At 46.1% G+C, this 144179-nt stretch overlaps 1 protein-coding gene and 1 long non-coding RNA gene across 5 annotated transcripts; both read right to left on the bottom strand.

The window, feature by feature from the left end:
* Positions 1 to 35148: 35148 nt before the first annotated feature.
* LOC113628263 (uncharacterized) lies at positions 35149 to 68121 on the bottom strand. The gene is made up of 3 exons (XR_003435955.1): positions 67964 to 68121; positions 66770 to 66840; positions 35149 to 37019 (listed from the first exon to the last, which is right to left on the bottom strand). It is a non-coding gene; the product is annotated as an uncharacterized LOC113628263 (long non-coding RNA).
* A 31797-nt stretch (positions 68122 to 99918) lies between these two features.
* GATA3 (GATA binding protein 3) lies at positions 99919 to 120189 on the bottom strand. Of its 4 annotated transcripts, none has more exons than XM_027121588.1 (6): positions 119957 to 120189; positions 118891 to 119520; positions 115951 to 116487; positions 110771 to 110916; positions 106129 to 106254; positions 99919 to 102029 (listed from the first exon to the last, which is right to left on the bottom strand). In XM_027121588.1, exons 2-6 carry the CDS (start codon positions 119129 to 119131, stop codon positions 101745 to 101747), a joined length of 1335 nt encoding a protein of 444 aa, XP_026977389.1. In that variant the 5' UTR covers positions 119132 to 119520; positions 119957 to 120189; the 3' UTR covers positions 99919 to 101744. The 4 variants fall into 4 exon arrangements, with proteins under 4 accessions (XP_026977389.1, XP_026977392.1, XP_026977391.1 ...); XM_027121591.1 differs by having other exon boundaries at positions 110771 to 110913; positions 119957 to 120160; XM_027121590.1 differs by lacking the exon at positions 119957 to 120189 and adding an exon at positions 119833 to 119934.
* Positions 120190 to 144179: the final 23990 nt, after the last annotated feature.

The following is a 144179-nucleotide window of genomic DNA, read 5'->3' as shown; positions in this document are numbered from 1 at the left end:
TCTGCATTAAGAAAGTGAAATTTACAAGTTATATGATATAGAAAATGCCCTTCCCCACTGTAACCCTGTTAGAGAAATGCATTTTGTAATTATGGTGAAAATCAGAAAATTACCATTAAAAACAAAAAAACTAGTGTAGACAACCCTGCAATGGACTTTTACTCCTCTCCCTGCTTATTTCTTACTGAAACCTAATTAATTATTAAAATATTTATTATGAAAATGTTTAAATGTGTACAAAAATGAGGGAAATTAATAAAATGAGACCCATATATAGCCGGTGTCATCACTTACCAATCCATGACCAGTCTTGTTGAACCTAAACTCACCTCTTCCACCTCACATTTTTGAAGCAGATATCACACATTATGTCATTTCATCTGTAAACATTTCAGAGTGTTTCTCCAAAAGATAAGGACTCTTTTTTTTTTAAAGCATACCCACAGTACCATTATCACTCCTAAAAATTTAACAATTCCTTAATATAAATAGATTCATAAAAATTCCATAAATTATCCTTTGCTTTAGAACCAGTCCATGCTACCACAATTCGATGTAGTTTCATTGCTTTATTCATTGAACAAATACTTACTGAACATTTATATAAATATCCACCGATATTTTGTTTGTAGGGAGGGCTCAAGGGGAAGCCCATGTTCTTACTTTTTGAGAGGCAGTAAAGAATTGAAGAAGGAGAAAGAATTCTGGAACCAGAGTTGGGTCTATAGCTGGGTTGTTTTTTTTTTTCCTCATTGAATGTGCTAATTTCTTCATCTCTAAAAGGCTCAGTTCCGTTATCTGAAAAGTGGGGATACTGTTGACTATCTAAAAGAGTTACTAGGAGGGCTAAAAGAGATTAGATGCATAAAGCTACAGGGCCTGGGGCAAGTCAGCCCTCAAAAATAGCCATTTATCATAAGCTACAAGGGTATATTGTACAACACAGGGAGTGTAGCCAATATTTTATAATAACTGTAAATGGAGTATAGCCTTTAAAAATTGTGACTCACTATATGGTACCCATGTAACTTATGTATTATTGTATATCAGCTATACTTCAATTTTTAAAAATAGCTGTTGATCTGTCATATTTGTTTATAATGTATAAATACTTAGTTACTAATATTTGTATGACCAAACAGATGTATCAGCTTTAATTAACTAATGGGATACGTAAACTTAGTTTAAGATTCATTATTCTCTTTCTGAGATGTACAAACAATGCTTTAAAAAAAAAAACAACTCACAGACCTATAAAAGAAACTTATGGTTACCAAAGGGGAAAGTGGGTTGTGGGGAGGGTTAATTAGGAACCTGGGATTAACAGATACACACAACTATATATAAAATAGATAAACAACAAGGACCTACTGTATAGGTCACAGAACAATATTCAATATCTTGTAATAAACTATAATGGAAAAGAATCTGAAAAAGAATATATATATATGTGTGTGTGTGTGTGTGTGTGTGTGTGTGTGTGTATATATATATAAAACTGAATCACTTTGCTGTACACCTGAAACTAGCACAACATTGTCAATCAACTCTACTTCAATTTAAAAAAAGAAGTCTACTTCTCACTCGTAAAAACTGAAAGCTGAAGTGTCAATGGCTGACAATTCCGAAGAACCATCAGAGATTTGTGAAGCTTTGTCAGTTCGACAAATAATACTTGATGAATTAATGAGTGAATAAATAAATGAGGAAAATTGGACATTCTCCTTGCTTTCCTCAATATCTTTAAGAAACAGAAAGATTCTTACCCACCTGGAACACCTAAGTGTAAGAATACCAGAAGGATTAGATAACTCTTCCTTTTCAGCTTTTGACTAAGCACCCTTCCAGTACAGGCTCCTATTTTTAAGGGGGAAAGCTTCCATCCGAGGGAAGTCTGGGAGGTAAGTGATTGTTCCGTGATTAAACACTAGAACGTTGCCCAACTGGCTGTTGCCTTTGATGCAGAAGAAATTCTAGTTCGTAATTCAGCATTCAGGTAGCACTAATTGTTCATAAACCCTTTGACATTTACTTTTCAGCCTTTTTATTAGATTTTTCTCACTACGCCCCTCTGAGGTAAACCACTGTGATTATCCTCACCTCATAGGTGAAGCAACTGAGGCACAGAAAGTTGGCAGAATTTGTTTCGGGTTAGGAGGTGAGTCATGGGGAAGAAGGGCCTGGAACCCATGAGTCCCAGCAGACCCTGCTAAGCTAAGCACCGAGACACACAGCTCTCAGCCCCGTCAGCTGTGACCATCTCTGGGCAGACCTCTCTTACTAGCTTTGAGGTCTTGAATCATACTCATCTTTGCAGCACCATTGCTGACACACTAGGCACACAGTAAGTGCTCAATGGATGTGAGTGAAATGTTGGTTGAACAATTGAGATTTAGTGCCAGTTTACTTGCAAAGCCCTGATTCTGCCTCCAAAGTCATACGCGGCAAATGATCTGCTGGTTATCTTAATGAGAGTCCAGATTCATGCCCCTCATTCACCCCTACTCGCCCTCAGCCCCCTGAGGTGAGGACCCCTAATCTAAGTCAGGGTAAAAACCACAGCCAAGAAAAGCTGTGCTCTCTGGGTCAGGCAGCTGGGTGCTGGTGGAGCTGGAATTCACATGCCCCTCTTTTCACTGTATCCAGCTTTGTATAATCCATTCTTTCATTCCAGAATCAGTATTGGGCACCATCTCTGTGCCTAGAATTATGATCCTGGGGTAATGCAAAACTTTACTTATCAAAAACAGGCAATGGCAAAAACATAGTAATAAAGAAGTGAGCAATGGCAAACGATGGTCCTAATCAAAACTATCCTGATCTAGAAACCCCACATGAACATCAGCAGGACCACTTGTCTTTGCTTATTCACTTTGTTTTTCACACCAATCAGGAAAAGTGCAGATGGGGGGCCAGTGATGAGAAGTTGGTGACAAAAATCTCAGCCGGCCACCTTTGACTTCCTGCTCTGCCGTCTACCAAGCTTCAGAGAGGGACTTTCCTAGGTGGCACGTAACCTACATTTTTCAAACAATTAGGTTCTTTTCAGACTGAAACCTATAAGAACAGGAAAAAAAAAATTGAATACAATTCACCTAAAGCAGCAACTACTTTATTAAAAGGTGTGCAAATGTGAAAACTTTTGAGTAAGTTTGAGTGCTGTCCTACTTGGTCTCGTGTACAATTATGCTGCCTGAGACATGTTGGAGGCTACACAGCAAAACACCACATCCTAATGAGTAATAAAGATTACATAACAGTCAAGATAAGCAACACCACCCACAGATTTCATGTAAATGCTAATGTTGAATTCTTGGTCACAAGGTGAAAGAAAAGGGAAGGGATCCCATACAAAATATTACTCCCAACTTCAAAATATTCCTCCCAATCATTACATAAAATTGCGATCGATCTTCACGAGTGTTTATTCATTTTAATAAAAAAATAAAATTTTAATTAATTTTAATTTAATTATTTTCTAATTATTAGTTCTTCGTTTTAAAGGCCAATGTTTTTTTCATTCAAAAAGCAGAGTGCTTGACAAGAACCCTCATGAAAGCCCTGACTGAATCGGCACACAAGCAATGGTCCATGGACCGATGGAGTAGTCTGGATGGGAAAATCCCATAATCTTCAGTTCCTATTCAGTTCCGTTTCACATGGAAAGTTCTTCCAACTTCTAACTTGAATCCCCCTTGCTCACATATAAATGAGACATCTCACCTGGAAAGTAAGTGGGCATTGGAAGCATTTACTTCTTAGAGCAAAATTCCCCAAATTGTCCTCCCCAGATCACTAGTTGCTTAAGATAATAAAAATAACACTAAAAAATAATGATTATTATTATTGGGAGAGGGATGAATTCTGTAATTAAACAAGTTTAGTAAAAACTATATACCATATCCCCACATTAAAAGCTCAAAATGCTTTCTTAGCATATTTAAAAATTTAAGAAGTCCAGTAGTAATGATGCCTGTTTAGTTTTTAAGCAGAGTCTTTTCCCCCCTGCCCAAACATTTGTTATTCGTTCTTAAAATTTTTCTGGGAGCGGGGATAGCTTTAAGATGGCAGAGGAGTAAGATGTGGATATCACCTTCCTCCCCACAAATACATAAAAAATAGATCTACGTGTGGAACAGCTCCTACAGAACACCTACTGAACGCTGTCAGAAGACCTCAGACTTCCCGAAAGGCAAGAAACTCCACATGTACCTGACCGGGTGGCTGACAGAGTCTTGATGCTCCAGCAGGGTGTCAGGCCTGAGCCTCTGAGGTGGGAGAGCCAAGTTCAGGACATTGGTGTACCAGAGACCTCCCAGCCCCATGTAACATCAAATGGCACAAACTCTCTCAGAGATCTCCATCTCAACACTAAGACCCAGCTCCACTCAATGACCAGCAAGCTACAGTGCGGACACTTTATTCCAAACAACTAGCAAGACAGGAACACAACCCCACCCATTAGCAGAGAGGCTGCCTAAAATCATAATATGTTCACAGACACCCAAAAAACACACCACTGGATGTGGTCCTGCCCACCAGAAAGACAAGATCCAGCCTCATCCACCAGAACACCGGCACCAGTCCCCTCCACCAGGAAGCCTACACAACGCACTGAACCAACCTTACCCACTGGGGACAGACACCAAAAACAATGGAAACTACGAACCTGCAGCCTGCAAAAAGGAGACCCCCAAACACAGTAAGTTAAGCAAAATGAGAAGACAGAGAAACACACAGCAGATGAAGGAGCAAGGCAAAAACCCACCAGACCTAACAAATGAAGAGGAAATAGGTAGTCTACCTAAAAAAGAATTCAGAGTAATGATAGTAAAGATGATCCAATATCTTGGAAATAGAATGGAGAAAATACAAGAAATGTTTAACAAGGACCTAGAAGAACTAAAGAGCAAACAAACAACGATGAACAACAGAATAAATGAAATTAAAAATTCTCTAGAAGAAATCAATAGCAGAATAACTGAGGCAGAAGAATGCATAAGTGACCTGGAAGATAAAATAGTGGAAACAACTACTGCAGAGCAGAATAGAGAAAAAAGAATGAAAAGAATTGAGGACAGTCTCAGAGACCTCTGGGATAGCATTAAACGCACCACCATTCGAATTATAGGGGTCCCAGAAGAAGAAGAGAAAAAGAAAGGGACTGAGAAAATATTTGAAGAGATTATAATTGAAAACTTCCCTAATACAGGAAAGGAAATAGTCAAGTAAGCCCAGGAAGCACAGAGAGTTCCATACAGGATAAATCCAAGGAAAAACATGCCAAGACACATATAAATCAAACTATCAAAAATTAAATACAAAGAACAAATATTAAAAGCAGCAAGGGAAAAACAACAAGTAACACATAAGGGAATCCCCATAAGGTTAACAGCTGATCTTTCAGCAGAAACTCTGCAAGCCAGAAGGGAGTGGCAGGACATATTAAAAGTGATGAGAGAGAAAAACCTACAACCAAGCTGACTCTACCAGGCAAGGATCTCATTCAGATTCGAAGGAGAAATTAAAACCTTTACAGACAAGCAAAAGCTAAGAGAATTCAGCACCACCAAACCAGCTTTACAACAAATGCTAAAGGAACTTCTCTAGGCAGGAAACACAAGAGAAGGAAAAGACCTACAAATACAAACCCCAAACAATTGAGAAAATGGTAATAGGAACATACATATCGATAATTACCTTAAATGTAAATGGATTAAATGCTCCAACCAAAAGACATAGACTGGCTGAATGGATACAAAAACAAGACCCATATATATGCTGTCTACAAGAGACCCACTTCAAACATAGGGACACATACAGACTGATAGAGAGGGGATGGACAAAGATATTCTATGCAAATGGAAATCAAAAGAAAGAAACCAAAAGAAAGCTGGAGTAACAATTCTCATATCAGACAAAATAGATTTAAAATAAAGACTATTACAACAGACAAAGAAGGACACTACATAATGATCAAGGGATCAATCCAAGGAAAACATATAACAATTGTAAATATTTATGCACTCAACATAGGAGCACCTCAATACTTAAGGTAAATGCTAACAGCCATAAAAGGGGAAATTGACAGTAACACAATCATAGTAGGGGACTTCAACACCCCACTTTCACCAATGGACAGATCACCCAAAATAAAAATAAATAAGGAAACACAAGCTTTAAATGATACATTAAACAAGATGGACTTAATTGATATTTATAGGACATTCCATCCAAATACAACAGAATACATTTTCTTCTCAAGTGCTCATGGAACATTCTCCAGGATAGATCATATCTTGGGTCACAAATCAAGCCTCGGTAAATTTAAGAAAACTGAATTTTTATCAAGTGTCTTTTCTGACCACAACGCTATGAGACCAGATATCAATTACAGGAAAAAATCTGTGAAAAATACAAACACATGGAGGCTAAAAAATAAGCTACTAAATAATCAAGAGATCACTGAAGAAATCAAAGAGGAAATCAAAAAATACCTAGAAACAAATGACAATGAAAACACGACAACCCAAAACCTATGGAATGCAGCAAAAGCAGTTCTAAGAGGGAAGCTTATGGCAATACAATCCTACCTCAAGAAACAGAAAAATCTCAAATAAACAACCTAACCTTACACCTAAAGCAATTAGAGAAAGAAGAACCAAAAAAACCCAAATTTAGCAGAAGGAAAGAAATCATAAAGATCAGATCAGAAATAAATGAAAAAGAAATGAAGGAAACAATAGCAAAGATCAATAAAACTAAAAGCTGTTTCTTTGAGAAGATAAAAAAAAAATAGATAAACCAGTAGCCAGGCTCATCAAGAAAAAAGGGAGAAGACTCAAATCAACAGAATTAGAAATGAAAAAGGAGAAGTAACAACTGACACGGCAGAAATACAAAAGATCATGAGAGATTACTATAGGCAACTCTATGCCAATAAACTGGACAACCTGGAAGAAATGGACAAATTCTTAGAAAAGCACAACCTCCACAGACTAAAGCAGGAAGAAATAGAAAATATAAACAGACCAATGACAAGCACTGAAATTGAGACTGTGATTAAAAATCTTCCAACAAACAAAAGCCCAGGACCAGATGGCTTCACAGGCAAATTCTATCAAACAGTTAGAGAAGAGCTAACACCTATCCTTCTCAAGCTCTTCCAAACTATAGCAGAGGGAGGAACACTCCCAAACTCATTCTACAAGGCCACCATCACCCTGATACCAAAACCAGACAAAGATGTCACAAAAAAGAACACTACAGACCAATATCACTGATGAACATAGATGCAAAAATCCTCAACAAAATACTATCAAACAGAATCCAACAGCACCTTAAGGGGACCATACACCATGATCAAGTGGGGTTTATCCCAGGAATGGCAGAATTCTTCAATATATGCAAATCAATCAATGTGATATAACATATTAACAAACTGAAGGAGAAAAACCGTATGATCCTCTCAATAGATACAGAAAAACCTTTCAACAAAATTCAACACCCATTTATGAAAAAAGCCTCCAGAAAGTAGGCATACAGGGAACCTACCTCAACATAATAAAGGGCATATATGACAAAGCCACAGACAACATCATTCTCAAGGGAGAAAAACTGAAAGCATTTCCTCTAAGATCAGGAACAAGACAAGGTTGCCCACTCTTACCACTATTCAACATAGTTTTGGAAGTTTTAGCCACAGCAATCAGAGAAGAAAAGGAAATAAAAGGAATCAAAATAAGAAAAGAAGAAGTAAAACTGTCACTGTTTGCAGATGACATGATACTATACATAGAGAATCCCAAATATGCTACCAGAAAACTACTAGAGCTAATCAATGAATTTGGTAAAGTAGCAGGATATACAATTAATGCACAGAAATCTCTTGCATTCTTATACACTAATGATGAAAAATCTGAACAAGAAATTATGGAAACACTCCCATTTACCATTGGAACGAAAAGAATAAAATACCTAGGAATAAACCAACCTAAGGAGACAAAAGACCTGTATGCAGAAAACTATAAGACACTGATGAAAGAAATTAAAGACGATACAAACAGATGGAAAGATATACCATGTTCTTGGATTGGAAGAATCAACATTGTGAAAATGACTATACTACCCAAAGCAATCTACAGATTCAATACAATCCCTATCAAACTACCAATGGCATTTTTCACAGAACTAGAACAAAAAATTGCACAATTTGTGTGGAAACACAAAAGCCCCCGAATAGACAAAGCAATCTTGAGAAAGAAAAATGGAGCTGCAGGAATCAGGCTCCCTGACTTCAGACTGTACTACGAAGCTACAGTAATCAAGACAGTATGGTACTGGCACAAAAACAGAAATATAGATCAATGGAACAGGATAGAAAGCCCAGAGATAAACCCATGCACATATGGTCACTTTATTTTTGATAAAGGAGGCAAGAGTTTACAATGGAGAAAAGACAGCCTCTTCAATAAGTAGCGCTGGGAAAACTGGACAGCTACATGTAAAAGAAAGAAATTAGAACACTCCCTAACACCATACACAAAAATTAACTCAGAATAGATTAAAGACCTAAATGTAAGGCCAGACACTATCAAACACTTAGAGGAAAACATAAGCAGAACACTCTATGACATAAATCACAGCAAGATCCTTTATGACCCACCTCCTAGAGAAATGGAAATAAAAGGAAAAATAAACAAATGAGTCCTAATGAAACTTAAAGGAAACCATAAGCAAGACAAAAAGACAACCCTCAGAATGGGAGAAAATATTTGCAAGTGAAACAACTGACAAACGATTAATCTCCAAAATATACAAGCAGCTCATGCAGCTCAATATCAAAAAAACAAACAACCCAATCCAGGAATGGGCAGAAGACCTAAACAGACATTTCTCCAGAGAAGATATACAGATTGCCAACAAACACATGGAAGAATGCTCAACATCACTAATCATTAGAGAAATGCAAATCAAAACTACAATGAGGTATCACCTCACACCAGTCAGAATGGCCATCATCAAAAAATCTACAAACAGTATATGCTGGAGATGGTGTGGAGAAACGGGAACCCTCTTGCACTGTTGGTGGGAATGTCAATTGATACAGCCACTATGGAGAGCAGTATGGAGGTTCCTTATAAAACTAAAAATAGAACTACCATATGACCCAGCAATCCCTCTACTGGGCATATACCCTGAGAAAACAATAATTCGAAAAGAGTCACGTACCACAATGTTCATTGCAGCACTATTTACTATAGCCAGGGCACGGAAGCAACCTAAGGCTCCATCGACAGATGAATGGATAAAGAAGATGTGGTACATATATACAATGGAATATTACTCAGCTGTAAAAAGAAACGAAACTGAGTTATTTGTAGTGAGGTGGATGGACCTAGAGACTGTCATAGTGAGTGAAGTAAGTCAGAAAGAGAAAAACAAATACCGTATGCTGACACATATGTATGGAATCTGAAGAAAAAAAATGGTTCTGAAGAACCTAGGGGCAGGACAGGAATAAAGACACAGACATAGAGAATGGACTTTAGGACAGGGAGAGGGGGAAGGGTAAGCTGGGACGAAGTGAGAGAGTGGCATGGACATAGATACACTACCAAATGTAAAATAGATAGCTAAGCAGCCGCATAGCACAGGGAGATCAGCTTGGTGCTTTGTGACCACATAGAGGGGTGGAATAGGGAGTGTGGGAGGGAGAAATAAGAAGGAGGAGATATGGGGATATATGTATATGTAAAGCTGATTCACTTTGTTGTAAAGCTGATTCACTTTGTTATAAAGCAGAAAATAACACACCGTTGTGAAGCAATTATACTCCAATAAAGATGTTTAATAAATAAATAAGTAAATAAAATACAGGGAAAAAAATTATTTTTCTGGGAAAGACACAGTAGGAGATTCTGCTTGAGATCACCAGTCCAGTGTCTTTGTGTTATACCTGAGGTGTATAGAAAGCCACGAACTTGCAAAAGTTTTGAATGGGTGAGGGGAGGGAGAATTGAATGAAAGTGGTCAAAAGCTACAAACTTCCAGTTATGATTAATAAGTTCTAGGAATGTGATGTACAACATGATAAATACAATTAACACTGCTGGCTGTTAAGAGAGTAAATCCTGAGTTCTCATCACAAAAAAGATTTTTTTTCTTTCAACTTATTTCTGTATCTACATGAGATGATGGATGTTCACTAAACTTATTGTGGCAATCATTTCTTGACGTATGTAAGTCAAATCATTATGCTGTACACCTTAAATTTATACGGTGTTGTATGTTAATTAGATCTCAATAAAACTGGAAGAAAAAAAGTTTTAAATGAGAACATTATAAGCCCTGCCCCAAGCAAAAAATATCAACATTGTCTTATTCTTTGTAAATTGCAGACCAGTTCCTTTTTGCAGAAAGAATCCTCTCATTCCATGGACCCATTCCTAAAATATAGGTGCTGCTTAAAAATAGCTTGCCTGTGTTGGAAGCACATGTTTCCAGGCTACATTCGGGCCCATCTCTACTCATGCAGTTTGATCCAGGGGTGCCTGGTTGACTGAACTTATACATGATTCCACCATTTAAATGCCCTGGAGAGGAGGGGGATGTGTTGGCATATAGTCATACCAGAGCTAAAAGAAGTTTAGAGGTGTGTCATCTGGTCTTTTCTTTCTGCAGCCATAAGGGAACTGTGGCCTAAAGAAGGAAAATGGCATCATCCCTAAGGGACAGTTAAATAGTAGCAAAGTCAGAATTTCACCTAAGTCTCTCCTGGTTGCCTCTCATCCCTCCATCCCTACACTTCCCTTCTCTGGGTTTATGCAAGCCTTCTCCCTGACCTTCAAACTAGAAAACTGGGCTCAGCGGGAGAAGCCCTTGCTTACCAAAGAGTACGCAGAAACCAACTTATTGTAAATTCTGGGTTGCTTTATTTTAAGTGCAAAGGTGAAAAGATTTCCACTCTTAACAGTTCCAGGAGAGTCCCTGAGAACGTGGAGAAACACTTGTTTCTTCACCTGTGTCCCAGTTCTGTCTTCTCTTCGACCTGGACCCAACGGGCTCCAGGGGGTCTCTCCTAGCATGTGCAGAAGATTAAGAATTTGGTTGAAGAGGAAAAGGAAATGATGAAAAGGAAAATATAATTAATCAGGGCCAGCTATAAAGACTTCCAATATAAATGTCCTAAGAGCTCCAACTCTCTCTCTCTCTCTCTCTCTCTCTCTCTCTCTCTCTCTCTATGGCAGCAAAATTTAGAGTTGAAACCTGAAGGGTTTTTTCACTTGGATTTTTATTTTATATTTATTACTTGATAAGGACGCTCCTTCGGTTCGTTCACCCCTGGGGACATTTTAATTACACTTTGTTCTTGAAAATGAGCATTTGTTACTTTTGGCTATTGATTTCAGAGCTCTAGGAACTTTCCCTTGAAGTCATTTCCTTCGTCCCTCTCCATGCCGAGGGACCCTTACCCCTGCTCCAAAGAGGGTCACGTTTCAACAGATCTTATGCCCTCCTGGTCCTCCTGGAGCCTGACCCCCAGGAAATAAAGGAGCATGTTGCCTTGAGATGGCCATTATGTATGTCCACTCATCAGAATCACAGTCGCCAGGTGGCAAGGGTAGAGGATGACAAGAAAACAATCCCATCTTTTATTTCCCAGCTTCTGTCACACACGCCCCTTTAACCTGAAAACAGACCAGAAAAATCCAATGAGAAATGGTTTGAAAGGCTCCGCACCAAGGTGACAAAGAATCCCAAAGTCCAACTGTTACTTGGAGAGCAAGGGTGCCTCGAGAAACACAAAGGAGTCCAATGTTTCCTTTACTTATCAAGTGAAATAAAATAAATTGTCCTCACCAAGCAAATGATTCATCTTGATTGTTTAGGGCAGTTTCCCTTTTATATTTACGTTGCCCCTAAGCTTGGCTTAGCCCTTAAAAAAAAGAAGAAGAACTGTCATTTCTATTCAGTTAACTGCTTCCCCCTCTGACTTTAAATCAAGGGCAGTGTCTGTTCAATGTAATTACTTTCCAAGTAGCCTGCATGGTAAAGCAGCGGCCCCTGAAGCCGGAGAGCGACGTGGTGTTTTTAAGGCAAGAATTCGATAGAATATAAGGATGTTCTCCTAACAGAAAATGCAGCAAGGTTGATTCCCCCGCTGCTGTGTTTCTAGTCCCTTGATATACAATATGTTCACAGGTGAAGATTTTAGCGCAACAGTTTAAAGCAAGAGAAACGGGGAAAGTGTCATTTACCCTCTGGAAAGTCTCTGGGAGAAAATTTTTGAAGGACTTGTGCCCACTGTTCTGATTACATGTGAAGAGTGACCTTCTTCTTCAAAGAAGGTGTTTATTTTTTTATGAACCACGTGCCCAAGGTTTTCCGTAATTCACTGCTTTAATAATTGCATCAGCATCAGTATATTCAACATCAAAAAGCAAAACTAAGTCAACACCGTGAAGTTGTAGAGCAAAAATGGAAGAAATACAGCACAGCCAGAACACCAAGACCCTGGTTCGAAGCTTGACTTAGCTGCCAAAGGGTTGGGGGCACTGAGAGAATTGCTTGACATCACGGAGTCTGTTTCAATATCCGTCAGTGAGAAAACTCCATCATCTCAACACTGGGACTCTGCTGAGACCATCCAGTGTCAGCAAGGTACCTACCAACTGCCAGTCACTAACTGAAGTAGAACAACCGCATTCCTGCCCAGGGAGCAGAAGAGTCAACATCAGGATAACTCCAAGAAGTGATGTAAACCTAAATGACCCGCAAAGGAATGACTCAGGGTGTGCCCATCGGAGAGGGAGTTGCCCTTTTTAATTAATGGCTTCAGATGGTCCCCAAAAATTCTGACCAAAAGAGAAATGATTCGTTAAAGCAGGAAAAAACGTACATTTGACATGTTAATCTACGGAGGGTAATCAGATATCCTAGGAGTCAATATATTCTGAGGTTTGATAATATTTTTATTCATGTATTATCCACACTCTGCCTTAATGATCTACAGTCACATATAGACTCCTCAGTTTGTTCTGTCTGCACTAGATAACTGCTTAATATTATAGAGAGCAAGTGAGAAAAGAAATACACACATTAGCATACTAGAAAGCTCCCTTTTAACACTCTAATAGCCAAAGAAGATGGATTCTCCAGTCAATCACAAAAGAATCGATAATCTTACAAATACCATATGATTTCACTTATATGTAGAATCTAAAACATGACACAAATGAACCTATCTACAATACAGAAACAGACTCACAGACATGGAGAACAGACTTGTGGTTGCCAGCGGGAGGGGGGTGTGGGAGGGATGGATTAGGAGTTCGGGAGTAGCGGATGCAAACTGTTATATACAGAATGGATAAACAAGGTCTTACTGTATAGTACAGGGAAATATATTCAATATCCTGTGATAAACCATAATGGAAAAGAATATGAAAAAGAATGTATGTATGTGTATAACTGACTCACTTTGCTGTACAGTAGAAATTAACACATTGTGAATCAACTATACTTCAATAAAATAAATTTTTAAAACATTGATAGTCTTCGGGCTTCCCTGGTGGCGCAGTCGTTGAGAGTCCGCCTGCCGATGCAGGGGACGCTGGTTCGTGCCCCGGTCCGGGAAGATCCCACATGCCGCAGGGCGGCTGGGCCCGTGAGCCATGGCCGCTGAGCCTGCGCGTCCGGAGCCTGTGCTCCACAACGGGAGAGGCCACAACAGTGAGAGGCCTGTGTACCGCAAAAAAAAAAAAAAATGATAGTCTTCAAATCATGCACTAGATCTTTTCACATACCTTTATACCCATTCACCCACAAACAGATAAAAGTGACATCCTTGTATTCAAAAGAGAATGACTTATCTTGTGAATTCAACAGAGAAATGATCCACCGCGCCCAGCGTAAGATCCTCTGAGAGATTATGCTCTTCAGACTTATATGAAGATTGAATGATGGAAAATTTTAGGCGTGCTTTCTGTAATAAATGTATATATCTAATGTAACTGGCTCACGGAGACCTTAACCTATGGATTCTTAGTCTTCCTAGGCCTCAGGTTGTGTACATAATTTTTAATTCATGTTGGTATATTACTGGATTGAATTTGATTCAAAGGCTAGGTGAATCATGCCAAAGCCTGTTTTCTACCTTATGTGGCTCTGGCCTTAGCTCTCTTTAGCCTTTGTATAACTTGATCAAATGAAGAACTAAGGATGTTAGAGAAAAATCTTTGTAGAATGAATCAGTCTATACCACTGCCTTCCAATACAATCCACAACTAATTTAAGACACATACACATTTACCTTATAAACAAACACCTTCCAGGAAAGGTATTCAACTACCTGCTCATCCACTGTTAAACAATTTTTATAATACAAAATAAATTAGCAAAATTTCTGCATCTTTTATACTATTATTTCCCATGAATAGACAATTATAATTTTTCTGTCTTTGCTCTAAATTCACTACATGTTTTCTAGGTTCTGCAAACCCAATATGATTTTTCTCTCTGTCCAGATTCATTAGTCAAAAGCCAGTGAAAAACATTAAACAATCAGTTAACTGAAAAAAGTATCTGCTTAGCACTGTTCTGGGTACTTTCCATTTGGTATGTCCACAGGAAGCTTATTGTCTATTTGTGGACACAGGACTAACATATAAAAAAAATTTATATACATTCTACTCATAATTGTATATATCTGTGACATCGATTACAGGAGTTCAGAAGGGAAAAAGAATAAAAGTGTGTGAAAGAGATCATGCAATGTGTATTCACATCATGGAAACTTCTTATTGTATATTTAATATGGTTGTACGTTTTCAGAGAGCTCATTTGTAAACTTTCTAGTAATGATTCTCCCACTATGTGTTTTAGGTCCTTTAAACTGGGTAATTAGTTTCTTTAAAAGGAAGGCATCTCTCTCACTGGATTAGTGAATAGCAACAATGAATAAGGACTTATCTTGGTAAGACCTTTCTTTAGAAATTAAGACTTTGCAATAGCAGAGCTTATTCTTTCAAATATCATACTCCCTAAATCATAGCACTTTTGATTTATTTCTTGTGTTCCCTCCTCCATGCTTGCCATCAGAGAGTATGGTTTAATTGAACTGTGGTTCCAGGTAAAATGGAGTAGGAAGCAGCAGAACCCTGCTCCAGCTGCAACAACTTTAAAAAGCCAACTGAATCGCTAAAATTATATTATCCAAGACATCAGAAAATTAGGGAAGCAAACAGGATTAAATGAACTCAACCAAAGACAGCAGAGCCCTTCCAAGATGAGTAGGCAGACACTGGATGCTTTCTACCCTGGGTATGTTTGCCAATTCCAAGTGCAAGGTGAGGCTCGAGTTTGGCCTGAATACAAGGACGTTACTGTGAGAAAGGGACACTACCAAGGCTTTTGGAGGTTGTATGGAGCTGGAATGACAATCTGAAAACTTCCAGAGCCCTAAATACACAAAGGCCATTTTCCCCTATGGTTCATTTACTGAGTCAAGGGACGCTGGGAAGGTTAAGGAGCTTCTCTAAAATAGCAGACTGAAATATGCTGTAATCTCACAGTAGTGGAGAGACAAAATCTATCTCCTGGAGGAGCACCTGCTGTAAACACACAGCCAATCTCCTCCTTAAGATATTTGCCCAATTTAGGGCCTGGAGACCAGAGAGCAAAGTTCAAAACTGCCGAAAGTCCTATCAACTGACTTGTGGTCTCTGTAGGTGGAAATGGAAGAGGCAGAGACCTGATGGGCTAGCTGTCAAAATTCACAGGAGGTTCTTCTCAACTGTGACACATTTGAAACCAGTGATAGGCTTAATTTGACTAAATCCCCATTCTTGATTAAATCGTCAAAGAACAAATCCTTTCTCAGTCAAAGTAATATAAACTTCAGTCTCTATACAGTCTCATTGTCTTCTTTTATACACAGTGTCCAGCATAAAATTTTAAATTACAATACATGAGGGGCAGGGAAGCCATTTGAAGCAGAGAGATGACCTACATGTTGAAATTAGCAGGCAAGTTCTTTAAATAACTGTTATTAATCTGTTAAAGAAAATAAAGAGAAAGGTGGACCAACTATTAAAATATGGAGCATTTCTATAGAGAATTGAAATCTATGAAAAAGACTCACTCCAGAACTGAAAAGTAAAATATCTAGAAGTAAGAATGCATCAGATGGGTTTAACATCAGACTGGCAAGTCAGAAGCCAAGATTAGCAAATGCAAAAACAGGAAAACTTTAAAATATCCAAAACAAAATACACAGAGGCAAAAAAGAACAGGACAGAAAAGACACGAGACACAGTCAAACAATCTAACAAATGCATAATTAATTGCAATCCCAGAAGGAGAGGAGAGGATGGGGAAGAAGCAATATTTGAGCTAGTCATGGCTGAGAATTTTCTAAAACTGATGAAAGACACCAACCCATAGATTCACAAAGCTCAGCAAATTCCAAGGATAAATATTTTTAAAGCCACACCTGGTTTAATTCTTCTGGGGTAAAACTTAAGCATCGATATTTTTTAAAGTTTTCCAAGTAAATGCTAATGTATAGTCAGTGCTGAGAACCACTGGTCTAGAAGATGCCATATTAAAAGAATACAGTGTGTTTGACTTTTTATGTTTTCAAGGAATAAAAAGAAGCAAGTTCTAGTCTCTTTTTCCTCAAAATGTCACTTAATGGGGTATCAGGGAGCACATTTATATTTTGATTATTAACTCCATAGCTCAATTCTACAGTTTTTAAATGATGGCATCAGTACCTGCTCTCTCCATAATCCACTGCGTATCGTGGAAAGAAAATTGAAATGGCATAGATTCAATCTGGCCAAGAAACGCTCTGATTGGAGAACATTAGTCAGGAGGAGGTTACAGGAAGGAGTCCAAAATTGGCTTTATATAGAATCTCAGCCTTTCTCCTTCAGACGCATCTAGACAGAAGACACTGGAAGATCAAAAGAAGGCAGACTTTTATCCCTGGTGAAGATACACCAAAGCCAAGCTAACGAAGATTAGCTTAATTAGGTGGAATAGCCAAAGCGAAGGAGAGCCTGAGCCTGAGGCGGGTGAATGCTGGGAAGCAGAAGACAAATCCCCGTGGAGTTTTGGACACCAGTTTTGGACACTGCCAACATCCATTTCAAGATAAAGAATTCAGAGTTGAGAGGGAAAGAATTGTTCTTGTCGAGTCTGAAGATGAGATTAAACCATAATTGATAACATTTTGTGATTGATGAGAAAAACTAGACATTTTGTTCTCTTCAAAAGCTTGTTTTACACAGTTGTTATCCATTCTGCGTACATGTAATTTTTTAAGGAGGAACAGAAATTGTATCATGAAATGTCAAATATCCCAGATCTTAGAGGCACCAGGAGAATCTCCATAAAGCAGGAGCACAGGATCGAAAGCATTTCTGCACTTTGGTGGACCGATAAATTTTGGCATAAGCAAAATCTCCCCCAAATACCGAAACTACCTTAAGTTTTTTAGAAGTGACCAAAATAAAGTTCGGAGTTTTTGTCCTTAAGATTACCAAATTTTAAAGTGCAATAGTGAATCAGCACGAGAGAGAGCATTTTCTCAGTATAACGAGATATAAACTAACCGCCAGGTAGACCCAAAGAGCACCTCGCCACCAACTTCTTCCTACCCCGCCCACAAGCCCCAGCTGAGAACGCAGGCCCTGGAGTCATCCAGCCCAGACAGTAACCCAAGGCCCCTAATTCTCATAGGAAGAAGCTCTGTTTTCCAGATGCCCACACATTCTACACAATCTCAACAGGAGCTACCCCAGTTCTCAGCCAGTTTTCCTGGTGCGTCAAATCTATAGAACACAATAATTTGTTGTTGATTTGGGGGGTTATTACATGTCTCCTCCCAAGACACGTCATCAGTTTTTCCTGGCTTCTAAACATCACTTCATCTGATGTGCACACATGAAATCAGTCTACCCTGCCGAGGTTCTATTTTTGCTGTTGCCTCTTCCGCGAATTTTAGGATGATTACCTTTAATCCTGTCCTCGGGACCACCACTTTACATTTCCCTGCAGAATTCTCAAAGTGATTCACAGTTTGCTGGAGCTCCTCCTCTGTGTAAGGCCTTGAGTCTCCTTTGTTCTCAGAGCCAATATATGTATTGTGCTGCCACCTGGTCCCACGTTACATACTGGTTCAAATCACTTATCTGTAGATTAACTCAAAAAACTCTAAAAATAGGATATGAGCCCCAAGCTTTTTACTGCTATTTATAACTTTTTTTTCTGTTACCATCACTACCAAGTGAAATCTGCATGAACTCCTTTTAATACATTTCCCGTATTGTTCATCTTAGGTATAGCTGGCGTTGACCCAGATACGAGCTGTCAAAGGATTCCAAATACACGAGAAGTTTATTCTCTGAAAGAAGAATTATTTTTGACCTGTCGTGTTTTTCTAGTGGCCAAGACATGGTAGAAAACTTCTCTGTAATAGGACTTGAGATGAGAAGAATCTACTTTATTCATCCACCTTCACCACTAAGCAAACCACGTGATCGGCCGTGGTCCTCGCCTGGTGGGTGAAGCCAGGGGTCTCAGATTACAGTCCCACAGCAGCCCTGATGTTATGCGACCACAAACCCGACACTTGACCTTTGAGGGACTCAGGGTCATCTTATGATGATCTTTGGCCCCTGTATTCGTGGGTTGGTTGGTTTCTTTTTAAACTATAGAGCTCCATAGTCTAAGCATTACAAAAAAACAGAAACTCGTAGAAGTAAAAGCAGAAAATTGGTTTTTTGATTAAAAAAACAACAATGAAAGGAACCTTGGATTTCTTCAAGGAAAGGAGCAGCATTGGAGTGAATCTTTTGCTACTATGTACATATACCTAGGGTGGCAGGCCTGGCTTTCCATCCTCAGGGAAGGGGAAATAAGGACAGCAGACACTGCTGCTCCAAACAGGCAGTTATCCGTGCGTAGCTGTTGCTCACTGCTCAGCGTCCATGACAAGTCGCCGCTCCACGACATGGAATCGCCCTTTCCTGACTGACTCTGAAGACTTCCAGCCCTCCTGCCTCCGCTGAACCAAAGGCACAGAAATGTTTAAGCACTTTGTCCAGAAGGGTTCAGTTAACAGCAAGCACCAGGACAGTTGTGCGGTTTGCACATGGCACAAGGCGGCTGAGCCAGGGAAGGAGCGCCAAGTTCCAGCTCAGGCTACACTTGCCAAAGCCGGAACCCTGGCACTAGCTTGTGTCCATGTGGAAGAAGAGGTACCTTTTCCTTCACACAAAGGCATGGTCTGCTTGCTAAGCCACGTGCCCATAGGCCTGAGGATGTCCACAGGTGGCACACACAGATGTCCACACAAAGGTTCAGTACAGGCAAGTGGAAGCCGTGAATGATTGTCCAAAAGTGTGTGCATGTGTGTGCACATGTGAGTGTGTGTGTGTGTGCACATTTGTGTGTGTTATGGTTGGGGGGGGGGGGGGGGCTGCCAGAGGGCACCATACACCTGGTCAGGCTCCTTCGTTCCTTTGCATGACATGAAGGGTACAGCTTCCCTTCCTTAGCTTTTCTTTTAGGCATCTCACTCAAATGTTCTCTAGGGTATCAGAGAATATTCATTCCCAACTCTCTCCTCTTTCTCTTCTCATAAGCCCCACCCCATTTGATTACACCCTCTTTTCCCCTGAGATGTACCAGTCTTCCCTAGAGAGTGATAAAGTGCTCATACCCTGCTCCCTCCTTGCATTTTGCATATTCCAACATCCCAGGCATTTGCTGCATGCCGAGGCATTTATTAGTTATCGACTGATGTATGATGAATTACTCAAAACTTAGCGATTTAAAATAACAAACATGCTTCTCTCAACAGACACTTTCTCTGTGAGTGCAGAATCTAGGAATGGCTTAGCTGAGTCATTCATGAAGCTGCGATCAAGCTATCAACTGGGACCGCAGTCATTTGATAAGAGACTGCCAAGCTCACCCACATAGCTGCCAGAAGGTCTGAGTTCCTTTCTGGCTATTGGTTGGAGGCCTCAGCTCCCCACCAGAAAGATCTCTCCATACAGCTGCTGAGAATGTGGCGGCTTGCTTCCCCCGAAGCTAGTGGTCCAGGAGAGACAAAACCAGTGAATGCAATAGGGTCCTACTGTATAGCACAGTAGGGAACTATACTCAGTATCCTATGATAAATGGAAAAGAATGTGTATATGTGTATAACTGAATCACTTTGCTGTACAGCAGAAATTAATACAATGTTGTAAAACAACAATACGTCAATAAATTTTAAAAAAACAACAACACAGTGAGTGCAAGAGTGCCTGAGACAGGAGCTGTAACCTTTTATAACCTGATCTCAGAAGTGACCTATCACTTCTGCCAAACACTGCTGGTCACACTGACCAACACTTAGACAATGTGGGTGAGGGGGGGATTCCACACGGGTGTGACTGCCAGGGGTTAGGGACCATCGTGAAGGCTGGCTCCTGCATATACAATCTTCTGATCAATATCTACTAGCTCTCCAGAGAAAGCAGGGTGCATACGTTACCAATTAGAAGTTCACAACACTAAAAAGCAGGTCCTGTGTTTGTTCTTATCTTACCCAGGGTTTTCATAGTTTTATTTGCATAACCCCCAAAACGATTTGCAAAAACGACATACTCCTTCACACATTTTAAAGTTAATATTCGAAATTTCATGTTGTAATGTTCCATGGCTGCAAACATCATAATTTCTAGCATTTTGTAAATGTTGAGTTTTAAATAGAACTATTACATCACTTTAAAAAAAACAAAACTGAAGGTCAAGTTCACTCAGTTTGGCATATACCCTTAGGGCAAAAGCCAGACCCATTGTTCCACTTGCCTCTCTGTGGTTCCCTACTTCATTCAGTCCCTGGCCTGGTTATTGTTGAAATTTTTGCCACCTCATTGATACTTTTAAGGAGATTACATTTCTTTATACCCAGAATTTTAGTTGTTTTCAGTGGAAGAAGTGTCATCGTTATGAGACTAGCACACCACGTTTCCAGTGTGTGCACCATTTTGTTTTTGAAGAGTGGCAATTATAGGACATCATACCTCTCCTGAAGACTTTATTCTATTATTTTTAAAATATTTATTTGCATATCTATCTCAGTTTATACATATGTATATATTTTTTCTTTGCCCTGAGCTTTAAGAAAAAAAAAGATAGGGAACCTCACTTATATGTAGATTCTAAAGAACAAAAAACGAAAGCAGGGCTTCCCTGGTGGCGCAGTGGTTGAGAGTCCGCCTGCCGATGCAGGGGACACGGGTTCGTGCCCTGGTCCGGGAAGATCCCACATGCCGTGGAGCGGCTAGGCCCGTGAGCCATGGCCGCAGAGCCTGCGCGTCCGGAGCCTGTGCTCCGCAACAGGAGAGGCCACAACAGTGCCCGCGTACTGCAAAAAAAAAAGAAAGAAAGAAAGCAAACAAAAGAAGAAGGAAGGAAGGAAAATATCTTAAAGATTTCAAGCTAGAGAATATTTTTTTAAAACAAGACATATAAAGGCAAGCCATAAAGAAAATGGTTGTTAAATTCAAACACACTAAAATCAAGACCTCTGTGTCATGGAAGACACCATAAAGAGTGAGAAGACCAGAACAGGATAGAAAGCCCAGAGATAAACCCATGCACATATGGTCACCTAATCTATGACAAAGGAGGCAAGAATATACAATGGAGAAAAGACAACCTCTTCAATAAGTGATGCTGGGAAAACTGGACAGCTACATGTAAAAGAATGAAATTAGAACACTCCCTAACACCATACACAAAAATAAACTCAAAATGCATTAAAGACCTAAATATAAGGCCAGACACTATAAAACTCTTAGAGGAAAACATGGGCAGAACGATCTTTTACATAAATCACAGCAGGATCTTTTTTGACCCACCTCCTAGAGTAATGAAAATAAAAACAAAAATAAACAAATGGGACCTAATGAAACTTGAAAGCTTTTGCACAGCAAAAGAAACCATAAACAAGATGAAAATACAACCTGCAGAATGGGAGAAAATATTTGCAAGTGAAGCAAATGATAAAGGATTAATCTCCAAAATATACAAGCAGCTCATGCAGTTCAATATCAAAAAAACAAACAACCCAATCCAAAAGTGGGCAAAAGACCTAAACAGACATTTCTCCAGAGAAGATATACAGATTGCCAACAAACACATGGAAGAATGCTCAACATCACTAATCATTAGAGAAATGCAAATCAAAACTACAATGAGGTATCACCCCACACCAGTCAGAATGGCCATTATCAAAAAATCTACAAATAATAAATGTTGGAGAGGGTGTGGAGAAAAGGAAACCATCTTGCACTGTTGGTGGGAATGTTAATTGATACAGCCACTACAGAGAACAGTAAGGCAGTTCCTTAAAAAACTAAAAATAGAACTACCATATGACCCAGCAATCCCACTACTGCACACATACCCTGAGAAAACCATAATTCAAAAAGAATCATGTACCACAATGTTCATTGCAGCACTATTTATAATAGCCAGGACATGGAAACAACCTAAGTGTCCATTGACCGATGAATGGATAAAGAAGATGTGGCACATATATACAATGGAATATTACTCAGCCATAAAAAGAAACGAAATTGAGTAATTTGTAGTGAGGTGGAGGGACCTAGAGTCTGTCACACAGAGTGAAGTAAGTCAGAAAGAGAAAAACAAATACAGTATGCTAACACATATATATGGAATCTTAAAAAAAAAAATGTGGTTTGGAAGAACCTAGGGGCAGGACAGGAATAAAGACGTAGAAGTAGAGAATGGACTTGAGGACACAGGGAGGGGGAAGTGTAAGCTGGGACAAAGTGAGAGAGTAGCATGGACATATATACACTACCAAATGTAAAATAGATAGCTAGTGGGAAGCAGTCACATAGCACAGGGAGATCAGGTCGGTGGTTTGTGACCACCTAGAGGGGTGGGATAGGGAATGTGGGAGGGAGGGAGACGTAAGAGGGAGGAGAAATGGGGATATACGTATATGTATAGCTGATTCACTTTGTTATACAGCAGAAACTAACATACCATTGTAAAGCAATTATACTCCAATAGAGATGTTAAAAAAAATGTTGATCAAGAAAAACTTTTTAACAAAAAAGTAAATAAGTAAATAAAGTAAATAAATTAAATATATATATCCATATATATAAATCCAAATTAAATATATATATATATATATATATATATATATAAATCCATCTTAGCCCACAGGTGGTACAAGAACAGGTGATGGGATGGATTTAGCCACAGGTCTTAGTATGCTGACCAAATAATTACGTGAGCTTTCTAATTTTCTTCAGAATCAAAGCAAGTTTGGTCTTGTCCAGTTGTTCTATAGCTGAATGGGCTAGAAGAGAGTCTATTCCACCCCAAATCGTCTTGCTTAGGTAACGTGTGATGCCTTTAACTCTTTAAGTAGTGCAAACAAGATACATAACATTGAGAGGTAATATAGAACAGGAACAGAGAACAAAGATTGGAATCCAGGCTCTCTCGCTAATGGGCTATGTGACCTTGAGCATAACTTAAACCTCTTTCCTCATCTATAAAAATGGAAATAATAGCACATACACAGTTCTCTGTTATGTGCAGTTATGGATTCTTCTACCCTTGAACTTCAAAACCCATTCTTTTCAACATTAACTACATCCTGCTTTACTTTCCTGTCCCCAATTTGAGCTTCGTCCATGTTCCACTCATGCAAACACTTGTGAGAATTCACCAGGTTCACCTTCCTCAACGTCTTCGGCTCTTTAGTTATGGGTCTTGAAAGGTCACCTCCCACTTTTGGCATAACTACATAGTTCTGTTTGCTCTAAATCATAGCAACTAGAGAGAATGCAAATTAGAACACAGTTTGACAATGTGTGTCAAGTACCTTAAAATGCTCTTAAAACTGTTTTCATCCAGTATTTCCAATGCAAAGAATCTATCCTAAAGTAACAATCTGAAATACAAACCAAGATTTATGCACAAAGAGGACCGTCAAGGCATAAGTCATAATAACAACAAAAGGATTTTGAAAAAATTTTTCCATGTAGGGGGGAAAGAAATATATTTTTAACTCTTTACATGTTTCCCATGGGATTATGTATCATATATATTATGTATATTATATTATGTATGTAATCTCATGCACATGAGACCACCTAAAGCATCAACCCTACTTTAATGCCAATTTGGAGCTGTATCATAGGTTTCCAGTATAATGGTGGGATCCACGGACCTTACCTCCTTATATGTATTGGAAAGCCAATTTGACTCACAGTGAAACAATCTGTAATACAAGAAGGCACTTTGTATCAAGGGTGTCTTGTTGTAAATTATAATATTCCTCTCAAAAAGTATTTGATCACCTCACCCATAAAGGATAGAGCCTCAGATTTTATTCAACTGTTCCCATGCCGTTAGGACATGGAGCCACGCCAATCACCAGCTTCTTCTCTGAGAAGCTTACCGTCTCCCCACATATGCCTGGGGATGAGGGACACTAGCCAGGATTTAATCGGACAACCTCAAACCACATTTGGAAGTTCACTCCACACCACCCTGATCTGTGTTGGAGTATAAACAATTTTTGGCCCAAGAAACAAAAATGATAGAGTTAGCATGAACTGAGATGGGGAAGGCTACAGTGGAGTAGGATTGGAGAGGTGACAATTTAGAATTCAGTTTTAGCCATGCTAAGTTCAAGAAATCAAGTGGAAATCTTGAGTAGGCAGGCCGCAATGTGAATTTGGAGCTCAAAGGAGAGGTCCGGCCTTGAGCACTCATCAGTTTGGGAAATTGTCAGTACACAGATGATGTTTAAGCCCATGAGACAAAACAGCGCCACTAAAGGCGCAGATAGAGAACACAGAGGTCCAAGGAAGGAACCTTCCGGCACCTGTCATCAGGAAGTCAGGTAGATGAGGAAGAAGCAGTCAAAGAAACTAGGAATGAGCAGCTCATGGTAGGAGGAAAACCAAGGGTATAAACCATGTAAGACATGAAAAAATCGGGACTTCCCTGGCAGTCCAGTGGTTAAGACTCTGTGCTTCCAAGGCAGGGTGCAGGGGTTTGATCCCTGCTCAGGGAACTAAGATCCCACATGCCGAGTGGCCAAAAAAAAAAAAAAAAAGACATGAAAAAAGCATTTCAAGGAGCCGTCCACTGTGTCAAAAGCTGTTGGTAGCTCAGCAGTGACAAAAATATCTCACAACAGCTGCAGTCTAGTTGGTACAAGTGACTGAAGGCAACCATCACATCTAAAAGCCTAAATCTAGGCTATTTTATACTTGATGTTGAACTTCCGTATTCCCATTCTCACACTTGGTGATTCAATGAAGTACTCTCCCTGTAAACGTTTGGTTCAATATTTAAATGTGTTCAATATCAACCCAAACACCCAGAGTGATGAACAGAGAATAAAGATAAGGTTTCCAGGCACCGAAAAGATCCAGATATTATTCAGACTCTGACGTGAGAAGGCAGAAAAGCACGGGAGTTCCAAACCACTTGTTGAAAAATTTCCTCTTTGCTTACGTGGTGAGCAACCACTTGGTGATGAACTGACTCTCCTTTGGGAAGACATTACCATGCATTTCAGTAGGATTAGTCTTCAACGTGACATTAATATCTATCATCCAAGAAGAGATTTTTGAGAAATGCCCTGGGCATTGAACCGTCTCCCTCCTTTCATGCTCCACGAGTTTCTCCTTCTTCCTTCTCTCCTATCTCCAGAAAGTCTTTTCCCAACCCAGCTTAAGGAGCACGGTTCTGCCACCTTGACAAAAATATTCCATTACCTTTAGGTGACCTTTCTCTGACACTTGGAAATGGAGTGTTTCAACGATAGGTCAGGCACTGGTTGACTTCACTGGTGCTCCCTGAAAGACAGAGCTGATGGATAGCATTTGAACCCTGTTTCCCTAATCCTTCAGGCAGAATTAGAGGCTCTCCATAAGGGTAATCCCGAATGATTCATGATGTCTGTTTCAGCACGGTCACACATCATATAAATACAAATTGACAGTTGTGCGCACTGGCCCCATGATGGTATTTACTTAAAATCCTCTCAAGTACACTCCCAGTGGCTACAGTGGGGACAGCTCTGTAAGCCTGGCAAACAGAGGCACCCGCTCGTCCTGTCCGGCCACTAGATTGACAGGAACATTTTGAATATTCAGCTCCTTTTCTGTGCCACCTGGCACCTATCTGTCCTTTGGTCAGGCAATGGGTTTGTTAGTTGATTGCAAGGATACTCCTTTAAAAACCAGACAAAAAGATGGTAAGCTGACACCTTGGGCTAACCCCCTTGGCCGTCCTGAAGTTTAGAGAGTGAAACAAAAAATCGAGGTTATGGAATAATAATAGAGGTGGGAAAGAGATGGGTGACAAATAACGGGCTAACAAATAGCTAGAGATACTTAACAGCACTAATAATGCACTAAGTACTGAAAATGTAAAGAGAAAAACTCATGTAGCGTCCCCTCCAAGAAAACGTTTAAATCTGTTATTTGCCAAAAGAATTCTTGATAGACAATAATGAAAAACGAACGGCAGATACCAACTGTCATTGATTTGTGTTTTCAACACTGGCAACCCCACTGCTTCACAGAAAATGTCAAAAACAGAAACACTTTTCACTGAGAGCAATGTGAAGGTCATCCACGCAGTAGCATCCTGACTGCTGACCCTGGTCTCTGGAGGAAAGAATTCGAAGTAGGATTTGGAAAAGGGTAGAATTCATGTAAATAAAAGCAGAACGAACTCAGAACTGCCTCAATGCCAGCTTTTACCTGGGCTCCTTTGGTGGTTAAACATGGTGTGAAATAATCTTTTTAATGGTCCTGGGGAGCCTTGATTTCCTTTGTGTGTAAGCCCATTATGTGTTTACTTGAAAGGACTCCCCTACTCCTTTCTGGCTTTCTCTGACATTCACCCTAATGCTTCCCTCTTTCTTGTCCAGCGCATGAAGCAGCACCCTTTGGAGATTAGGAAGGAAAGAAAACACCACCGGAGCAGATAAAGAGCTGGCAAGGCTCCAGGCAAAAGACCTGCAAGAAGGAAGTGACATTATTCAAGTCACCTCTTTTACCTCATTGCCCATGACCTCCTGGATTTTTACAGTAGGCACGGTGTTGTTTTATACTATTACTAATTGGTAATCAATTCCCTTTTAGCATTTGGGTAACCCCTTTGGCTTATACACCCTATCCTGCAGTTTAGAAGGTGGAACAACAACAAAACAAAGCTATGGGATAGGAACATTGATGGGGAAGGATGAGTTACCAATGACGTGATAAGAGGGTCATTGGGGGAGTTCCCTGGTGGTCCAGCGGTTCGGACTCAGCGCTTTCACTGCCAGTGGCCCCAGGTTCAATCCCCTGTTGGGGAACTAAGATCCCGCAAGCCGCACGGATACATGGTGTTGATATCAAACCACATCACGGCTCTACAATTTGTTTACTGTGTCCTGAGAGATGCATAAACAATCTTCTGCGTGATGGCTAACCAGCAAGGCACTCCCATGTTCCTATTGGTTGGATATGTTTATACGGTTTGATTGGTCTGAAGGTGCCCAATCATAAGATTATAGGTTAGAGCAATTCTACTCACAGGAAGAGTGACCAAAATCTTAGATTTTATATCATACATAGTAATTTTACCTTTTCTAATTGAGTATCTTACAATATCTAGTCAAACAGAGCCTACAGATAAAATATACCAAAAACACAGTGTCTTTCTCTTAAAAAAAAAAATCTTTAAGCAAATGAGAAGACAAGCCACAGACTGGGAGAAAATACTTGCCAAAAACTCTTAAAATTAACAGTAAGACAACAAACAACCTAATTTAAAAAAATGGGACAGAGACCTTTACAGACACCTCACCAAAGAAGATACAAATAAATATATGAAAAGATGCTCCACACTGTATGTTATCAGGGAAATGCAAATTAAAACAATGAGACACCATCACACACCTTTAGAACAGCCAAAATCTGGAACACGGACAACACCAAATGCTGGCGAGGATGTAGAATAACAGAAACTCTGATGCATTGCTGGTAGGAATGAAAAATGGTGCAGTCAGTTTGGGAGACACTTAGGCAGTTTATTACATAACTAAACATGCTCTTACCTTATGATCCAGCAATTATGTTCCTTGGTATTTACCCAAAGGAGTTGAAAACTTACGTCCACACAAAACCTGCACATGAATATAACAGCAGTTTTATTCACAATTGTCAATACTTGGAAGCAACCAAGATGTCCTTCGGTAGGTGAATGGATAAATGAACAATGGTGCGTCCAGACAACGGAATATTATTCACTAAATATTTACGTTTAATTGACTGAGAAGGACTCCAAGGGACCGAAGACAGGTGAGTAAAAGATGGTGTCATGAAAAATTGATCTGTGATGGTCTCCCTCTTTCCCCTCTAAGTTATAAAGTGTGAGTTCAAGTTCTCAAAGTTCCCTAGGGAGCCCTGAATGCAGCTGAAGATGTGCCAGAGGTGGGCAAAGGACTGTAAGATTTGGAAGGAATAAAAGTGAGAATAACTAAAGACAGACCCAGAAAGTTAATTGCCTGCCGCAGAGACCAGAGAGTAGAAAAGGTAAGCCAACAAGCTTCCTGCATCTTCGCCCACCATGAGCGAGATAACCAAGGGAAAAGGGGCATTGGGCTGGCAGAGGGAATTTTGGCTTCCATGTGCCATTTCCTGACTTTATATTAATTTTGCATTCCTTTTCTTTCTCCCCCAGTAAGTGTTTCTGACAGGGCAACCAACAAGAGAATTGAGTAAGCCACCCCATCCTGTACCTCAGATAGACCTAAAGTCACTGGGAAAAGAAAGGGAACAGGGCAGGGAGGTTTTCAACATTGAAAACACAGAAGCAACAAAAATACTTCAGTCAGTGTTTTTCTGACTAGGATGTAGCTTAGCCAGAAAATCATCTTGTTGGATGATTTTGAGGCAAAGTAGACAAATTTGGCCACTTCAAAACTTTTTAATAGTTTGAAACTTTGAGTGTGTTTTGGAAAAGCACCCAACTCCCGACCATTCTTAAAGTGCCCATCACAGCATTCCATAATTTAATTATAGTCCTTCACCCCTAGTCATTTGGGGTATTTATTTTTCAAGCAGGTAAACTGCGATACTTGGAAGAACAGAGTAATTTGCAGTCAAATAGAAGAGGACAAAAAATTAAACAACATTTCAAAAGTACAAGAAAAAAATGCCACCACAGCAGTTCAGATGCTGTTTTCCTTCTTATATATCATATGAGTCAACCCAGCCGGAATACTATTAGAGGTTGACCTGAATTGTGGCATAATCACATGCATAAAAATTTGGATTTCAGCCCAATGTATAAGTTTACCCTTCTTACTGCAGCTGCTGCCCTTCAAGTGCTGGGAGATCTTTAATTCCCAATCGAGAGACAGTGCTGGCAGGACCTGAGGCTTGTTGAAGTCATCTTTGCAGTCAGACCTGATTAAACACAGCCTGGGTGGGAAGGACCCGGCTACCCCGGAGAGAGGTCTGCACCTGCCAGCACCCTTTGTTGCAAGCTATAGACTCACTCTAACTGGTCTGAGCAGAAAATGTATTAAAAGCTGTTAGGTAGTTCACGGAAGCTCCGGAAGCCCAGAGAACCAGGCATGAAAGATATCCAACCAAGAGCAGTCCCCAAATACTGCAGGAACACTCCCAGGACACTGGGACCTCCACGGAGGCCAGCTTCCCATCATCGGCTCGGCCTCTGGGGACCCAGTGTCTCCACCACCCAGTGCCCCCCCCCAAATTGGGTTCTGTGCTGCATCTCCAGCCCCCAGAAGTTCTCGTCTAAATCTTAGTCTCCCGTTGGGCTGCCTGACTGAAGAAACCCAAGCCAAAAAGGGAGCCAAGACGACAACTTCTGACTCTACCTTGGAGAGACAGAACTCGTAACGTGGGAAATAATCTTAGGGTTAAAAAGAAATTAGCTATCGAGCCCCAGGAAGACGTGGAGAGGTGGGCACATTTTCAGTCTTACAAATTCGTAGTAACGTTGTGAACAAGTGAACGTCAAAATCCTTCTATCCCTCCGGAACTTTCATTGACCCTCATCTGTTCAAATAGTCATTGTTTCTCATGAGAATGTAAGTTGCTAGTGGGAAGGAATCTCTTTCCATTTTGTTCGCGGATGCAGCCAAAGCAAATAAAATAGACCTTAGCACAGAGTAGGTGCTCAATAAGCATCTGTTGAACAAATGAATTTGTTTAACTCATATTTACTTCATGTCTATTAGACATCAAGGATGTAAAAGTAACAAGACAGAGCCAGAATTCAACCTGCTCTCGGCAGGTACTGACCCCGGTCGACCGGGAAGGACAGCAATGATGGTACCTGGGATAGGTGCTTTGACAGAGGAAGGATGTGGTAGAGAGTTTAGAAGAAGTCCTTACTCTCGTTTTGGAAAGAGAGTATCTGGAAGGACACCCTAGAGGATGAGCCTGACTTAGTCAGCAAAGCATAGGACAGGAAGCCTCCTGGGGTGGACAAAAGGAAGGAGAATGTCCAGGCCAATGGGCGGCATGTACAGAAGCTTGGACATAAGAGAGTCCAAGTAGTTTCAAGTTTCAAGTAGCTCAATACAGACATCTTTGGGTTATAATTAGCCTTTGGGTTTCCACTCACAAGGTCACACAGAGGACAAGCAGGGAAAAGAAAGTCAGGTTGCAGTGGAAAACCAAAAATTAGCATTAAGTTCTTCTTAAAAACCCTGCTTGGCAAGAAGTTGTCATTTTCAGCAAATTGGTGATGGACAGCGTCACCTTTACCTAGAACAGTGATGGGCAGTGTCATCTTTAGGTCACTGGAACTTGGAAGCATTGGAACTTGTTGCTCATCACACACAAGGGCACTCTGGGATCAAAAGTGCTTCTTAAATAAGAAAACAAATAACCCAGTTTTTAAAATGAGCAATAGATCTGCACAGACACCTCATCAAAGAAGACATACAGGTGGAAAATAAGCGTATGGGAAGATGTTCAACATCATATGTTATCAAAGAAACTCAAATGAAAACAACAATGAAATGCCACTATATACTTAGAATGGCCAAAATCTGGAACACTGACAACACCAAACACTAACAAGGATGTGGATCAATGGGAACTCTCGCTCATGGCTGGTAGGAGTGCAAAGTGGTGCGGCTACTCTGGAAGACAAATTGGCAGTGTCTGACAAAACTAAACATACTCTTACCATACAATCCAGCAATCACACTCCTTGACATTTACCCAAAGGAGCTGAAAATTTATGTCTACACAAAAACCTACATGTGGATGTTTACTTAGAAGCAACCAAAATGTCCTTCAATTGGTGAATAGGTAAACAAACTGTGATACATCCAGACAATGGAATATTATCCAGCACTAAAAGGAAATGAACTATCAAGTCACAAAAAGACATGGAGGAAACTTAAGTGCATATAACTAGGTAAAGAAAGTCAGTCCAAAAAGGCTACATACCATATGATTCCCACCCTATGACATTCTAGAAATAGCAAAACTACAGAGACAGTAAAAAGATCAATGGTTGTCAGGGGTTGGGGGGAGAGTGGGGTGACAGGTGGAGCACAGAAGACTTTTAGGGAAGTGAAACGACTATAAGATATTATAATTGTGGACACATGTCATTATACAGTTGTCAAAACCCATAGAATATACCACACCAAGAGTGAACCCTGATGTAAACTCTGGGGGAAAAGTAGTTCTTAATTCATTCTTTCATTTTCATTCATTCAACAGCTATGAAGACAACCATACAATCTAATAAAGCAGTGTAGCTCATCATATTTAATTCATGCCCCTTTCGATACTCTGATTTTAAAAGTCCAAACAAATTTCATACCACAAAGAAAAATAAAATGAAGTGATGACTATTTTTAATACGCTATTTGGAACAACCGCAGGCCTGGTCCAGCAGCGATTCTAGTCTACCCACCCTTCTCGGGAGCATCTACTACCTCTACCCTGCCAAGCCCCACCCCCATCCCTGCCCCAGCGTGATAATCGCTGTGACACAGAAAGTCTGTACCAGCTCTTGTGAAAGGCAGTGTATAATAAGAGCTATAAGAAATGTACAAACAGGGAATTATTCTGAAAACAGGACCATCCTCAACTGGAACTAGTAAGTGGCATCTAGGGTTGGAATTGAAGGATAGGTAGGATTTCAAGAGCAGAAATGTAGAGAAAAACACCCATAAAAAGAAAGAGGTCTCAGAGAAATCACTGTGATGAGTAATCGCAGGTCATAGATGAGAAAGCTGCATTGTCTAGTCTGACTAGAACAGACTCCTTGTGTCAACACCCAGCACGGCGTCCTACACAAAGTAGGAACTCACTAAATATTTGTTGTAAATAAATGAATTTTTTCAGAGTCTGAAAGGAGAAAACTAGATTTCTACAAGAGAGTAAAGAGCTTTACATAGGGCAAAAACAGGTGGATTTTATTCTGATTATAATAGGAATTTATGGAAAATTTTTAAATTTTTTAGGAATTTACAGGTTTTGCAACAGGGATTGAACATGATCAGATCTGTGTGCTTTAGAAATGTTTTGTAGCCACTATCTATGGGATAGAGAAAATCCTCATGAAAGGACAGTAGACAGAAGTCTGTGAAGTGATCCAGGTGTAAGCATAACTGAAAGTTTGCACTGTCTTTTTTATATGTAACTTCCTTACAAAATTGTTGTCATAAAAGTCTTTCATGAGATGATATGGAGAGAAAGAATATTATTACATATAATTTAAATACATTTCTTTTTTCACTGTTATGCATGGATTCATTTTTATTGTACCTCGCTTCCCAATTTCAAAAATAATACATGTTTATTATGGAAAATGTATAAGAGAGCAAAGATTACTTTAACCTTATGAAATTTTATCACACATAGAAAAGGTATACATCTTGGTTATATCTTTACAATCTATATTCCATGTATGATATACACATACACGCACACACATATTCAGATCAATTTCCTCATAACTTTTATAATCTGTATTTTTTCCTCTTTAAAAATAAATATTTTTAACTTTTTAATTAAAATTTTACATTTTAAAACTTTAATTTTTTATAATTATAAAAGTAATAAATGCTTATAAAAACAAAAATAGTGAAAACTGTAAAGAAGAAAAATAAAACCATCTACAATCCCACCACCAAATGATAGCTGCTGCTGTCAACATTTTGTTGTAGTACCTAGGTTTTTCTCCCTCTTTTGATATAAGTAGATTAGACTACATAGATAGATGGTAGATATATAGATGCATAGATAATCGATAGATAAACGGACTCTTCCATTTATCTAAGATAGATAGATAGATAGATAGATAGATTTTTTTTTAATTTATTTATTTATCTTGGTTGCGTTGGGTCTTCGTTGCTGCACACGGGCTTCCCCTAGTTACAGCGAGCGGGGGCTACTCTTCGTTGCAGTGCACAGGCTTCTCATTGCGGTGGCTTCTGTTGTTGTGGAGCACGGGCTCTAGGCGCACGGGCTTCAGTAGTCGTGGCATGTGGGCTCAGTAATTGTGGCTCACGGGCTCAAGAGCACAGGCTCAGTAGTTGTGGCGCACAGGCTTAGTTGCTCCGCAGCACGTGGGATCTTCCCAGACCAGGGCTCGAACCCATGTCCTCTGCATTGGTAGGCGAATTCTTAATCACCGTGCCACCAGGGAAGTCCCAATAAATAGATTTTTAATGTGATAATACCATTTACTCTTTTGTAATGTTTTTAATCTAACAATGATAAAATGGACATTCCCCATGTTGTTAAATACTCTTTTACATGATTTTTAAATGACTGCACACAGTTTCATCATACAATTGTTCCATCGTTTCCTTAACAATTCCTCTATTGTTGTACGTAGGCAGTTTGCAATTTTTTATTGTTATAAACAACTCAGTAGTGAACATTATTGTCAACTGCTGTTTGCTCAAATTCAAGTTTCTTAGGATAAACCTGTGAAGGTAAAATTGTCCAGTCAAAGAGTTTAACTCTACCCTTGTGGCTCATTTAAAAACTCTTAAGTTCAGTAATGCACACCGCCTCCTAAATGCCATACCTCAGATTTATTTTTGAGATCATTTCTGTTTTCTAAATAGGCAAATTGATTCACTCTTCTTCAGAATACTGAGAAGATGATACAGTGGAATACTGCTCAGCCAGAAAACAAAAGAATGAAATTTTGCCATCTGCAACAACATTTGTGGACTTGGAGGGCACTGTGATAAGTGAAACAAGTCAGACAGAGAAAGACAAATATTTTATGTTGTCACTTATATATGGAACCAAAAAAAGACAACAAACTAGTGAATATAATAAAAAAGAAACAGACTCACAGGTATAGAGAACAAACCAGTGGTTACCAGTGGGGAGAGGGAAGGGGGGGAGTGGCAAGATAGGGGTAGGGGAGTAAGAGGTACAAACTATTAGGTATAAAACAAACTATAAGTATATATTGTACAATATGGGGAATATAGTCAAATTTTTATAATATTTTATAATTTTATAAAATTTTATATATAATTTTATAATTTTTATAATAATTGTAAATGGAATATAATGGAATATTAATCACTATATTGTACACCTATAACATAGGATATTGTACATCAACTATGCTTCAATATAAAAAATAAATTAAAAAAAATTTTTAAGAATACTGAGAAGATATTAAATGATGCAAAACCAAAAGCCGCATCTTTGTTAGCTCATTCGCTCACTCCTTAAACCCATGTCAGTGGTGCCCAAGCCTTTTTCTGTTCTGTATCTTTTAATCTTCTAATAATCTCTGCTTTTAAATGTGTACACATTGGAGAGAAAAAGAAAGATAGAGTACATGCGTGTGCACGTGTGCATGCACAGGCACAAGTGATTATTGTGTGAACATCCTACGCCTTCCTTAGTCCAATGGGTGATGTAACTTATTAGAATTAACTGCATTTATCCCATTTGGCGAGTCTGAAACACTGTGTTTATATACACTCATCGTGGGTTGTATAACGACGGTTAACAAGAATTCGTAGACACCACAGAGTACAAATACCAACAAAACGAGGATGCCAATTATTTGCATTGCTAGACAGCATTTATTTCATACATATACAACAATCAACTAAATATAATGTTGGAACATTTCTTGAACAGTAACACACAAATGTCACTTTAAATATTCAATGAGATGATATTAAATAATCATTAAGTCAGTAGTGACCAGTCCCGCTCTCATGCATCCAAGCCCAACAGGCTCTCCAAACTTCTTCTGGAAGATTCTACCACTGGGCAAAGCCAGAGTCTTATCCTCAGATGTTATCCTCACGTCTAAAACAGTAAAAGAGACCAGAATCTCCATTGCTTTGAAAGAAGAAAATTGGGACCAAAAAAGTATCTTCCTAGACAAAGGTTGGGGCAATGGAAGTGAGAAATTTCACTCAAGTTCAAAGTAACCATCATGTTAAAACGGATAAGGGAAGACTACAGGCATCTCCAAATGTGTATGTAAACAGAGGTCAAATAAAGTAGAAAAACTCATATTTTAATTCTCAATGAAGAATTCTGGCGTTGCTCTTTGTAGGACCACAAGCTTGCATTTAACACTCCTGCCACCCCACCACTTCTGGAGCAAAACTTAAAAGGGTGCAACAAAAACAAGAACAAAACCTCAGTAATTAAGATAAAGAACATTTTAATAAAATATTGTAACCAAAATATTTATGACAAAAATCATAATATTTATGATGTTAAAATATGAAACATTTTAATACAGGATCATTTCTTTTTTAATTTTTTTTTCCATAATGCACTAATTCTTTATCTCAATTCCTGGGTTTGTGCCCAAGGCAAGTGCTTCGTTCTCCTCACCCCGGTCCCAACCCTAAGGGAAACCGAGTCTCAGGTGCAGGTTAAAATCTAGTCAGGCCCAGCCAAAGAGGAAGAGGGTGGGGAAAGCAGCCTTTTCCTACAGCCCTGGGATGTCTCAGGCATAGAAACTTCCTCCCCACATCAAAGGAGACTGCAGCTGCCCCAATTTAACAAATAAAAATACAGGACGCCCAATCCAATGTGCATGTCAGATACACAAGGAATGTCTTTTAGTATAAGTATGTCCCATGCAATATTTGGGACATACTTATACTATTTTTTAAAACTCATTGTTTACCTGAAATTCCAACCTGACTGGGCATCCTGTATTCTGTCTGGCAACCCTCCCTCCACGCCACTCCCACCCCTGCCCCAGGAAGTCTCCCTTAACCCCAGGCAAGAGTTTCTATCTTCCCTGAGAGAGACGGTCACTCTGAAGGCCCATAGAAAGAACAAAAGAAACAAAAATAACAAACCAACTGAAAGCCAGCCCAACACGGAAAGAATGTTATTGCACATTTGCTGACAGAGACTGAGGGAGATTTCCAACATAAACAAGGAAATTTAATCTCATTTGCAAAAGCTTCCCCTGTGCTAATTTGTTAACGGCTCATGTAGTGACACAGAACCAAATACATTTTATTGAGCTTCTTTTTTCTTATATGATGCAAATCAAAGCAATCCCTGCTAGTAAGTGCAACTGGAGAAACCAGAAATGGTGCATTTTCCGAACTGGTCAGGTCAATCAAACTCAGCTTCTTTTTCTCAACCAAATGGATCGTCTGGCCAACCAACTTCCTGAGCCTTTTCAACCAAAGGTTGTGCATTTGTCATAGTTGTGAGACTGTGGATGACTTGAGACCCGATGCGAGTTTGCCTGTTAATGTTCTTTTTTGTCCTTCAGCCCGTTCTCTGCCTCCCAGGTAGGAGGCAAGAGAATCCAAAGCCCCCAGAGGAAAGATGCCCTCACACAGCTTCCTCTGCAGCTTGAGGAGGCCAACGCTGGTTATTCTCCCTCCTGGACATCAGAGACCACGCCACGTCATCCGGCTGAATCTGAAAGAAGCCAGGAGTGGTTTTCATTTAACAATAATTAATTTTCAATCAAGGCTCTTCTTTCTGCTCATCAGATCTGGGCTACTGCTATACATGGTCCTGAGCACAACTGCAGCCCCAGGAACTTCATCTTCTGCTTCCCAGAGATCAGCTAGAAAAGGAGGTCTCTCCTTCTCTCTCACTCTCTCTCTCTCATTCTCTCATAACGTTTATTTCTCTTGTCATTTTTTTCTATGTATTTTTCCTTTGTTACAAAATTGGATTCCATTTTTATATACGATTTTGTGTCCTGTTCACATCTTTGCCCTTTTCCATTGACAAAAAATAACAGTTCTCTACCTCCCCAGCTGCAGGAGGAGAGCAATAAAGGCCTATACACTTTTTTCATAGACTTGGAACAATTAACTCTCAGACAAACTGTCCTTTAGAATAGGTAAGACTGTTTTGCTTTCACGTCTGGCTAACATCAGCATCTTTGGTTCTGGTGTGTGAACTTGGGCAAGTCAGTTCCCAGCTTTGGTTTCTGTATCTCCATCTATAAATGGGAATTGAACCATCTCTACAAATGCTTCCAGCTCTGAGATTCTAAGCTGACGCTGATTTTCATTATTATCTTCTAAAGGTTGAAGAGGTTTAGCCAATGTGAGTATTTTATAGAGAAAATCACCATCTAGGAGCCCAGTAGTCTCCAAATTAGCAGGAGCTTGAATTGATAGATTGGGCAAAGGGGTGAAATGATCATTTCCTTCCCTCGACCGTATGCTGTATGTTCATCCCATGACGATCAGTCAACGTGCAGAGAGGGCTAATATAGTAACCATGCTTAGCAGTCAAGGGACACACAAGGGCTATCATCATATAAAGGTGTGGAAGGTAGCACAGAATTACATCCAGTCCAATTAATCATCAACTTCGCTCTTAGATGACTTAGATCAGTCCCCCTCCCTTTTATTTTTGCGGTACGCCGGCCTCTCACTGTTGCGGCCTCTCCCGTTGCGGAGCACAGGCTCCGGACGCGCAGGCTCAGCGGCCATGGCTCACGGGCCCAGCCGCTCCGCGACATGTGGGATCTTCCCGGACCCGGGCACGAACCCGTGTCCCCTGCATCGGCAGGCGGACTCTCAACCACTGCGCCACCAGGGAAGCCCAAGACCCCTTTTTTAAGTTACTCTTGAGTAGGAATGGGATGCTGGGCTCTAAGTAGCTAAAAATATAAACCCAGACCCATAAAGGCAATGGTGTAATGTTGGTCCAGGCTTTAAAAAGAAAGTCTTACACTTCTAAGCAGAAATTTTTGTTTAAATTTTTAAACATAATCCATGAAATTCTAATGGGTGGAATGTAATCTAGCTGAATAACCATGAGCTAGGACTACCAAGTTACAAAATTAATCCTTGAAAAAAAGAAAAAAGAAACCTGTACTTATGAACACAAGTTAATGCTGTCATTAGAAGACTATGAATTATTTCAAGAATAATATCCCTGCTCAAAACACTAGTCAAAACTTCATTCTCAAGCCTTTGAAAAATGTCTTCACCACTCTATACCGCTCTCAAAAAAAATAAGTTTGGGAATTATTGTGGCCATTACAGGATCAGCAAGATCTTTCTGAAATGAAAGCTAAGGTTTATCATTGGCTTTTTTTTACAAGCCTGGTTTCCAAGTGGCATTTTGGTGCTTCTAGAAATCAAAGCAATCAAAATATAAAATTTCCTACCTTTGCATAAGTTGAAAGGAATACAGCATGGTCTGTGAAGGCAATTCCAAAAAAAGATCCAGAAAACTGTGCTGGTCACTGGCAGTTTAGTTAAAATAAGCGTATATCCCAACGATGCAATCATTTAAAATAACACAATACTCGCCCATGTGTCGACATCCCAGATTTTGTTTCCCCAAAAAAATCCTTAATCATCGTTTCCAGTTATAAAAGCGTTGAAAACACACAATTGTCTCTATTCTCTCCTGAAACCCCAATAAAAATTACAGTGAAGAGATTTATTTTAAGGAGTAAATAATCCACAAAGATAAAATAATGCGAGCGGAGACAGAAGTTTGAAAGATGGATAATAAAAGGAAGAAGGGTGTGGGCTTAGCAGTTACAAGTGAGCTGAATCATAGGCAGTACCATTGTGTTGCAAAACGCAGCAGCCTCGATCCTAAACCACAGTGGAGAAATCCAAGAAACAATCAAATTTTTACCACCCGAAAGGCTCAGATGCTACTATTGGGTATCCCTGGGAGTGGAAGTGAAGATGGGACTCTACACAGGAAGGCACGTTAAAAATCACTTATGAAGGGCTTCCCTGGTGGCGCAGTGGTTGGGAGTCTGCCTGCCGATGCAGGGGACACGGGTTCGTGCCCCGGTCTGGGAAGAGCCCACATGCCGCAGAGCGGCTGGGCCCGTGAGCCATGGCTGCTGAGCCTGCGCGTCCGGAGCCTGTGCTCCGCAATGGGAGAGGCCACAGCAGTGAGAGGCCCGTGTACTGCAAAAAAAAAAAAAAAAAAAAAAAAAGCATACCTGATGGATGGATTTGAATATATTGAGAGGAGATTAAAACAAGTAAAAGGAAGTTTGGGGGATCAGGGATCATAAAAAGCCAAACCGAAAACTAAGTAAAAAGAAGACAATGATTAACTCCAGGAAAAACAAAAAGTTATGTAAGAAAGCAAGGTAATCATAGTATAACAAATGTCCCAGGTGTGATTAGCATTTAGATGGTCAGAATAACATAACTACACTTGCTACATAATTCACTGGGAGAATGAAGGAGATGGGCAGTAAATATTGAAAAGGTGTTGGAAAGGAGGTGAGTAGCAGGTTTGGTGAAAGAGAAAGAAAGTTTCCTCTTAAAGAGTGGAAAGAAAATAGAAAATACCTAATACTAAAAAATAAAGAAGGAGCATTTAAAAACGTGTTATTTAGAGATAATGGGGGTTAATATCAAAAAGAATGGTTGACGGCGATTTCCACTGGGGATGAAGACAATGTAAGAGGCTATCAGTCTGTTTGGGCTGCATTAAAAAATACTACAGACTAGGTGGCTTATAGACAACAGAAATTTATTTCTCTCATTTGTGGAGGCAGAAGGTCTGAAAGTGAGGCCCTCTTCAGGGTCACAGACTTTTCATTGTGTCCTCACATAGTGAAGGTGTCTGGGGACCTCTGTGGGGTCTCTTTTATGAAAGCACTAATCCCATTTGGGAGGGTTCCACCTTCATGACCGAATCACCTGCCAAAAGTCCCACCTCCTAACACCATCCCATTGGGCCTTGGCATTTAAACATCCGAATTTGGTGGGGACCTCAACATTCAGACCATAGCAGGGGGTATTGGGCAAAGGACTGGGATTTGTCGTAATAAATCTTGTCATCTGACTCTTTAAATTATGTGCATGGGTAAATTTGATATGAATAAAATCTAAGCTATGAAAACTCAGATATGTTATTTTATATCCGCATCAGAGTCCCAGGGCAGGATGAGGGTGCGGAGAGAATAAAAAGAACCCTGGGAGTCACAGGGAGGATATCAGCAAATATTTGGTGGTAGCTCTTCAAAACCTTAGCTGGAATTCCTCTAATCCACCATAGAATGAAAGCTAGTTTTAGATCATCTGTCTTTCAAACCAATATGACCTCTTTCCAAACATGTTTGACTGCCCATGTGCAATGCATTAACTACAATAATAAAGCTAATCAAAGGGGCCTCCCACAAATATTTTTGCTACATAGACCAGACCACAACATTTTTCCTACACCTACTAATGTCAGCAATGATGTGTCAGTGGCAGGAAGCTGTAATGACATTAAAAAAAAAAAGCCTACTACAACAGCAGGGTTTGTATCTTATTAAAATGTGTAATAACCGAAGGCCAAAGGGGCAGAAAAGAGACTGCCTTCCCCTGGTAACTGAGACCGTAATTCCACTCAAAAGTATTAAGTGAGTGGTATAATCAATGAAAATAGTTAACACGTATCGAGTGCTTTCCATGTGCAAGGAGCTGTTTATTGCTTTGTGTGTATGAAGTCCTTACATCCTCACAGCGACCTTGTAAAGTAAGTACAATGTGTCTCATTTTAAAGATGAGAAGACTGAGGCACAGAGCAGTCAGATAAAGAACTCATGATGGTACAGGGGGTGAGCAACGGATCTAAAGTGGAAGGAAACTAACACTGCCCCACCCCCTATCGCAAGCCAACCCTGCCCCAACCTTGCAGAGATACGGGAAAGATGTTGCCTCCTCTCCTCTTAAAGAGCGGACCTCCTGTGTGAACCCCGCAAACAAGAACCATATCCTTAACCCTACTGATTGAGTCCTTAACACATGCCAGGGCTCTGCAAAGCGTTTCACGAGCAATATCTCCTTTAATCTTCCAGCAATCCCAAGAAGTCGGTATTCCCAGTGCCACGTCCAGATGGGGAAAGTGAGGTTCCCAGAGGATAAGAGAAACTCCCCTATGTCCCTGCGGTCATTACATGGCAGAGCCAGGATACAGTCCTGAGCGCTCTCGTTCCAAAACCCTCTGCCTTTTACAAACAGAAACGACTGATGAAAAAAATGATGGTTCAAAGTGGAGAATCCAACAGGAAAGAATCCAGAAGTTGTTCTTTGAGGATAAGGATTGCAGTGCTTTAATCCTCACAACAGTCAACAGGTATTATTTTATGATTTGATGTTGTTGCTACTGTTAAGAGAGAGTGTTTTGCTTAACTTTAATATAAATGTTTGAATTAATCATTACAAATTTAATTGTTTAAGACTCACAGATATAGAAAACAAACTTGTGGTTACCAACAGGAGAGGGAAGGGGGGAGGGACACATTAAGGTACGGGATTAACAGATACACACTACTGTATATAAAACAGATAAGCAACAAGGACCTACTGTATAGCACAGGGAATTATACCCATTATCTTGGAATAACCTATAATGGAATATAATCTGCAAAAACACTGAATCACTACACTGTACACCTGAAACTAACACAATATTATAAGTCAACTACATTTCAATAAAAAGGAAAGTGAAGTCAGATAAAAATGTAATTGTTTAAATTTAGATGATTCAATTTGCTTTACATTAAACTGCCAGGAAGTGACAGACAGCAGTGGAAGGAAGGTTGTGGGCTCGGTGTTCTATCCTCACGAACCCCTCAAACCGACCTCCACATGTGAGAACACTGATTTCCACGTGCAATTGCAGACCCTGTCTTCAGCAATCCTGAGGGAAAAATGCCTATTTTGTCGTTAAGACTACATTTACTAGGCTTCCCCTGTGGCACAGTGGTTAAGAATCCGCCTGCCAATGCAGGGGACACGGGTTCAATCCGTGGTCCGGGAAGAGCCCACATGCCGCGGAGCAACTAAGCCCGTGCGCCACAACTACTGAGCCCACGCGCCTAGAGCCCGTGCTCCGCAACAAGAGAAGCCACCGCAATGAGAAGCCCACGCACCCCAACGAAGAGTGGCCCCCGCTCGCCGCAACTAGAGAAAGCCCACATGCAGCAATGAAGACCCAACACAGCCAAAAATTTTAAAAAGTAATAATAAATAAATAAATATACTATAATTACTCAAGAGTGGTCTGGGTAAATTGCTCCCTTTTCCAGCAGGCACCGCTAGTGAAGGCAGAGTGACAGGCGACACCTCCATCTATGCTCAGGGATGCAAAGAGGAGAAGGGTGAGGAATGGAGAGAGAAGATTGCCCCTCCAGCCCTAATGAGCTAAATGGTGAGCTTCTGTCCTCCTCAGCAAGGCTTCTGGGACGGTAAATCCTGGAGGACCACAGTTCTTGTCCTCGCTGAACTTGGACAGCAGTGTCTGTCTGCGCCGTCCACTCGGTTCTCAGTACCACTTTTGCCTGTTTAACTCCCCCCTCAAGAGGCACCTGGGAGTTCAGACTGTGCTCTCACCTCCCTTTTGTCCCCAGCTGTGCCTTTACACAGCACGTGTCTATGTACAGTCTGGACCCTGACAAATATTTATCAGATTTCCTTGTTCTTGGAGGAGGAGAAAGGAGGATTGGATGTCTGAAGACGGGGGCCCTGGAGAGCAAATCCAGTTCCCGTCCGAGAAAACAGCTCAGTGTGTTCTGCTGACTTTATTCCCTTCCTCAGCTCTGCTAAAGAAAATGTAACAAGGGCACCTAAGAGGAAGGAAAAGTGCCTCTATAATCTTGTATTTGAGAATCAAGTTTCACAGACAATCCCATTTCTGTCAATGAACAAAAAAACTTCTGTTTCTGATATGTTTTCCCCATCTCTCTAGCTGGCCAGGATGGTGTGGGGATCTGATGTGGAAATGTTTGCAGGCACTTAGATCTGTGGACGGAACCACACCCGGTGCCCGTGGCACTTGATCCAGAATCGGCAGGGCACCGTGGGAATAGGAATAACAATAACAGTAATGACTAGCATTTTGTTACAAAAAGGAATTGGGCTGCTTCCCCCTCTCCTGGGTTTTAAGCAGGATAGAACTAATGTCAACCAATGGAAAAAACTTTCAAAAACACAGAACTGGGATCTCAGCCGGACGCCCCTAGCAGAGAACACTTGTAGAGGCTGTGCTTTGCTATATGCATAACCTCCACACAACCTCAAGTAACTCCTAAACGTGGCTCAGCCTGTGAAAGAACACAAGCAGGCATTTCTTCATAATCCCTTTCTTTGAAGCAGAATAGAGGTGGATAGGATGATCCTTCGATAATCCCTATTGCTTTAGGATTTTAGAATATTTGGTATTTCTCCACATCAGTTCAGCCCAAATAATTCATTATTGCATTAGCAATTGAAGGGGAATTGTCTTCTTGCTCTTTATTTTCCCCCAAGTGCCCCTTCTGGTCCGACCTCCCCACCCAAAACAAACAAGCCAACAGGTAGTATGCTGTGGAGGCCATGACAAGGAAGGGCCAGTGTGGTCCATGAAGAGCCGTGTCCAAAGCCTGTTCATATCAGCTCAGATCCCAGAAATCAAAAGCACAGGCTCGAAAGCTAGTCTGAATGTCTTCAACAGCATGTGCTCATCTGGGACCTGTTTGCTGGAATCCTGATGCTTTGACTCCTGGCCCCCAAGCTGATGGGTAACATCGTGAAAGGCCATACAAAGTGGCCCATGTATTCATTAAAAAATGAAGACCTAGACCTGGGATGCATGTTTGAATTTGGACTCCGGTGAGAGGCTGCTTGCAAACTCAAAAAGAGTTCACTTCCACTGGTGAAATTCTAATTCCTCTTCCTGAAAGGAAAGAGGAACAGATCCCGTGTGCTTTTCTGGCTTATAATCAGGTATCCGAAGGACAGAGGTGGCGAGGGGCTGGTGACAGGTCATACGTCCCTCGGAGCCCAAGTAGATTTCAGACCTAACATGCCAATCAGCTGATTCTCTGGATCGAGGCATGAGCACATCCCACGGGAATATGCCTCAAAGAGGACCAAATTCATCAGCCGCGTGAAACTCCATACCAACTTCCTATCATTACAGCCCCTCCAGGCCACACATCTGGGGCAGCCTTCAGTGGGCAGGGGGAGGGGCACATCTTCTGCAAGTCAGTACCTGATTTAGACTAGAATTATGATTCTCTTCTTGATACACAGTCTGGAGGATCACCTGTTCACATAATTTTTTGCAACATTCCCTCTGAAAACGAAGTCTCCAAAGAAAATATTACCCATTCATTTATATATTTTTTAATTTTTCTTATATTTTCTGTGCTAAGAGATTTGAAAGAAGCTAAATAACGATGATAGAGAAACCCAAGCTCCAAAATGAAGTTCGTTCGTCACTGATGGAAATGTCTGGTGAACACGTCTATAAGCTTAGAGGTGTTTTTAAAGCTTATTTACAAGTTTGATTTATGACCAACTTGGAGTCTTTCTAGATTCGAACTCAAATGGAAAGGAAGCTTCTGGAAAATCATAGCTTTGCCTTTAAGTGCACTTCTCAGGCCCCACCTCCCTAGTTGAAAAGATGGTAACATCAAATCTCCCCAAAATTATACTGGAACAACATACCCCTTACCCAGAACCCCATTCTGCAAAATAATAAATAAAATGCAAATATGATTAATAAAACACAATTCCTGATCCTCAGAAATGGTGACACTGAATGATGTCAAAGAAAATGATGGAATCTGTGTCTCAGAGGTTTTTCAGAAGATGTCTGTAATAATCTTTCTGTCATGGCTTCTTAGAGAGACCAAAATTTTGTTCTCAGACTGTGGACACACCCCCATCTCAGCTTCACCATCAGTTAAGCGTGATCTCAGAGTTCCCTTTCAGCGCCAATCTTTTAAATCAAAGGAACACTCTTAAGTTACCATCCAAAGAGCCCTGCAGGCCTAAGAGTCCACAGAGCTTGGCTATCATTGCTGGTCAATCCAAACTACTATTGGAACCAAATGGAAAGAAGTGAATGGAGAAAAATAGTTCTCACTCATTTAAAAAGAAAAATGACCAAAAAAAATTTTGGGGGGAACCCACTTAGCTCTGATGCGAAACAAGAGAAAGTTAAGCAGAGCGGGGGGTGGGAGCAGGGGGCATTTATTCAGAGCTTGTCTGCCCATCCCTAGGTGCAACATCCATTTGCTTCTCCCTAAAAGCACTGCCACGCTCCATCCCTGAAACTGACCTGGTTTGTGTCTGTTTCTTTAAGAAAGGAGGCCCTCGCTTCATCCAGGTAGGTGGAAAAGCGATCTGTGTCTGGAAACCTGGTGTGATGCCCTCCATCCTTTGGTAGCTGGCTCCGGTGTTGCTTACAAAGACTGCAGGGACCCTGAGGAGAGGCTGGGCTCCTTCCCAGGCAGCCATTCATGAGTCCAGAAGCAACTTGCCTTCCTTTCATCTCTTCTGCTTGACTCTCCTCGCCGGCCCTGGAATCACTAGTACCTTGAAGCCGCTGTCAGCCCAGCCCAGGCCCCGCTGCTGCTGCTGCTGCGAGGTCCCGTCACATGGAGCCCCCGCCGCCCCCAGCCCTGTACCCCGCAGCTCCGGCACCGACCTGGATGCAGACAGACTCCACCATGGCTAGAAATGCAGCTTGGTTTTAAGTCTCCGAAAACAGAAATGAGCTCAAGCTCTGGCCTCTCAGCCTTCCCTCCTCGTTGCCCACCGAGCTGCCCCAAGCAGGACAGCCCTTAGCTCCCGGGTATCCCTCACTGGCCTGGACCCTCCCTCTTCCCCAGCGGCTTTCCTCCACCGCCTTCTGAGGAAGTGCTTTCCCGGCATCCTGTCCTCCAGGACACGCTCAGGCCTCCCACACCTCCTTGCCAGCGGTGACCTGCTTCCCCACCCACCCCTGGCGCCGGTACACCTTCCCCACCCCAGCCTCTCTCTCCTTCCTCAGGCCGGCCCAGCGCTCCCGTCCATCACTCACCTCTTTACCCAAGATATCAGTGTCAACGTGGGGACAACACCCAGCAAAACCCCAGGCCATACCAGCTCCCACACGGGGAGGGTTTTGCCTTGACGATTTCCTGCACCAGTACCAAAGGGACTGGTCCCATGCCCCGCCCTGCATATCCCATATTTCCTCATGGGTGTCTTGCGGCAAGACACCAGCCCAGAAAGCCCCTTTTCTTACTAAGGGGTCTGTGGTGTTTCCACTTAAGGATGCGATAAGGCCCTCCAGACAGCTCTGGGTCACCCAATAATTATTTCATTCTTCACCATATAAACGGTATCAAGCAAGCCGGAGCTCGGTCAGCATCCAATTCAACTTCAGATCTCCATGGGTTGGGATCCATGAAGCAACCTCGCTGCCTTCAACCGTTCCCCTGCTCAACTTGAGAACCTTCCACCTGCTCCTTTCACCTTCTGCCTCCTTGGGACAGTGGCCCAGGCCCTTTAAAGTGTCCAGGGAATTCCCTGGTGGTCCAGTAGTTAGGACTTGGTGCTTTCACTGCCAAGGGCCAGGGTTCAATCCCTGCTCAAGGAATTAAGATCCCACAAGGTATGTGGTACAGCAAAAAAAAATTTTTTTAATAAAATAAAGTGGCCGGGCTTCCATGGTGGCACAGTGGTTGAGAATCTACCTGCCAATACAGGGAACACGGGTTCGAGCGCCAGTCCGAGAAGATCCCACATGCCACGGAGCAACTAAGCCCGTGTGCCACAACTACTGAAGCCCGTGTGCCACAACTACTGAAGCCCGCGCGCCTAGACCCTGTGCTCCGCAACAAGAGAAGCCACCGCAATCAGAGGCCTGTGCGCTGCAACGAAGAGTAGCCCCCGCTCGCCACAACTAGAGAAAGCCCGCGTGCAGCAACGAAGACCCAACACAGCCAAAAAAAAAACAAATAATTATTTTTTAAAAATAAAAATAAAAAATAAAGTGGCCAACCCCCAGAGGACAAAGAGTAGCCTTCTTATTTCTTTGCCTTTCTCTCCCCAAGACCTAACACAACGTGTAGCTCACGGTTGAGGCTCGTTGCCTGGTGGGTCTGTTGACCTTCTAAGGGACACATTAGGGAGATGCAGGCTCTGAGAGTGAATTCTCTTTCCAGTGTTTCCCAGAAGGAGGTGTTACATCCACCTGCAGCAGAATCTCCTACAGTCCTTGCTGAAAATGCAGATTCTCCAGCCCCTTCCATACCTGCTGACTCAGAATGTTGGGGGTGGATCCTTTAACAAGCTTCTTTTAACAAGCTTCCCAGGTGAGTCTCCTGCACATTGGGGTTACTGGGCCATCAGTTCAACTCCATTTTAACTTCCTTAAGACCTGTCTAGGTGGTAGGGAAAGTTGAGTTTTGATTAAAGGAGGAATATGTGTGGAAGTGTTTTGTTTTGTTTTTTGCAGTACACGGGCCTCTCACTGTTGTGGCCTCTCCCGCTGTGGAGCACAGGCTCCGGACGCACAGGCTCAGCGGCCATGGCTCACGGGCCCAGCCGCTCCGCGGCATGTGGGATCTTCCCGGACCAGCTCGCAAACCCGTGTCCCCTACATCGGCAGGCGGACTCTCAACCACTGTGCCACCAGGGAAGCCCTGGAAGTGGTTTTAAGTCCCTCAGCAACTGTAGACATCTGTGCACATCGGTGGCCCGCCTACTAACAACTGACTTGAGATCACCTTGCCTGACCCTGCCTGGACCATGAAGCCTCTTTGATCATCAGTCCCGCCTTTATAAGTTGGTCACACATTGGCAAGTGGCGAACCATCTTCTATCACATTTCCCATTTGCTATTGACCTGAGGCCTCAGCAAGAGAATCGTGGAGTCCCCGACCCTCGCTCAGGTGAGACAAGCCCCACAGGTGTGTGAAAAGCACAGCCTGCTGGACCCTATGGGTTCTGTCTTCTGGGTCAGGGTAAGGGCTGTAGGACATGAACTAGTTCATTCAGGGTTAGCAGTCTATTTGATGGTCAGGTTTTTGTGAGACAGTTCATTCGGTTCATTTTGATTAAACCAAAGAGCAGTTGAGTCGTTGACTCAGTGAAATCAGGGTGGTCATGCACACACAGACCCAGCCCAGGAGAAGCTGCTTTGCGACAAGCCATCAGGATAAAAGAAAGAGGTGAGGACAGAGTGTAGTGATCTCTGCTACTCATAACTCCAAGTTGGCATCGTCTATCCTCCTGGAAAGGAGTAGAACTTGCCTGAAAATGTTATGTGATGAAAATGGAAGGAAGTGGCACGAGAGACACAGCCTATACCCAAAAGGGAAAACAGGTTTACAGTGTAGCTCTGCCCAGTGGACAAATATATGAAAATATGTGAAAAGAGATCTATTTCATTCCCTTTAGCCTTGTGATAGCGTACATATATTTCTCTCTTCTATAACCAGGTCTTCTTTGGCACAAAGTCCAGAGTGTTTGTCCCTGCTGTAGGAGGCTACTAGCCCAAAATACCTCCAGAGAGAAATATAGTCAGCCCTCTGCATCCACAGCTTTCACACCCACAAATTCAACCAACATGTCAAAAATATTCAGGAAAAAAATTCCAGAAAGTTCTACAAATCAAAACTTGAATTTGCCACGCCGGCAACAATTTACACAGCATTTCCATAGCATTAGGTATCATAAGTCATCCGGAGAGGATTCAAAGTATACAGGGGGATGTGCAGAGGTTATATGCAAACACCACGCCATCTTATATGGGGATTTGAGCATCCCGGGCTTTTGGTCTCCTGAGGGGTCCTAGAACGAACCTCCTGTAGATACTAAACAGCAACTGTACTCGATTACTTCTGAAATCATTTAAAAGGCTGAATTGTGGGAAAACTAGGTTTAGGAGATGCAGGGGAGGTGCTTGATGAAGGAGTGTGTGTGTGTGTGTGTGTGTGTGTGTGTGTGTGTGTGTGTGTGTGTGTGTGTGTGTGTGTGTGTTTTCTTTTAAAAGATGGGTGCTGGGCTTCCCTGGTGGCGCAGTGGTTGAGAGTCTGCCTGCCAATGCAGGGGACACGGGTTCGTGCCCCGGTCCGGGAAGATCCCACATGCCGCGGAGCGACTGGGCCCGTGAGCCATGGCCGCTGAGCCTGCGCGTCCGGAGCCTGTGCTCCACAATGGGAGAGGCCACAACAGTGAGAGGCCCGCGTACTGAAAAAAAAAAAAAAAAAAGATGGGTGCTATTTCAGACTCTCTCACATAGAAATATAACAAAAGAGTGTGAAGCTCAGAGCCACAGCGTGCCCATCTGTCGACAGGCCGTTCAATTAACTTATTGTTACCAGTGAAACACCAGCTCGGTGTGTCTGCAGAAAGAGGAAGTCCCGGGTGCTAGAGTGACAGCCATTAAGCTGCTGGCAATGCCGAGCAGACAAGTTGTTCCTCTGGAGTCAGGCTGCCTCTTCCTCCTTGGGTTCCTTCCTTCCCTCTCTGTCTTACTTCCTCATCTTTCCTCCTCCCAGCTCACACCTCTTGCCCTTTCTTCTCTTTATGCCTTCCCTCATCTGGGGAAGAGAAAAGGCCACCTCCTCCCTTTCAATCGGGCATTTCTTCCTGAGCACGAAGCCCTGGTGGAAGAGAAATGGGCTGGGTTCTGAGAATTTGCTGAAGCTTCTATTTATTTAAACAGAGCCAAGGAAGGGTGATGGGGGAAGATCGTTTTTGCCACCTCAAATGAACATCAAACCATTCCCCACCCTTCCCTCCCATCATGAGGTCTGATTTTCCGCCCTCCACCCTCTTGCTGACAGCTCTCCCACTCTCTAAGTCATTTCTTGGTTTCACTCTCAAGGGGCAGAGAAGACAGCAAGGCGGGGCACAAGCCCTGGTTCAAACCCCAGGGTGTACATACACTGGGGGCTCCCTCACCCGTTCCAGTCTTGGGGAGGGGCGTTGGTTTTCTGCAGGGGCAGAACTGGGCCTCTCTTGACTCATGGCCATGGAGCTTGCAAATTTAGGGCTGCCTTTATCATCATATTTTCACGATCTGAGTCCACTGGCAACTGCTCAGAGGGGAAAACAATAACCCTCAAAGGAGAAATGTGAATGCTATAGACATGGATATATTCTAAGCATTAGAGCTAATTATAGGGGATGAATCACAAATTTAAACGTCTTAAATATAGGCATAAAAAAATAATTAACCCTCAAACAGGAAGCTGCTGAACTGTCAGATCGCACCGTTTGAGAACCAAGAAAAGCAAGTCAGCACCCTGTAAGCATGAGAAAAGTGAGGTTAATCCTCTGCTGGGGTTTCAATATTCTGTTCATTTCTATAGGTGTGCTAAGGAAGGTCCTTATACGGGTGGAAGAGTCTACTCATGGGACTGAAACTGTCATGGTGGAAACACCCTCTCTTCTTTAGAAAGTGACAGTCTCCAGAAGATACATCCAGCCTGAATCTCCCAGTGGGAGTGATTCAGCACTCATCAGTATAAGGATGTTTCAACCTACAAGCAGACAGACTCCATAGTTTCATCAGGCAATTTCATTCATGTTTTAGTTGCCCTCCACTCAGTTTGAAAAGCTGTCTAAGAATCCCTTCACGGGCCTTCTCTGCATAATCACAACATCTCTTTGTCTGGGATTAGACGCGCCTAGAAATAAGAAGTTGTGGTCTCATCCAACGATACCCCCTTTGTTCCCCACTGGGGGTCAAACCTAATAATACAGACCCACGTGACAGTCACAGGTGAGGGTGAAAATGAGTCTAATGGCGCCAGATGAAGGAAACGACTCCAGGAACCAGAAGCCGTGGGTTCTAGGTTCAGTTACTTCAGCAGCACCGCTGTGGTCAAGCACGTGCACCTGCTGCCTGTGATGGGGATTAGCAGTCAGAGCACTTCCATTCACGGCATCTGGTATCAGAGTTACCAAGGAAAAGGCACCAGGCACAGGATGGAGCCACACTTCCACGTGGAGAAGAGACAGAATCAAGGTCAGGAGAGGGGTCAGCTCTCCACGGCCACGGGTCCCTCCCTTCTTGTGCTGCTGCAGAAGGACTCCATCCCCTCCTCCCAGGGGAAAGACGTAGTGGTGGGGTTGGACGGATGCCTTGTGATGCACACGCCAAAGCAGAACAACGGAGCTCACGTGCAATCTGAAACAGGGAAAGATATCCCCACACAAGGTGGCAAGTCCAGCACCGGCTGTGAGGACCCTACACCTCTCAGTAAGCAAGTGTTCAGACCCAAGGCCCCTTCTCACGTGACCTAGTGGGGGTGAAAGGCCTCCATGCTCAAGGCTGCCCTCCCAACAGCTAGGACCTTAATCCTCGAACCACTTAATCCCACCAATCTATCTCCTCATCTATAAAATAGAGACAACAGGGACGACCCTACTTCTCCAGACAGGGCTCTCATTAGAGGAGGCCGTTTATGGAAAGGAGCTTTGAAAAATGATAAACGCCTGTGGGACATGGACGTGTAGTGAATAACCCAGTAAAGTTCTCAAGAAACAGTACAATTTTTACCCCATTTGAAGTAAATTGTTAATATCCAAGAGTCCACTTGGGGTCCAGCCTGAATGAAAATCAATTTCTTAGCACTTCTTGACACCCCTGGGTTCTTCCACATCAAATTTTGACATAAAAGTTCTTTCTTTCCGTCCAATGACTGTCTCGAGTTTTCATTTTCCCAATGCATTTCCCCTTCACCGAGAGCACCCATGTCACTGCTCTCCTTCCTCTATAGACCTGTCTTAACTTTTTTGTTCCCAAATCCCCGGTTCCATGATGGTTGATGCTGGCTTTCACAATCCAACCTTCATCTCTCCACTTGTCAATCTGATTTTTTAAAGTGCTTAAATTGAATGCAATTCTGCCTTGTTTTTTTTTTTTTTTTCAGTACGCAGGCCTCTCACTGTTTTGGCCTCTCCCGTTGTGGAGCATAGGCTCCGGACCCGCAGGCTCAGCGGCCATGGCTCACGGGCCCAGCCTCTCCGCAGCACGTGGGATCTTCCCAGACCGGGGCACGAACCCGTGTCCCCTGCATCGGCAGGCGGACTCTGAACCACTGCGCCACCAGGGAAGCCCCAATTCTGCCATTTTAATGGTATTTTACAAAAGCAGTTAATACACACATAATATCTGGCTATGGTTATTTGAAAAGACCAAGTTACAGAATTTTATGTAGTAACAACCCCATTTAACACATACACACACATCCTGCCCACTTACACACTTATCCTAAAAATTGAAAATGTACATACTTCAAAATATTGAGTAGTTATCTCTAGGTAGTGAGAACAAATTTCAATTTATTTTCCTTTGTGCTTATCTATATTCTCTATGGTTTCTAAAATAAGCATGCTTTTTTTTGGAAAAAAGGAAAGAAATTTATTTTAAAATGCTGCCTCTTTCCTCCTGCAGAAGGGAACATATTGTACTAAATAAATCAAAGACAAAGTGTCCTCCTCTAACTGAAATTATCTTCATCATGGCCCCAGTGATCTGAGTAAGAATAAATCCATCATCTATTGCAGTGGCTGCAACCTTCTTCCAGAGTAAGAAAGTTATGTCAACCCCATACACGCATATAGGTATACATGTGACTGAAAAAATTTTCAAGAAAGATTACGAAAACACAATATGTTCTGATATTTTGTATTCTATGCGATTCCAGTACTTTAATGCTGGCTGCCTTGTACTGAATTCACTAACCACAGTTGGAAAGAATCTGATCTATTGCAAACTCTTCATCTTACAAAATTAGGAGCCTTACCGTCAAACTCGGTTGCCTTCCGGGACAAAAGGCAAGTCGCTCTAAAGAACATCCCTGGAAGAGATTGTTTCTTCATCACCTGCCGCATCTCCAGAAACGAATTACACTTCCGTTCTCTGAGCCAGATCCACACATTTTCGGTGCCCGAATCAGCCAATACCAAAAGGAATGTTCCAACAGCTGCGCTTCCATGAGAAAGTTTATGATACCGATGTCTTGATTTTAGAAATGGTGACATTGGAAACAGTTTTCCCTCTTGGAAATGAGTGTGAAAGCTCCTAAGCTTGGCAGACTCACAGATACAGAGAACAAACAAGTGGTCACCAGGGGAGAGAGGGAAGAGGGGAAGGGCAAGCTAGGGAGAGGGGATTTTAAAAAGGGTTAAAAAGGGTTATTATGGAATTATATGAAATCATGTGTGTGAAACTTTTGAAAATTAGAAAGCACTATAGAATTTAAAGAATTTTTCATTCAATAAAAAAATGTTTAAACTCCTTTTGGGATTAAAATATATACACAACTATATATAAAATAGATAACCAGTGTCACAACAATATAAATCAACTATACTTCAATAAAAAATAAATAAATAAAATAGATAACCAACAAGGACATACCGTATAGCACAAGGAACTATACTCAATATTTTGTAATAGCCTATAATGGAAAAGAACCTTAAAAATATATTTATATATATATATATAATATAACTGAATCACTTTGCTGTACACCTGCAACTAACACAACATTGTAAATCAACTATATTTCAATTAAAAAAAATCTTAAGTTCCTCTAGGAAAAAAAACTCCTGCGCTTGGAAATCAGTATAAATTTCCATGGAGCAAAAGAGGTGAAGATGGAGCCAAATTCAATCACAATCTAGTATATTACACGGCTAGCATCTCACAGATTCCTATCCTTGTCATCTTCTTGTCTTTTAGTTAACGATAGAATTGGATGCAATAATATTAATAATCATCTTCTTCAAGCTTATAAGATCTAAGATAACACCCAAGTTATGATGAGCTACAGAATATCCGTTATGTATAAGACGAATGCACGTTCCAGCATATAACTGCCCCCTGGAACACATCACACAAACAACAGCACTCTGCCTGGAGGGACAGGAGTGAAGGTCAGCGGTAAGGAATCAACCACATGCAAAGATGCTGGCCTCTGAGGACTGCTCCCCTATCAAATCAGGACGGTTCACTCACACGCTGATGTGATCCGAAAACACTTGCAAATTCTCACGGTAACTTCTTCATCACCGTGTAGATGAGTTTCTAACCAGTGTGACCAACATGCATGGTCAGAACACTTTCTAGAATGATTCTGCCACTGAGAGTGTGGTTGTGGCCTGCTATCCCTAGGCTGAGGTTTCTGGAGTTTCCATTCGTGGTCTGGGCAGTGATGATCTGATTAAGCTGCACATCTGTGAAGGGTTTGAGGTGAAGGAAAAAGGGAACTGGAATGGTTCTCACCTCATCAATTCTGACCACATCCTCCCTCTCCGATTACCCCCAAGAGGAGGGAAGAGAAAAGAGAGCAGGAGTAGAATGAAACAGAAGAGATGAAACAGAATGGAAGGAAAAAAGGAAGAGGGGGGGAAAAGAAAGCTGGAGGGAAGCCCCAAAGTGACTTATTCTCAGAAACAGAAGCCCAGAGCCCAAGTCTCCAAAGAACCAGAGCTTTGTTTTATCTTAATTTCTGCTTCCCTTCCTTCTTTTCCTCCCCAGTCTATCTCCTAAGTATGAACTTTTAAATGACAGTCATCTGTGAACATTGGTTTATTAAGTAAATATCTGGACATTCAAAATGGGCTTTTTATCAGCAATAAGATTATGTGAAACTATGTTTTACGTGCACAGTGTCCTGATGCTCTTGTTATAATGGTGGCATATTTGAAAATAAAAGCTTTCAATACAATATGGAAGATCCTCAAAACACTAAAAATAGGATTACCATATGATCCAGCAATTCCACTTCTGGAAATATGTCCAAAGGAAATTAAAACACTAACTCAAAAAGATATCTGCACCCTTATATTCATAGCTATTTACAATAATCACAACATGGAAACAACCTAAGAGTCCATCACTGGATTAATGGATAAAGCAGTTGTGAGATAGATAGATAGACAGATAATGGATTAGTATTCAGCCATTAACAAAACCCACGAAACTCTACCATTTTGGGACCTTGAAGGCACTAGGCTAAGTGAAATAAGTCATACAGACAAATACTGTACGATCTCACTTATGTGTGGAATCTAAAAAACAAGCAAACAAACAAACAAAAAAAAAACAAGCAAACAAAACCTCATAGAAAAAGAGATCAGACCTGTGGTTACCAGAGGCGAGGGTGGAGGAAGAAGGAATTGGCCCAAGGTACATACTTCCAGTTACAAGATAATAAGTACTAGGGCTGTTACGTACCTGATGACTTCAGCTAAGACTGCTGTATGATACACACCAAAGTCATTAAGAGAGTAAATCTTAACAATTCTCACAAGGGAAATCTTTTTTCCTTGTTTCTTTTCTTCTTTCTTTTCCTCTTATTGTATCTCTATGAGAAGACAGATGTTAGCTGAACCAGCTGTGGTCATCGTTTCACAATACACGTAAATCAAACCATCAAGCTGTATGCCTTAAACACTGATGCATATCGATTATTTCTCAATAAGACAGAGGGGGAGCTTTCAAGTCATGACTTTTCTTTAGTTTTTTTTTTTTTTAATAAAGGCCTAATTCCACTCTGTTGCATCTATTATCTTTCCAATAAAATATATATCTAAGTGCATTACAATCTCAGTGGTGCAGGAACCCAGTGGAAAAGATGGCACATCCAAGAGAAAAGATGTAATGAACAGAAGACTGTTCACTCCCACAGCACTCGAGAATTTCAAAGTATTTTACTGTCTCCCTGAGTGACAGGTACACGTTATACCCACACTGGGGCACGGATTCTCAGAATTTCTGCTGCTATCCCATCCACTAGTTCCCTTTTTCATTTCAGGAAATAGCTGACAGGGAAATTTGCGTAACTTGCCCAAGGCCACACAGGGACTGAGTTGGATGTGAAATTCACTTGTCCTCGAAGCTTCGTGCTAATCCCACCTCTTGACCGCCAGCCAGGGTTAGCCTTTCCGATGCCACTTGAAGTCACATGGTGACTTCACAGAGCCTCTGCAGTGATAGAAAAAAGCCAGCTCAAACATGGAAAACGCAATCAACCAGCTGGCTTCATCTTCCTACCTCCGGACAACTAGCTTGACTCACCTGAGTCAGTCGAATGGACTAATTATTTTTCAACTCGTGAAATCACATAGACTCACTGTTTTGGCACTGCAGCGACAGTCAGAGTGAGTCATGGGACTAGAAGTTATAGGACAGCATTCAACATGGCAGGTGACCAGAATATTACTGTTTCAAGAGATCACTGTCATCGGACCCTTGCTTAGCTGTTGATCGATTTACTGAAAAACATAAATCAAGTGTACAACTGGTTTTAGCAGAACATCCTGGAAAGTGGTATCTACCTGCAGAGAAGCAGTAGATACATGTCAGTTTCAGTCACTCCTGCACTTACTCATTCGCTTTCACTGTGTGCCTACTGCACGCCAGAGGATGATGCTGTATGGTGTTCAAAAATAAATAAATATGGTCCCTGCCATCCTGGCTTTTGCAATATAAACGGAGACCTAAATAAAATTGGGCAGGAATTTTTAAAGGGCTAAGTAGAGAGTTCTAAAACCTCTGTATGGCATCGTAGGAGAGTGAATGATCCTGACAGTGAGTTCTGGGGGAGAACCACAAGAAGAGGTCGGTGTCTGATCAGGAAACTCTAGGACAGGCGAGTCAGGAGCAGGGGAACGTAGGCATGAAGATCCGTGGAGAGCCAAGGCCTAATCCAATGTGGCAACCAAAGAAGTGGACCCACACAGGGAACAACCCAAGACAGGGTTCCACAAATTCTAACTTCTCTCATGGGTCAGAAGGTGGGGGAAATGAGAACAAGGAGAATGACATCAGAGTCTTGGGTAGGAAACAAGTGGAGGCACGGGGAGGAGAACTACATTTTGTTTATTGCCATGTGTAAAGCAATGTGCTGGGAGCCTTACATAAGTCATCTCTGTTAGTCTTTGAGACAATCCTACAAATTGGGTATCTTTACCCCTGCCTTACCAATACCTTCCAGGATTTCCAGAAAGCATTACCAGTTTACAAAGAACTTTCACATCCACTCCATCCTCACATTCCTACTCAATAACTAAGACAGGGATCCTCATTTTATGAAAGAAGAAACTCTGGCCTTGGAACCCAGGCAGCTTGCCAAAGACAGGAGCAGAGCCACTGTGCTTTTTCCATTTTTTAAAATTTATCTACTTTTTAAAATTTATTTTATTGAAGTATAGTTGATTGACAATGTTGTGCTAATTTCTGAGGTACAGCAAAGTGATTCAGTTATACGTATACATGTACATTTTTTTCATATTCTTTTCCATTCTGCTTTATCACACGTTATCGAATATGTGCTATAGAGTAGGACCTTGTTGTTTATCCACTCTATATCTTTTTTCATTTTTTGATAGCCTTACACAGCTGGCCATAGCGCCAACTTAATACCCTCACTCTCTCCCCAGCTTGAGTTCACATGTTATCTGTTATTCAATCACCAATCCAGCTATCTGAAATCCATTTGAAAGAAACTCAGGTTTGTAGCAGCAGCCTCCAAACAGCTCGTGCAAGGTTTGGAAAATTCAGCTTCGTGGTAGGAACGGCAAGCAGTGAGTACCATCCCCACAGACATCTTGGGGGTGCACCATTATGCCCTGTTAACTTGAAAAGAAGACTCAGTCTGAAGGTCTTGTGGGGTCTACACAACCCAAGTGAAGCCACACAGCCCCAAGAGCCTACAAAATTATTGAGGTAGTTAGTACATTGTAGATCAGCCTGGAAAAAATTCCATATCGAGATTGCCCGTCTCAACAAAACTTAAAAAAAAAAAAAAAGCTAGTCTCACTTGGCAACTGTATGGAGACCACACCCTGTGCTGCACACACATACCTGGGCTTCATCATTCTTGCACAAGGGAGTTTCAGAACGGCCAATAAAACACTTCAAGATAAAGCTCCTTCAACTTTGAGCACTGTTTTAAAAGTCCTCAGGCAAAGAAGGTTCTGAATTTCTCCAAAACTATAATTTAGCAGCCATAGCAAACAAGCTAGTGGTTTGATAAGCTAGAGCCTACTGCCATCCGAAATCCCAGGAACACAGTTTTCCATTAAATGTCTCAGCCATGTGGGTATTTACCTAGTGAAATCCACTACCCCCACCCCCCACCCGAAGTGCTACTCTCAATGCAAGAAGCATGAAGGTGCAAGAAACCATAGGACACGATCCCATTCATCTCTGCCTCTGGATTGAATCGCTCTCTAATTAAGCGTTGCTCTTTTCTCAGAGATCGCCCAAATCCAAGAAGAAGCCTGCACTATTCAGTCTCTTCCAACATGTGACTTACTCAAGTCTCAACAGCATTCAAGCCCAAGCCCAGACTATAAACAACTCTGCTGAAAAATAAACACCACCTAAGGCAATAGGCCAACTACTAGAAAACATTTAGTACAAATCCAATGGGGGGAAAAAAGGCAAAACAAACTCTGTTCCTGTCCCTCTCCATAGCTTTACCCAAAAACAGACTATCCGTCTAGAAAGAGCCTAACGATTTAACGGAGAATACCCATCGCTCCCTCCACCAGCTCGTGAAAAGAAGCCTATCATTTCATTTCCTTGAGCTTCCCTTTCCTCATGTGTAAAATAGGGATCGTGAGAGCTGTGTCCTATTTACCCTGCAATGATGTATGGAAGAGTAGCAAGATACTGTCTGTAAAAACACCTCGATCTCCTCTGAGATAGGGTACTATGTAAATTTCAAGTGTTGTTATGACAACGTTTTAGCGCACGTGAAATCTGAGCAATAAAAGACTGGTCATCGCAGGGTGAAAACAGAACAGGATACAGCACGAGGAGAGCGGAAATCCAAGCTACGTGATTCGAGTGAAAAAGGAGAACTTCCATCTGACCAACAGAAGAGAGCCCAGTGACGGAAGAGAAACGTGTGTATCCAAGGAGAAAAGTCGACATCAGGACATCCTGACCCGGTTCTTGGAAATCAGTCAATAGATCAGAAGTGAAAATAAGGTGAACTGGATGTTTATTCAAGAAGCTCCTAAAATCCCAACTCCTCTAGGAAAAACTTGGAGAAAAGCTAGCAAATTGCCCACACGTCTACACTGTCTGTTCTTGGGTATCTTCCAGAACTCGCCATTATACAATCTGCACATTCCTCTGAACTTAGACTTGAGGAATGCTTTTATTTTAAAATGTTCGGTTTCTTGGACACATACCTTACATATATTTCTGCCATTTTCTGCTTTTCCTTTCTATAGCTCCTTTTCAATGTTGTCATTTTCTAATATTTTCAGGTAAATATCATGTCCAAGCAAAATCTTTTTTACCAACATGGCTCATTCATTAATTTACTTGACCAGCATATATGGAGCACCTAACACGTACCTGAAAGAAGTTAGCAGAACGAGTAAGAGGGACAGACGAGTGATTCATAATTTGACCCTAATTCTGACCTTACTAGTTCTATATTCCTTTTAAATGACAATATACTTCCCCATTCATCTGTTAAAAGATAAAATAGCAATATATCTGCACGATCACATCGGAGCTATCCCAAACACAACTGAAATGCTGTAGTATTGATGTCCCAAACGTCAACAATATATCCCCATGATTAGTGGGGCAAATATAACTGAAATTACATCTCCATATTTGTATTTGTCCATCTCTGGACCTTCTTTAATTTTAGGAGAACTGGAATCATACCAAGTTTTCAAGAAAAAGAATGTGGACCGTGGTATCTATTTTGTTCTGAAGACTCTTCCAGTGGAGCCTGGAAAGTCTCAACACCTGAACATCTCTGGTTACTCAATAAGTATCTTGTGGATTGATTACTCTGGTGGTTCACGACTCCAGCAATACTCCTAGGTCACGTCCCAGGCTGGGAAGTGACAGCTCAACGTCAAGTTTCTGTCAGTTTGCCTTGGATGGTTTCCCCCGGTTAATTAACTTTCTCTTGCCCACACAGGGGCACAGATGCTGCTTTTCTCTCGGGCTCTCCCTGCTCTGTATTCCCATAGAATTTTGCCAACCAAAAGAGCCAGGGCTTCCCTGGTGGCGCAGTGGTTGTGAGTCCGCCTGCCGATGCGGGGGGCACGGGTTTGTGACCCGGTCGGGGAGGATACCACGTGCCGCGGGGCGGCTGGGCCCGTGAGCCATGACCGCTGAGCCTACGCGTCCGGAGCCTGCGCGTCCGGAGCCTGCGCGTCCCGAGCCTGTGCTCCGCGGCGGGAGAGGCCGCGGCAATAGGAGGCCCCCGTACCACAAAAAAAAAAAAAAAAAAGAGCCGACTGTCATTCATAAACTGGGCAGCTTTCAGGTGTGCGTGCTCTGACGAAAGGACTCTACAGAGATTACAGGACACCAGTGTCAGCTCAGGATTCTAGAGCTTTGTTTTTCAAGCTTGGGTCCTTGTGGTCCTAGGAGTGGGGACTGTTAATGATTTGAAGGAGAAAATCTTAGTCAGAGAAGTCATTGAGGGTAGGATTTGAAAACAATCATTTTTCCCCCAAAAAATGACTCTATTCTTTGACTTATGTAACAAATATATTATTCAATCATCACCTAGCTATTTTTTCCCTGTACCTATAAGCTAAAGAAATTGAGGCAATTAGCTGAAACTTTAAAAATACAATAGATTTGTCTGAAATATTACAATATTCAGAAAATGGAAGCTGGGAGGTAGAGTAGATTTCTTTGAGTTCCAGGTAGTTACTTTCTTTCCTTTTATATCTGTAGTGCCAGCCTTATTATAAGAAAGCATAAGAAATAGGAAGTTTTAGCAAGACTAGTATACCAAAATCCCAAATCAAATAGAATAAACTCTAATGTTTTCCATGATATAAAAACTCAGACTCTTATGCATGTTTCTTCTTTGGCTCCTTGGAAAACCTCATAGCCTCTCTCTTGTTTAATATAGAAGAGAGTTTGCATTTTAGGCAAATAAATATTTATGTTTGGTTCTGTGTCCACTTTAAAGCAGTTTTTTTTTAATTGGTATATGACATTCCGCAATGGATCTTGTGAAAAATTGTTTTGCAATACGCAAACTCCTTTTCTGAAATATTGTTTCGATTTGGTTTGTCTCTTAGCATAGCTCCTATAAATATCTGCGTGTCTCCCTAATGCACTGCAAAATTGACAATTGCCAGACTGACCAGCGATCAAACAATCCTATCACACGGGCTCATTTGATTCAATCACTAAAACAGCTTAAATAACTAAGACACAGACTGAAACACAATAGAGCCATATATTGGTAATTAATCTGAATCAACTTCCAATGTTCCCTGCGTTGGTCTGTGTAGATGGGGCAATAGACTAAACCTCACCTTCACCTGCTCACACATATGTTAGGCAGCACGTACAGAAAAACAAAAACGAGATGAGATGTTGTCTTCCCTTCTTGAAGTGTAGCGCTTTTTTGGGTATCTGGATTTCACGGTAGCAAAGAACCTAGGAGCAAAATGGAATTTTCCTGAAGATTTTCTTTGGGAATCTTAGCTCCACCTTCATCCAAGTAGTCTCTCACTGGCATGAACTTTGAGAGCGAACCTGTTAGCTGCCCCTCAGCTTTGTTTTAAAGCCTTGGGTGGAAAGATGCGGCATAGAAAAATGCATATTTTCTGTACATGTGACCCAGCTGGTCTCATGCCTATGGAAACAGGAGCAAGTGATGCTTGAACTACCCTCTTAGTAAATGTTCTTACTGGAGAGCACTGCAGAGAAAAGCAATCTGCGTGCGAACAGTACCGGCGGCCCAGAGGCCAGAGCCAGCTGAAAGGCAGGAGGGCAAAGGGTGATCTGGAACGGGAAGCCCGCCACTACATCCTAGAACAACCTCAAACAGCAGGCAAATACCATCCAAACACATCGTCTCCATTAAAAAGCATGTTTTCATGCGATGAGTTAATAACTTTCATTGGCTTCCTAATAGCATTTGCCTCTGGAGACATTTTCACTATTTAAAAATCTCAGTAAGTAACCACAAAAATATTACCAAGAGCAGGGACTAACAGGGGGACCCGGGCTGAAGGGAGTGTTTTCATCTGTGGCACAGCCCCTAGGAAAGAAAAGAGAGCCCATTTCTCTGCCTATTACCCAGAGGAGGAAAAGAGTCAAGTGGAGATGGATTCAGATGAGTTCTTTCTGAGATGTTGGCGATATAAACCAGGCACACTTAGAAGCATGCAGAGAAGGGACAGCAGGAGAATCATTTCAACCGAAATGAAGGAGTCCATTCAAATCATGCTGATTCCAAATGCAATGCAGGATGTTTTTTTCTTTTTTGGAGTTTCCAAGGAAAGTCTTGTGGATCCTTTTTAAGTCGTTTTTCTCTTCTCCAACTTCTGTGGATACCAATTCAAGGTAGAAATAAAGCTTTGCTCTTTAGGACTCCCACAGTCAGAAGCTATGCCACCCAACAAAACAGCTGATAGAAATGCGTTTAGAAATGTTACGCTCGGGACTTCCCTGGTGGCCCAGTGGTTAAGACTTCGCCTTCCAACGCCAGGGGTGTGGGTTCAACCCCTGGTCAGGGAGCTAAGATCCCACTTGCCTCACGGCCAAAAAACCAAAATATAAAAATAGAAGCAATATTGTAACAAATTCAATAAAGACTTTAAAAATGGTCCACATCAGAAAAAAATCTTTAAAAAAAAAAAGAAAGAAATGCTACGCTCTACACCAATATATGTGTCGAAATATCACTTACCAAAATATGACATTAGAATAATTTCTGAAACAGACTCACAGATGTAGAGAACGAACTTATGGTTACCAGGGAGGAGGGGTGCAGGGGAGGCATAGATCGGGACTTTGGGATTGACATGTACACACTGCCATATTTAAAATAGATAACAAGGTCCTACTGTATAGCACAGGGAGCTCTGCTCAATATTCTGTAATAAACTAAACGGGAAACGAATTTGGGAAAGAATAGATACATGTATAGATATAACTGAATCACTTTGCTGGACACCTGAAACTAACTCAACATTGCTAATCAACTCTACTCCAATATAAAATAAAAATTTTTTTTAATTTTTTAAAAAAGATTTATAGAAGAAAAAAATTAAACAGATTCAGAAAAGTGCAAAAACAGAGACGATTTCTGAATGTTTTTCGGCAAACTATGAAGTAGAATCCTAAACTCTTCATTCACTCCTTTTGCAAGCTTTCATTCAGCGCTCTTCTATTCCTTGATCTATGTGGGGCTTTAGGGAGGAAAGACATTCTTTGCCCTCAAAGAGGTCACAGTCTAATGGGGAAGGCAAAGAAGCGATCACTGGGCTTGATAAACGCTTTGACACAGGTAAACATAAGGTGCTGCTGGAGCCCGTAAAAGGAGTCTCCATCCAGATCTGGGTGGAGGGAGGAGTTGTAGGGAAGGTTTTCTGGATGAGAGGACACCTGAATCAAGCAAAGGGGTCAGCAGAGCCATCAAAGACAATGACAGGCAGCTTGAAGAGCTGAAACACGGCCCACAGGCTGAGTGGTGACCCTCGGGGCTGAGGCCATTAGCCCAGACCAGATAACGTCCTTTGCCACGGCATCCTGTGAAGTGGGGATGCTATCGTGGAGACAATGGGGACCTGGTAAAAGTTTAACAGGGGAGGACCATACTCATATTTGCTCTGTAGAAAGCTCACGGTGGCAGCAATTTGGAGATAACTGAAGTGGACGCAGATGAGAGACAGGGAGACTTGTCAGGACGCTGTTGGAAAAATCCAGGCTGCAAAAAAAAAATGAGGAGGTTTGAACAAGTGCCATGAAGAGCTATCTTCAGGTAATAGCAGCAGGGTTTTATGACCAATTAGAGGTGAATGAGGACGAATCGTGGATGGCTGCCAGGCTTCTGGTTTGGGTGGCAGGGTGGCTCACGGTACCATTCGTCAAAATAAGGAAATCCAGTTCCTTCCTTCTGCCTGTGGCTCCTTCTGACCTCTAGATGATCCCATTTCTCAAAGCTTCAGCCAGTCACTGGGAAATTCTGCCCTCAGTGGCTGATGCCGGTCCACTCTGAGTGGACAATTTGGATGGACACCTTCTTTCTTCCAAAGGTGAGAACCAAGAGGAAGTTCTAATTGGGAGAGGCGTAAACCCGGGCATGACCCACCAGACTGTCATCAAGGTACATTAACAGAAGCCGTATGCAACCCTATGACGGAAGGAAGGCGTTACTATGGAGACGTTTGCCCTCATCGTGCGGATGCCAACGCTTCCAGAGGTTGGATTCCAAACTCACTAATGTCTTTGCCAAAATAAAGCCAAATGTGCGTCTTTCCATTAGGTATCCAGGCAGGATGTATATAATTAACAGAAAACAGGCCATGAAAGAAATTCATTCAGTGGAAAACTGTATATGTCTTAGAAAATACAGCGTATCTCACTGAGAAAGGTTGGTGCTATTTGAGGGTACAAACTCTTTGAAGGTTCCCGCTCATCAGTTGTTGTTTTTTTACATTTAAATCTCCATTGTGTATAGAAGTTTGTTTGTTTGTTTAGTTATTTATTGACCGCACCGCGTGGCATGCGGGATCTCAGTTCCCCAACCAGGGATCCCTGCAGTGGAAGCACAGAGTCTCAACCGCTGGACCGCCAGGGAAGTCCCTCACCCATTTTTATTACACTAAGGAATTCTGGCTCAATCTGAATTCATTTTGTTAAAATGTCTAGATCCATTTCGGATATTCTGGTTTGGGAATTGTACACGTGAAACGATGACCACACCCCACCCAAAGGCGAAAGGTTTGGGGAAAAGAAATGTTTCCCCTGAAACCGTCACATTCTTCTCACTGGGAAGGAAGATGCTTGGACCTGGCTGGCAGCAGCGTTGGGAAGGATTAATGAGTGTTTGTAGAGCACTCCCAGGTCTGAAGATGAAAGACATCCTAGGAGCACAGCCTCTAATTGATGTTTGCTATTTTGAGTGTCTCACTAAAGGACTTTTCTCCATGTAAATGAACTCTCATCCCAAAGCTTTTAAGAAGGACATAGGATTGAAGAGTCTCAAGTGTAGTCTTCTACCAACATGCTTTTTTTTCATCAGTAATTTCAGACGTGGCAATTTCACACTCAGTAGTGATTATCCCTGCTCAGGAAGAATATTGACTTCAGGTGCTGTGATTTTTTTTTAGGTTGAGTCTATTTACAGCCAAAACAACCATTTAATTCCATTTCTTTGGAAGAAAATCAAATACATAGATAAACAAATAAATAAACCCGAGGCTTCAAAGGGCTAAATGATTTACTTTCCAGTCTATTTTTAAGCAGCGCTGAAATAGTTTTGTTTTTCTTGTACATTGGAAATAAACAGGTGATCAAACATCTGGATGTCGAAGTGTATATTTGGTTTGGCTTCATTTCCCAACAAGTTGTTTTCATAATCCAGAGACTCAAAGAAGAATCAAGTCGGTTCATTCAAGTCCCAAGACAGGCACTATTTCACTTTTAATTTAGCAATAAGTTATCCACCGGCACCTAACTCATTGCCCCATTTGGTCAAATGTCTATGCATCCCAGGTTAGAAAGTAAATTCAATGTTATTTTATGGCAGACCTGGCCACTAAAGCAACATGCCCCAAATCTAAATGGAGAAGAACTGACTCCTTCTCTGATGACTTGCTTTTCCCAGTCCCAAGCAACCTAGCAACACCCCATCTCCATCCTTCCTTCCAGTTCATATTAGTATTTAGGACCATAGAAGATGATGAGCTCAAACCCACCATATCCTCAGTTGAACCAGAGACTTAAGTTCCCACATCAGCAGATAAAAAATTAAAGGACAGTAGTAATTATAGATTAAACATTACATCTTTCCCGATTTCCTTGATAGTGTCAACGACTAAAGAAGCAGAGACACTCAATAAAGAATGGAATTCGGCCACCATTACACAGATCTTTCCAAATCTAATTTCACCAGCCAAACCTTAGGCTGGCTCTCCTAGAGTTGACCATTTCGAAAGAGACTGGACTTCAGGAAATGTCTCTGGGAAATTCATGACTTTATCTGTCATGTCGCTATCAGTCTCAAAAAGAAAATAGCTGAGTTTGAGTTTGGGTTCATGGTGGACACATCTCTAAATTAAAGCAAAAGGGCCAGTCACCTTGTTTCCAGTTGGGGGGGCCTGGGCTTTTATGAAGCCCATGGTAGTTCCTTGATTATGAAGATTCAAGAATACAGGAAATGGGGACAAAGGTTCACCTGATGTGTTAAACACTACCTGAGGTCCTTTCATACATATAGCCTCCAGCTCCACACCCCCGCCTCCAATCCAGAAAGCACACCCTTTGGGTCTTGCCTCTGTTAAGCTTATCCCCTTCAAAGCTCCCTTCGGGATCTTTTAAACACGATTTTGCCTTTAAAAAAGATTTGTTTCGTAGATATGTTCATTTGTATAGTATTTTAGATTCCACATATAAGTGATATCATATTGTATTTGTCTTTCTGTCAGACTTACTTCGCTTAGTATGATAATCTCTAGGTCCATCCACGTTGCTGCAAAAGTCATGATTTCATTCTATCGGGTGGCTATACAGAAGAAAAAAAAACACAACATTGTAAATCAACTATACTTCAATACATTTTTTTTAAAAAGTGCAAGGATCTTGATATTTGCTGGAGGGGGCGTTGGTGCACACCATGCCTTTCCCTGGGCACTGCACTCCCTCTACAGCTGGCCTGAATCTTGAGCCAGAATTATCCCAAACTGGAGGTGAGTTGGGGGGGATATCAGAACCAGTATAGAGCACTGTTCAGGCTGGGCGTGCACACACAACACAGCAGAGGCCGCGTGAGGCTGTTTGAGGAATACAGCTCCATCGTGAAATCAGATTTTTTTAAATAAAATTAAATGAAGGGCAGAGCAATGATCATCTGTTATAAAGTTTGCCCCTGACAGTAAAAGCTTTGTTATCGGACCAGCATGGGGAGTGGTTGCTGGTCAGCCAGATCTTCTGGTTAGCTAAGGCTGGATTCGCATTGCCCCGGGAGCTTTGCCTCTTATCTCTTCTCCGGCTCTCCCTTTTAGAAATGAAAGAAAGTGTATCTGGTTTGTGTGCAAGTCGCCATTTACAGTCTAGAGAGATGCAGAGTTCATTTTGTTTGTCCAAAAGCAGCAGGAATCATAGGGGCCACTTCCTAGCCACCCTGCCCTTTGGGTTCTCGCTGATCTAGTCTAGTCACTTTTAGCTGGTTACCAGGGTGAAGATGTTGTTTGGTTTTTTGTTTTTGGTGTTTTTTTTTTTTTACTCTAACACTTTGGGGTTGATTTTACTACCAAAAACGGGTTGACTTTTTATTAAACAATCTTCCAGTGGTAGACTCTCAAAGGCACAAAAATGGGAAAAATGAGCCTCAGGACGAAGCAGAGAGGGATAGAAAGCTCAGCCTCCCGGGTGCCCACATGGCTCTCCTGTCTTTACCAATTATCACTCTTATGGACTTCAGCAAGTCATGTCACTTCCCTGGCTCTTCACTTTCTCATCTGTGAAATGCGCATATTAGAGCAAGGGATCCCTAAAGCCCCTCCCGAGCTAGGATTCTCCACACACCTTCAAGAGAAAAGATGTTTTACTTGAGTTCCTCCTCCATGAGCCTCCAAATGGCTGTTGCCCTGACCATCCAGACCATCTGAAGGTCTTAAATAACTCACCGTGGCTCAATCCCCTGGAAAAGGAAGTTCGTTTTAGGTCAATCCAGTGCAGATTGTCTTGGCAAACCCCTAACATTCAAACTAGGACATCCAAGCTCACGTGCGTCCGTGAATTCTCTCCATTTTGGACGTAAGGGGAGCCCCGAGTCAAAACTTGGCCTGAGCCTCTTTGTTGGAAGCCAAGACTCTGCGTGCTGGAGCAGAACAAATGGAACAGGAGCCGGGAACAAGCCAGAGCTTGACACTGCCCCCAGGACATCCAGATGTGAGGCCCCTGCTCGCCAAAATAAGGGCGTCCCCACAAACCCAGATCAGGCAGGGGTTCCTGTCAGCCCCATCACACAATGTCACAGCGCAACGGTGTGATGGGAGACACCTTGGCTCTGAAGCCAGAAGTCTGGGTTTTGAGGCCTAATGTTTCACTTATGGTGTGACTTTGGGTAGATGACTTATCTCTGCCTCTGAGCTTCCTTTCGTAGATCCTGGTGACCAGCTTTAGAATGATGATGGAGATTGAATGAAATAATATATAAAGTGCCACACACCATGCCTTGTACGTACTAGATACTCAACACATCGTGAGTATTAATATTTCAGCGAGTGGCTTGGGGGTCTCGGGAGCGGTTCATGCAAATCCTTAGAAAAGGTTGATGGGAAACCAGCTTGCACTGGCCGGGAAGACGGATCCAACTTATCTCACAGGCCTCGTTTTTATGAGGGTAGGAAGGAATTTCTACTCCTCAGGGGAGATTAAGAAATAGAAGGGGGCAAGATTCTCTTTGTCAAGGGTCGAAACTGACTCGTTCCTTCTGGCTGGAGGGAAGGGATGGCCCCAGAAGAACTTTAGGAATGAAGGGAATCAACTCATGAAGTGACACTGCAGTTTCTCTGTGCTAATAACAGCAGGGAAGTGAGGGAGAAGCGCAGAGATGTAAGGTTCAAAGAATACCGAGGATCTCACCATCTATACAAGATGGGGCAGACCAGCTGTAGGACACAGGGGCCCCTACTTCCCTCCATAGGCATTGATTTGCCTTCCTACCTAAGAGGAAGCAGAATGGAAAAAAAAAAACACACTGAAAACCGATCTTGGGACAGTCAACACCATATTGGCCGATGCTTGAACTGCCACCTTCAAATCCCCAAACCAGAAAGGTGATGCCTAGAAGGGTCCTTTCAATAAGTGTCAACCTCCATAAACATAACAGATTCCATCTCAGGTCAAGCAGCACCCAAAGGAGAGGAGAAAAATCCAGAAGGGAAGGTGCATGTCCACTGTCCTCCCATTGAGTCTCCAGGATGTCAAGACAGGGTCGTGCTGAAGGCTTATCCCTCTAGGCTTTCAGGGGCTTCACCTTCTGGTGGGGAACCCAAAAGAAAGAAAAGCCAGAAAAGCAGATGTTCCCTATACTTTGGTGCTGCCTTGTCTCTGTGTGACAGTCTATTTTTAAAGATAATGGATTAAAGGATCATATCATTAAGTTGAAAAGAGAGGTCATTATTTGGTACACCATCTCACTTTAAAGAGAATCCTTGGAACAAAGAGTAACAACTAAAAGTAATTAGGCTGAGGACTCAGCTGTTGCAGACATATTATGGGTGACACTATGCTATGTTATAGGGTGTCAGACAGACCCGAGGCCGGCAAACAAAATGGATTATTTTGTCATCAAATGTACCAGAGCAGGAGTCAAGAGGCCTGGGCTCCAGCTAGGTTGAAAATTTGCCGTGAAACTTGAGAAAACCACTCATTTCTTGGGACCCTGGTTGGCTCACCTGACGTGAAGGCTGGACTAAAATGACTCCTTAGATCCCAGAGTTAGTGGTGGCCAAGGTCATGGGCTGTAGAGTCCTAGACCTGAACCTGGTCAAGTCCTGGCTCTGTCCCTTAACAGCTGTATGACCTTGGCAATCGTCTATAAAATGAGATGACAAAAATATCTACCTAGGGCTTCCCTGGTGGCGCAGTGGTTGAGAGTCCGCCTGCCGATGCAGGGGATGCGGGTTCGTGCCCCGGTCTGGGAAGATCCCACGTGCCGCGAAGTGGCTGGGCCTGTGAGCCACGGCCGCTGAGCCTGCGCGTCCGGAGCCTGTGCTCCGCAATGGGAGAGGCCACAACAGTGAGAGGCCCGCGTACCGCAAAATATGTATATATCTACCTCATAGGATCTGGGGTACGTTCAATAAGTTAATGCACCAGGCATTGTGTGTGAGCACCAAGATGGGAGAAAGAAGAGAGGGTCCCTGTCTTCAATGAGTTTTCAATCAGTAAACAGACCTAAAATGAGCCCATTTGGTAGAAATAAATCTCCACTAAAGGAATAAGGTAGGTTTGAGCACCTTTGTGACTTGGGTCGATACATTTCTTTATACAAATTCATTCTTAACTAATAATAGCTGCGATGCCCTAAAAGAAAAAAATCAACATTAATAGTTATATGAAAGATCCTACCTGGGCACCTGACACATAGTGGGACCTCGAATAAGTAGGTCAGAATTTGTACAGAGATTCACGCATCAGAGTGACGTGTTTAAGAAAGGCAGAGATTATAGGGCTTGGGGCCAGATGGTGCCAGCTTGAAAAGACAAGAAGGAAAAGACATAGAAGAGAAGAGAGAAGAGAATTCTGAGCAAGGTGAAGGGAACTGAGGCAGTGAAATGGCTCGGCCATCCAGGGCCAAAGGGGCGCAGAGTAAGATGAGATCAAAACCACTCCTCAGGGAGAGGGGGAGGGGAGTTATCGTTTCATGGGTGTAGGGTTTCACTTGTACAAGAGGAAAAGAGTTCTGGAGATGGAAGATGGTGACGGTTGTACATTATGAATGCATTTAATACCGCTTAAAAACGGCTACTATGGTAAATCTTATGTGAGGTGTGTTTGACCACAAACCACAGTTTCTCCTCAGGACTGGAGAGAAAAGCAGCCCCAGGGAGGCAGATGGTACTGAAGCCAGGGAGAAGAAATCCATTTACACTCAACACTTAGGATCTAACGGGGAAAAGCAAACCGAAAGGCAATAAATCTTGATGGTCATGATAGCAGAGTAGTAGAATTATGGGTGATTTTCATATATTCTGTATATTTTTTAAATGGGTGAAATTATTGCTCTGTATTACTCTTATAATACGAAGCAAACTACAACATTGTAAATCTAATATACTTCAATAAAAAAAAATTTTTTTAAAGAAACAAACTTACTTTTAAAAAAATTTTAAACCTCTGGCTGCCACACCAAAATTGATTCTTCTTCAGATTCAAAGTCAAGCCACAGTATTGATAGCAAGGACAAGTCCTGAACCAGGACTGCCCGTCAGATGCGGGACAGTCTCTATGGCTTTATTATGGTCCGCTTGTCCCCCACCCCTGACTTCTTGAAAGCCCTCCAGAGCTTGGGGCATTTGCAAAACAATCCCAAGGCTTTTTTTTTTTTTTAAACACCCTCAGGAATTTTCTGCCTCTAAAACGTACCTTCTCTATTTTTGTTTGTTTGTTTTGGATAGATATTTGTGCTTGTGACATCAAACCAGACTGTAAATTCCTGAGGACAGAAACTGGGTCTTGTTCCTCTTTTAAGCACACTTGGCATTTAGCACATAGAAGGGGATTTCATCAACGTCTGTTAAATGATGAACGTTCCCTGTCTGTCCCTTGCCATTTCCCTGGCCCCCTTTTCCCCTGGTGTCCTTTGCACCTGCTGGGATGCAGCATTATTTCTTGCTGTTCTAGAGATGGAAATGCATTTTACTAATCTCTGTCTAAGCAGAGGCCATCACCTGTCACTTCCCCAGGGCCTTGGTGTTTGGGAGCACAACCTCTGTGAATGCCAAGAGGTGACTCCAAACCCATGGTTAGTCACCCCGGGGCTGGCTACCGGATGGTGTGGTCCACTTAATAATAATACTTAACGCTTAAACTGCTGCTTCTACGAGCCGCTTCAAAGCCTTTTATGATCGTTAACCAATTAAGGCACAGTCCTGCCCTAGTGACTACAGTTATAATTCCAACTTTACAGATGGGGAAACTGAGGTGGATTTTAGGTGAGCTGCCGTAGGCCAGAGTCCGCTTTCGAGCCAGAATTAGAAGTTGCAGATACCGACTTCTGGGTTGAAGCCGCTGTACCCCACACCTCTCTTATTCTAAATAAATGGTTCCTGAGTAAGTGGGTGGACAGGCCTCCACACAAGAACTGTGTCTACAGTTTTTGAGGGAGGAGTGTAATTCTTCATTCAGTACTTTTTGTCATTCTCCGGGCTGAAGTTGAGTTCAGCTTCCAAAGGGAATGACAAACAAACAAACAAAAAGAAAAAAAAATGGGTTTGCCATGGATTTTTATTTTCTACTCTACATACTTTCTGAGCATATGTGAAATGCATATGGCAGTTTAGAGCAAATTAAATACTGTTACCTACTTCTGGCCACTCAGCAGCTTCCTCTTAGCAAAAAAGGATGAGAGAGAGAAAGAGAAAGGAGATGTAACAAAACTTAAAGCTCTGGGAATCCTCAGTTGTTGACAGAAATGATAATAACTGCTCACACCTACGTGACATAACATAGCAAATGACCAGGAGGATTAATACTTCTTGTCTGGACTTCCCTGGTGGCATAGTGGTTAAGAATCCGCCTGCCAATGCAGGGGACACGGGTTCGAGCCCTGGTCCGGGAAGATCCCATGTGCCGTGGGGCAGCTAAGCCCGTGTGGCACAACTACTGAGCCTGCGCTCTAGAGCCCGCGAGCCACAACTACTGAGCCCGTGCGCCTACAGCCCCCATGCTCCGCAACAAGAGAATCCACTGCAATGAGAAGCCCAAGCACCACAACGAAGAGTAGCCCCCGCTCACCGCAACTAGAGAAAGCCTGCGTGCAGCAACGAAGATTCAGCGCATCCAAAAATAAATGAAAAATTCGAAAAAAAAAAACTTCTTGTCTTAGAGGTTAAGACGCTACGTAGGAAATTTTGATTGATTTGTTTAGCAGAAAACTAAATGACTCAAACTATCCAAAAGAAAACCCAAGGCTCTGAATGTCTGAGTGCAGACTCCAGCAATTAGCACAAAATAAAACCGGGCACCTCTTCCAACATAGCGTGTTTGGGGTTTTTTATTAATACCAGGACTGGAAACAAATACTTGAGATTCTTATAAAAGCGAAGTACCTCTCTCTGGGCCTTCTGGTCTATGAAAAGATTAAATGCCACAGCAAAGGGATCCAGAGTACAGGAGAGATTTGCTGGGGTTCTGAAGGACCCCTTCTGGAGGGCCCAGCTTGCTCAGAATCTGGGGACCAGAGGGTTGGGGTCACCGGGAGGGTGTGCTGAGGACATGCCACACTTAGCACACATGAAGTCACAGAAGTGAGGAGGGACGAGTCAGGGGACCTGACCCAAAGAAAGGATGCGAGCTGAAGAAAAGGATGTTTATTGACTTTTAAATAAGACAATATTCTGTTGTTCTAAATCCCAGTAACCTACACACGCAGTTTCCTGGAGGGAGGGGGAGTTGAAGATAACAACGGGCCTCCCCCACCTAAGCCTGTGAGGCACACATTTCTTGTGTTCCAAAAAAGAGAGAATTCTTTCTGTGCCGCAGGAAACTCTTAAAAGCGGGCACAGCCCTTAAGATTTGCAGCTTAAAAACATTTCCGTTTATAACTCCCTGAGATGTCCAGCCAAATTCATCCCATGCTCATTAGCAACATGGCTGAAAACTCGGAACAGAGAACATATTTTAGGACAAAATTAAGACCTTCCTCTTAGGGGTCAGTGCAACGTGGTTCCCCAAACAAATGCCAGGAAACAAATGAAATCCTTAATAGTTAAGTCACAAATTCCCTCTTTAGGCATACATGAGAGGTGAGTTCATGCCGAATACAGAATTGAAGGGGGTTTTTTGGTTTTCTTTTTATGGAATTAACCATTGGAATTAAAGTAATTAAATGCTATTAGCCTAACCGTTCTTGATTATTAGAATAGCCCAGGTTTGAACCGAGTAAACTCAAGGTGGATTTCAGATCCCACAGATAGTTGGCCTTGAACTCTGTTTCATTTCTTGCAGAGGTGAAAGGAGCTAAGAAATAAATGCTGCGTGACTTGAAACAGAGAAAGATTTAGCCTTTCCCAAGCCCAAAGAGCACCAGACACAAATATATGCTTACCGCACGGCACCTCTGCTCAGCCTTTCTCATCCCAAAGCCCCTGAACAGAGACAAAAGGGGATAAGATCAGGAACTTGAGAGGATGTAACAGACAGAAATATACAAGAAGTGTATGTTCCTGGGATTCTCCCCTACAGAAAGTGGCTGTGAGGCATCGCATGAGAGGGCCACTGGCTGTGGAAGAGTTAAAATTTTATCCCCACACCTAGGATTGCCAGATAAAATACAGAACACCCAGTTAAACTTTAATTTCAGGTAAGCAACCAGTAATCATTTGGGATAAGTATATCCCAACTATTGGATGGGACATACTTTAACGTAATACTCTTCACTGATCTGAAATTCACCTTTAAGTGGGCATGCTATATTTTTATTTTCTAAATCTGGCAACCACAATCACAGCAAAAAGTTTTTTGCAATGTACAAAAGTGAAAAATCGGGGAAGAGGAATATAAGCACATGTTTATAGATATAAAAGTAACACAAAAATAGCTAAGACAGGGCTTCCCTGGTGGCGCAGTGGTTGAGAGTCCGCCTGCTGATGCAGGGGACGCGGGTTCGGGCCCGGTCCGGGAAGATCCCACATGCCGCGGAGCGGCTGGGCCCGTGAGCCATGGCCGCTGAGCCTGCGCGTCCGGAGGCTGTGCTCCGCAACGGGAGAGGCCACAACAGTGAGAGGCCCGCGTACCGCAAAAAAAAAAAAAAGAATTTAGCGGCTAATAACTGAGCTCTTACTAAATGCCAAGCACCGCAGGAAGAACTGGAGCCCATTATCACCTTTCATCTTCACGGCCACCCTACAAGATATTGTTATTGTCACTTTCAGATGAAGAATCAAGGCCAGTGGAGGTCAAGTGACTTGCCAGACACCACCTAGCTGGCAAGTGGTGGAGCTGGGATTGAATCCCAACACCTGTCAGACCGCAATCTCCTGCACTCAACCAACATGGTCCATCACCTCCCAGGTGGGAGGCTGGGTGCGAGGTTCTGGCAACAGACCCGATTAGAACTCAGGGAGCTGAAGCTCCTCATGCCCATGGGTGCCATGAGAATGACCCTGGAGCATCCTCTGCCTTCTCCATCTCCCACTGTCATCGGGGTTCTGATGGCCTGGGATCCTGGTGCTTTGTCTCATAGTTTTCACAACGACCCCACCCAGGAAGAGAGCGTACCCCCACTGGGCTTCCACCCTGAGTGCCTCCTGCAATGGATAAAGGAATCTAAGTGTCGCCCAAGAGATGCTTTGTCATGGGCCTCTTGAAAGCCTGGAATTTTTGGAAAACATCATCCCATGTGCCTGTTTGTTTCCCACTTGAGAGTGAAGGGGCTGGGAGAGGAGTTACAACCATCACTGGGGAGTTCTTCTGTGCCTGGGACTTTTCAAGCTTATGCTTCTAGAGCAAACAAACCTAGGGCAGCCCAAGACAACGCTGACATCTAAAAGCTGCCACTCAAATTAACACCTTTCTTTTCAGCTTTGATTCCCTTCAAGCCACGCCCCAACACGATGCAGTTATCTCCCCAGATCTGAGTTTTGGGGAATCGTCAAAGTTCTGCTACCTTCCTCCTCGTTGGTCCAGATTCAGGGTGGGAGAAAGAAAGAGCCCTATAACAGGGGCAATGGTGGCTACATGGTTCATCGTTATGACTATTATTTGCTGAAAGCCCAACTGCACATTCAGCAGGGTTGTAACTGCCCAGAACAGGTGGGGAATGCCCCCTGGTCATTCTCAGGGAAGCCAAGCGGGCTCCCCTCTGCAGCATCAGATAATGGTGAAGATGATAAGTTTCAGCTCCCGGGGCCTGAGCCTCCTCCAGTATTTGATCCCAGTAAGGATCTGATTCCCTCCTAATGGCAGTTCTTTTTGATGTCTGAGATTCTCCTGAGGATAAGGGAGGTGACTCTGGGCTCCTGGCCTGACTCAGTTTTGACTTCCTTGCAGCTCTTAAGAATGACTCCCACCCTGCAACCTATTTGCCAAGGTCTGCATGGAAGTTACTAGTGCCATTTTTAAAAAACAAACATCCGGCAAGGCCGCCTCTTTTTTTACGCTAAGGATGTAAGTCTTTAGCCACCCAATAGGAGTCCATTGTTTCAAGAAGCCAAAGGGACGGAATATTGGAAGATTCTGGCCTGTAGACACTCTGCAGGTCCCGGCTCTTCTCTGCCATGGAACAGAATTTCTGTGTGGGTCTCACTGACTAGCTGGGTGTAGCTTAGGGAGTAAACTCAATACCCTACTTCATATTCAGTCACAAATATTTGTAAGCCACCAGCATGGAGGTCTCCATTTCCCTCTCAGGCAGGTAAGTGAGGGTTGGCTCACCCATCCTGGGAAGGAGGCTAGTGGCTGGTGGGGCTGAGCCCCGGGTCAGGGAGCTACGCCTACTGGTGTGTCACCTCACTTGCTGAGTCACTGAAAACCCCAAAGTGTCCAGCTGGGTTGGGAACTGTAAGAAGAAAACAGACTTCCGGGAGCTCCCCTGACTGGCATCTGAGAATGGTCAGCGGCCCCATTGTTACTGTGGGATGGGAAGGGGTTTATTCCAAGTGCTCAAGGTCTGGACCAGAAAAAAAAGTTCTCGCATTAATCAAATTCACACACACACACACACACACACACACACACACACACATCTCAGAACAATTGATAGCTTGCTTATGTAAACAAGATCAGCTCACAGGGTCTGCCAGCCCAGGTGGGGTTAATTGCAGGAATGGAGTATCGAACAGCAGTTCAGAGGCCGCCGTGCAGCTCCGGGCTGGGCTCCCAACAGAACCATGGGCTGGACTCCCAACAGAACTCATCCATCTAGTGACCCGGTTTCCCCCAGGAGGTAGGTCACTGCCTTGGGAAAGGTCAGGAAGCTGAGTTGGACCAAGAAGGTGGAGGGGGTGGGGAGAGAGAAGAGCTGGACCATGGGGCAAATTCCAGCAGGTCTGAATCCAACATCCAGGATGATAGGATTCTTCTGCGCCTGCTTCCTCCTTCCAGAACCTCATTCTTCCAGATTCTGCACCTTCTAAAGTAGGGACGACTCCAAAGGCCTAAAATATTCTGGACGAGGGGACACCCACCACCCTGAGATCTCTACTTCTTTAAACCTTGCAAACACCTCCCTACTCCCAGCTACCTCCGCCCTCCGGCGGGCAAGCAGCAGCACAAGGTAGGTCGCAGCTGCCTTCCCTCTGCCCGGGAAAGGGAGGGAGCAGGTGGGGCTCCTTCCCAGCAGGTGCCTGGGCCTCGCCTTTTCCCCTGGGGCAAGAAGCAAACACAGGTGCCTCCTGCCACTCCTTTCCTCCTAGAGAGGTGTCCTAGCCACTCCCTCTGGCCCCCCAGGGCTGGAGGCCTAGAGAGGGCCCTTTCCTACCAACTCTTTCCTCAGAGCAGAAGCCTGGGGACCCAAACCTCGCCCTCCCTCGCTCCTTTCCCACCAGTCCCACCACCTGCAAGGAGCTTTAGGACTCCCCGTAAGGTCTGCTTTCTCCACGACCCAAACCTCCTCCTCAAGTCTGCCCCCAGCCAGCACCCGGGCTGCGGCCACCCTGCAGGAGGCGGCCCCATCCTCGAGGAGCTGACAGGTCCAAGAGCACACAATTTGGTTAGTTAGGCTTACAACGTGCCGTGAAGCTCTGGTTTGATCTTTGAGTCCCTGCTTCTGGATCTTATCTGACCCTGGACAGAACAGGACTCTGGAGAACATACCTTTTCTCCCCCATTTTTAGTGCCCTCACTGGGAAGGAGATGGGAAAGAGGATTCTTCGAGGTTATGAAGGCACAGGGTGAAGGATAGCCATCAGGTCTTTTCTAGAAGTTCTTCAAGGAGAACCTCAGGTCCAGAATTGATGTGTAAGGCTAAGCTGGAAAGGGTAACATCAGGAGAATGAATGACACCCTGAGGGCCCTTCCTGGAAACGGCCACCATGTGTGTCCATGGACCCCTGCCTCCTGTCCCCGTGCGTTCAGGGCTGCCAAGAGGAAACCCAGACAGACTGAGGTCAACCCATCACAGGACGATTCACCGCCTCCAATCCATCCCAGCTGCTCCGGAGAAGGGACATTTCTTCGTGACCCAGGAAGGGTCATGATTCCCTGGTAGGGAGCAATTCAGGGAAGCCGTGTTCTAAGGAAACCCAGAAGCTCTAAACCTCCCACATGGGCCTTCCAGAAGGAATCCCACAGGGAAAAGGCAAACATGGCGGAGAAAGTGGTCCAAGGAAGGTCCCCCCGGAGGCTGCCAGTGACGTGCGGCTGGAAGAAGAGGGACAGGAAGGTTGACGTGGTCGGGAGTGATGACAAAAGTGGCCTAGCCTATAAAATCTACCCAAAAAACCAAGGTTTAAAAATAATTATAATTTTTGAAAGACCAAACATGGTTCTAATCTGGGGGAGAAGGAAAGTCAGAGAAGCAGAAAAGGCAACAACAAGTAGGCACAGGATGGGATTGGGCAGAAAGCATGACGGAGAAGGGAAAGGGAAACAGACGCCATGCAGGAGACACAGCCAAGATGCTGTCCTTTGTGCCTGGGGCCCCTCTCAGGGCCCATGTCCCTTTTCTCCTGGACGTGGACAAGCTCAGACCCTGTCCACCTAGTCTGAACTTGAGCTGAAATGCCAGAAGGCCCCCAGCTCCTTTCTGCTGAAAATATAGTCACTAGATGTTTGCGCAAAAGGAACATTTTCCCAGAAGCAATCAACTAGGGTTTGGGGGTTCCTCTTGATGATGACCCCTCATTATTAAGCCCCAGGCTGAATCCCTTCTTCTGAGACCTGCCAGTGAAGCAGTGAGAATTCCTACATCATGGAGGTGGAACATCCTTGGTCCTCTTCGTTTAACCCACTTTTCTCAGCCCAGCAGCCTTGATAATCAGTCTTCTCGTGAAGCTTCCATAAGTCAAGCTGAGAACTGACCAATACACCATTTTATAGATGGGGAAACTGAGGCACTTAGGGAGGTGAGCACCCCAGCAAAGAAGACCCCCATCTCCAGCAGCCCTCATATGACCGGGAGTCTCTAGAGCCCAGTGCCCAGGGGAGGAGAACATCAATGTCCCTGTCATTCCTGCTGGGAGAAGGGGAATATCTAATGTTGGGTCTATCCAGGCTGAGCTTCTAGCGTCCTTCCTAAAAGGATGTAACAATAACACCACCATCTTCTAGAAAGGTTGTTTCTTGTCTCCCATGAAATTCCTTCCAAGCAATAGGACTACAACCAGATAAAAGGGAATTCCAAAATGGCTTGCATAACTCCCAAAGAGAGCCCTAGCTGCCCATCCGCACAGCTGAATGTGTTCGAAGACTAAATCTAGAAGGACCTACAGAGACTAGCCAGGCCATACTCCAATTAGATGAACAATGAGGTGTCAAAGGACCATATGACATGTTCAAGAGCACACACTAGGAATTGACTAAATTGGCATTACAACTTAAGAAGAAGAAATTAGCATTGTTATAATGAGTGAGGCCCTGTCTCCTAGCCTATACACAGAATACTGCTGTGAGCATGGTGCCTATGAGTTACCTCACTGCTAACTACAGTATGAGTTATACTGTCAACAATATAAGCTGGGATAAAACGTCCTCCCAGAGCCTCAAAAAAAGAGAGAAACATGACATTGGGGTTCATCATAATTCAGAAAATTGAGGGTATGCCTTACTTCCAGCAAATTCTGCCCTATTGTATTTATATTGAGTTTTTGTAGTGGTAGCCTTTGAATGGACTGGGGAGTTGGCTGTGGAAAGTAATCCTATGGTGAATCCTTTCTATTAGCAAAGCATCTTTTTGCAAAGCAAATAATTCCTCCCGACGTTCCTTAATCAGTTTTACTTAAACTGAAGTGTGTTGTCTGTCCTGAAAGCTGATCTCCACATTACTCCACGCACAGCTCAGATTCCATAAAGGACAATATTTTGGGAGCAGCTTGGGAAGAAAGCATCTGGGGAGAAGTGGATCTGGAAGACAAATCAGATAGATTCACTCCTTTCCTAATTCTTCCCCTCTACTCACCAGAGCGAAGCCCCGACCTTCATGCCCACAAAGAAAGGTTTCTGAGGAATTTTGTAAAAGAAAAATAATTGTTAACAGGATGGACAAGGAAGCCTGTCTTACGGTGAAGAATAAATGGTATCAAAAGGCAAATATTCACTAATTCTCAGCAGCATTATTCCAGTGGGAAGACACGAGAGGGAGGGTCCTAGATTGATGAAGAAAAGAGGAAGAGAAGTTCGGAAATTGATGAAGAGATGAAACCCATCCCAGGAGTATAATTAATATTTTTAGCTCTATTATTGGTTGGAGTTTTTTAGTGAAGCTATAAAGAAAAGTTAAAGGACCAGGGATTGCTTCAAGGGTAAACCGAGGTGGAGTCCATTCAGAGGAAGGGGGTGGCCAGTTTTTTCTGCCCCCACCATCCGCACCAAAAAAAATGACAGTGAGGAATCAGGGAGAGCTCAAAGGAAGGCTAACATTCTTCTAGAGTTTTCCTTGTGTTCTCTGATTATTAAAGCAATTCATGAACCATTGTGGGAAATGTGGAAAGTTAAGTATGAAGAAGTAGGGGCGCCTATAATCCCAGTAACCGCTGTTAATTTGGGGGCATATCTCTGGAGGTCTTTAAAGGCAGAGGTCATCCTTGCTTTCTGAAACGCTGCACAGGAGGGCAACTCCAGGGCAGGACATTTTAATTCCACACCAAGGAAGCCATGGTGCTATGCTCTGGTTCCTGCCTTGTAAGACTGCGTTCTGTGGGGCAAGGGTCCTGGACTATCACAACTGCACATTCCCAGGGCCCCTTTCCCCACCCACAACCCCAGCAAGTGAGCCCTAGCCTGGGGAGCCGCCGCCAGGTCCAGTCCCTGCCTGGCCCGTCTGCAACGCCACACACCCATCCAGGTGAGGGTGGACCACTCTGCGTCCTGACAAATGGGAAAGCATCACCCGGGGGCACTGACTGCTCCTAAATCGAGTTTTCAGTTCAGGGAAAAAAAATAAGCCAAGCGAGGAATTTTCCACTGCCCCATTCATCATGAGAGCAACAGCCTGGGAGCAGGAAACAGCGAGGCAGGCCGTCCAAGGCTCAGGGCCCTCCCGGCCCAACTATGACTCTCCATTCCCTGGCAGGAGTCGCCTTCCACTGGGTCCACCCTGATGGATGTTTCTGACCTAATACATAAGTGGGCAGCAGGCCGAGTGGCCTCATTTCTTTCCACGTTCCACGGGAGCTGCAATTTGAATACTATCAGAGGGATGCTTCTGACAGGGTATCTTCCCATCTTGGGTTCCCAGTGGCTGATACACCCCTGAGATTCAACTCCTTGGAGGAAGCCTTTTCCTGCCCCTGTGTTTCTCTCCCGAGACAGCTCAGAACAGTGGCTAAGAGGTCACTCGACCACCAGCCAGCTGTTCGTCATTGACCCTCCCTCGGCCGCAACATCCTCCTCTGTAAAATAATAATAGTATTTCCCCCACTGAGTTGTTTGTGAAGATTTATTAGGATAACACAGGCACTAAACCTGGTACATGAACCCTTAGTGAGTGCTGGTTGTTTCTGTCTAGCAACGCATTCATTCAACAACCATTTATTGATAACATGTCCTCTGAGGACACGTGGTTTCTGCCTTCAAGGAACTCATCATCCGGTGGGGGAGACAAATGTTAAAAACAGACAACAGTGACATGGCATGATAACATCTGTGAGGTGCGTGTTCTAATCAACCTTTTGCACACTATCTCATACATCTCCTCAGTGACGCTTCAAGGTAGCTATTACTGTGCCCATTTTACACACGATGAGCTGAGGTCCTGAGGCCACTGGGTTGGTTAGTAGATGCTCGCAGATTTGAACCCAGGTCTTCAGAGTCCAACCCCTATGCTCTCGATCCACAGTCACCAGTCCCTTTTTTCTCTCTCTTACAGGGTCCCTCAAACCTTCAGCTGAACTTCCTGAGGATAACTCAGAAGACCACCCGATGCCAAACACGACTTTAAATCCTAACTCGAGTGCCTTCACCCATCACGTGATCCGCTCCGCCAGGTTGATGCAAGATTACCGGCAGATTCCCGTCCATCTCGGTTCACGCTATCGTCACCGCCACTGCTTCTTGTCCTTATAGAATTGCAACCTTGAAAGTCACTCTGGGACATACAACCAGGGACTAGAAACAGCCACCAGGCCATTGCTGCTGAAGCCTGCCCTTCAATGCCTCACAGTGATGATTAAACATCCCCTGTTACAGGAGCATAAGGAAGCCAGGCGTCCTGCACAGACGAGTAGAGCAGAGAACAATGGGCCAGATTTTCCTGTCTCTCAGGGGAGTCACTCTCTCGTCTTTCAGAGAAAAAAAAATCCCACAATGAGAATCTGGCAGAGTGACCTAAAGGTGGCCCAGAGGAGGGCAGGCGTCAGGAGAGGTTGCCGGGACACAAAGGTCCACCCAATACATAAGCTGCCCACATTCCTACCTCAGGCTAAGAAGCAGAGAGGAATTTTATTTCCTGTGACTTTTTATCGTCTGTACCACTCATTTGCATCACATACCACCCTTGATGGTGGGATTGACTCAGTCTGTACTCTCAGAGACAGACTCTGACTCAGTCTGTCTCAAGACAGCTGAGAGTACAGTCTCAGTCTCCTTTCCCCACTCTGGTCCCGGACTTCTGGGCATAGCTACAGAAAGTACCTACCTTCACCCAGGCCCCCCCTCCAGCGTGGCCTCCACACCCTGCCTGGCCCCCCTGGCCTCCCTGCAGACAGCCTGGCCACCCGCCTTATGAGAATATGGTCTCATCGTGACGTCTCTCGAGATCCCGCCATAGCCCCGAACCATAGAGGTGTGACATGTGTGTGGTGACACTTTCCTCTGCCCCCTCAACTTCTGAATCTTCTTCCATCTCTTCTTCTTTTTTCTCAGGAGAAGACTGATGCTACTTCCTTTTTCCAAGGCCTTTGCTCCCGACCCCTCTCTGTGGGGTTCTCTCCACTCGGCCCCATCTGTCTTGCACCTTGCATCTTGCCTTGTTTCCAACTACTCCTTCCCTTCTGCTCACCCACCTGATTCCATGGTGGCCCTCTCAGCCCTTGAACTGAATCCCCCCACCTTTCCTCTGGCAGGGATTCCCCAGGGCAGGATCTGCGTGTCTTGCGCCTCTTCTCCCTCACCACCAACTCCTCCTTTTACTCCTAGCAATCCTGCAGCCACTGTGGCCGTCTACCCGGAACTCTTTTTCCAGGTCAAAATAGTGGCCAAACTCCAAAAGCTAGTGGTCTTCTCTCCACCTTGAACCCTTGATTTCTGCAACACTTGACTTTACTTCTTGAAGTGGCTCCTCTCCCGACTTCCGGGAGGTAGCCCTTCCCTGGTTCCATCCTTGTCTCTCAGACAGTCTTCTGCATTAGCCTTGCCAGCTCCTGTGCTTCCTGTCTTCCACCTCTTTTTTTTTTCTTTTAATTTTTCTTTTTTGGCTGCACTGTGTGGCATGCAGGATCTTAATTCCCCAACCAGGGATCGAACCTGTGTCCCCTACAGTGGAAGCACAGAGTCCTAACCACTGGACGGCCAGGGAACTCCCCTGCCTTCTATCTCTTACATGGGGTGAACTTCCAAGTTATGTTCCCATTCATGAGTCCATAATCTATCTCAAACCTCAAGCTCTCTCTTTGTGACCTCATAGGCTTACAACGGCCTCAAGCATAACTTTACCTAGATCACCCCCAAAAGTTCATCTCTTCCAAACTCCATGTTCATATATCTCCCCACCTGTTGGACAATTTGATCAAGATACCCCACCAACAACTCAATATGTCTGAGGCTTGGTTTATCATCCCATCTGGATTCACTGCCACCCTGAGACTGGACGTACACTTCTAGGAGGGACCTGGGGTGTTTTGGAAGGCCGAGCAAATGAGAATGGTAGTCATTTTCACTGTCACCCAGTGTAGACGCCCACTCTACCTCAACCCATGTCATCTAACCAGTTTCCAGATTCTACTGAGTTTTCCTTCAGGAGATCTCTCCCATCTGTCCCCACCTCCTCAAGCTGTTACCCTGAATTAGATGCCATATATTACCTTCTACTTGGGTGCCTGCCATGGCCTCTTGGCTGGTGTCTCTTCTTCCATCTTTCTGCCCCCAACCCGTCCTATTCCCATTATCACACATACAGCTGTGACTGGACCACTCCTCTGCTGAAAGACCTTTCACACCTCCATATTGAGGAGTGAAGAAACTCCCAGCTCTCTGACCTGCCACTCATAATCTGGCCCCGACGTCTCTTTTTAACTTTTATGTGTCCTCTGTAGTCTTAGAAACCTGGGCAACTCCAAGTAAGAGCCTCCTCCTTCCCTGCCTCCACGTGTAGCTCACACGCTTTCCTCTGCATGCAGTGCCTCTGCCCTCCACACCAAGCTGCTTAGTAAAATCCTATGACCCCTCAAACTCACATCAAATGGTACTCACTCTCCACAGCCTTCCTTGGTCCACTCCTTGTCATTTTCCTTTTCATTCGCACCTTCCTAATCAGACTTAAAGGTGTGGTTGTTCATGACATGATTCATGCTCCCTCCTAGATGCTAAGCTTCTGAAGGGTAATGCCCATGGTTATTAGTTCTTAACATCCCTCCTTGGGCCTGGTATTGTCTTGCCTTGTGCCAACTCTCAGGAAGCATTTGTCAATTCTACAGCTGGAAAATGTTCTGATCATTCATTGAATCTATAGAGTTCTTGACCCAGACGTCTTGGTCACGGACATCTTTGTTTTGACAGACAGCTACATAGCAGCATCAGCATCGTTTTCTTTTTCTTTTTGTTAATTGTCTTCTCTATCCTCGCTGATTTTTTTTCATTTTTATCTTATTGCGGTAAGAACACTTAACATGAGATCTACCCTCGACACATTTTTAAGTGTACGGCCTATTATCATGGATTCAGGTACAATGTACAATCTAGGTACAATCTCTAGAGCTTATTCATCTCTATTAACCGAAACTTTATTCCCATTGATTAGTAACTCCTCTTCTCCCCTTCCCTGGCCCTGGCAACCACCATTCTACTTTTTGATTCTATGAATTTGACTACTGTAGATCCTCTATATAAGTAGAATCAGGCAGTATTTGTCCTTCTGTGATGGTTTAGTTCACTTAGCATAATGTCCTCCAGGTTCATCCCTGTTTCACGGATTGCAGAATCTTCTTGTTTTTAAAGGCTGAATAGTATTCCGCTGTAAGTCTAGAGCACGTTTTCTTTATCCATTCGTCTGTTGATGGACATGCAGGTTGTTCCCCATCTCAGCCATTGTGAGTAGTGCTGTGATGGACATGCATAGTAGAGGCAATATCTCTTTAAGATCTTGGTTTTCGTTCTTTTGGATAAATACCCAGAAGTGGAGTAGATCAGATGGCTGTTCTATTTTTAATTTTTTGATGTACAAAGTTTCTAATTTCTCCACCTCCTCACTGACACATGTTATCTTTAACATCATTTTCAAAGGTATTAAACATATGGATGACTGAGCCTTTCTAATAATACTAAGAACAGTCACCATCTGCTGAATAGCTATGCGCTAGGCTAAATGTTCTACCTGTGTTATCATCTTCATAGAAACGCCCATTTTACTGAGGAGAAAATACATTTTCTACAATCGAAAAAATGCGTGAGTCAGTTATTCTGCCCCTGTGAGCTCTCCTTAAGCTCTGGGAGCCTGGGGAGTGACCTGGAACTTAGCCTCGGTGCCTCTTTTTCAGAATACCTGAGTTTGTGCAGCCACTAATTCTCTTTATGAAGAGCCACTCATATGGGACTTGCCACTGCTATTAATCAGCTCCAGCCACGAGTCAATCTGACACCAGAGGCAGGAGAAGCAGTCAAACCTGTTTGTCTTAATGTGTCTGAATCATTTCTTTTTCGGTTTTGAAGTTTCATGCATCTTTCAAACCATCAGATCACCATGAAAGGCATAGCCCAATGTTTACGACACAGCGGGTACTTCATACCTTTACTGAAATTTTTTTTTCTTTAGGATGTAATTGAATTACTGTGCATGCCCAGCTATAATATGTAATCAGACAAGTTTGCCTTGCCAAAATGAAAACACATCTTCTAATCGTGCAAAGGAGAAAGGTGACTCCTTGTCCCCTCTAGGGCTCTAAGATGCTTCCAGATTGGGGAGAGTTAGAGACCTGAGTCTACGTGAGGGCTGACTGCAGTCCTTACCCAAATGCTTTAGGAAACTGCTTTAGATAAGAGTTCAGATCATTGGTTAACCCTTAAAGGAGTCCATAAGAGTCCGCGGGAAGCATCATTGGAGCTCGAGGCCAGCAGCTACACCCAGAGCAGAGCCTGCCTACCGGTGGCTGTCTCCCCGAGGAAGAGCAGGGTCTTAGAGTTCTTGCCAGGTCGGTCCCCCATCCAAACGTCAGAGAATCAGAGTGAACATCACCAGCCTTTTCCTCCAGAAAATTTAGCCCTACCTTAAAGAGAAGGCAACCCTGGGACTTCCCTGGCGGTCCAGTAGTTAAGAATCCGCGCTTGCACTGCAGGGGGGCACAGGTTCGATCCCTGGTCGGGGAACTAAAATCCCACATGATGCACCATGCAGCAAAAAAAAAAAAAAAAAAAGAGAGAGAGAGAGAGAAGGCAACCCTGAAAAACCTTCTCTTTCCTACCCAAATATTGTGCTTCTGCTATCTTCTCTGATGGAAGAGGAAAAAGACATGGGCATTTCAAGATCATGAATAAACCTACACTAATTTATATTTGGATTGGGAACGTCAAGAGAAACACACAAACATGCAAACACCTGCCCATCCACGGACAAACATGTAGACACACACACTGTCAGACACAAACACCTACATTTGGGACCATCCTCAATAAATAACGACTTATTTGAAACGACTTATATGAATCTGATCCTATTATTGGAAGCCAACGTCTTGATCATGTTGAGTTTTATTAAGTGTTTATTTTTCTGAGGATCTCCCTGAACACGTGTGAGGCTGATGTCCAGGCTGGTGTCCACGCTGCCAGTCGTACTCCAGGTGCCAAGGGTATTTTATACATCGGGTTAAATAGCACACTGTAGTCCAACATTTTTCAATATTGCCCAACAACTTGGCCTCACCCTTGGCTAAACTAACAACACTTGGGGGAAACAAAATAGGCCATGATGGAGTTGCCAACACTTTCCTATTGATACACCCTTCACCAAAGGACCCACAAGCTGTAATTTCCATAATATTCCGTGGTCTTGAAATGAGGAAACTGTAGCACAAGGAAAGTAAGCCCCCTGTCCGGTCTCACGTAACAAGTGAAAGTTATGACAGAGACTGAGAAGCTCTGCCATTCTGGACATTTTTCATCACTTCAGTCATGAACCATATGGTTCCAAGAGGAAGAAGAGAGAAGTTGAGAGATCAGATCCAATCCTTGGTTGGTATTCTCCTCTCTTCACATGGATGACGTTAGTTCTCGCCTTTTTCACAACACTGACAGAGAAAACTACAAACGAAAACCTAAACTGCACTTACCGCTGCTATGCCAATCCTTAGAATTCTAGGGAATTTTGTAAAAGAGTTTCAGACAAGCTATACTCCAATAAAATATTTTTTAAAATTAAAAAAATAAATAAATAGAATACATAAAAAATTTTAAAAAGGAGTTTCAGACAGACGTTTAGAAAATTGACTCTGTTGGCCAATCCCTGGCAAGGGGCAGCCTCCCTATTCCTATCATTGCCTTGCGAGAGCAGATTCTGTCATTGTTCAATAACCGCCTTTGTAAAAGGCCAGTAGCCGCCTCTTGGAAGGCCAGTCATTCTGACTCTTATCTAGTTTGGATCTGTTTGAATGCTTCTATCTGTTCCACCAGCCCTTGCTGGATATCATTCATGGCATGCTGGTGTGGAGCACCCATTCAACACAACATGGAACCGTCTGGTTCCGGGGGTGCTCTGGTTTTCAGAGTAATAGCAAGAATGAATCATAATACCCAGCCTTATCTTGGATATCACAGATAGCAACGGGTTGCCTTCACCACCCCTAAAATGTATAATGGTTGACCTCCCTGGGACGCAAGACCAGTCTTCAGTTGAGGTTTTTATGTTACTCTTGCGGTTTTAAACATGCCTAGAGACAGAAATGCACTAAACCAGTCTTCCCCAATGGCTCTGTCCCAATTCTGGTGCCTTAAGCCTTCCTTTTAGCATCACATCCACCCATCCTCTGTGATGCCCTCCTCCATGCTGCCTGTAGAAATTCTCCCAATCTGAGATGTTTGTCCTGAATACATTATTTGGCATTGTTTTCTAAGGCACTGGGTTTTGGCTCACTTAGCATCTCATCCACCCTGCTCCCACCTTTGCCCATGAATGTGCTGGAGCAGCAGTTTCAAGTCCACAGCTCATTGGAGGGCCTCGCACACAATTGCAAATGGCAGAGATAGAAGAAGATGAATATATCTTTGTAACCATCTCAACTCACCCTGTCCAAGTGATCCTTTCCCATCCCGGATACCTCTCCTGTGACCCTGCCGTTAACTAATCCTTGCCAGGCAATCTTTTGGTAACTAAACTCTGGAAAGACTTCAGTCGTTGAAGGGATAATGATAACTCTTCACCGTTATAGGCTGAATTGGTGTCCAACATAGTGCTAAGGTATATAGTGTTTCATTTAATCCCCATAATGACTAAATGCATAGTATATCCCCTTACTACAGATGAAGCTACTGACGCCTAGAGAGCCAGAGTTTGCATCCGGGCTACCTGGCTCCAAAATCTGTGCTCTTTACCACTCTGCTACAGCTGGAAGGTGAACAGACAGATGGCTGCCTGTTTCAGGGCTGACCCTGATCTTGGCAGCCCAGTTCACAGGTCCAGGAATCTGCCTGGACCCTCCTATCCTCATCTCTTCCCAAATCTTCCATCCGATGGGTGGCTCGGGAGAGTGTGTCCCTCCGGTTGCCACGATTCCACCCCAAACTCATGGGGAATAAAGAAATGTGCAACTGACACACCACCTTTGGAGAGTTTGCCGCACACGCTGGGTCTTCCCCGTCCCCTTCATTCCTTCTTCCAAAGCAACAGCATCAGTGATCTGGGTCCTCGGGAGCCCATTTCAATCACTAACCAAACCTGCTTCTCGGCCAAGCCCAGCAAACCTGGGGATAGAAACCAAATACACTCAGAGGTGAAGTACACAGTACCCTAGGTTGAAACCAGGCTTCTAAAATTCTGCCCTAAGGAGTTCCCCGGTGGTCCAGTGGTTAGGACGCCACACTTTCAATCCCAAAGGCTCGGGTTCAATCCCTGGTCAGGGAACTGAGATCCCACAAGCCATGCTGTGCGGCCAAAAATAAAATAAAATGAAATTCTGTGCTGGTAGTAATTCTGTTCAAAGCCCAGATGGGGAGGGAACCATGTCAAGCTCACCCTCTTCCTCAAAAGAAGGCAAGACTGGACCCAAATGTCACAGGAATTCCGGGACAGAAGACCTGACAATTTCAGGGAGTCTGGAATCCCAGTCCTAGAAGCTTCAATACAGGACTTTAGAAGGCGCTCAAGTCCTCGGACAAAAGCTCCAGGGTTGCATCTCCGTCTTCGTTTCGGCCAAGCCAAGAGGCACAATTTATAAAAACAAACGAACAAACAAATCCCTGCTTCCTCTCTAGACCCACACATAGTTCTGACTGGGCAAGTCGTATTAATTAGCATTAGCCAGTCAGTATCAGATCTGGGATGAAAGGCAGGAGGCCATGTACGGTGTACCACTCTTCATATTATTGTTATTATAATTATAATTATATTTTATGACAGTTTCCTTAACCCCTACTGCTCAACACTGGTTAATTTCTCCATCGTAAAAAATGGCTTCTTTTATTGCACTAAGTGTTTTGTGTTTAGTTTGGTTGCATTTTACCAGCCAAGACATAATTAAGAGAGGCAGGTCTCCAAGTGGGGCCCGAAACCCCGCTATCCAGTGTGCGGGCAAGCCAGCAATTTGGAAGGCAATGACCACGCTTTACATGTCGTGCAATGGAAAATTGCATCCTTTTTCAGTCTTGGAAGGGGATTTTTTTAAGTTGAAGGATAGTTGATTGACAATATTGTGTTAGTTTCAGGTGTACAGCAAAGTGATTCAGATATAGATATAGACATAGACATAGATATATTCTTTTTCAAATTCTTTTCCATTATAGGTTATTACAAGATATTGAATACAGTTCCCTGTGCTATACAGTGAATTCTTTCTGTTTATCTACTTTATATATAGTAGTGTGCATCTGTTAGTCCCATATTCCTCATTTATCCACCCCCCCTTTCCCTTTTGGTAACCATAATCTTGTTTTCTATGTCTGTGAGTCTGTTTCTATTTTGTAAATAAGTTCACTTGTATTTTTTTTAGATTCCACATATAAGTAATATCATATAATATTTGTCTTTCTCTGACTTAACAGTATGATAATCTCTAGGTCCATCCACATTGCTGCAAACGGCCTTATTTCATTTTCTTTTTAATGGCTGAGTAGTATTCCATTATATATTTATATATACCTCATCTTTTTTATCCATTCATCTGTCAAGGGACATTTAGGTTCCTTCCATGTCTTGGCTATGTAAATATGCTGTTAAGAACACTGCGATGAGTTTTCCTTTTCAGAAAGGGATTCTAAAACCAGACCTTCCACACTGAGATTATGCTGGGCTCCCACGAAGACCGCCGGTGACCAGCAAGCAATTGAATTTAAACATAACCTGCCTCTGCTAAGCGCATTCCCCACGGGACACCAGCCCTGAGCTCTGCCTGGGAGTTTTCACCCCAGTTTTGACCTTTGCCTGCCATGAGATGTTGGGCAAGTCACTTAACCTCTTGGGAGAGAGGTTAGGCTGCATTTTAAGGGAGAAACTGCAAGACGAATCACTCAGCCTAAAGAATCAATGGAAAATGCTTCCCCCCAAAATCCAAAAGCCTGAGAACACGGGAGCACAGCATCCATTCTTCAGCTCCTGGTTGCTGTTCATGAGGAGAAGCTCTCAGACGAGAGGGAAAAATGCAGCAACGCAGCCGTAACACAGCTCCGGAGCCTACATTCATGACTCATTTAGCTTCTTTAAGTTTTGTCCTCCTATGTAAACCAGGGATGATTAAGAGTAACACCTACGGGCTTCCCTGGTGGCGCAGTGGTTGAGAGTCCGCCTGCCGATGAGGGGGTCGCGTGTTCGTGCCCCGGTCCTGGAAGATCCCACGTGCCGCGGGGCGGCTGGGCCCGTGAGCCGTGGCCGCTGAGCCTGCGCGTCCGGGGCCTGTGCTCCGCGGCGGGAGGGGCCACAGCAGTGAGAGGCCCGCGTACCGCAAAAAAAAAAAAAGAGACGGAGAGCCAGAATAAGAGTAATCCCTACAGCCCAGGACCGTTGGGATAATTAAATGAGAAGCATATGTAAAGCACCTACTAAGTGCTCAATATTCGGGGGGCCCCCAAGTCTAAAAACATGGGGGGTACATCATGGGTTTATTGACAGTGATCTCCTTACATGCTAAAATCATCGCTACGTTTCCAGATTTGGTGGCCATGTTATACATTAGCTGATATGACTGTTCAACAGATGGCACTGCCCTGGGTGTTGAAAGCCACCAAAAAAGTCCCTTTGCCCAAAGATATCCTATGGTCCCTGGGGCCTAGAACTCCCATGGGACTCTCGTGCTTGGTTTAAGTTGTAAGGCAGGAAAGGCTTCTTTGACATGGAAAGCACAGAAAAGAAGGGTAAGTTTAAGCCATTAGGGCTCATGAACATCCTTAGCTCAAAAGGGTGAAGTTAGCATAGAGCCAGAACAAGGGCTGGGGGTGGGGGAGATGAGGAGATGCTGGTCAAAGGTTACAAACTTCCAGTTTTAAGACGAATAAGTTCCGAGGATCTAATGTGCAGCATAGTGACTCTTGTTAATAATACTATATTGTATACTTGAAATCTGCTGAGAGAACAGATCTTAAGTGTCACACCACACACACAAAAAGGCATCTATATAAAGTGATGGCTTTGTTAATTAACTTGATTGTGGTGATCATCTCACAATGTCTATGTATATTAAATCATGACGTTGTACACCCTACATACGTACAATTTTTCTGTGTCAATTACACCTCAAAAAAGCTGGAAAAAAATTTAAAAAGAAAAAAAAAAGAGTGGAGTCAGGGAGATCAGTTGACACGACCCAGAGTTCCAGGCTCTGCTTGCATCTGGTTTCCAGGGTGAATGAGAGACGGTACCTGGGGCTCAGCTTCACAGTGAGAGACGCCAAAAGAGAGTAGGTGGAAGTCAGCAAGAGGTGATAGAGGCGAACCCACAGCAAACTCACTGTTCATCCCTCTCTTAGCATAGAAGTCCATTTGACAGTGACATTCTCAGGCCAGCCTAGGTGGGACTTCTGCAAAGAAGCCCCTTGATTGCTGGAAACTGATCTCAGACATGGAGAAAGAGATCCCTCCCCTTCCCCCTCCTGCACAGAGCCTAAAGGAAGCTGTGGACGGTGCAGTCTGCCATGTCTTGTTTTTTGGTTTTTTTTGCGGTACGCGGGCCTCTCACTGCTGTGGCCTCTCCCGTTGCGGAGCACAGGCTCCAGACGCACAGGCTCAGCGGCCATGGCTCACGGGCCCAGCCGCTCCGCGGCATGCGGGATCCTCCCAGACCGGGGCACGAACCCGTGTCCCCTGCATCGGCAGGCGGACTCTCAACCACTGCGCCACCAGGGAAACCCTGCCATGTTGTTGTATGACCTAAGCCTACTTTAAACATGCTCTGGAGGTACCAGCCCATGAGTTCAGCGAGGCCATGCCTACCTAGAGCTCTAGGCAGGGTGGTATCCACCAGGAAGCTGGAGCCATGTTAATTACAGGGCCAAAAGGTTGGGCCGAAGGCGTGCATGAGGCTTCTGTATTAGACATTCCATATTTCATGTGGACGAGTTTGATCCTTTAAGCTCCGAAAACACCCAGAGGGCAAACTGTCAGCACCGCGCACAAGAATTTTGCCCTGAACAAAATGACCTTTGACTTCTTAACTGGTTTCATATTCTCCGGGTCTCCGCGTACATATTCCTCGGTCGATCACTCTCAACATCTTAAATGTATTTATTTGCTGGTGGGGTTGGCCCTCTCTGGCCAACAGCCACTGATTAACATCTAGTCTGCAAACCATGTAGAAATGTAATCCTTAACAAAATGGGGAAGTTCCGAGCAAGCCAACACACTGTATTGATTTGCAAACGTCAGCCCACAGTGAGCATCTTTTCTCACTAAACTCCGGCTGTCTGTCTTCCGTGAGGCTCCATGGAGACTCAAAGGGTCAAGCCAGGACTCTCTCTTTGTCACATGTCACAGACATTAAATTCAGTGGCTGATGGGAGCAAAGCACGGTGCTAAGACGTCCTCGGACAGGAATGGGACTTTTTGTTTAAGATGTGAAATCAAGGTGACATCTTCCATCAGAGGTATCTTTTTCTAGATATCAAACATTGTTTTCTCAGCAGTAAGTAAACCAAAGCAGCATTTCCCTTACGTGTTAAGACTTACAGGGTAGGCTTTTCTGTCTTTTACTGTCAAGGCTGAGAACAGATACGCCAGCACTCACACGGTCTAGGACGGGCCCTTGGGGACAAGCTTCTCTGTGTCTTTGGGTAACTCAGATATGCCCCTCCATCTTCTGTTTCCCAGGTCGTGACAGTGAGGAAACACGGGCCAGCTATGTACCTCCGAGGACCTCGGAGATGGAAAAAGTGGATTGATACATGCCTCTTTCTTTCCTCCTCTCCTTTCACCTCGGTCCAGCCAGCTGGCTATGAGAGTGGACATCCTGCCAGCTCTTCTATCTGCCGTAATGGAAAGCAGACACCTAATCCCCAACCCTCTTCTTAGACTCTGCTGCCGTTGAAAACCTGTACCTTCATCAGAGCTGCTGGTGACGAGTCCAGCAGGCTGGCAGAGGTGTTTTGCTTTCTCTTCCCCATCTTTGAATGGGTGAGCTAAGGAGCAGAGGGGCGGGCTTGCTCTGGAATCTCTAAAGAAACTTTGCAGAAAGTCTAATCCCCAAACTGGAGAGTCAGCCTCGGATGGAATCAGGGACGCAGTGAATTAAGCTCCAAGCCCCATGCCTTAACATCGCCACCCGTCACAGGTCGGGAGCCCGAGTGGCAGCTCCAGGCCCCCGATCCAATTAAGACAGTAAGGTCCTCTCTTCTCCTGGTTACAAGCAGAGGACTGAGCCTCAGAACCTGCTCCACCAGTGAACCAGATCTGCATTCCCAATTTAATTGTTCTCAGGCCCTCTCATCTCCCCAGAGAGGCTGTAAACCTCTTAAGGGAAGGGTTGACTTCACTTATAGCTGGATTAGATGCTCACTTGCTTGGTATAATTTGGGGGAAGCTGAGAGAGGGCTGTTTCTCACCCAGATATATCCTGCTACTCACCAGCTAGAGCCTCTGAAATTCCATTCCAAAGCACTGTCACATGGGTAAAATGCTGTCCTGGAAATGCCCTCATTTATACCCAATTAAGAAGGGCAGACTCAAGGGTCTCCATCATTGCCTTACACTCCACCATCACAGAAAGGGCCTAAGGAGCACGAAGGTGGAAAAAGGGCTCCGTCCCTGCCCTGCTCACAGGAAGCCATCTCGTCCACCTGCCTCAATACATGCATCATAAAGTGAAAAACTCACTCCCAGCGTGCCTTGCAGTCCAAGAAACCCAAGTCACCCTGTGACATTAGGGGCCGTGTCTAAGACTGCCCTGGGCGCGGGTAAAGAATTTCTTCATTCCCTTCTTTTTTTCATCAATACCCGGGTATCAGAGTGCGCAGCAGCTAGTGAGACCAAACGCAGTCACTTAAGGCCTGATGCCAATAAAGACAAGATCAGAGACCCCAGCTTCACATAGCGCGGCTAACCCTGGAGAGGGAGGGGTCGGGACCCTTCCCCCGCCCAAGCCATATCCTTCTCCAGGGGAACTGTCAGCTACTATTTTTTGACAAAAGACGAGCAGGAGATGTGATGATGAAAACAAGGGGTTGGAGTGAAACAAGGAAGGGGCCCTGAGCCAAGGAAGGCAGGAGGCCTCTTGAAGCTCAAAAAGGCAAGAGAACAGATCCTCCCCTAGAGCCACCGACAAGGAGCCCACCCCGTGACCCCGTGACCTCATGATCCTGTAACTTAAGCTGGTGAAACTGACTTCAGACTTGGACCTCCAGAAGTGAGTGGTAAAGCAGCGAGGCTGCCGTAGTTTGTTACAGCAGCAGGAAGAAAATGATACAAATGTTGGCTTCCTAGAGGCACCGGACCTGAGGTTCCCCAAGAATTTGCCTGGGAGACAAAGCTGTGTTGCTGTTGCTGTGGACCAGTTACCAGGCCTTGGGGGAACTTCAAACGCATCCTGTCGGCCTCACACACCCCCGACCCCTTCTCCCCACCCAGAACTCAGTCAGATTGGAGGCCGCTGTGTCCAATGAGGGATTTCAATTTCTCCTCTGAGAAAGGGACCGATCTAGGTTCAAAGCAGTTCATTGCACAGTCGTTTGTGAATCAAACGAAGTGTGTTGCTTGTGTCTTACGAGCCCGGCACCGAGCTGAGCACAAGGGGCTGGCTGCCCCTCACGGGGCTAAGCCCCCATCGGGGGGCCCGCTGTGCACCCAGGGGGTTCCGTCTCAGCAAACCCCCTCACCAGATGTGTGACCTTGGGTGTTCCTCAGCCTCTCCACCCTACCTTTTTCTCTTCCATAAAATGAGGAGGATACTCTTCTCACTGGACTTGGCTTTTCTGGGAACCGGGCTTTGGAAGCCCTGAGCACCGTGCCTTCCATACAGGGTGTGTGCAACACAAAGGCAGCTCTCATTTCTCTGTGGTTTGACGGGCCCTGGGCCTTGGTAGGGAGCCAGCGTGTACTATAGCCTGCAGGCCACGTTCTCACCCTCGTTCCTCTCATTGTCCAGTCCACGTGAGTCCCGAGGGCCAGACAGAACAAGTGACCAGCCCCACTGTCCTTCTGGGAGGCCCCCATAGTTCCAGGCCGCTGTCAGTGGTCCTCGGGTCTTCAGAAGAGTGAACGCAATGGGTTGACCGCTGGGAAGCTGGGTATTCTCTGAAGGAGGCCGAGCTTAAGGCCACCAGGGAGCCCTGAAAAGTTCCAGGTGAAGGACAGGGGGCTTCACGCACTCACCTCTCAAGTTCACAGAAGACAGGTCCGCTCTGGGCCTGCCGTGGAGAACTCGGCAGGATTTCTGACTCCATGTCACAGGCTGTCAACGAGGGAGTCCAGGCAGCTTCAGCTCAGAGCTGGCAGTGACCGTGGACGGGGCTGCGGCCGAGGAAGCTGCTGTGTTCAGAGACGCCTGCTTTCCAAGACGCCCAGCAGCTGTCCTGTCCAGCTGTTAGAGGCCAGCCCGACAAAGGGGGGGAGCAAACCTCCCAATACCGAGAAGGAGAGGGTGGCCGCATTCACCGGGTGGATTTCACTTAACGACCCCTCCCAATTCATAAGCTGGAGTTGTAATGACCCCCCAAAAGCACACGCTGTACCCAAGCCCCCGCTCCACCAGCCCCATACCTGGGGCCACCAGATTCAAAAAACGATTCCAGACCAACTATTCAAAAGACTGGACCACACACGGCCCATTCAACAGCATCCCCCCCAAATCTTGTTTCTTCTGCTTCTTTAAAATAAAAAAATGGGAAAAAAGTAAAACTTAACTTTAAAAATTTGAGGGGTATTTTACAAGTTTGGTTAAGAAGTATTAACTAATCCTATAATGAGAAAAAAGCAAACAAAATAACAAAGAAAATAGCAAAACTTTCATTTTCTGGAAATGTCCACTGGCCTCTCCTCCAAAAAAGTTAGACCAGATTGGCTGATGTCTTGGTCGACTACCTGGTAGTCTGGGCATCGAGCCGACCCCATCCGGATCCTTCTGCACGGGGGTCCCCATCAGGTCAATGCACTGAATTAGGAGCCGGTGCCAGGGGCTGGTTTGCCCTGTCACCACACGGCATCCCTCATTTGCACAAGGCTGGGCCCACAGCTGCTTCCCTAGGAATCAGCGGCTCCCCTCCAGGTATTTGCAGGCCTTGGGACTGCTGCTGGGCCCGGGCAGCATGGCGGAGTGCTTTGTACTGCACGCCTTTTGTTTAGCCTGAGACAGGGAGGGTGCCCGCTCTCCAAATCCCCACTCCAAACTGTGCACACAGACATGACAGGGGATTGAAAAAGCGCACCGCAAACAATGTGTCTAATGTACCAGGATCCCCTGCAAAGAAGGTCAAGGGTGACGGAGGAACAGCCCAGAGAAACCGGAATCCGGACAGAGCACCCCAAAAGGAACAGCTCTGGGGGAACATTGATCTATTTCCTCTGCTGATCCTCCTCTCCTGAGAGAGAGAGAGAGAACGCAAGGAAAAAGAAAGGCTGGACGCTGGCTATCTCCCTAGAATGGGCTATAAGCAATTCAGGCAGACTTTCTTTACACAATGGATGAGTGAAATATGAATCACACTGCCAACATCAGCAGGACAAGCAAGTCCTGTGTGTTCCGCTCAAGAGGGGCCTGGACACATTGCGGAAAGAGCAGGGAATCCGCAGGCTGGGACACTAACTCCTGTCCCAGGGTGACAGTCACAAAATACAAGTTAATTTGTGTTTTGCAAGATAGTACTAAGGGCAGATGAGAGTGGGACGACCCCAGCCCATCTGGAACCTCATTACAGCCTGCTCAAGATTCTAACCAGGGCTGTGAGGACGTCTTTCCTAATAAAGGGTGTTCTCCAAAAGAAGTTTAAAAATCCAATGGAATCATGGCATTTTTCTTCTCACATGGGTCTTAGACAGCATGTCTTCTAATGATGTAAAGAGCCCACCCCCAGAGAAATCAAACAAAAGTCCCCAGATAACCCTGTTTGTTAGTGGTACAGCCAGGAATAAAAACCCAAGTTCCCAGACTCCTAAGACAGTGGTGGTCAGACGTTTCAGATGATCAGTGAATTTCTCTGAATTCTGGGGTTTTCCCTTTATTGGGTTTTTGCAAAGAAGTGCAGACAAGTCCCAGTCTGAGGGTGTGTTCACACCAACATGAGAAAGATGGAATAAGCGAAAATGAAAATGTTTTTCAGAAGCTCATTTCATTTGAAAGTGCAGAAAGGGGTTAGTGTATTACTCAGCTATTTTGGATCATGGTTAAAATTTCTGCTCTGTGGATAAAACAATAAAATTCTATCGTTCAAAGGTTGTCTTTTTGTGATTTTTAAATTTTTAATTAAAAAAAATTTTTTTAATCTCTGCTTAGCTTGGAAATGGAAGGGAATTTCTCTACAGAGGAGTCAGTCATGCCTGCTGTCCAGGAAGGATCACAAGAATGGTTTGAGGATTTGGGGTGGATTTGGGGTTGAGGACAGGGGGATAGTACACAGAAGAACGTGGAATCATAATGCTTCTAAATCTCTGAAAGGTCAGTGGGACAATTCACCATTGTGAGGAACATATCAGATGTGGGAAATGGATGGCATTTGAGTTTCTGAGTTTGAATTTTGTGAACAGGTGTTTTACTGAATTCGGATCCGACATGCATTACCTGGGAAGGATTTGCTCCTTTCACACAGTTTCTAGACTTAGGAAATACTAAAATGATGTCCTGCGATGAGGACTCAGCTTTAAAAATAATTCTAAACACTTAAAAAATGGTTTAGAAAATAGACATCGCTCTCAGAAGGCAGGTTCTGAGTGTCCCCACTTGTGTCACACCTTCTGCTTGCATGGAGACCAACCCAGGGGCCCAACCTCGCCACAGTTCACGTTGTTTTTTTCAAAGGGGAATAACCTGTAAATGTCACCAGACTGAGACACTGGAACCTTGGTTTCTCTATTTCCTAATCTGCTTTTTTTTAATTAAAAAAAAAAAAGTTTTTAAATGGACTTCAACCTAGATCCTCAAAGGTATTATGTGTTGCGTCAATGAAAGAAGTGTTTTCATTCAGAATTTTTACATCACGAACGTCCATAAATGGCAAAACTGTTCAACAGCTATGTAGTTTGTTTTTTTTTCTATTATGTTGGCTTTTAAAATGTTTTTAAGAAATGTTCCAAATCTTCACATATATTCCCATGGATGTGCTAAGTGCAGCTATTTCGAAAGCGAGGCAGAAGAGATGGAAAATTAATCAGGAGTACAATTTACTCAAGAATATTGGAGCAGCGTTTTAGATCTACAATCTTGTTGTTTTTCTAGAGGAAACCCTCTCTCCTGTGGCTGTTCTAGTGTGTCTTTTTTCTTTTAAGTGAAGAAAAAAAGAAAGAACAAAACTATTGAAGCCATGAAAACATATGATAACATTCGAAAGGAGAAACTGCAGAATAGTTACATAGTTTTTTTTAAATCTTTCGCGTCATCCTCCAAAAATATCTTAGAATGTAAAATCCACGTACAGAATGATAAACTGGCATTTGTCTGAGGCAGGAATGGGATCAAACGTGCCACTATCGCTATAGCACCTAAAACAAAATGTAGCTGGAGTGTTGAGTTTGGGATTTTGCTACGTGTGCCCCCCACCCCTGCCCGCCCTTCTCCTACCCCCAAGAATGTCAAGAATTTGAACTCCTGTTCTTAAGGTGAAAGGGCATTCACTCAAATCTGTATGAAGGAAAAAAGTGGCAAATCCTGAAACATTGGAACTCTCCAGTAACAGCGCCCAAGTTTAAGATGGCAACAGACGACCACTGCCTGGGGTGTTTCACAAGTAACCAGAAACCGCATCCGAATTAGGAGCCAGTCAGATCTTCATTTGCATCTCAGTAATCCTCTACTTCTTTATTTCAACATTGAGCTTTAGGCTTGAAATATTTGCTAAGAAAGCAGAGAGGCGATTAACAGAGATTTTTCAGATGTGTGCCAGCGTTACACATTCTGTCAACAGAGTAAAAGGAAACTATACAGCGTAGGTTACAAAATGGTTATTTCATGTTTCGCAAACATTCCAATCAACCCTTCACTGTGATGTTATTCAATTCAACAGTAGAAAAGCAAAACAGACGTGAAGCCCAGCTCCTTTCCATCTTGCAGATCCAGCAACTGCAAATCCGCCCGAGAATCCCAACGAGGAAATCTTCCTGTTTCTCCTGCTAGAAGATCGTCTCCTTGAGGCTAGACAAGGAGGAGGGAACGGCAGCTCAGAGAGGACCACAGAACCTACTCCAGCCTGGGCATGCCTTCCTCTGCGCTGCATCCCATAAGCCCCAAAGATCCCCAGTTTCCCAAATGAATTGATGTTGACTATCTGGGGTTTGCCTTATCTCCTAGTGAATAACTGAACAAGTTTGGGCTTTGTTATTTTGTTTTGTTTTGTTTAAACTCCTTTTGCTTCAATTAGCTAGAGCTACCAGATTTTAGAAGAGCTTGGCCACCACTCTTGATACCATGTTATGTGGTTGTTTTTAAATCTTTTAACTTATTATCTTTTTATATTATTATTCCAACAGACTGCATGAAAGGCAGTGATCACTAACACAGAACACAACAGGTGCTAACATTCAGCCCGGTTGCTCTCAGAACCCGGGCTGTCGGGCCCGAGCCGCTGACATGCACGCGGGTAGCTCATACACTGCTACCCTCATAGCACAGGCTGCAGGAGAAGTGACAAAGGACAGATGCTCTTGTACCCTTAGAAGCTATTTAATAAATATCATTGAGGAACAAAAAGGAAAAACAAAATCAGCCCTGTGGAGCACAACCGCCTTAGGTCAACTGAACGTCATCTAGTTTATTCAACCAAAAATTGAGAGAGAAGGAAAATATTAAAACGGAAACACACACACACAAAAAAAGCAGTTCTTAACACTAGCAGGAAATAAATTTGTACAACCATTCAGTCTGTATAATATGATGAAATAAATCTACAACTTCTCTTACTTTGGTGCTTTGAATTATACATACAAACGACAATTACAGGGACTTGTTCACAAAGCATGGAGGCCTAGGAAAGTCTAACTGAACCCTCCATGGCAATCTGGGAGTGTAACGCGTTGCCCGGAGTGATAGAATTTCCTACGCAGAGGCCCACAGCTTTGAACGAATGATTCGCCTACAACATTTTTCTTTTTTTTTTTTTCCTTTTTTTTTTTTTTTTCTTTTAATGCATCAAACTGTGACCAGGAAAAGGAAACAAAACCATTTGGATATCAGAACTAGTTTCTTCTTAATTTCCACACTTTATTTTCTTCCATCGTCCTTAAAATGCATGGCGTCCTTCGTGCCTTCCTGACAGAGGCGATAAAGTCTTCTTCTTCCAATGTACAGTATTTCTTACAATATAAGTTATATGCAATGTTTAGCAATTTTTTTTTTTTTTCACAGCACTAGAGAGACCCTGTTCAATAGGGAATATGAGTCTGAATGGCTTATTCACAAATGGTATCCAGATTCAGGGAGTGAGAACACAGACACCACAGCGGGCTCCTCTGTCCAAGTGGCAAACATCGTGTTGCTTTCTGCCTGCAAAAACGTATAGATCCATCGGGTTTCGGTTTCATGATACTTGCTCCTGCGAAAATGCACGTAGAAGGGGCTGGAGGGACTCTCGCCTGGAGATCTTTGAGCATCGAGCAGGGACCCTAACCCATGGCGGTGACCATACTGGAAGGGTGGTGAGGTCCGAAGGAGAGGCTGGAGGGCGGGTGCATCGGCGTGGGCGTGGTCAGCATGTGGCTGGAGTGGCTGAAGGGTGAGATGTGACTGAGGGAAGACATGTGTCTGGAGAGGGCGGCGGGGTTGAACGAGCTGCTCTTGGGGAAGTCCTCCAGCGTGTCGTGCACCTTTTTGCACTTTTTGGATTTGCTAGACATTTTTCGGTTTCTGGTCTGGATGCCTTCCTTCTTCATAGTCAGGGGTCTGTTAATCTAAACAGAGATCAATTTTTTTTTTTTTTTTAACTTTATTTGGCTGGCTCTGAAATAGTGCAGACTTTCACACCCCAACCCGGGTTCCTCTGACTGCCCCATATCGGGGATCTGCTTTCAGGAGGCCCCTTCCTCCCCACCTTCCTGCCTCCTTCCCAGGGACCCAGAGTCCTGCAGGCTAGGCTTCTGCGGCGGGGGTCTGTCAGCCTCTATCAATTTCAGAAACCAAGAGGCCATAGGTAAGGTGTTCCAAGCAGGGCTTATTCATTACATTCATCTGCATCAATCATTTGGGGGAAAGTTTGCCTCAGGGAACTTTCTGTCTCCAAGGACCATATTCTAGAGACCCACCCAAGATGGTTGTATTTCTCTGCTAACTAAAATATAATAATAACTTGTCTTCTTCCATTAGAATGACCTTAGACTACTTCATGAGCATGGAGGCCATGGAGGGGTTTTCAAGGGGGGAAATAATATCTTGTCTACTGGTCCAAAATCTGTGTTAGGACTGTGTAAGGCAATCGATCTTAAGTGTCTGTCTCTGCCTTGAGAAGCTAGGACTGCTTCCCTCTTCAAAGTCATGTCTGGTTGTCTCTCTTCTGACGAACTTCTCTAAACAAGAGGTGCTGTAAAGTCTTCCCCTGAAATGTGTAAGTTCTGGGGTCATAATTTAATACAAAGTGTCTTTCCGAAACATAAGCTCTTGCCCACGTCACAGCCACGGTGATGATTGAAAGTTGCAATTTCTACCTGGTCCTGACTATCCACTTCTTACTAGACAAATAGTGAAACAACCAATCCACGAGAATTTAATATCCACTTATGGGGTACAAAGCCCTGTGCTAGCCTGAAAGCACTCTCCTCCTAAAAATCAAAGACCAGGCCTGAAGTTGAGTAAAGAGACAGAGGCAAGCGCTAGTCTTCCGTCCCGTCCCTGGGGCAGCAGACCATCGCTCTCTTTCTGATAAGCCTCATGTGTTTTGTTTTGAATACACATTTGTTTTAGGGGTGTGGGGAGAAGAATCAAGAGAGGGGACTTGACAAAGCAAACTGAGATCATTCCCCACGAGGAGTCAGAATCAGATTGACCTCAATAGCGGCCATCTGCCCCGTAGAGCAAACCAACCACACATCTGGCCGTGTTTCTGGGGAAATGGGCAAAGGGACTCAGAGAGGGAAGGTCAGGGTCTCAGTCACTCCTGACTGCTTGGGAAACAAACAACTCCTTCCTCCAGGGTCCTCAAGGGTGGAGGAAGAGAAGATTTCATGGCTCTAGGACCTGCCTGTTTGCTCCAAAGGCTAGAAAGGGATAGTTAAGGAAGAAAGAATCTAGCAGCCAAGAAGGCCAGGCTCCGACAACACTACTGGTAGCAGCAAACCCACAGCTTCCTGGGCCTGAGCTGGTCACCCGGAGAGGGGTACAGAACCACTCCGTGGGACGGACACCTGCCTTCCCCCTTGTGCAGGAAGGCCACGTGAGTGACGACAGAGGACCTGAAAGGTCGTTGCCCAAAGAACATCTCAGGGTTCCTTCCTCAAAGTCATAATCAAGATAAAGATGCAGCCTACAGAGGCGATAGGAATCTACTGTCACATCGAATCTCCCCCAAGATACTGCCTAGACACATGGCTCTTTACGCTGATATCTAGATATACAGAGCCAGGTATCTAAATATAATATCTAGTTACACAGATAGACACACAAAGCCAGATAACTAGTCGCAACACTGATACTGAGATAGGTAGTTATCTACACACCTAGATAAGAAAACAGGAACTAACTTAGGTCGTGCATGGTATCTCGATGGGCAGAACAAAACACAACAAGAGGAGAACGTTAATAGATTATTATCTCTTATTGTTAAATACACAACAAATCCGCCTCCTTCTGTGAATTCTTACTAAACCAGAGAAGGCAGAACCGCTCTGGAGGAGGAGCACGTTTCTATCTCCCAGCCACTGGGGCCCAACCATGAAGTCGGGAGCTAATTTAGAATAGGGTGGGAGTGAGGAGTGAAGAAGGTTCCTTGACCTGTCTTTGATTTAATGAGAAATTCGTATTCTTCAGAAACAGATATTTTTTTAGATTGGACACAATTGAGAGCCTATCTCACTGCGGCTGAGTAGTCAAAGGAATTTATAGCTGGTTCGTTTCTCATAATTCCTATACTTCTGTGGAAATAGGAAGGAAGTATATATACACACACAATTCATGACTTTGAACAGAACTTTGGTACATTCTAAAATGAGAAGGTGCTTACTCTCCTCTGTTCCCTATTAGTCCTGAGGTTACTGATCTCCCCGCAAGGCCTTTCGCAATTCAGAAATCCATCCTGGCCCTTCTACTTCATCAGCCATGTTCCTTACTTCTCTGAGTCATCATTTCTTCAAGTAAAAGGGAAATCAAAATAATTTCTGCCCTGTCTACATCATGGGACTCTTTGAGGCTCAAATGTAATCAAGTAACATGAAAGTTCTTTGCAAAACCATACATTACAACCCCCAAATCATTTGATCGGCTGTACCAACCACTGGGTAGCTCATAAACCTGAAAGGCCCCAAATCTTCCAGATTTTAATCACAAATCTGCTTCTCTCCACGGCAGTGAGTAAGGAAATTCCCCAAAGTGAAAACGGGCCTGGGGTTTCATTGCTGATAAATGTACACAGACCACAGTCTGAGGATGTGTGGGAGAGAAACGATGGATTGTAGTAAGAGCCCCGTTCCGTCAGCGCCGGGCCCCTCCTCTCGAGAGCGGACGGCATATGGGCAGGGAGGTGAGTGTTACGGGGGTCCCCAGGAATCAAATCAACTCATTCCCAAGAAGCACAAAAGGACTAGTTGCTGGGGTCACCCTGGGAAGTTCTCCTGTGGTTCAAAAACGCTAACCAAAAAAGCTTCCTCCCCAATTCCCAGGTGTTTTGGGGTAAGATGCGTTGACTGGCAGAATGGTTCTGAGCAAAGCCCTCCGCCTTTCCCCATTCACTCCCAGACATTACCAAAATCAGACTGGTCAAGAGACTTCAGGAGAACCGGACAGAGCCAGAGAGATGATGTGAGAGAGACAGGGAAAGACAGACAGAGACAGACAGACAGAGACAAAATTCTTTCTCTGGGATCAACATAAACTTCTGGCCTCATAAGGGTCATGGCCTGTCAGTCAGAGTTGTTGCAGGGAAAAAAAAAAAAATAGCTGAAATTTTTTTTTAAAGGTAAACATATTGCAAAATGGGAGGACCCCCAAATTGAAAGATTAAAAATGACACAGCCAAACCCATGTGACTGACTGACAATTATCATTCTGCTAATGTGATCTAGAAGGAGAAAAGCATTCTTTTCCCTGGTAAGGATAACCTCCGTCGGCTGCTTTGCAAGAGTTCTCCTGGTGAGGACAAACTCAGCAGATGAAATCTCTCATCTCGTATCTTTTATTCAGAGAATCCGTTTAAAATTCACCAAGGCTCTTTACCCCTCAGTAACTGAATCGCCCTGAACTCCTGTGCCGTGCATTACAATCCTATTTACCTTTCTCTTTTCACTGGCTCATTCTCTTTTTTTTTTTTCAAAACGTTTAAAAACTCAAGGAAACATCAAAATATGACTGGTGACTTTGGTTTTTCCAAGAGAAAGATTTTTCTCCCCTTAAAAACCCAGACCAGGCCCACCATGCGTACTGTTTCCAGTACAAACTAAGGGGCTGGGTCATCTGCTTCAGAGTCTTCAATCTCAGCAAAGCTACGCTGTGCCGAGTCCCTTCCTACACTGGGTCCTATTGCAGTGCCTTTTCTGAGCCTTGTCATTGGGCGATTCAAATGGATAACCAACAAGGACCTACTGTAGAGCACAGGGAACTCTACTCAGTATTCTGTAATAACCTAGATGGATAAAGAATCTGAAAAAGGATAGATATAGTATAGGTATAACTGAACCACTTTTGCTGTACACCTGAAACTAACACAACATTGTAAATCAACTATACTCCAGTAAAATTCTTTTTTAAAAAACTCAGAAAGGGGACCAGGGAAGGGGGATGCTGGGCACTGGGCATCATCCGAAGGCGGCCGTTCTGGGAGGAGGGGCGGGTCCCCGGGACACTTACATTGTGCAGCTTGTAGTACAGCCCGCAGGCATTGCAGACAGGGTCTCCATTGGCATTTCTTCTCCAGAGAGTCGTGGTTGTGGTTTGACAGTTTGCACAGGACGTACCTGCCCTTCTTGCTGCTGACTGGGGAGCGGGAAGAGAGGGGAGGATAAAAATCAAAACAAGTGTTAAATGGGTTTGCAGAGCTACGGAGACCAACTCAAAAAAAATTATCACTGAAATCAAAACTAGCAAGTGGCCCACATGAAAGTAATAAAGATCCCCAAAACCTGCATCTAGAAGAAGCATGAAGCCAATCCACTGGCATAGGAGCAGGTCAGACCATAGTCCGGTGGTCAGCACATAGCCTGCTGTCCCGGGGAAGGATTCGGGAGGAGGAGAAAGCCGACATCACCTCACCGACATAACGAGCCCCCCTCCCTCCCCCCAAAGTTTTCCAGATGTTTCATTTTTATGGGTAGCAATTTTGAATTAACCAGACTCGTTTGGGTACCAGGCTCTCAGTGGCTTCCTCTGCCAGGCCTACAGGCGGTCTTTTTCAAGAGCAACTGCCCAGGAAAAGCAGTTCTCAACAAGGATACTGGTCATCACAATAGACCAACAGCCGAGGAAGAACAAACCCAAGCATCAAAAGCGCTTTCTAGATCCCAAATAAAGAAACACTGGAATGATAAGGAGGGCAGAGTGCTGACAGAATGAGAGAACGTCTGCGCATGTGTGGCTGGCACCCACGGGATGGGCCACGGAGAAAGCACCAAGCCAGACATCCTAACTGAACAAGACCTCAGCCAATTTGCAGGCATCCTAACTGTGCACGGCCCACGCTTTCAGATTTGGTCACTCGTGGTGACAGCCATCTTCATTCTCTTTAGGTGGCTTTCAGTTAGTGAGACAAACTGAGAGGAACAAGGAATTCTGCAATCCACCAGGGAACACTGGCCCCGCTCCTAACTTCATTTCATTTCACCCTCTTGAAAGTAGGTGCTTCCTATCTGCTGTTCACAGAGCAAAATGGTTACAGGTCAGATGTCAGCCCCAAGCTGAATTTTCATTATTTGATTGTGTCACTGCCCTCATTTCCTTTAAAAGGGAGATTTTTCTTTCACTTTTCGACGCACTTATATGTAGAAGGGGACTATTTCCTATGTCCATACGTTAAAAAAGAAAACTTAAGCTCAAAAACTTTTGAAAGGAAATGAGGTTGGGTCACTTGTAACCATATATCTCTCATCTCCTCACACCCCCTTGCAACATAAAAAGAAAATTTCAACTGCAAAATTATTTCGGTCCCTGGGACTCAAAACTATTATCAAAGGCAAGAGAAGGAGTAAGAATTCAGCTGGTGGGCTTCCCTGGTGGCACAGTGGTTGAGAGTCCACCTGCCGATGCAGGGGACACGGGTTCGTGCCCCGGTCTGGGAAGATGCCACATGCCGCGGAGCGGCTGAGCCCGTGAGCCACGGCCGCTGAGCCTGCGCGTCCGGAGCCTGTGCTCCGCAACGGGAGAGGCCACAACAGTGAGAGGCCCGCGTACCGCAAAAAAAAAAAAAAAGAATTCATCTGGTCTTTATCTGTGATCAAGAAAACTCTGGCATGGTTATGAAAGCACAGAACGAAAGGACAGGGATCAGGGTGTGCTTTTCCCTCAGTATTTTATCCAGCAAGAAGTTGGGCCAAACACCCGAAGAGGTCAGATGTTGAAAACCCACTGGCAATTCTGAATGAACCAAGCTGATTCCTTTCCTTTCAAAGCTACTCAATTGTTCCACAGAGATGCTGCCCCTTCCCACAGGTTTAAATAGCAGAGCTGTGGCTTTTTTCATTTGTTTGTTTGTTTTTAGTAATTCTTAGTTTCTGCGTCCTGAGGAACTAGAAAGGAAAAACAGCTCTTCTTCCTCATAACTGAGAAGGTTCTACTTTTGAGTTGTCCATTTGGAAAATAATTCACCGCAGTCCAAGGGTGCTGTCTCTTATCCCACATGCCTCTGGTCCACCTGCCTTTATGAAATGTGATAATTTAAGACTTAACCATTGCTCTTGTGTACTCTTGGGAGGAAAACGATATATGAAATTGGTGCTTAAGGATTTTGACAACTACATGATCATGTGATTATTATTATAGTCCTGGTCTTCCCCCTTTAAAAGAAATACCTGGATATAATAGACTAATATCTACGCAAGTGCCGGATTTCCCGGCCCAACAACTGAGAAGGGATGGTACAAGTGCTCAATGCCAACCGATAAAATAAGAGTTCCAAATAACCACGCTCATGGTGCAGCCCTTTGCAGTGTATTGAAGGTAACATGAATCCAAACAGGCTTAGACTTTATGAGGATTTATACAGAACCTCTAAAAGTCACAGTTTGGGTCACTAGCAGAAGACAAAGCACATTAATAAAGCAAGCTAGTTGTGAGACTTATGAAAATCTTGCAACACTAGGAAAACAATTCTATGGGTCTTCCCTTCTATTTCCTGCACGAGTTCATTCAGTGTTAGATATGCATCTATGGAAGAGCTGACTACACAGAGGGGGCAGGCGGGGTGGTCTTCAGCAAGTCTGCAAGTGTGCAAAAGCAGCAAACTGGAGAGACAGAGCAGGGAAGGAGGAACAGGAAATATAGGAAAGAACAAAAAGAAAGTTCTAGATATTCAGAAGTCAACTACATCTAAGGGCTAAAAATATACGTATATATATCCTGAATGGGCCCCGAGTATCTCTCTGGAGCATGTGAATTCTATGGAACTAAAAATAAAAAAACACCCAGAAGAGATGAGTAAGAAAGAGAAGGCAGCTTCACATGTGACGGCGAAGAAACTCTAGAATTAAAAGTAATTATTACTCAGAGTTCTAGAGATTTCTTATGAAAGGTGAATGAAGACAAAATTATGTAGAATGCAAGTCCAGCCCTCCTGTACAATCTACCCAGACAGAAGAAACCCCAAGAAAATGTCAAATGTACTCTTGCTTATCAACCAGACAACTACGGGGTCTGACACTTTACTGCTCTCTTTTTCCTTCCTTACTTTTACAGTAAAAAAAAAAAAAGTCCAATTATAATGGTACCATGACTTATTTTAACAAGAAGTTTTTTGTTGTTAGTTTTCTTTCTTTTGTTTTTCTTTCCTTTTCTTTTTTTCTCTTTTTTTTTTTTTTTTTTCTAAGGCCAGGTTTTGAGTGATTCAGAACATTCTTTTGTGGTGCGATCATATTCATTCTGTGCTAACATCTCCAGCCATTTTTTTTTTTTTCAAACACGTCTTGTTCTGATACGTTCAAACATCTTGATGTTTAAGTTGGGGAAGCTGAGTTGTTGTTTATGAGTTATCTCCAGAGCTCAGATATCCGGCAGCTTTTTCCTAGGAAGTTAGCTTTGCACATGAGAGAAAGGAAAAAAAAAAAGTACCAAAGAGCATGGGGACAAGTCGGGGGAAGGTTGAGAGAGCTGGAGAAAGGGGCAAAGATCAGAAAGAATAAAGCCTAGAGACCTAGGATTGCCAAAAATTAAAGTCACGTGGGCGCTGCCATCCCTAGACAGATTTTCCTTCTTCTGAAGAGGATGTGAAAGGTGTTGATTTGCACTAACATCGGATGGAGAAGACAAATAATTCTTTAAAAAGAATGCAGAGGATTTGGGAAGGGTCCACCTTAGAATCTGAGGGATGCGGCTTCATCCATTAATTTGCATGGGGAAATTCCCCTCCTCCCCTCTCTACTTGGTGAATCACCACAAAAAGCATTTTGATCTCTTGACTGTGGTTACAGTTATCATTTGCAAGCCTGCTTTTATTTGTCTGTTACATACACTTGCTATTCAATCTGGCCTGAGATTCCAAAGACAAGTTTGCAAATGAACCTCTCAGGCTAGTTTTCCTTATAAATGCTTGCCAGGGCCAGGTTTTCTCAAGTATTCCTAGGGGTCAAGAGGTTTAAGAAGGGGACAAAGAGGGGGGAGAGAGGAAACTATCACCCGACCGGCAGGAGTTCAAAGGGAAAATAAGACCAGACACTAGGGGAGACCAAGAAGCAGGACAGGAATCGCACAGTTCTCCCCGCAGGAATTACCTCTGGCAATTCCTCAATTCTTCGGACCAAGGAAGAAGAAAAACTCCACTGAGCCCAATGGCCGCTGTTTGTGAAATTCAGTTAATTAGCCCTGGCCCATGAGATCTCATCCGTGTCACTAAGGCAACCCTGAGACTGTAATTACTTCCTAGGAGCCCACTTGTATGACTTCAGAAACAAGTTCTGGGTGGCACCTGGGACACTCCATCCCCGTACTGAATTCCTCTGTGAAACCGTGACTATCAATGCATCTTAAATCAGTCACCCTGGTCCTGTGAAAGCAATCATTCTATCAGTGAAGACGTTTAAGATTTGATAACCCAGAAGTGAGCATCCTTAAAAATGTGATAAGTGACTTAAGAACCATGGAGGGGGAGAAAGGCGGGGGCGGGGGGCCCTTTCTGTATATGTAATTTGCAAAAAAGAAAACAAAGAAGAAAAAAGAAAACTATCCCAAGCGAGCTGATTTTGAGCCGTCCTGCCAATTTCCAGCAGAAAGCCCTTCTTCCTGAAGAGAGGAACTTAAAGACACAAAACGGAGAGTGTCGGGCCAGTGCTTCCCTAGGACAACTCACCAGCCTTCGCTTGGGTTTGATGAGGGGCCGGTTCTGTCCGTTCATCTTGTGGTAGAGCCCACAGGCGTTGCACAGGTAATGCCCTGTTCCATCTCGACGCCACAGCGGGGTGGACGTTGCCCCACAGTTCACACACTCCCTGCCTTCTGAAAACAAGATCACACATAAGTCACTTATGGAAGGAAGACACACAGAAAAGCTGTCAGCAGAATTAGGCAATGAAAGTTCAATGGAGAACTTCTTCTCTATCTCTTTTTTCCTCTTTTGGAGAACTTGCCCAGCTCCCTTGAAGGTGGCTCCTGAGTTGAAAAGAGTTACTGTGTGACACTTTCATGGCCTAACCATTCCCCGTGGACACACACACACACAGCTCCCAGCCCAAGAAACAGCACAGGAATCAGTAGCAGCAGAACCTCGTCCTGGGCCTGCCTGACTTGACGGGGAAGGTCAGGCAGAGCCAAGGAGGAAGGCGAATTTCAACTTGAAACAGTTCCCTGAGAAAACCCTGAGCCCCGGTCGATGGCGAAAGCACAACATTCCATTCGCTTCCCTCGGACGAAAACAAAGATGATCCATTATCATCACCAGCTCTGTCTATGCGGATTGATTAAATAATGAAGATTAGGATGGGGCCAAAGGAGAGATTCATCGATAGCTAGATGGAGAAACAGATAATCAACAGATGAACAGATGGATCAATCGGCTGATTGATTTGAGCACCGAGGGCCTTAGATTTTACTTCCAATAAAACTGTAAAATGTCCCCGGCTGGCAAGAAATAGATGAAGACCCAGCAGGGTCCACTCATTCATTCCCCCATCATCTTTTTTACTCTCTAGAAAAAACCCAAGGTTTTCTGTGGTTTTCCAGCCACTGAGACCCCAGTCTGAAGGTTGGAGGGAAACGCAGAGCAATCTGGAAGGCAAGGAAGCTGGAGATGGGGAGGGAGGGAAACAGAACGAGGGGAAGCGCTGGGAGGGGCAGAGTCAGGAGAAGGGGCCAGTTTATGGGGGGAGGGCAGGGGGGAGGCCCTTGGGTCGCGGCTCATTAACCAAGACTTGCCTGCAGTCGCTCTTTTTCCAAAAAAAACAAACAAACAAAATCAACAGAAAACCGGCCAGGCCGGGTTGAAACAGCACTCACTCCCGGGGCTGGAGAGTGATGGGGACCCACCTCGAGAGCGAAAGCCCCGGGAGAGAATCCCTCCAGATACCATTTTAGGAGGAGGGGAGTTTGCTCACAGAGTTCTTCTCAACTTCCCCGAGAGGAAGAAGGACAGGACGGTTTCTGGGAGAACCTGCCCCGCTCCTGGGGGGCCTCATTCTCCTGGCGAGGACGCACCAGCCTCACTGCCAATCGAGAGGGACCCAGGAGGAGCCCCCAACCCTGCAGGGCCAGTGGCTTCAGCAGAGCTGGTGCCCCCCAGAAGAGGAGTCAGGAAAGGGTCTTTAGGGTGCTGGGAAGGGGCTCGGGGATGGTAGGGGAGAAAGATGAGCCCCTACCAGTTGTTTTAAGAGATTAATCAGCTGACCCCAAGCTACCAGGAAGACGGGGTGGAGGAAGGGAACCCGCAGGCAGGACGCTTGGGAATCTTGACTCCCCACGAGGAGGGCAAGGCCAGCCCAGGGCCCGGGGACCCCCAGACCAAGTATGAGGGTGGCAAGGAATTTACACCCCTGAGCCTGGGCTTTTCTCCAGGGACAGGCTCTCAAAAAAAAAAAAAAAAAAGTTAAGGAGTTGAGAGATTTCAATTTCTTGCTCCAAATTCCAAAAGTTCTTAACCCGGGGTCTACAGAGAGCCTTCCAAGCACCCCTGAGATTATCCACAGAAATGTGGCCCTCATGGGCCAGGAGCATTTGCTAGGCATCCAGCAGCTCTGAGTAGGCTCTGGGCTGAATCACATCCAGGTTCCTCTGCTTTGGGGTCACAAGCCTTCGGGACGTGGCTGCTGAAGGTGGGAGAGGCACGGGGGGAGGAGAGGGCGAGTGGGTGAGGAGGTGTGGCCGCAGGCATAGCCAGGGCCCCCGCAGTGCTCGTGTCCCCGGTGGGCGCTGTGTCAGCCTCTTCTGGGGACACTGGCCAGGCCTGGCACGCTCCCCATCCTGTGCAGACAGGGGCCTCGGGCTCCCAGCCGTTTTGTCCCTGACCTCTGGGGGTTTTCTCGGGCTCCCAGTCCCCTGCATCCCCAGCAGCTCGGGCTGGACTGCCCCGCTCCTGGGCACCTGGGCCAGGGGATCTCCCTGCCTGACACGATTAGTCTGATTTCCTTTCCTTTGTCAGCCAGTGGGGAGAATAACAGCTTCCTTTTCCGAGGGACCTTGAAAGCCAGCAACAGTTGCTTCTCCAGCAATTGCACATTAGAGCAATTTTCTGTCTTGATTCACTCGGCAAGTTTGTGATTGCCTTGCGTGGCTTTTTCTTATTTTATTTTATTTTTTTTCTCTCCTTGTTGCCTCTCATCTGTGACTTCAGCAAACAAGCAGTTTTCCTAACGGAGGCCCTGACTGTCTCCTGCTTTCTTTCTCCTCGCTCACCGCCTGCTGTGAGCTGCTCAGACAGACACCTCGCTCTTAGGTGACAACCACAGCGCCGGGAGGCCTCCTCACGCTCAACAGCCATTTTCAAACACCCCTTGGCCTCCGACTGAAATCCTGAAACTGAGGCCGGACTGAAGGAGTAGGGAGGCTGCAGAGAAAAAGGGGGAGCTGGATGCCCACGGTGGAGGGGGTGGGAGCTAAGAAATGGTCCCCCACACACACACACACACACAAAAGGCTTGGTGTCTTGTTTGCAAAGACACATCTCAGCCCGGACAGCCCGGGCGTTAAAAAAGCAATAGGTGCTCTAAACCACAACTCAACCGTTTCTCCAAAATGCGACAACCCTCCCTTCTCTGGGCTCCTCCTTCAGACGATAGCAAAGAAGAGGGTAAAGAAAAAAAAAAAAAAAAACAGAAAAGCAACCACTAAAACCAAGAGAATCCCCTTCTCAGGAATTCCCACTCCTTCCACCCTCTTCACGGAGCCTCGAAACCTGCCCTGCGCGCTCCACGTTCCCGAAAGTCCCAGCTCCCTCGCCGCCCAATTGTGTTGCTCTGGGTTTTTCTGACTGTGAGAAAGGAATAAGGAGGAGGAAGTCAAAAGCCAAATTTAAACCGGCTCCTCTCCTCTCCAAAAAAAATAAAAGAAAATAGGTATACAGGTACCCCTGGTTCTGGTTTAGGGAAACCACAGCCCTCGCCCTCGCCCCTCCCCCCTCCCCAAATGTCCCGGTCTCCAGGGAAGACACAGAAAAGCCAGGCAAACCCGAAGGCAGAAGGTGTGCCCGATGGAGGGGGAGAGATCACATGCGGAAATGAGGGCAGAGGACGAGAGGCATTTGGAAAAGTCACTCTGGCCCCTCCCTACACAAACCACCACCCCAGCCTCAGACACCACGATCTGGCCCCCAACTTCTTAGCCCTACCAGAAAAGAGAACTTTCCCCCAAAAAATCCCACCCCGACTTCAAAATGGACAGGTTGTTCTCTTACTGCCATCAGCCTCGGAGCCTTGATCGAGCCCCCTCCGCCCCGCCCCCGCTTTTGTGAGCAGATCTGTACCCCGCTTCCCGGGGACCCTCCACTCGCCGAGGCAGCCAGGCCACTTTCCTGCCCTGTGCTCCCTTCCTCTTGCTTTCTCTTCAGCTCCACCAGCGAGCCTACCTCCCTCTCCCTCTGCCGACTTTCATGTACTGAACACGCAGGTCTGAGTTTTCTGTCAGCCTAACCGCATCCGGGCTCTATTAAAGTTCCTGGCTCGGGATAAACAATGCAACTGTCGCGTGCAGCAGTCTGAAAATAATTGGATTAGCTAAAACATATCAACTAAATAGAGACAGTCCTGCCCAGGCAGTCGGAGTGAATGTCACCCTGGAAAAAAACCCTGGAAACTGATCTCATGGTCACTGGGCACCCAGAGCCCTCCCTCGGAAGTTTTCTAAACCCCGGTTTTGCAGGCTCTGTTTCAAGACTGGTTGTCTCATCCAGCAAAGACAAGTGATTTCCACCACTTCTGTGTATACAGAGTCTCTACAGAGAGAGAGCAGAGGGTACCCAGTTGGGACAGACCAGGACAGAGACTGTCCACCCTGAAATGGACACCACCAAGGAGACATGCCAATCTTCCCCAAACCATCTCAAAAAATACAGTGAAATCTCATCTCAGAGACTCCCCGACTCTGTTTCAGCTGCTTCGACATTGGTGGTGGATTATTTTATTTTTAAAGCAGAAATACTTTGTGCGGGCTTTCCTGTTTCTTTTCATGCCAGCCTCTACACCAAGAGAATAAAGCTGGGGTGTGCTTTTCTGAGAGAAGATGGGCAGAGGAAGCAGAGACACACCTGGGCAATCTTTTTCCATCCTTCCTAACCCCTCTGGCTTCAGATCAGTCGGGGAGTAGCTCGTAAGACGCCTTCCTTCCCTGCCTGAGCTCCCAGCACTGGAAGATACTGCAGTTAACTAGCCCTTCTGACTTCCACTGAACTGCCTCCCCAGGGCAGAGCCCACCTCTCTACCCAGAAGTCAGGATGGGAGACTTCTTTTCCACGCAAAGAATGTGTGTCCTGTCTTTGCCACGGTCGCGCCCCCGGCGAAAAATATACACACGCTTTATTTATACATGTCTGTGTAAAGGGCTGTCCTCTGGTGACTGTATGACCCCCTCTGAGCTGAGCGGAGGAGAACGGTCAGGATGTAGAGGCCAGGGGGGTCAGAGGAGGGACCTGTGTTTGTTTGGGTTTCAGGAGGTTTCGTTTTTAGCACTAAACACTAAAGATGTATTCCCTCCCCTTCCATTTGCGCTTGGAAACTGACTAAAGGTTACTGCCAGCACCCAGAAGTTCCCTGGCAGGACAGGCAGGAGATGGGGGTTTGTTTTTGTTTGTCTTTTTCCTTCCCCAGCTCTTGCGGGTGGCTTTTTAAATCAGATCTCACTTGCCCTCTGCTCTGAAGACAGGAATGAGAGAGGACACACCGCATTCTTTCCCCACTGGAAGAATGGGAAGATATTAAATCTTTGAAGGGTCTGAACGGCCACCCAGCCCCCGGGAAGGGCTGGAGAGCACGCTCTAGTCCCTGTCCCGGATTTTGGAGCAGGGAGGGGGGCGAGGGGAAAGGTCTCGAGGGGAGAGAACGTTCCTACCTGTGCTGGATCTGGCCTTGGGCCTCGACTTGCATCCGAAGCCAGTGGGGGAGCCCCCGAGCAGGCTGCTGGGCGGGAAGAGTCCGGAGCTGTACTCGGGAACGTAGGGCGGGTAGGTGGTGATGGGGTGGTGGGCTGAGGCCGCCGCCCCTCCCAGGGTGGTCATGCTGCTGCGGGGATGCGCCGACTCGAGCTTCATGCTGTCAGGCAGAGGCACCTGGTACTTGATGCACTCCTTCTCGTCCTGGCGGCCCGAGCCGGCTGAGCCCGGGGTGGACAGGGACGGGTCCGGGGAGACGTCCTTCGGCGGGGTGGGTGGAAAGGTGAAGAGGTGCGGGCTGGAGTGGCCTGCCGACAAGGACGAGGACGAGGCTGGGGGGTAGACCGACAGGGGCCCCGGGGAGCCGTGGTGGATGGACGTCTTGGAGAAGGGGCTGAGGTTCCAGGGCGAAGCGGTGTGGTGGCTGCCCAGCGCCTTGCCGCCGTCCAGCCAGGGCAGGGATCCGTGCAGCAGAGGCGGCCGGCACACCTGGCTCCCTGCGTGGGTAAAGGCGAAGGCCCGCGAGAGAGACAGGCGAGTGAGAGTAGCCCCCAGAGGCCTTCAGGCACCTGGGCATCCTCCTCCTCCACCCCAGCCTCCCTGGCAAGACAACCCCCACACAGACCGGACCTCACACTCCCTGATCTTGGGGGCCCCAGCAGGACCTGGGCCAACACACCCCCTTCACCCCTATCTCCCCACCAATGTCCCATCAAATCCAGGGAATTAAGGGCCTGCGTCTGACGCCCAAGGGGTGCTGCCATGGAGCGAGAAGGGCCCTGGCTTCCTTGGCCTCTCCAGACACACTTTCTGAATCACAGCCCTGAGGTCCCTCTCTGGAACCTGACCTGATTTATTGGTTTCCTTCAATGGCCCAGCGGCCCCCAGCCCAGACCTAATCCCAGGCAGCCTGATAAGAGGGTGGGCTGGGAAGGATGAGGGCTGACGGGGTGAGCCACACAACCGCTCAAAGTCAGGAGAACACACGGACCCTAAGAGAGGCCCAGCTGCAGAGCCGGCTCCCCAGGCCCAGAGCAGGGAGAGGGCCTGAAAGAGAGGAGAGGGAGCATTTTAGGGTTACTTGCACGTAACCCCACTTCACTGCTTGCTCAGAATTGGCCCGGCCTGGAATGGGATTTGCAGGGAAGTGAACCGCTCAGGCTGTCGGAGAAAGTTTCCAAGCCTGGACTCTGGGATGGTACTTCTATCTGCCGTTCTCACCCTCCCAGATCCTACTGGAAAAAAATAAAACGGGCCCATATGCCCCCAGAGTTGTGACTCCACCCATGCAATACGTGCATTTTCACCTGAGCCCCTGAGACACAAAAAATTCCAGTTTCTGTGTCTATTTCACTCACACACACAGTAAACAGAGCTGTCGTTTGAAATGCAGAGTTTTAAGGCAGCTGTAACTCAGACCAGAAGAGGCTCTGAGAGGGGTAAGTTTAAACGGCAAGTACAAATCCACACACTTATTGATCTTTTAATCCAGTACCTGTCTCAGCGTTTGACATTCTATTTAACCATTAAGAACAATACCGAAACTAAAATCTTAAGAGAAAGGAAGGGGAGGGGAGTCGAGGGGGAAGGAGAGCTCTCCGCACACCAAGGGTCAAGCTTCACATTATGCAGGAAGTAGTATAGTAAATAATATTAAGGCTGCATCTACCGCATTTCCACTTAACTGCTGATCTGCACAGGACAAGAGCAAAGAGCGCCCCATCCGCAGAAACAATTGTTTGAAACCTGGTGACAGCAGGGAGGAGAACGCCTGCTGCCCTAGGGGCTCTGTCATCGGCCCCAGCCCCGGGATCTAAGTCGGGGAACCAAGGCAGACCTCAACTGAGATGGCCTCACAGCCCCTCTGTCTGAAATGTTGCCATTTCTTCTTTGGGAACATGCTTACAGATGCAAAGCCTTAAAAGCCTTTTCCCACCAACTACATGGGGCTGGGTTTCTCTCTACCATTTCAGAACTCTCCTGAATTCCTCAAGGTGAAAGAGAAAGAAAGAAAGAAAGAAAAGAAAAGGCAACTGGAATCGCTCCTCCATAAAAGGAAACCCTGATGGATCCCAAATCTTCTTTGGGAGCCTAATGGGTCTGTTGTAGGGCCGAAGGAGACAGCAAGGCAAGAGTTGCGGGGAGCAGGCAATGAGGCAACCAAAAAGTGTAGACGGAGGAAAATTCCGTGCAGCCGGGAATCTAGGAAACCCCAAATGTCTCAAACTTAAGACGGGAGTCTTTCCACCAAAACCCGGTCAAAGCACCAGACTTCCCTTCCTCAGAGCCTAGAGGTAGGAGATGTGTCTAAAAACCAAATGCACTAGCTTTGGGGAAAGGCCGAAACACAGAGGTGGGAATAAATACGTTTCTCTGGCCTTTCTGGAAATGTGCCGGAGAAACATACCGAGGCACGCCGGCAGAAGCCCCAGAGAGAGAACCAGGGGATAACCGGGGGAGCGAAGCCCCTAGAAAGAACCCAGCCCCAGCCAGGTTTAGCCGGCACCGGATGCCCGGTCGGGGGAGCGGTGGCTGGTGGAGGCAGAGGCTCGGCTCCCCGCGCCCGGGATCTCCGAGGCCCCCGAACCAGCGGCCGCGCGGGGAGAGAGGGCTGCAGCGCGGCGCCCGCCAGGTGAGCGCCAGGCCCAGGGGACCGCAGTCGCGCAGAGGCGCCTGCTGCGACTGTTTTGAAAAACAGACTCTCGCGACGATCGAGACGCCTTCCTTGCCCATTTCCGGACCCCAGTTTTTGTTGTTGTTGTCGTTGTTGTTTTAATGAAGCAGCAACGGCACTTGGGGGCTTTGGCCGGGTATCCCCACCCCCCGGTCCCTCCCTGCCTCTCCGACCCGAGAGAGCCGGTACAGCTGGGCGGAGGTCCCCGCACCCGGGGCGGACTCACCGTGGTGGGTCGGAGGGTACCTCTGCACGGTGGCCCTCACCGAGTTTCCGTAGTAGGACGGGACGTGGTTGCCTTGACCGTCGATGTTAAAAAGTACATCCACCTCCTCCGGCAGGGGGTACTGCGCCGGGTCCATGTAGGAGTGGCCGAGGCCTGGGTGGTGCGTGTCCGGATGCTGCCCGTTGAGGACCGCGGGGTGGTGGTGGCTCACCCAGCGCGGCTGGTCCGCCGTCACCTCCATGGCCCCGGCTGCGCTCTCGCCCTCTCGCCGGGCCCGGAACCCGCGCGCTGAGAGGGAGGGCGGTCGGGCTGGGAGGTCGGGGGCTACGAGGCTCTGCAGGTGCTCCTGCCGTCGGAGGGGCGGGGGTCGTTTAAAGATTTGTTTTCAGTTGGGAAATGGGAAAGCTAGGAAGGAAAGGTGAGCAAATCAGATTTTTGTTTTTAAATCTTTGCGGGGTAGTTTAGCGAAAAGAAGAGAAAGAAAAAAGAAATTCCAAAAATTAGATATGGGAGTATAAAGGGGGACCAAATTGTAAAAGGGGGGCGAAGACTGGCTGGAATTCTGCAAGTGAGGCTCCTCTGCACCGGGGGCTACTCGGCGGCTCCAAGACTGAGTCTCTCTCGGGTCACCTGCAAAGGAGAGAAGGGGAGACCTGGATGAGGTCCTAAGTGCTTAGCACCTGAGTTTATGAAGTGGCACCACCTCCCCCCGAGCCGCCCGGCCCCGCGCCCGCGCCCCCGGGACACGCACCCACGACGCACACACGCGCGCACACGCGCACGCCCCCTCCGGAGGTCGGAAAACCGGGAGGCAGCGGGGGACTGAATGACTCCCAAATACATCCCCAGCAGCCCGGCTCTCCCGGGAACCCGGGACTGACTGAGCGGTTCCAACTTGGACGACAACTCCCTCCCTCCAGGGACCCAGGTCCCAGGACCTACTTTCCAGCCTCCAGAAACTCTCCAAAAGAGGAGGGTTGAGTTTCAGTGTTTTAAAGTCCTCCCAAATGGAGAGAGGAAACAAATCAAACTTAAAAAAAAAAAAAAAAAAGTCGCCGGTACCAACCTGGGTAGCGAGGAGCAGAGAGGAGGAGGAGAAGGCGTGTGACCTGGGAGAGCAGAAACTGCCCGGTCAGATTGCGTGGCTCGCTCTGTCTCGCGCTCTCTCCGTCTCTCTCTCTTTTCCTCTCTCTCTCTCTCTCGCTCTCTCAGTATTTTTTTTTTTTTTTTTTTTTACAGGGAATGCATTCTTTCTGAAAGTATCAAGACGGCGCCAGGCAGCTCAGTGTTCGCAGACAGCTGTGGCGCGACGGAACTTAAGGAGGTTCTAGTGTCATCCGCGCCGACGGGGGAGGAGCCTGGCTCTGGCGAGGAGGGGACAGGATCACCAGCACAAGGAAACTGCAACCCAAACCCGCTCAGGACTTCACCGCCCCCCCACCCCCGCCTCTCCTCCCGCCCCTCCACTGACCGGAAAGGGGCGCCGCGGAGGGCGGCCAGGGCGGAGGGGCGGCGGGGAGGGTGGGCGAGGCGCACCCGGGTTCGGGGCGGAGGGGGCGGGCAGGAGGGAATTCGCGCTCTGGCCCTTTAAATGTGGCTCCGGCTCCTGCCAATTCATTCCGGCTCGGTAGGTTATTCCGTGCCGAGGAAACCGGCCTGCCCCATTCATAAAGTTTATTTCTACAGGCGGCCTTTCTTTTTCAGGCTTTTTAAATGAGCAAACATTTTTTGCATTCAATCCAGGGTATGGGGTAGTTTATTGATGTGGGGTCTCTGTGCAAGCAAAAGTGATCAGGAAAAACAAAAGTAATGTCAAAGTACTTGGAGATGTGCCTCTCTCACCTAAGGGATTGAGAAACTGGGGAAAAAAAAATCTGTCTTTGATTGAAATGTCGGTGATACTTTGGTGGTCGTGGTCAACATTCTCCCAGTCTCTTGCGTTAACAAGCCTCTCGAATGTTTCAGCTGTTGCAGCTGTCCTTTCCAGACCTAATATTTGTAATCAATGTGTGCTTTTTGACTTGAGTGACAATAGTGATGGATGAAAAGGAGAGGGGGCGAGAGGCTCTGTCTCCCCCAGCACAGAGAGAGCGGGTGGGGAGAAAGCGCTCGGGTCTTCACTCCGGTTACCCAACTTTTTCCCTTCTCCCCGCCCAGGGCCCTACTTACTCCCGCTCCCGGCGTTTTTCCCCAGCCCCGTCCTCCGACCCCCACCCCGGCCGCCGGGCTGGACAGCGGCGGCCTCCCCCGGGCCCCGCAGAACGCGGGACTCGCCGGGTCCGACCCCGCAGCCCGGAGCTGAGGGAGCGGGTCTCAGAGACGGCCCCGCGAGGGGGGGCGGGGCGCACGGGGCGTGGCCGGGAAGGGGCCAATCAGCGCGCGAGGCTGCGGCCGGGCCGCGATTGGTCGGCCCCGCGGGCTCCAACCTCCCCGGCCTCTCTCGGTGCTTTGAGCCACTGCATCCCCTAGCGGCGCTCAGGCTCCTGCAGCCGCCCGGCCCCAGAACGCGGCCCGGGTGTGCAAGTGACAGGCGGGAAGCGAAGACTCAGGTTCCACCCGTGGCTCACCCCAGGGCAATGTGTGCGAGGAGAGAGTGTGGGTTCTCCCGCAGGCTTTCCCACGGACGGTACTAACAGCTTGATTTGGGGTTTTATTTGAAGGCATTATTCCCTCTTCGCTTCTCTGCCCCATAAAAATTCCCTACAAATACACACACAAAAGTCGACATAGAAGAGACCGTCCCTAAAAGTAAGTTCTGGAAGATTCCTTTCGTGCGGTGAAGGAAAAACATCAATATTCAGCCTTACTTGGTGTGGGGTGTGTGTCCTGCTTTAATGTACAATCCTCGTAGAAAGACTAGTAAATTTTATTGGTAAGAAATGGTGGAAACGTGGGTTCTCCCAACTTGGAATTGGAGTTTCTCTTGAGTCTCCGTCTTCTTAAATCTGATGTTCGTTAGAAACTAGGGTCGAGTTTCTAGATACGGAACAGGAAGAAAATCCCTAAATTAACCCCCCTCCCCCATGTTTCTCCTGAGCCCATTTAGTCCTTGTTTATTAGGGCGGCCCAGTAAAAGAGCATCGATTTTCCTTCATTCCGACCACGTCCCTCTAGGGCTAGTCAAGCTGCCAGCCTCTCCTGCTTACGGCGCTCTGCAAACCTTTTAATTATTTAGTTTCTAACATTCACCGGAAACCGCTCCATAAACAAGGACAGACGAACGCATACGCATTGTTGCTAAAATCCCCGAGATCAAGGATGGCAGCAGAGGCGAAAAAAATGAAAAGAGCATCTTTGCGCGTCGGTCTAAGACCAGGCAACACTAGCCGGACCCCAGTTCAAAGCCACGCGGAAAATCCCAAACGTAGCTCTTTGGTCCTCTACGCCGAGACCTGAAAGCCCGGGAAATAAAAGGGACCCATCCTCGGAGAGAGAAACTGCTGACGCCAGGACTTGAAAATGTTACTCCCGAGGCTAAGACCGATTTTAAAAGACAAAGAGAAAAATATCTATGAGGAGGCCTTCCGGTGTAGCGGCGCCTCTCTGATAACGCACAAAACTTTTGGGGGGGCATTATTCATTTTAATTAAATCTTAAGCGCCGAGTCAGGCTGCAGTAGGCTCAAGATTCACCCCCAACCCTTGGAAAAATAAAATATCTTGAAGCCCCTCTTGGTCTGGGTGGTTTGGAACTGGCAGGGAAGGGTGGGGGGCTGCGGCTGGATGCCCCGTGTAATAGAGCCAGCCTGTAGGGGGTATTTAACATTTAATTCCCAGCCGGTCCGCCCCTGTTCCCGGACTGACAGTGGGTAATTGGGAAAGAGGACGTTGCTCTTTTGATGGCCCGCGCCGGCCAGTCTCGCCGACGCCACACTGGGTTTGACGTCACGGGCCCAGCCCCAGAGCCAGGAGCACAGAGCAGGGGGGGAGGGAAAAGGAGAGGAGGGGGATACCGGGGGAGGGAGGGCCGAGGTCGGCCCCGGGACCCAGGGGGAAGGAAGGGGGAAGGGAGCCAGGCCGGAGAGAGGCTGCGGCGCGTGGCCTGAGGCGGAGAGCCTGGCCGCGGGGGTCTGGGCTAGGCCAGGCGCCGGCCTGACCCGCCTCGCCGGCGAATGCAGGCCGGGCTTCCTCCTCCGAGGGAGGGCGGGGGAGGGGAGGGGGCTCGAGGCCCGGCGAAAGGGGGGAAAGGTGGTCCTGAGTCCCCCTCAGCCTTAGCTCGCAAAGCTAATCCTGGCCTCCTGCGGAGACGCCTCAGCGCCCTCCTACAGACCTGAAGGCCCCCCCTACCCAGGACCCCGGGCCGGGCCTGGTCTAGCGAGTCCCCTCTTCTCCCCGGGAGCGGCCGGCGGAGCTCCGGTGGAGGAAGAGAGGTGGAGACCTGGGAGGATGCCGCCGCCGCCGCCGCCGCCGCCGCCGCCGCCGCTGCAGGGCCCCGGGCTCCTGCAGAGCGCGAGGCCTCCCTCACCAGGGTAAGGGGCTGGCCGAGGTCTGGATGCCTGGGACCCTGGGGGCAAGCATCCCGGAGCCGAGCAGGCGACAGCGCAGCCACCGCCCATCCCCCGCCGCCCGGAGCTGGTACCTGGGCTGTGCGTGGGGCGGCTGGAGCGGGTTGGCCTATCTGAAACGCCAGGCCTCGAGGCGGCTGCTTCAGGCGTCAAGTTGAGCGGGGTGTGTGTGCCCTCTTGGGGAAAGGGTAAGAAATGGAGCCTTACTTTCTCTCCTGGGTTGGGGTAAGCTGGGACCCACACACACACACCCCAAACACATGCCCCCCTGTTCAGGTCCCTCCCACCCGCCCTCCCCGGAGCTCAGAAGCTCTCTTCGGATGCAAGTGGGGAACCCAGTCCCGCAAAGGAACCGGAGCCCGCGGTGCAGAGGGGAGGAGCGTACCCCCAGGCTCACCCCTGGGGTCTCAGGACCCAGAGAGCGGAGATCCACGCGGCCAGCGTCACCCACCCGAGCCTGGCGATAGGCGCGTCCAGGCGAGCTCCGCGGGGCCGAGGTGCCGGGAGAGCGGCCCCGGGCGCCCGCGCGCTGCCCGCCGAGGGTAACCAGAAAAGCCGAGCCTCGGGGTCGAAGTCATAAAGTTACTAATCCCGCGCAGGGGGAGTGAGCGTGCCTCGGGCCGCCTGGGGCGGTCATTTGAGCGTGTTTACTTAAGGACTTTGCAAGCGGAGCGCGCGCGAAATAGTCGGATTTCCAGCGAGGCAGCAAATATTTGCAGGCGGGAGAAAGAAGCGGAGCCGGGCCGCGCCGCCGTGTCCCTCCCACCGGAGCCGCGGCGCCGGCCTGGGCGGACCCGGCCGCGCAGTTAAAGACAGAAATGAAGCCAGGGACCTGCGGGGCTGGGGGCGGGGAGGGCGCAGAGCCACAGCAAAGGCCAGAAATTGGAGCGCGGCCCCGAGGCTCTGGCGAGCTGGGGCTGGAGGAGAAGTCCCTTCCCATTCCAGCTCGATCAATCTTCCTTGGCTGCGATCGGTCAATAAAAATGGTGTGAACCGACCGCGGTCGCTGTGCGTCTGGGGAGGAAGTGGGGGCCAGAGGTGCCGAGGCCGGCGCCGGCGTCCCGCACCAGCCCGGTTCGCGCGCGGGCGGTCTGCAAGCCTCAGGCCGGCAGCCAGTTCGTCGCCGGGAGCCGAGAGCGGCCCGGCGGGGCCTTTAATTGGGTGTCTCCATTTTTATAGTGGCCATTGTTGGAGCAATTAGCGAGAGACAATAAGCGCCAAGAGGCGTTTAATTCGATTCCATGCGCCGGCTGCGGCCGGGACTAGGGCTCTCTGGAAGAAGTGGTTGGCCCGGGAGGGAAGACCTGGTTAAGTGTCGGATCCCTGCCTTGCCGGTTTTGTCTTAGGTGTGGGAGTTCTCAAGGGGCAAGCTGAAAGCGGGGTGAGAGCAACCAGGTCCTGGTCCTGGACGGGGTGGAAACCCGCCCTGGGCCTCGCTAGCCCCGCGGGGCGCCCCCGGAACCGCCGCGCCTGCAGGCAGCACGCGTCCGAGCTGCGGCCACCGCGCGGGTCCCCATTGCCTGTTAGAGAGAGAAAAGCAGAGAGGACAGGGACGTGGAAACCGGCCTCCTTCCCCCTTAGCCCTGGGTCCCACACCTCGATCACCCGAACTGTCCCAATTTCCTTTCCCATTGGGGGAGGAGGGGCAAAGGAGAGAACCCCCTTCTGGCGCGTACACACCTCCCTCTCCACTGAGCCAGCCTCGCTACCCCCTCCTCTGCCTCGGCCCTCGGATTATGTTACCGTGGCCGGGCGAGGATTTTTACTGGCTACGAGAATAGCACAGGTAAAGCTGTATAAACAGCTCGCTGGCAGCCGGGCGAGAGGGTTACGCCGGGGACACGGCCGGAGGCGCCACCGCCAGGCCCCGGCTGCGCGGGCGAAACGGCGGGGGAGCCCGCTCGGGCGCGGCGTCCCGGCACAACGCAGGCTACACACATATTCTACTATATCTCTGCAGTTCCCACCCAAGCCCCCTTTCTCTTTCCCGCATGAGTTGAAATGCAGAAAGTGGAGAGCGGAATCACAAGCTGAGGAGAGAGAAGCAGGCAGTGGGCAGTGCTGACTGTTCTGTTCAAAGGAAATACAGCGAGCAGGGAACTTGGGGGGGGACGCAGAATAAAGGGGACCCCAAAATTCACAAAGGGAAGATGCTAGAGGTGGAAACGGCAAGGGGGAAACCCGCGGGAACTCAGGCGAAAAGCGCTCTCGGCACGCGCCCAGACCCTCCCGTCTCACACGCCCACCCGCCCAGGCCTAGGGTCTACCTGCCCTGGAAAATGAGGCAGCACTTTGGGGGTGGTATGTGGTTTGATTTCCTTTTTTTTCTTTTTTCGCTTATTCACCTATCACCGGTTAAAACTCGGAAGGAAACCCGCTCGGGCCAGGAGGAGCGGCGAGAGACATCGGAGAGGAGATGCCCTCGGAGATTAACCCCTCCCAATCCGCCCCTACCGCCCGGCCGGGCCCTCCAGCTTCAAGGGATCCTGGCCCTCCCTCTGTCGCTACCCTTTTCTCCCCCGTATAGAAAAACCCTGATGGTAGCGAGATAAAAATTGGGTAGGTAAGGGTGTAGCGGAAAGGGGGAGGGGGAGGGAGACGACAGGGGATTTCTGTTTTCGAGTTTAACAATGCACATGTCAGAGGGTTGGCCATGGGGGGAGCCCCGGGGTTGGATAGGGGAGAAAGATTTCCCCTTGAGGGCCAGTTGAAAGGAATGCGAGTCACCCTGGAGGAAGGGGGCCCCTCCGAGCTCTCCCTCCTTCCTGGCTTTGGGCGTCTGGGGGACAGGTGGAGCCGAAAGAGAAGGGAAGGGATGGAGGTGCTCCAGCGGATCCCCGCGGCGTCTCCGCGGCCACAGGCCATCTGTCCCGCCCCAGCGGCACCACTGTCGTAGCAAGCGGCTAGCGGCGCCTCACCCCAGGCTCTTGTCCTGGGGGGGCCTCAGGCCGCACCGCTGAAGCCTCCGGGACGCCCAGGGAAGGGAGCGGCCACCGCAGCCAGGAAAGGAGTCAGCAGTGCGGGATTCACCACGTGAACAACAGGCCCTCGCGTTTTGGGGGCAGGAGGGGTGCACGTGGGGCACCGGCTCCACTCTCCCCTAGCCTCCCAGCGCCCCCGGTTTGTCGCCCGCCACCTCACCGCCGCGCATCTCTAGAGGCCCCAGGCCAGCCCCGAGCCCCAGCGCTCGCCAAGGCCGACTCTCCGCCGGCCACTTCATTTTGGCATGTCAGGAGAAGGAGGGCTTTCTCTTGGGGCTACTGTGTTTTTACTTCTCTAGATTAGCCTAAAAAACTGGGGTGTCGATTGCTGGACAATGACAGTGAGCTTCGAGGGCAGGGGACTTCACGACCGGGAGAAGGAAATGGGGGAAGGTAATTACGTTCCGATCAGCAGACAGCAGAGGCACGAAGCGTTTGTGTCTTCCTTTGGACACGCTGGAGAGCGCACGGCAAAATCTGTGGATCTGCCCGGCTCGCAGGCGCCTACCGTTCGCCCTTCCCTCCCTCCAGGACTGCGCCCGGCCGCCGCCTCTCCCCGGCGGGCCCGGCTCGCGCCCGGCTCTCCGCCGCCTGCCACCTCGCGGACCCCAAGCAATTTGTTATATAAAACAAAACAGCAACCACACACGTGTGTCTGCACACCCGCAGCGACGCACACCCAGGGAGAGCTCCGCTCGAGCGCCCTGGGCCACGTTTCTTTCTCCTCCTTCCAACCGCCGCACCCCGTCACCACCCCTAGTCCCGGCTGTCCAGCGGTCAGGAACAAAAAGCGGGGTTCGGACTCCAGATCCGGGGCTTCCTTGGCCCGCTCGCTCGGTTACTCCCAACATTAAGAAAAAGAGGTGATCAGAAATATTTGGTTCGCACACAAAGACACACCACAGAAGGAATGCACCTTTCTGTGCGAAAGGGCTGGAACACCGAGAAGGAGACCACACCTGAGCGCAGCCGAAATGGTTAGAATAACCGGCTGCCAGAGAGCACTGGGCCTTCGGGCTCTGCCCCCACTACCTTATCTGCATCTCTAATTCCCGGCTACCTCCCACGGTTCCTGGTACAAATTGCCTTAACCTTCAGAAGAGGGGTCCTCAGCCACCCGGCTCCCGCGTACCTGCCCTTTTCCCAGGCCTCTCAGGCGTCCACCCAGGGGCGCCCACTCTCACCCCTTCCCTGCATGCCCCGACTCACCCCCACCTCCTGTATCCTTGGCAAAAAGGCAGGATGAACATAGCAAATAAAGCAAAATGCATCTTCCTCTGTCTCCGGGCTTTTGGCAGGAAAGACCAACCCCGATCCTGATTCGCGGGGGTGGGGGGGAGGGCAGGGTGGGTGGAGATTCTGTGTAGAAGGGAGGGGGGCCCGTGGGGTGTGGGGCTTGTGTAGGGAGCACCACTCACCCGGTTCCTCAGACCCCAGCCGCCTTCTCCAACCAGGAACTTTAGGCCTGGCAGAGCTACTGCTGGGAGCTGGGCCTCCTGCCTGGTCCCAGGCAAAATCTATATGGGAGCCTCTAAGACCCTGGGTCTACACCCACCTGGGTCCTGGTTTGTCTCACCTGGATGCCATATCCCACCCCAGATTCAAATGGGCAGCAAGTCCTTCCCTCAGAATCACACATTTTAAAGGTTTAATGGTAAGCCCCCTTCTCACAACCAGCCGCTGGGGCCCTGCAAGCATCTCCTATCCAGGACTCCACCTCTATTGACTCTACCAGTCTCTCTGGGACCCCCTGCCCCAAGCCTGTCACACAACCAACAGCCCTCCCCCCCCACACACCTTTTCTACCACGACCGCTAAGGGATGGGAGGGCTGCAAATGTTACTTTATTATTATCTGTCCCTTTAAACTTCTTCATCCTCCACCCACAATCCCAGTGCCCTGGTGAATGTGGGTGACAGAGGAAGAGAAAAGCACAGGTGAACTGGGAACCAAGCAGAGGAGAGATGCTCCGAGTTAGACTCCTTTCCATCCCCTGCCCTGGACAGACTCACTCATGTCCACTTCCTCAAAGCACCCTGCGGTGTCTGAGAGGAAGGAGAGGTGAATAAAAACAACTCTCCTACTCAGAGTCACTCAACTTCCCTTGCATTTTAACGTTATCTATCTTTGTTGGGAGCTGCTTCTGATTGAGTGACTTCTTGGAGGTCTGTTGGTCCAATGTCCCGGGAGAAAGTAGAGTTCTTATTTCCTCTCCCCCTCCCACTCCCCAGGACCCTGGACACCCTCCCTCCCAGGCTGCGGTTTTCTCACCCACCTCAGGGTGCTCCTGGAAGCAAAGGCGCCTGCCAGCCACCAGCATCCCCAAGGGATGCCAGATGTCCACACATCTGGGCTCCAACTTTCAACCCACAGTGCACAGCTGTTTCTTTAATTATATGCAGAGACAATGAGCCCAAACAGTCACTTGTAGGCAGAGGGAAATAAACATGAAATTGACACTGGACCCTGCAGCCACCTTGGGGAGAAGGCTGAGATGTGCCTTCAAACTGGTTCTATTCCCCAACCCTCTGCCCTCCCTGAAGTGGAAAATGTATGTCCAGCCCTTCCCAAGCATTCCCACCATCTCTTATTTTTCTGTTTAGTTTTTCTTTGCATGCCTAGTTCTACTGGTTCTTTCCTCCAAACAAGGACATACACACACGCACACACCACGCGCGCCCAAGGTCATTGCAGAAAGCCAAAGATTTCCACGGACCAGAGAGAACAATAAGGACTGGGGTCTAGTTCACTTTCTTCCAGGGGCAGCTGTCTCTCTGGAGTGGAGACCTCCTCTTAATTCTCTCCACGTGGGGCAGGGAAAGCCATTGCAGAGTTAGAGACAGAAGATAGTGATATTCACTGACCTGGGTAGCCTGCTCTCCGCGGCCAGCTGTTTTTTATTTTTTTCCTGACTTGCTGGAGGTCTGAAGGCAGAAATGACAGGCAGACTTAGCCACTGTTGTCGCCGCTGCGTTCCTCACCGCCCCAGCTGCTTACGGCATCTCACGCGGGCTTCCAGCGAGAAGTAAAACCTGGGTGATGTGCATCCTTCCTAGGAACACCCTCCCCCGCCTTCTGCTCACTGTAGAGAGTGGAGCTCTTCCGGGTTGCGAAGGGGGAAAGGGAGGGAGGGAGGGAGGGAGGAAGACTGAGGGAGGAATGAATTTCACCCCTTTTTGCAAACAGGCAAACCGCACATCAGGAGTGTGTGACACTGGCAGAGTTCAGGGATGGGGAAAGACTGCCTGAAATGTGACCAAGCCCCTGGCACCTACAAAGTCCACTGTCTCTAGCAGGGCTGGAATTAACACTATAAATGTCACCAGTAATGTTGACTGGGTCATTAGCTACCATAGATGTAAAAGCTTTTGCAAAGTTTCCCTCCCGTTTTGGGAGGAAGTGGGGACCCAGTGGGAGCATCTAGAGGTAAAACTCTCGGCCACCATTAGCAGGGTCTCTGCCCCTCAGGTCCTCCCCCACATCTGACTGTTCTACCCGTTTCTGTATATGCTGACGCTTCAAAAATGAATACACGCTACCTTCCGGTACTTGCAGCCACAGCTGGCCAGTGAAATTTAGGAAAAGTAGGGTGGCCAGTGACAGCTCTGGGCTTGCTCGCTACTCTTTGGCTCTCCTCATGGTCACCATAAAAACATTTGGAGGTAGCGATACCTGTGCACCCACTAAGTAGAGGTTTGGGGATGGGCTCTCTAGGGTTCCCAAGCTCTTTCAAGAAGACTTCTAGGGGAAATTAACCTTCTAGGAGAGCGAGATAAGGGAGCAAGAATCAGAGGTCACTCTGAAGATAAAATGTCAGAAAGAAAATGATCTTATTAGTCTACCCACTGGACCCAACAAACTCCAGCCCTCCCCTTCGAAACCCCCCTCTCCTGTACCATCCCTACTTCTGCTGGTGGGAGGTCAAAATAATTCAAGGAGGGACTCTGCCATGAATAAATTTGGCAAGAGTAAAATGAAACTCCATAAACATTGGGGTAGAAAGGTCAGCATCCATTTGTTTTGACAGGTAGAGTTTTCCCTTCACAATATTTATACAATAAGAATATGGAGACTGACTTTAAAAATAAATCAATCTTCGGGGAGAAATAAAATGTGTCCAACGCTGGGCCAGGAAGTCAACAAGTTTCTTGTGCTGGAACCAGTTCGGTAGGAAGGAGTGGCCCGATCTGATGGTGCCAAGCGTTCAGGGGTGGTTGTCCCTTGGGGGGAGGATGAGGCCATTGGTCAGCAGGGTCAGAGTGAGTGGGCAGAGGTGGGGCGGCGACGCGAAGGGAAGTGGGGGAGGGTCGAGGAGAGCAGGTACCCAGCGCTGCCCAGGTGGCGGGCATCCAGATCGGGGATGGGTTGCTGCTCCCGCCCTGGAGCCCAGCCTGCCTGCAGCCGCTCAAGGCCCCTGAACTCAGACACAGCACCGACGGCTTTGCGCCCCACTCAGCATCCTCCGGGTCCAGGTTTAAGCCGAGAGCCGCTGGAGAAAGGGTCTTATATCGTTTGCCGACCTGGCCAGGAGAGGAAAGGGGGTCTCCCTGCCCCCGAGGAAGGCCCAAAGTCCACCTCGCGTCCCGACTCAGCCCCTCCTCTGCCCTGGTGCCCTCTGCCCCCGCCTTCCGCCACCAAGTGGCAGAGTCAAGTTCTTCGGCGCCAGGGCGCAGAGTCCGCAGGGCCGCGCGTTTCGAGATCGCTGGGGAGAAGGTCACTCTTTTGACAGTTTTCCCCCAACCTGTTGCCCTGGCGCATCTCGGGGAGCTGTGGGCTGTGCCGGGAGGGCCGCAAAGGGTTGGGCCGCGGGGATTCCGGGCCCTTCGGGGTCCCTAGGCCACCTCGCTCCTCCTCGTTCGCTGCCTCGTGGAGAGTAGGACCCCGGGGCCCAGGAGGGGTCATCCATCACCCAGATGGCGGTAGTTGTCTCCTTAAACTGGATATTAGCACTACCCCCGCCTCGTGGTCCACCAGGCCCGCGGGGCCATTTGCCTCTCTCCAGCTGCCCTCCGGCTTCTGGGCCCTTTGGAAGTTCCCATCCCTCCCCCACGCCCCCTTCTCCCTTCCCCACCACAGAGTCACCTCCAACCTGAAAGCCCTTTACCCGTAGAATCAGGATCCTGCCCTGCACCCCCTGGAACCCCAGGCCGGCTCCCTCTCCGCCACCCCTCCCACCCCCACCCTCGCCACCCTGTCCCCAGCGCGCGCCCGCGACCCTCCGCCCGGTTCCGGCCGGTCTGGCGGCCCCTGTCCCCGTTCCTTTTCTGCTGACGCGGACACTTGCTTGTCTCTGGGTCTAAAGTGACTCTTTGGTAAGGGACTGAGAAATTTGATCGCGTGCACACCGCTCCCCCGTCGCCCAATTCTACCTTTAGTAAAGGAAGGCTTAGTTTAAGGAAATTCGACTGCCAAAGACACTCGGGCTTAAAAAAAAAAAATCCAAAGGACTTAATTAAAATATAACTGATTTTGAATTTAATGGCCAGAAAGGGGCAAGATTCAGAGAAGAAATGCCAGCTGGGCATTTCTTGTTATCTTGACGGACTTAGTGGTGGAAAGTGCTGCTAATTAGGGTCCAGGGGTGAATTATTCCAGGAGGGTTGGGGGAGATTTGATGTGGGGGGGGAGGGAGGGAGGAAAGGAGAGAATTTATCCTGAGAAGTAAACAAAGTGAAGGAAAGACGCTGGTCGCTTAGCCAGACGGGCCAAAGATTTATTCGAGATTCGCGGACACCGGCTCATGCACACGGTAAAGACGTTGCTTTTATGAAGCTACAAGTCGCTTTCTGAATTTTAAAAGCTACCACCCTGGCTCGCTGATTCGTGGTTCAGGTCTCTGCGCGTGTGTGTGCGCGTGTGTGTACTTGCGCGTGAGAGACAGCAAAAAAAAGATCCTCTCTTATTTGGGGGCGACTATGTTAAACGCTGAGGGGCCACGGATTCCAGGGTGCTCAGAGCTGCCCCGTCCTAACAAGTCCGGGGGGAAGAGGGTGACTTCACCCCCAAGGTTTCAGGACTCTCCAGTGAGCCTTTTCCTTGAGGAATCCTTGCTTGGTGAGCGCCTGGAGCACCAGTGCCAGAAGGCAGGGACCCAGCTCCCGACCACATACAGAGGACACTCAGGTGCGGCTCACCTGTTCCCGCACCCCTGACTCTCCCCATCCCAGCCCCCAGCACCAACCACCGGCCTTTCAATCCCTTAACCCTGGGCAGGCGATCCTCCTTCCCCGGGTTGGATTCAGAGGCTGAACCACGTAGAGAGCTGTTCTGAGGCTCCAGGGCCTGGGGACTGAGCTGGGTTTGGGTTCTTCCTGGAGGCAATCACACCATCCTAATTGGCACCAGCATCGACTGCTTTCAATCCCGTCGTGCGTCGGACCGCAGTCCCACGAGCTAAGGCGTTTGATTGGATTTTAACTCTAAAGGGAAGTCGCTGGGCATGTGAGGTAGAAGATGGATCAGTAAATGACTAACAGATAATAATAGAAACACTGTGTCCCTGGATCTCTGCGATGGCCGCGCAGATAGGAACTTCACCTGTTGGATAAAGAAAAAGGAGACCCCGTAGGAAGAAATAATCGCTGGCAGAATCTCCAATCTTACTAAGAATGTGCTGCCACTTAGAGTTGTTCTAAGCAGGGCTGGTGAGGGGGGGGGGCATATATTTATTCTTCCGGGTTTCCCACATCCCGTTTGTTTTCCGTAAAACACAGGTAATATTTTTTTCTCCTGTGCATCGGTCTACAGCGTCATTCCTCTTGGCCATTTTTCTACCAGCCTTTATATACCCTCAGATTGGCTTAGTTCGTCTAAGTTCACTCTCTGCCAGTCGAAAACGCACACTCAGATTAGCCCTGGTTTAAAAGTTCCAATCTTTCAAGCACACTCACTGAGATTTATTTTATTATAAATGTGTAGGGTGGGTGGGGTGTTGAGAGGGAGTAAACGGCCCTCTAGGGTGGGGACAGTTCTTTCATTTTTCTTTTTTTCTTTTTAACAGAACATTTTTATTAAACTCAAGTTTCTGGTCTGGTACTTTGCCTGTGTTTCTCTAACCAAAACTGCGGGGCGGGGGGCTGGGGGGTGTGGAACCATGGATGTCTCAAATGAAAGTTTCACAAAGCAATGACTGGAAATTAAAAAAAAAAAATCAGACCTATTCCACCCAGGCGCCCTAAATAAGTGGCCCCGTTTGCAAATTCCTATCAATTATTACGTGATGGGAAAAAATCCTATCTGAAAATAAAGCACGTGGACGTGGAGAATTTTAATTAAATCTTACTGTGGATATAATAACATGGAAGTGATTTTTCATTCGGCGCTTGCCTGCTCACCAGTGTTTTATGGCGTTTTCTTGCCTCTGACTTTATTTTAAAATATTAGACGAGGTGGAGAATTATAAACGACTCTTTCCTTATCTGTACTGCTCACATATCCAGGATCAGAGGAGCTGATTAAGAAAGAAGTCAGAGGCAACGTTGGATTCATAATGATTTGGAATAATGAATCCTTATCTCCGCTTTCCAGATTATCTGCCTTTCAGCTCCCAATGTTTTGTTACATGGGATAATTTATTGCATCTAATACATCACAATGAATCTGATGGTAGAAAGTGATGGCCAACGTTGTGAAAGGGGGCCCTTATTTTTTATCCCGGGGCAATGAAACTGCTTTTTGCAGTTTTTAATTGGGAAAATATAAGGTAGATCTGATAAAAAAAAAAAAAAAGAGCTGGGTATAATCTTGCCTGCTCGTGCTTTACCGCTCTGCTCTTTAATTAGTGTGTCAATTTCAGGCTGAAATTAACAAGATCGACCTGAAACCAGCGCTTAGTTTCTCCCCAGCACCAAGATCCCAATTTTTAACATGATTTATTTTTATGAAAAAAGAGATAATTAATCATAAACACTGACGAAAGCACAGAGCCAAGTTGAGATAAAATGCCATTTGCATCTTTATATAGAAAGATACCAATAATGGTAATTTTTCTGAGATTTCTTCTCTCCTCACCATCTCCTGCCCCAGCACAGCTCCCACCCTGCCCGCTGCCCACTCCAGCCCCATTCCAAGTACACAAGAAAAAAAAATCAATTCCAGGTTCCTCTTTGGTATTCATTGCTCTCTTTTTTAACGTGTATATATTTTTATATATATTCAGCTCCTCTGGCTTTGTCTATTAACACATGCAGAATTGTACAGGTTTCCTTCCCCCAGAGCAGAGTGGTGGGTGGATCCGCCTGTTCTCCCAGAGCCCCCCACCCACCTACCCTCATCATCTTCCCTCCTTTAGAGTTAGAGAGAAGAGGACACACATCTCATTTAATGGTTAATTAGTTACAATAATTGGCATTTTTGTTTCTTTTGTCTTTTGCCCTAACGCCCATGGAACAAAAGTCATCTAAACGCAACAGGCTTTCCTCTCTGCCTCTTTCAGGATGGATTTCAGACTCCAAGGCTACACCTGAGGTCCCCGCCCTACCCCCGACAGCACTAGCCACCTCCTGGCTTCAGGAAGTAGAAGGGGCAGGAGTCACTAGTAATTTGCTCTTTAAGCTTTTTGTGCCTGTTGATTACTTTCTTGTTGCTTGGATTAAACAATTGTTGCAAATATGCAAACCAGTGAAAGGCGATTCATACATATTCGCTCTCCAATTGTTCCTCCTGACGTCAGATCATAATTTCTTGGTAATTGGATGGCTTGCACCCGAATAATGCTCATCTGACATTCTCTACATTTGCTCTAGGTTGTAGTAGACTTTTTACTGGGAGGGGGAAGGAGGACTTGATTCTTTTTTTAAGAATTCTTTTCTGTTCACTGTAGTTTCTATTATCTCCCTTCCTCCCCTACGCTTAAGAACATTAACTTATGAAGTGTAAGGATATAGAGTTTGTTTCCTGGGAATATAATTTCCCAGGCAGTTTTTGAGTAAGTTGAAGAAAGTTGAATACAGGCCGGTAAAGATGGAGGAAATGGGGGAACAGTTGGGGAGGAAGCAAGGGTGAGGGTCTATAGAGCCAGATCTACTTTCCTCCCTTTGCTTAGATCTGCAAAGAGTCCCACTTGGTCACTTCTACCCATCTTGCAGCCTCTCCTGAGGCCACCGTAGGTTCCCAGCTACCTGGAGTTCAAGCCTCCACTCCCAATCCTGCCCTCACTCTCTCAAGCCAAGTAGGCAGCCAAATCATTACAGATTTTAAAAGCTTGAATCTTGATTATAAAACTATTTCAGGTTTTAGGGGGTGGTTGAGAGAGAGAGAGAGAGAGAGAGACCTGATTTTCTGGGATATTTTCTCTTTCTGTTCACTTTGGCCTTAGTTCAGTGGACGTAAGACGTCTAGTTCCAATTCTGGGTCCAATATTGTAGGACTTGTCTCTCCTTCCCGTTTCTCTCCCTTCCTGCCTCCTTTTCATCCCTTCCCCCTCTCCCTTTTCCTCTCTTTTCCCGCTCTTTAGGACACATCACTCCAAGAATTTCAAGTATCAATTATAAGTAATATTAATTTCTCAGCCCCAACCGGCGAAGAGCAGATGATCTGATAGGAGTATAAAAACGGTGCTTCCCTAGATGAAACAGACCAATGGAGCCTGCTGGGCCAATTCCCATGCCCAGATGAACATTCAATTTTCCGGCATTATCTCCACACTTAAACTCGCTTTCTCCATTTCTGTGCCAAGATAAATTTGCATAATATTTGCAGCTGTAATTAGCTGATGAGCATCTCCTAGCCTCCCCCTTTTGTTTCTCTCTGCATTTGGTCTTCCATTGATGCCACGTTTGATCTTTAATATTACAGGATTCCCGATAGAGGATTGCATATCTTATCTTCTCAGCTCCAAAATCTTTTAAGAAGGAGAGGAGGGAAAAGGGGAGAGAGGGGTGCGGGGGGGAAAGGGTGAGTGAGGCGAATAAAGCCTCACTAATCAGAGTTTGAAAAGGTTATGATGGCAGAAGGTATAGGTAGTGACAGAACAAATAAGAGAAATGGAGAATTATAATGGGGAGGGGGTGGGAGGGGTAAGACGAGCCTCTGGAAATGGGGGAGTCTGGAATGAATGGGTTTATTTAGAGGATTAGGGGGTGGGGTAGGGGGTATTGGGCTGAGATCTGGAACGTGGATGGGCTGGGGGAGTGCCGTTGGCACCCAGCCTCAACTGTGTGGCCCTTCCTTTCTGGGCAGCCGGTCATTGCCGGGTCGGGGTCCGAGTAAGATGCTCTGTTGGGTTGCTCCCTTCAAGCAGAAACTGCAAGTTTTGAAACCAGGCGACTCCCTTATCTGGTCATCTGTTTGTGTCTGTTAATAGAGACCACAGCGCTCCTGAATTTCTAATATGCCACCAACACTTTATTCCCTCCAGCGCTGTTTAAAAGAAATGAAAGGCCAAAAAAAAATTTTTTTAAAAAGGAAAAGAAAAAAGATACAAGGGACTACAGGAGACGAGGAGTCCGTCGCACTGAATAGTGTCGCCTCCAGAAGTGGAACGAAACCAGAAAAGTGGCCCCTTGCCTCGCCTGGGTTGTTATTGTGTTAGTTTTCCCCAAATCGGGAGTCTTCTGACTTGGGTGGCGGCGGGGCCGGGAGGGAAGGCGGATTAGAGGAGCCACTGGTTGAATTAGTATTTGTGGGAATCCGGAGGGGAGAGAGAGAAAGGAAAGGAAAGAGGCAGAAGGAGGAAAAAAAGAAGACAAGAAAGAGTCGATTTCCATGCCAATCATCGGAACAAATAGCTAACATTTAACGTTTACACCCGCACTGGCGGCGCCCTGGCGCTCCGAGGACCTGGAGCCGGGCTAAAATGTCCCGAAAGCCTTTGGAGAAAACGAGTTTCCAGCTATCAGGTTCTCCCCGTCCCCCCCTTCCGTAAGGCTTCGGTTTCAGGCTGGAGTTGTCCAATGTCTGCGTCGCTGCTCCAAGCCCCTAAATGAGTGTCAAGGAGGCAAATATCAAATAGCGCCGGGGTCAAGGCGATTTAGTTAACCGCGCAGGGCGCTCGGGACTTGAAACTTGTGTGGGACTCGCGGGGGAGTAAGGCGGGCGGAGGGAAGGCCAGTGAATGAATGATGCATGCATGAATGAATGAGGAATGAACACCCAGACACACGTGGGCTGAGAGCGCCTCCACGCACCTCCTCGCCCCCCGCAGGGCAAAGCAAGGCTCTCAGTTGGAGGAAAGTTCCTTAAAACTTTTATTTTTATATAATGAGGCCAATTTTCTAAAGCGAAGTTAAGAAATTGGGCGCTTCTCCAGCGCTTCAACGGGTACCTTTTGTCACTGTATTGCCTCAAGGCTTCAGTTTCCCCACCTGCTAATTGAGGGGGTAGGACCAGAGGATGGCCAAGGTCCCTTCTTCTTGCGGAAAAAGCAGGCTGCGGGCCCAGAGCGGTTTATAAGGAGGGGGACGTCCCCGAGGTGACCAGGTCTGCAGCCGCAATGCGCCCTGGGGACCCCGGTACCCACCCCCCCATCTGGGCCACAGGCGCTGGCCAGACTTCCAGCAGCGAGAGCTTCAAACTCCCCCAGTCCAGCCTGCAGGGTTCTCTCCCCCACCCCACCCCACCCCACCCCCGGCACCCCTGCCCCGCCCCGGGCTCGGCCTCCAGGAGCAACGGCGGTTATTCTCGATTATTCTCGGGGTCTCCGTCTAGGGAAGTCCCGCGTGCCCTGCTCCAGCCCACCCAGACTCTTTAGGAGCTCTCTCTCCCGCAGTCTTGTGCCTCTCAAGTGTTTCCCAAAGAGAGCATCCTCTTTTTGGGAGGCGAGGGGGTGCGGATTGAGGTTTCCTTCAAAATTCCCGACTCCAGAGCCAGAGCGGAAGCCCAAGCGGACGCAGCCTTTGGGCGCAAAGCGGAGCTGCAGGCGCACCGCGCGCGGGGTTAGAAATCGATTAACCCAAGGCCGCTCCTTAGGACTTCACGGTGTCTTTTTTTTTTTTTTTTTTTAATTTTTGAGACCCAGGTCCCTGTGCGCAAGCAAGGTGGGGGGTTGTGTTTGCACGCGCGCTGATCTGCGTGCGTGGGCGTCTCAGCCGCCAGCCTCAGGAGCTGGGGGGTTGGGGGTGGGAGCTGAGGGCTGCCGGCTACCGGGCGGGTCGGGGGGGTGGGGGTGGGGGTGGGGTGGTGTGTGCACCAGACTCGACGATTCATTTCGCCGAACGCTGAGTCGAGCCAGTCGGCAGCCGGCAAGAGGCTGCTTCGGAGGCTGCCGCTCAGGCTCCAGGACCGTGAGCCAGGTCCGCACTGTCTTTCCTGCCCTGCCCCTCCCAGCCCCCCGCTCCCCACCTCCGCCTCCTCGGGCGCAGCTCGGGGTCCGTCCGAGGCCGAGCGCCTGGCCCCCGGGCTTCTAGCCTTCCGGTCCGGTGCCTGCGGAGTGGGGGGTGAGTGCAGCGGACAGGAGGAGCGCGGGGGCCGGAACGCAAGAGCCAGGTGCCCGGACGTGCCGGGTGGGCTGGGGGGGGTCTACTTAACCCTCCTTTTGGTGAGTCTTTCCCTCTCCTCAGTGTAATTCTCAGCGATAGTCGCAAAGACTAATCACGATGCTACTTTCCCCCTTCTTTCTCAAATTAAAAAAAAAGAGAGAGAGAGAAAATACGCACCCAACTCCACTACCGTGCGGGTTCCGGAGAAATTCTCAAATAGAGCAGTGTAATTTCTCAGTTGATTTTGATTGACATACTGTCCCTGGGATCATGTGTTAATCCCTTCTTCACTCAAGCCTTTTCATAACTCATTTCTCTCTTGCTAGATGGGGACTCTGATGGTTACCGAGGCAACGATGATAGCGCTAAGCTATTTCCCTCTCTGCAAGGAGACCATTATTCCGCGTGCATAGGCCATTGGCAACAGAGGTCGTCACAAAGTCGTTCACAACACAGCACACGTTTATTAAACTTTTATTCTCTTTTTTCCCCCAACACAGAAACTAGTTTGCACTTGTACGGGGGTGGGGGGGGGATCGTCGGCCTGCTCCGTGTTGGCACTAACTGCTCGCAGGTGCGTGGGCCCCGCGCGGACACGCCTCACCCTCCACTGTCGCGCGGGGGCCAGAGGTCCCCCCACTTCCCCATCTCCCCTTTGAGGTCTTCTGTGACGCTACCTCTGGGACCTCGGGGATAAGAAGAGGGGGCAGCATCTAAGTGCAGACGGGAACCGGCTTTTCAGGCCCCTTCGTTGTCTATCCTCCTATGTACAGTCACCCGCTGTCTCCTCTCTCGGAGTGTTCCCTCCGACACCCCTTTTCTCCTCCCCTCCTGGGGACCTGCGCCCGCCGGCCCCTCCGGGCGCGCTGGCCGCCCTGGCTCCCGAGAAGCCACCTGCCGGGAGCGCACGGGTCTTAGGTTTCTGTTCCCAGTTTGGCCAGGAAAAGGGCCAGAGGGGGGCGCAGGCTCGGAGATGGATGGATTTGGTCCCCAGGCTTCCGGCGGCGGCGGCCTGGGGTTGGGGCTGGCAGGTGGGGAGTGGAAGAACCGGACCGTCTGGGGCAGTCAGTCAAGAATACGACCCCGAGAACGGTCTCTGGTAAAGCAAGCACGGCAAACATCTGTCTTCCCAGCTTGCAAGGCCCGCAAAGCCGCAAAAGGCGGTTGTGAGGGCCTAGGACGGCATGGCCGCTATTTCCCCTCTTCTCCCAGTTCCTCCCTCCCTCCCTCCCTTCCTTCCCGACTTTTTCTTCCCTTTCGCCCCCCCAGTCTTTGTTTTTCATGGGAGGACCCACCGGGGCCTCAGGGAGTGAGTCTCGGGCTCCAGAGCGGTCTCTGTGACCTTGACCCGGGAATACCTGGCTTCCACCAGCCCCAAGCCCCAGGCACTGCCTTCGCCGCCCTTGCACCCGCGCACCCTGAGGTCCCCCGGGGACATGCTTGCCTCACCTACAGCCAGGGTGGCCCCCACTGCGGCCTGTCGCGGCGCCCCCCTTCCGCCCCCCTCCCGTCAGGACCAGGCCTCGGAGATGGCTTGCTGCTCTGAAGACGCCAGCGGGGACGCAGAGCCGTGCATCGGCGGGGCAAAGGTCGGGGGCTCTTGTCAGCAGGTGTAGGCGCTCCAGGGGGCTGCGAGGGGTCAACTTCCCTCCCCGGGCCCGGAATTGCCCACGGCCTGTCACGACCCCACCGGCGATACTGAAGGCCAGAGGGGATGCCGTTTGCACGAGTGACCCCTGCCCCTTCTTGTCCCCAGAGCGAACGGTGCTTTGCTCAGCCACGGAGTTTACACGGCCTGCCGCCTTGGGAACACGCCTAGCTCGGGGTGGGGGGCTGAGCGTGGTTTCGGGGCATCTGAAGACTGGGAGGAGAAAGGCTGCAGGGGGCCTCAGGGGCCTGCTCCCTGTGCAGCTGGGCTGGTCAGTGGAGGTGACAATAGTACTAGCACGCTCGGTGGCCCTGGGAGTCTTTGCTGAGGGTCAGCTTTCGGTGTGACAGTCTGCCATCCCTGTGCTGTAGGGACGTGTCCCACAACTCATCAGGCAGCTGAGTTCTCTTGGGGAAACCAAACTGATGAAACTCTGTTCTAAGGAAAGGGCCGTCCAGGTTGCAGGAAGCTGGGGCACTTACACCAAAGGCCATAACAGTAACAACCTGGTTATATTATAACAGTGACTGCATCCATCATAAAATATATTAGTTACAGGATAATGCTCATTAAACTCAGAACACCCCGTAAGATAGGTTTATCCCTGTTCTACAGGTGACGCATCCTGTCTGGCTGTGACCAGCCCTCATCCCTGCTCCTGGGACTTCTTTCCTTCCAGAAGACTCAGTGTGCGCTGCGGATCATCAGTGGGGTTACGGGCATTTCTATTTCTTCGTTCATCCCTCCTTCCTTCCTTTAACACTGTGTCCCCATAATGGGCACCCTGCTAAGCTCTGAGACCACAAAGGAGGAAGCTGTCTCTGTGCACAGGTAGAATGGGGAAGAAGGACAAACAAGTAAATCATTCAGATGCAGTAAACACTCTGTGAAATGCCTGCTGTGTGAGCCCAGGGGACAGAATGCTTGGGAGTGTCTTCGAATGTTTAACCAGATTGTGAAGCTTGATCTGACTCTCCGGATGCTTATGAGCTCACAGAGTGGTGCAGGGGGCAAGAGGTATTCAAGAAGTGAACAGGCAAGTTCGATGGCACTGGGGTGGGGAAAGAGTCCGGAGAGTTCGATAAAGGATGAGAAAGGCAGTTCCCCGAGCAGGGAAGGAGTGGGAGAGGTAGGGACACAGGGCAGTGAAGGGTCATGGAGTCAAGCTACTACGTGGCTTTGTCCTGTGGGCACTGGGGAACCAGCGATGGTCTGTATGCAGAGGGGCGTTGGGATCAGAATGAGTGAAGTTAGAGATTCTAGATGCCATTCAGGTGACCAGTCTCCCCTTTTCCCCTCAGCTACACACCCAGAACTAAAGTGTCTGCTTCAATACTTCCCATTGTATAAAGCGACTGGGTAATAACAATTTTTAAAAAAATGCTTAGGCGAAAGCAACACTTACACCAAGGCTCCTGTTTCTCTGTGTGTTTTCTCAGTATCGCTGCATGGGACCTTGGTCCTCTGGGCTTGAGTGTTGAGAGTGTGTTGAGAACAGCAGCCCTGGTCGCTGGCTCTGCTGCAGTCACAGCTCTGCCTGGACCAAAGGCACTCTGACAGTTTCATGGCCACGACAGAAATCAGCCAAAGCCCAGAAGGTGAGCAGTGACACCACCTAGAAAACCGCGCTGCACCGTGTCCGTGACAGCAAGAGACGGGAAGCCGCTCGCCCTCATGAATATATGGCAGGTATCTACAAACTCTCACACTAATTGATGGTCTCCCTATATATCATCCCAGATAAAGGGCCCCTGTGCAGTAAATGCTGATGTTGAGAACACCCTGATAGGGCTTTGTTAACAAGAAGATAACAGAAGAGCAAGATATGTTTGTTTAGCTGCCTATAGATAAACCCAATAGGTCTTCGTTAACTTTTCATGACTGATGGCAACCGCTAACCATGATAAATAATCCTGCAACAGGGAACTTTATTTAACGTGCCAGCAATGGGGCCTACATTTTTAGCTCCTTTGAATGAGGAGGAGGTATTTTCTGTGTGTGAGTACATCTATGTCACAGTACATCAGCGCCCGATTTTCTCTAAATAACTTTAAACTGTCAGCCGAACCTCTGAACCAAGTTGACCCTTGATACTTTTTCAGGGTGTGCTGTTCCAACCACACAAAAGCCGAGCAGGTCTGAGGAACTGGATTTTACAGAGTGAAATCTAGTCTTCAAAAGAGTGGCAGAACCTTGGGAAATCAACACAAACATCTTTTGAGCAGCTACAAACAGGTAAAAATGTGCTTTTCGATACTTGTGAGGAATATGGTGGCCTGAGATGACCAACCCGTCCACATGTTGGAAGTTGCAAAGTCTTATCCAAAACTGATGGCTGAATAAACATTTATTTTTCAAAGCTGAGGAGGTTAGTTTTTCACTGTCTTTAACGATGTCTTGCCTGGTGAGAGACATCATCCTTTACCTAGATGGGTCCCCAAGTCAGGCTATGTCCGGAACTCACCTAAAACGAAAGCCTCAAAGTACATCAAAGGCAGCTGTTTCATAAATCCAGTTCCAAAGACCAAATTTGTGTGCTGCTGGAAAAAAAAAAAAGATCATTCCGCTGTTGTCTTTAGTGCAGTCTTTTACAAGAAGGCAATCATTTTTTACTGAAAACAGCATCTGAATTTTATCTTTGCTAACACGCTAAGGAGGAGGGCGGGAGTTTGACCCAAGCATAGAATCTTCCCTAACTTGCAGGCTAAGTAATTTTGACGGGAGAAGTGATCCTGGGTCTCTAAAGTGACCCAGATTTGCCACCAGTACATGGGGATCTCGGGTAAAATGATGTTTCAGTTAATAAAAAGAATATTAAGGGGAATTCATTCTCAATGTAGAAAAACGACTGTTTGCAAAAGCCACAGGGGTTACCTATGTCCTAAAGTACTAGCGAAAGCTTTCTTTTCTTTTCTTTTCTTCACCCCCCCCCCATGTGTCACAAATAAGAAAGAGCTATTGTAATTCGGTTCCCCTTTTGGTTCTAAGAGAAAGCTGCGGTTGGATTCACTCTCTGGGGCAGCTCAGTCCTGAAAGCATCAGATTTGATCCCCTAGACTCCCTGGAACCGCAAGTTCACATCTCCAAGGGGTTGGGCTCAACCCTTCCTCCTTCCTGGGCAATAAATAGCATGGAAACCAGGTTATCTGTGTGGCCAACTTTCAGGAAAGACCTTGAAAACAGAGACGGGGTGGACCTGGGCAGTCACGTGGTGCTTTCCATTTCCATGGGCTTTGCTGCGGGGTGGCTGCGGCGACCTGACGGGCGGCAACCGAGCACCGCAGCAATCCCAGGAGATGCTTCTACCAGGTTTCTAATAGAAGGCCATTTCAAAGCCTGCCTAGACTCAGAGGCAGCCGGCTCCCTTTACCCTGGTGGAAAGCCATTGGATGGTTCCATCAGATTAGCCGTGAGAGGGGGGTAGGGAATTAGGAATGTTTACTTTCACATCCAGCTTTTGGTGGCATGTCTGTAGCGCCTTCATATCTTAGCACCATATTTTGTATTCGTGATTAGTGGGTTGGCTTAGGTACAACGTGATTAATCTTTCTTTCTTTCCTTTTTTTTCTTTGGCTCAGAGCGTTGGTGCCCTCACCTGAGTCTAAACAATCCAGTTACTGAAACCCTAGCACACTTTTTAAACCTTGCGCCGCTTCTTTACATAAAGGGCACTGTCTCCACTTGAGCTCTGAATATACTGTTTGTCCAATTTCTGACATGCCTCCACTTAATATGAAAGA

The sequence above is a fragment of the Aethalodelphis obliquidens genome, unplaced genomic scaffold (assembly GCF_003676395.1).
Source record: "Aethalodelphis obliquidens isolate GAN/ISIS:26980383/991018 unplaced genomic scaffold, ASM367639v1 scaffold23, whole genome shotgun sequence".
Classification (NCBI taxonomy): domain Eukaryota; kingdom Metazoa; phylum Chordata; class Mammalia; order Artiodactyla; family Delphinidae; genus Aethalodelphis; species Aethalodelphis obliquidens.
Note: the sequence above shows the minus strand (reverse complement) of the source record. Positions and strands in the feature narration are given on the sequence as shown.

Excerpts from the sequence above, each read along its gene's own strand:
- GATA3 (XM_027121588.1), bottom strand. The coding sequence starts at position 119,131 with ATGGAGGTGACGGCGGACCAGCCGCGCTGGGTGAGCCACCACCACCCC. Across the intron at positions 106,255-110,770 it reads TCAAACCCAAGCGAAGGCTG|TCAGCAGCAAGAAGGGCAGG; the intron begins GTGAGTTGTCCT and ends CCCGCTCCCCAG. Across the intron at positions 102,030-106,128 it reads TGTACTACAAGCTGCACAAT|ATTAACAGACCCCTGACTAT; the intron begins GTAAGTGTCCCG and ends ATCTCTGTTTAG.